The sequence below is a fragment of the Cyanistes caeruleus genome, chromosome Z (assembly GCF_971803275.1).
Source record: "Cyanistes caeruleus chromosome Z, bCyaCae1.hap1.1, whole genome shotgun sequence".
NCBI lineage: Eukaryota > Metazoa > Chordata > Aves > Passeriformes > Paridae > Cyanistes > Cyanistes caeruleus.
Genome location: NC_141732.1, coordinates 3,502,681 through 3,637,000, shown reverse-complemented (window position 1 = coordinate 3,637,000; position 134,320 = coordinate 3,502,681). Strand labels below are relative to the sequence as shown.

At 38.9% G+C, this 134,320-nt stretch overlaps 1 protein-coding gene and 1 long non-coding RNA gene across 6 annotated transcripts; one reads left to right on the top strand and one right to left on the bottom strand.

The window, feature by feature from the left end:
* Nucleotides 1–49,122: 49,122 nt before the first annotated feature.
* On the bottom strand, nucleotides 49,123–55,677 carry LOC147647991 (uncharacterized). Its single transcript, XR_015280557.1, has 4 exons — nucleotides 55,601–55,677; nucleotides 55,099–55,154; nucleotides 52,568–52,628; nucleotides 49,123–50,402 (listed from the first exon to the last, which is right to left on the bottom strand). It is a non-coding gene; the product is annotated as an uncharacterized LOC147647991 (long non-coding RNA).
* Nucleotides 55,678–77,417: 21,740 nt separating this feature from the next.
* SLC12A2 (solute carrier family 12 member 2) lies at nucleotides 77,418–130,053 on the top strand. 5 transcript variants are annotated; one of them, XM_086869803.1, is made up of 27 exons: nucleotides 77,418–77,611; nucleotides 94,443–94,562; nucleotides 95,589–95,664; nucleotides 96,220–96,315; nucleotides 97,929–98,068; nucleotides 98,850–98,960; nucleotides 101,793–101,901; nucleotides 102,277–102,404; nucleotides 102,492–102,576; nucleotides 106,679–106,839; nucleotides 111,487–111,594; nucleotides 112,207–112,330; nucleotides 113,521–113,622; nucleotides 114,837–114,992; nucleotides 115,723–115,822; nucleotides 116,605–116,716; nucleotides 118,545–118,685; nucleotides 118,887–118,993; nucleotides 120,765–120,844; nucleotides 122,149–122,286; nucleotides 122,940–122,987; nucleotides 124,483–124,599; nucleotides 124,810–124,921; nucleotides 125,387–125,473; nucleotides 127,424–127,559; nucleotides 127,812–127,879; nucleotides 128,611–130,053. In XM_086869803.1, the coding sequence occupies exons 3-27, from the start codon at nucleotides 95,598–95,600 to the stop codon at nucleotides 128,744–128,746; spliced, it is 2,769 nt and encodes a 922-aa protein (XP_086725929.1). In that variant the 5' UTR covers nucleotides 77,418–77,611; nucleotides 94,443–94,562; nucleotides 95,589–95,597; the 3' UTR covers nucleotides 128,747–130,053. The 5 variants fall into 5 exon arrangements, with proteins under 5 accessions (XP_086725929.1, XP_023800840.2, XP_023800841.2 ...); XM_023945072.2 differs by lacking the exon at nucleotides 77,418–77,611 and adding an exon at nucleotides 77,995–78,858; XM_086869802.1 differs by lacking the exon at nucleotides 77,418–77,611 and adding an exon at nucleotides 79,098–79,218.
* Nucleotides 130,054–134,320: the final 4,267 nt, after the last annotated feature.

Sequence of the window (134,320 nt, the reverse complement as noted above, 5' to 3'; positions counted from 1 at the left end):
CACCACTTTCTGGGAGATACACAACTCCCCAACTAAATCAGTAAGAATGTCCTTTTTTTTTTTTAAGGAGTTGTAGAAATTACTCAAATGTAGTACAGAAGACAAATTTCCAGAAGTAGAAGAAATATTAACTGTGCTAGTATTTGCAAAAATGCATTGGGTATTTTTATATTATGTTTTATCTGTTTTTTTCACAGATCTTACTAGCAACTACATTCCCACCCTGTGTTACTCTTTGTTTCAGCAATTTCTGTCATTTACACTGTCATTTAACAAACTAGTCTACTATATTTATTATATAGTATTATACTTTATTGCTGCTTCATGACTATTTTGCTAGTGCTTGCCCAAAATGTTTTTTTTTCTTCACTGTAAAACCTCTAAAATTGGTGCCAAGTTCAATGTGCTGCATGTTTCAACCTTTGTTTCATCTCCTCATTCTCCTTCTCCCTTCATACACCTGTGAGCAAAAACAGCTGTCCAAAGGGATATTCCAGACATGTGAATTCGTGCTCAGCAATTTGGTTAATAAATTGCCAATTTCAAGATCTGGCCATACAAAAAAATTGAAGGGCAACATGTTTTTCTACAATTTTAGTTGTAGTTACAGTTCACAGCTCCCTTTTGTCAGGCTGATGAGGACCTAAACTGACAGATTTCTTGGTTATTTTACTTCCAAGAAAGAGTGAGGCATCTTGCCATAGTGCCCCCAAAAGCATGATTCTTAGGTGCTGAGTTTTTATTTCATGGAATATCACATATTGTTCAGTTTTCATGCCTCAGGGCTGCATTTGCTTCAGAAATATCACATTTTCCTTGATTTTAGTGAAAAGCTGGAGTAACAGCAATGTTTTATTGGGCTGAAAGGGGAGCTACATATTTGCTGAGGGTCCTTTCACAGACTTTTCCCCAGTACAGGGGTCTTCTTCCAAGCTTAAGGACTGAGTTTCCCATTTGGGTGCGATGGTTGAAACAGGTGTCAAAGCAATTGACTAAATCACATCTTGCCTAAACTGTTCATTCAGCTGTTTTTTGCTCCCCTCAACAGCTGCTTGGCCCTGAAATGCTGCTTAGCTTCTTAGTTTCTTCTTTATACCTTTCTTAGGGTAATAAATTACTTTTTTGACAATTCTGAAGCCTCCAAACTGAGTCTTCAACCCGTGTTTCTACCACAGGAAGGCCTGGAAGCTGCCAGGTATTGATATTTTAAATATCAATTGTGGTGTCCACAAAGCACTTCTGCTGTAATTACTGTCCTGAATGGTGGTTCCTCCAGCAAGATTTTGATTCCACACACAGGAAATTAAAGTCATGACTATGCACCACTGCCGTGGAAGACAAAATGTAATAGACTCCTGTCAGAAATGGGTGATTGGAAAGAATCTTTCAGAGTCTTTGAGTGCCATAAAAACTGTGACATGTGACATGTAGTTAAACCATCTCATTTCTCGTGGTGTTCAAGGTGTGCCTGGGAGAGAGGAAAAATTTCCTTTTAGCGCGGTGAACTTCTGCAGAGCGCAGACGGGATTGCTGTTCTTTGTGTGTTTAACCCCGCTGGTTAAACCAGCCAAGCCAACGTTCCTGTGTGTTTTCATCCTTCATTCTCTTGTGCCAGCAGTGACCCTGGAGGGCCAGGTGCCACAAACACGAAATCACTGCCAGAATGACAGAGCTGTCACGGCTGGAAATGACCTCGAAGATCACCAAGTCCAGACATTAACCCAGCACGGCTGTGTTCACCAGTTAAACCCTGTCCCCAATAAAGCACATCTAGGCTTTATTTTTGAAAGATTTCCAGGGATGGTGATCCCAGTGCTTCCCCAGGCAGGCTCTTCCAATGCCCCACCATCATTTCAGCAAAGAAATTTCTCCTGGTGTCCAATCTAAATCTCTCCTGGCACAAGGCAAGGTCATTTCCTCTCCTCTCTCGTTCTGGTCCCCCTCTCCTGTCAGGGGAATTGTCAAGAACCAAAACCACACCCTGAGACTCCTTTTTTCCATGCTAAATAATGGGGTGGGGAGGAAAAAAAAGGCTCAGGAGTTGCCAGGCCTGATGCTGTCTTTTTGCACTCCCCAGAAGAGATTAAAAACACAGGATACCTTTCTTTACCCTGGCTATCAGAAGATCTTTTGCTTTGCTATGTACACCTTCAGAAACCTCAGAAAATATTTTTCCCAAAGTGGAATGTTGACTTTGGAAAGAACCAGAGTGGGAGTATCCATTAAAAAGTTTTTGCAATTTAGAGCTATATTTATATTTCTAATTGTGCTAAATTCTTGGCTAATAAAATAATTATGAAAATACAGCGTACTCTAACATACCCTTGAATTAAATTATGTAAGTAAACACACTTTCATTATTACTTAATTTTCTTGTTTATCCAGCCAAACTCATCAGATAGGTTACAAAGACAAGACAGAAAGCAGAATATATGGTGTAGACTTTACTTTTTGTTTTTACCTAAAAATGTTTATAGAATTACTCCTGATGATACCAAATGTTTTTACCCTTTCAACGTGTTTTACCCAATCAATGTAAAACCACCACAGCCATTTTAAATTAACAGTGAGCATCTTGAATTTAAATTTGTTTGAATAATATTTAAGTACTCTAAAGCTCTTAAACATTAACAGTGGAAAAAACTAAAGTAAAACATCATCAAACCAGAAATTTAAATGGATGAAAACTTCCCATACATGCAAGAAAATGTTTACTTGCGGTGTAAGTCACAGATGACATCTCTAGCATGTATTGCAACACTCAGTGAAGAGGAAAACATTTAATAAAGTAATTTAATGGTTTTTAATGTGACAATTTTAATAGCTATGGCTTTTCTGCTTATGTAATTTCCTTTTCATCACACACACTTACATAAAAGCTACCTCACCTAAATAACCCACTAATTAATGTCTGTATTAATTAGATGGTAATTGAAAGACTCATTCTGAGTCATTTTTAGAATGTTAACAGCAATGGCTTTTTCTTTTTTTTTTTTTTTTTTTTTTTTAATTTTAATTTTTTTCATAGAAAGTCCTTCAAGGTCAATATTATACAGTTCTGGGGTTTTTCTCTCTCCTGCCCATCATCTTCCCAGTGCATCACTAAGCAGCTCAGCTGACACACAGAGATTACAGCGAGGGAGGTGGAAGAGCAAACTAGATTTAGTTGGGAAATTTCTTGAATGTGACAGCAACAAGCCCTGCTAAAAAAGTCATAAGCCATTCTGCAGCATTTGTTCATCACAGCACATCACTCTGAGTGCAAACAGAGCAGGAGAAGCCAGGGAAACACCTCCACTGGTGGAAGGACAAAGTGACCTCACAGTGATTCTGCAGCTTGGAGAAAGAAAGAGCTCTCAGTTCTTTCTCATGTGCACACCCCCACCAAGAAGCTTCTTATTAATCCTGATCTGCCTTGATGCTGATTTACCACAGAAACTTCAGCAGGGATTTGATGCACCCAATTTGCAGTAAATTCTGTCTTCAGTTGGCTGACAGTTCATATTTCATTGAAACCCAGTGCAGCTGAAGAATGTTCACATTTTAAAATCAACCATAGGACTTTAAAATGGGCTTTACATATTTTATCCCCATCATTTTCAAAATGGGCCAATCTAAATTCAGAGTCTGTAGTACTGTAAATTTTAGCAAAAGAAGGGAAGCCTCCTTATCATTTGCTGCTCGTCAGGGTAAGGATTGAAGAACTGGGGCTTTGGCCTCATTTTCTTGATTTTCATCCTTAAACAGAGCTGGTCCTTTCTAACAAAAAAAATTGTCAGACATTTGAATATCTGTGAATATATAAGTGTTTGATAATTACTTTCAAGGGTTTGGCCTACAGAGCAGTTAAGATAAATGCTTTTCTTACCTGAAACCTCATTTTTTGGCACATGTAGTAAGATGTGACAGACCTTGATAGCTATGGGAAAAAATGCCTTTAAAGTTAACAAGGAAAAAAAGAATGAAAAAGGAAAATAGCCTCTGTGTGTTTCTGTGAATGGAATTTAAGCTGGTATGGGAAAGGATTCTACAGTACTTGTGATGTTTGCTTTGGCTGCCATCACAGAAAATATTTCAGTGGTGAAACCAAAGGTTAAATGCAACCGGCAGGAAGTTATAAAGGTGAATTGCATAAGACGTTTCTGAATAACAGGAGTTTACAACTCCAGCTATTGCTTCTGTTCAGTGTGCATGGAAGCATTGCACAGTAGCAGTAGTATATAAAATGCGAATTTTAGAGTTTCGGCTGATAAGTTTTTCACCCTTTCACCCTTTTTTTTATGCTGAGATGGTACATATTTACAGGGTTAAATTTTATTAATATAATAAATGTTGTATAGCATAACATTATCATTGTAAGTATACAATATAATTATTATATACTATATAATTGCAAATATAATTCATATAAATTATGGCATTTCATCAGTTAGAACAAAGTGAAGTTGCTCTTTTTTCTTTTGCTAGACTTTCTTTAGAGTTCCTGCTGTTAAAGCACTTTGGGAAGAAAATAAGGAAACTTGTATATGGCTGTTACACAAACATGGCAAAGTGAATTTATTGACACTATTCTACCTCTGCAGTTTCCATGGTGAACACACAGCAGTGCTGCTTCTTCATAGCTTTCTGCCCAAAAACCACTCCAGAGCTCACCTACCACTAATTTAACTACTCAACTTTTCAACAGCAGTGCTTTGAAAATACCCTGAAATCGTTGCTTTTATTACATAATGTGAGTACAGATAAGAGGCTTTTCTCCCAACATGTGCAACCCACAGGCAGAGCACCCACTGAGCTGAGACTTTTGATATTTAATGTGCACCTTTGTTTAGGTTCTCCAAACTGGGTGTGCCCCAGGTAGCTCTGTCAAGCACATGGAGTGTGATATTTCTGGCAGTGTCTAAGCTGATGAGCAGTGCAAGGGTAAAAAGTCACATCTCTGAGCCTGTGAGAGGAGTATTAAGCTTGCATGACAAGGTAATTTTAAAAATAAACGAGTTCCAGGGGTTAAAAGGAATGCCTTTCTACACCGTGAAATGCCAAATTGCACATGGTGAGGTGTGTGACAGCTGTTCAACACCTTAGAGGAGTAAGGGAGATTTTCCCACTGAAACAGGTAAAGGAAATTCTTTCAAGCAGATTTAGCTTATTTCCTGGCCATCTGTAAACAGACATAAACAAATAAATTATTACCACATGAGAGTCACTACAAAAGGCAAGGAAGTAGTTTTAACTCTCTAATAATTTTTAACATTTGGCTTAATTCTGACTATCATGGGCAGCTTTTCTCCTAACACCTTTTCAATGCTAAGATTTTGCAGCTCTCCCAGCAAAAGAGTGAGAGAATCCTCTTTGGCATGATGGATCACACTGAAAGGATACTGAGATTAATGAGATGTAATCACGCAAATATCACATTTCCTATGGCATTTTTCTTTCAAATACAAGGCCCACTGGATTTTCTACTTTGCCCTGAGTCTAATAGGAGCTTGGCAAATATAGCCCATCATTTTATAATGAAGAAGCACAGGAAAACTAAAAAAAAAAAATCCGTGCAAAAGCAATTGCAAATAGCTATGTCAAAAAGTGTCGGGACATGGTTGTCTCACAAATGTTGGTTCAAATGCATCATAATTTTAAATATCCTTTGATATATAAATTGATCTATAGATATAGATATATACAAATTTCACATGGGCTGAATGAAACTGTGATTCTTGTCAGTTCCAGTTTGGATACTGGCCTAGCTGCACTAGCAGAAATTCCAATTTCAATCAGATTCCAGAGAGGACCTTTTATTTGGAAACGACAGGCTGGACAGAATTGCATTTAGAATGCCACATTTGTCTCCTGATAGGATGATTTCCTATCAATTTATTTAAAGATAAAAAAAAGGTTCTTCCCCCAGAGGGTGCTGGGGCACTGACCTGGTTCCCCAGGGAATGGTCACAGCCCCAGAGCTCCAGGAACCTTTGGACAGCACCCTCAGGGATGCACAGGGTGGGATTTTGGGGTGTCTGTGCCGGGCCAGGACATGGATCAATGGTCATTGTAAGTCCCTTCCAGCTCAGGACATTCTGTGACTTTGTGGTTCCAGATGAACTGCAGAAAGAACTGCCCACAGCACCAGGCATTTTGCAATTAAAATGGCACAGGAAATGAAATAATTCTCAAGATTAATTCACTGAGCATTTTTTTCCCCTACAAATTTTCGTATTCTGTATGTGCAAACCATTGAGATGAATTTGCCCAGCTTTGCTCAGAACTGGATTTGTCAACAGCCACTAACTAGAAGAGTTGGTTAATAAGTATTTGCCACAAAGCACTTTGCGTACGTAGCAAAGTGTAGCATATGAAAATATAGTTTAACTAACCAAACAAAACTGGTATTTATCACATCATGTATCTGCCATACAAATATCTTAAATGGGTTTATTGTCTATTATGATTATAAGACATTGTTCTTTACTCTGTTTTATTCCATTATCAACTGACAACTGCCTTTTAGTTTTATATAAAACAATAGCTCATTTTATTATGTGAGGCTGTGAAAATGCACATTTTTTTCACTTAGTTCTGGAAGCATTGTCAGGGAGAGTTTTCAAGCTGCTCATTAAATTGTATCTTCTTATTACTACTTCTAATTTGGACCACAGCAACACTGGGAATTAGTTTTAAGCAGCACCTAGCAAAATGATGTTTAGAACCACTTACTAAATTCCTCTTACATTAGCAGGAATAGTACTTTTTACTAGTATTAACCATGGAGAAGTGGTAATTGTATTTCTGCATTTCAGTTCACCCATCATCTGGACACTCTGCAAATGAGTCTCTTTGAACCATGTTTGAACCAACAGCTCTGGGTTTGGATCTTGTTTGTGCTTGCTGTTTGTATTTTTGGTGTTATTTTAAATTTGCTAAGTTGGTCCAATGTATTACAAAATCCAAACAGAGTTACTTCTTCTGCAGACCTTTTCAGCTCAGGAAATAAATATTTGTACTTAGATATTTACCCTGCTTCTTTGAAGCCAGGCTGTTACAGAGCAGGTCTCTAACAGAGGCTTCCCAAACTTTACCTCACATGGGAAATTCTCATAGGAGCTCCACTATTTCTGGAAATGAAACTGCATCTCTTTTTATCAAAGGTAACATCCAGCCCATTCATAGGGTGATTTCGGGGAAGCTGTGAGAGATTTTGATTCTCTGGGCATCTCTTCCATAAGATATTCTGCAACAAAGATGCAGAGGACTGGGGTTTGTATTGAGGACTTGCAATGGATTAAGGATGATTGCAAATGATTCTGAAATTCAAAGGCTTAAAATGGGTGGAGGCAGCTTCATAAAAACCTCGGTGTCTGATAAAATAAAGCAGAAATCATAATCCTCATGGAGGTGCTGGCCTGTGTAGAATTATTGCTTGTGTTTTGCTTGCCTGCTATCCCTGAGCCTGTTTGCTGTGAAAAAACAAACAAACAAACAAAAAAAAAAAAAAGATAAGGAATTGCCAACCATGCAGGTCTGGGGCCTGAACCACCCCAAGGATAATACAAAATAATTCAAGACAGAGGATTCAGGGGCAGGACACAAAAAGGCTGTGAAAATACAGGCCTCCAATGAAATTATGGAAGAAAATTACATATACAAAGCCTACCTTAGACTGAAGGAAACAGAAGCCAAATTAAAAGCATTTTTAAAAGAAACTGAAGAAGGAAGACCAGGAATTTCAACCTGATGAGCAAAACAAGACATGTCCAGTCCTTGACTGGAATTCAGCATTCCTCTCCAGGTGCAATGTTTCCTGATGTTGCTGCCTGAGGCTGTCTGACATGCAATTTATAAAACAGCTAGGAATTCTATCTTACTACCATAGTAATTTAAAATTTAGCTGACAGCTGAGTCACCTGGTTGTATTTCTGCCCTTTATTTAAATTTTTCCAGTTTAAGTTGTTCATTTAGGGTCCAGGTTATTTTTCTATACTGTATCTAGTCCTGTTGATACCTGCTACAGTTTTTGCAGTGAAATTCACCTTCAATTCAGATTAATTGAATTGGACTTTGCATCTTCCAGCTATGGATTTCATGCTTATCTGGTAATTCCAGGCGCATAACCAAAAGCAGAAATTTGGAGTATTTTTGGGGGGAAGGAGGGAAGAATTGAGCCAGCCTGCTTTTCCAAATTTAGATTTTAATTTTTTTTGGTGTCTGTAAGGAAAATATTTAAGAATTGCATTGCTCGCTGTATTTTTAAGACATTTCACTGTCAGGCCTTGAAATTATTCCAAATTTGTCCAAGACTTTCCTCACCTCTGAAGCTGTGTTGAATCTTACCAAGTGACCAAAAAACTCACTTTCTGTCTTTTCTTTTTTTCCTTTTTTTTTTTTTTTTTTTTTTTCTTTTTTTTTTTTTTCTTTTTTTAAAGAAATTCCAGTGTGGAAAAAAAAAAAAAGAGAATATGGCATCAGTGGGACAACTGAGCAGGGAACTGACCTTGCCATCCTGTAGCCAAAGTTAAAGACTCTGTGATGGAAAGCAAACCCCTAGAGGTCACTGTAATCATAAACATTCACGGGGAGATCCAGATTTGAGTAATGTCACGATTAAAATAAGCCATCTATAGAAAGGAGCTTACAGTCAGATTTCTGGCCCGTCCTGAAGTGACCCCTCCAAAGCCATGGTGAACGTCACTGGTGATGGTTTGGCAGCACAATCCATCACTCTGTATCAGGGCACAGCGTCAAATTGTCAGAAATTACCAGAGCAGAGCTCTGGGGGCTTGTCCTCGTCAGGGAAGGAGGGTGGTGTGCAGGGGAAGAAGGAAAGGCTGTGGAGAAGGAAAACAGAAAATAAGTGAAAAAGATGTGCTTTGTCACAGTGTCTTGGACAAGATGGTTTTTATTTTTTCTCTATATTAGTTACAGATATAATAACTGATTAACTGCTATATTAATTATTTCACTGTATATTTAGTTTGCTAAACATAACAGTCTAGCAATCCATGTTAAATGGGTGAATTTAACATTTTTATATTAGAGAGGACTGCAGAGCAGGCAGGGTGTTTTGTCTGTGTACTGCACACACCGACTCAAAAGAGGCTTTCTCATGCACTAAATGGGGACAGACCACTTGGAAGCCCATTCTGAAAAAGGGGAGCAAAATGAACTCAGAATGCTCGTAATAAAGGCTACAGCAAATAAATGTAAAATAAATAAATTAAATAAATGTTAGATGATCAGTCCACAACAAAAAAACCCCCCACATTTCTTAAAAAAACCAGAAATTTTCAGTGCCTTACTTTAATTCATAAACATTCCACGCTACATCTGGCTGGGAAGCAGTTTATGATGCTGATGGAAGCAAAATCCTGTTGATACATGTATTCACTGATTGTGTTAAAACCCAGATTAATTCACTACCAACAAATTCACTACGACGTGAAACAGAAGCAACTTTGCAAATGTCACAGGGGCTGCATCTAATTATGCAGCAGTTTATTTGGACTTCTGGCTTTTACCTAGTTCTCTGAGGTTACACAGCATAGTTATATTAATATAATTGTATTTGTCCTCAGGGGAATGTGCTATAACTTGACAGCCAAGAGAAGAAAGTACGTGGCACAAAGGTACTGGGACACCACTGTTTTCATGTTTATGCTTTGCAGACCATGTAAAATTCATATAGACCATTTTCCAGTATATTGAAGCATTTAAAAGGTGTGTCCCTTACCAACAAAGTATAAATCTGATTTTTTTTTCTGGTGATGACAAGTGATGGAATACACAGACAGGCTGAAGAAAATTCTCCCATGTCATTTCAGACACTGGAGAATTTGGGGGGTACTGTCAGATATGATGCCCCAGGAAAGCAAGGATTTCTGGATTTGCATATAAATGGCATGTGGGAAATCCTAGGGTATCCCAAATGTTACTGGATGCATGCGTTTGGGCAGCTGCATCAGACTTTCACTGTTCATACATTCCCTTAACACTGATGCTCGCTGGCAGCATATGAAATAATTAATTTTTGTCCCTTTTGTTGGTATGGACTTCTCTCATTACCTCATTACAGTAGTTCTTTGTGTTAACTTCATTAAGTTTTCAACGCAACTTCTGAAAACAATGGAAATTCCAAAACAAATTGTATAAGATCTTAGATAACAATGGCTTCAAAAGAGAGCATTAATCAAGACCTAGCCCCTGGTGCCTGAATAACATTCAAAAGGAAACAACAGTGTTTGTTTTGCTTTTTTTTTCTGGGTTCAGACTGTCCAAACTCAACTTCAGCCTGGGGCAAAATGAGCTGAAAAAAAAAAAAAAAAAGTTGAAACTGAGCTTTAAAACAAAAAACAAAAAACAAAAAAAAAAAAAAAAAAAAAAAAAGGAGGAAAGAAAAATAATATATATGTAATACAATATCTCAGTCTAAAGGAGCAAGAAGGCCTACACCAGATCCCATCCCATCTTTACCATGCTGCAATGACATTGGCTTCTGGGCAATTATGTCAATCCTATTGAGAGCAGAACTGGTCCAGTGCATGATTCTGAAAAAGCCACTGAATTCTTCAGAGATGTTTTTTAAATACAAAATTTTAAAATAACCTAATGTCTGGTTTTGAAATTATGTTGCTGGAAACGTACATAAAAGGCAACTTTTTGTGTGAGAAACTTTCTGTCCTCTTTTCCATTTTTTGTGATTGAAATAAGTAATATTCTTCTTATGACATGACACTTTTTTCAAAAGCAACTCAATATGATTTCTATAAGAGAGGCTGTACTTGTGAATCAGGGCATAAAGAGCTAGAAAAAAGGCAATAAGACTGATTAGACTGAAATATTACTTAGTATGGGTAGAAGGCCCTTTCTACATACAGATATTTATTTATGCAGGGAAACACTGATTATTTTAGATCCTCTGGCTGGGCTGCCTGGTGAAATGAAATGAAAGACATTGATTAAAATCTTTAATTCTTCACTCAGAATTTGAGTTACCAAAGAGTCCAAAGAATCTTTTTTAATATCTGCCTGTAAACATCAATTGAATGTTATTAGCTAATAAACCACAGGGTGCTTTCTGAGAATCATTTTATACAAAATAAATATACATTATAATAGCAACATGATATATTTCAGAATAAACAGAATTTTTTTCACTGACACTTATAAATCATGCACAGAGCTCTCCCTCTATCTAAAACACACTTTTTTTTTTCCTGAGAGCTAGCATTTTCTTGACTCTGTCTTGTTTTTCTTAATAATTATCACTGTATATGAAAATTTTTCTTTGTATATATATATATATATATATATATATATATATATATATATATATATATATAATTGCCCCATTCTATTAGGAGAGGATTTAGAGTAAAGCATGCAAATAAAATGGCAACAAAAACTGATTTCAATGAGCTAAAAACTTCAGTTTGCACATAGATCTTCCAGGCAGAGGTCGAAAAGTCAACCTGCTCTTGATATGTCAACACAAGAAACTGTGTCCCAGGCAGTAGAGACTGTATTGCTATTATTTAGGTCCTGGCTTTTCTCAGGTGATTTCCTCTGTGCATGAAGCCCCTCTTTTTTGCAGGTTTCTGTTTCCAACAGTATTGAAATTTAGACAGACAATTCCCTAAATCTACCTATAGATCATGATTTATCTCAAAATCTCCTAATTTATTTTATTAAAAACTTTTTTTTTTTTTTTTTTTTTTTTTTTTTTTTTTTTTTTTAGGGAATAAAGAAAATAATTTGTCTTGACTATCTTTAGCAATCTTACAGGGTTTTAAAAATAATTGTTCTTGGCATCTATAAGGTACCAAAGGTAAATGCACTTGATCATATTCAGATATGATCTGATTGCCCAGATAGGGAGAAGAAGCAGGCAGGCAAAGTTCTCTGCCACATTTATTCATGGGAAACTTGCAAACTCACAGCTGAGACCCATTCCAGTTGTCTGCTTTCCCCTCTACTATCAGAATGCACCTTTTTCCTTTTTTTTTTCCCCACACACCTTTGCATGAACACAATTTTTCATAATCGTGACTCCTGCAGAAATCCCCTTCTCCTACCCTCATCTCCCTGGTGTTTTGCCTTTATTATTTCACAGGGAGTTTTGCCCTCAAGAGAAGGGAATTGACTGAAAACAGATGCATGAAAACTGAGTTTGCTGCTTGCCCCCGTGAAGGTCAGCGACAACCACAGTGCCTGGCAGAGCTGACTCCCAGGCAGGCCATTGGGTGACATTTCTTCTGCGTGCTTCGTTCCCACAGCTCGTGGAGCTGATTCAAAGCTCATGGAATCCCTGGGAATATCTCCCCTGTGCCTCCAAGACTCCAAAGGGACCCCTTTGTGGCTGGTGCAGGTTATTTTGCTAGAAGGGGGAGAGGGGTTTTGCTGTTTCACACGGCGTGACCCGGCCAACTTGTGACAGCGGCAAAGTGCCAGGGGGATTTCAGGGGCACCTGCTGCTCCTGCCACTTCTCCTGAGCCTCTGACCTCAGCTGTGACAGGGGGACAGCTGAGTGCCTTCTGCTCTGCTTACCTCTACCATTTCATCTGCCTTCATCCCAGCCTGCTCTTACTTAGATAATGTAAAAGCCGTGGAGTCTTCATCATGGAGAACTCACAATCATTGTGGTTTTCCTGTAATTTTTGTAGTACTGCTCTAGCATCAGTATTTCGTTAGCCAGATTGGGTAGGCTGATTTGTTTTTTTCATATTTGTCTGTATCTACACCATGGAAGACTGGCAAACCTGACAAGAACAGCATCAGTGATCCAAAGCACTTTCCTCCCTCATCTCAGCACCGAAGGTTCTGCTTAGACAGAAACAGCAGAATTTCAGGAGTTCCCTACTGAGGATTTGTCATGTCCCTTTACTGCAGCCATGGACACAGGTTGGAGAAAAAAAAGAAGAAATCAAGACAGAAGAATTTGCTGATTACTCTCAAACAGAGATGTGTTTGCACTGTCAGTTTGCACAAACCTCTTTCCACCTCTTTTGAGAGGAAAGATGGAGCTCTCCCTTGAGCACAAGTGAAACGATTGGTTCAAATAACATTTATTTAGTAGTGCAACTACAGAAGCCCTGATGCTGCAAAAATATGAGGCAGAACAAAATTTGTGAGGTAGTTTATTCCATTGGACCAGCTGGTTAGTACATTTAGAAAAAGTCAACAAACTCAAGAGCACACAAGGCTTTCCCCAGACTGAAAACTGCAGTCTTGATTTGAGTTTATTCCTGTGTCCACAAACTGTCCTTTAGTTACACTGAACCAGGCCTTGAAATTTACAACATTTGCATGTCCCCTACCTATTCTGTTTAACTTTCATTTGATGACTGGTTATGAAAGGCCATATAGGTTTCCTCTCTGAAACACAGGCTTTGTTATATAGCCAGAATAAAGCCCAGGAGCATCATTGCAGCTACCTGAAGATTCTTAGTCCAGATTTCGGTTTTGGTTTGGGATTTTTGTTCTTTGCTTTATTGGGGAGGATTTTGTGGGTTACTTGCTTGGTTTTTGGTTTTTGTGGGTTTGAGGAGGGGTCTTTCCCTTTCCCTTTCCCTTTCCCTTTCCCTTTCCCTTTCCCTTTCCCTTTCCCTTTCCCTTTCCCTTTCCCTTTCCCTTTCCCTTTCCCTTTCCCTTTCCCTTTCCCTTTCCCTTTCCCTTTCCCTTTCCCTTTCCCTTTCCCTTTCCCTTTCCCTTTCCCTTTCCCTTCCCTGTTTTTTCTTGGGACTTCTAAAGAGTTGAATGGTGTTATAAATGGTTTGCTCTTGGGTTCAGTGTTAAATGAATAGGTTAAGGGATAAAAATCTAATTTCTTAACTATTTAGGATGTTGTGTAGATATTTAACTGGACAGAAAGTTCAGGCACGTGGGAGGACTGACTGTCCAGCTCAGAGTGTTGGGGTACTTTTAAAGATTAATAATTTGGATGAGCAGAATTCCCTCAGCCCCAGAACAGGACTGCTGGATGGTGCTGTAGGGTTTGGTTTTTTGCCCCCTCACAGTTTTCTTTCTGCTGAGGCAGTCTGTTTGTCTTATACCTGTTTTAAGACTGAAGTTCTTCACACAGGCTCAAAATCCCTAAAGTAATAATTATGCTCTTACAATGACTGCAAACAGCTGTTGAAATAAGAGAGAGAACAGGTGAGGGTGCATGACATATAAGATTCTTGAGCTTGCTATTCCTGAGATTCCCTCAGAGCAGAAGAAATGTTACAGCCCTGCAGTTTCGTTTTTGATGTTTTTTCTTTGTCTTGTTTTTTCTTTTCTTTTTCCTTTTTTTTTTTTTTTTTTTTTTTCCTAATGGAAGCTGAATTGCTTGTTCTTGTTTTCCCAGGTTTTTTTTTGGGAACTCTCCCAGAGGAAAAGCGTGGGTTGTATAAATCCCCATCTGCCCCAGCTGTGATAACCTTCCTGCAGACACTCATAAGCACAGGACAAGAGCTGAGGACCTCAGGGAAGGCATTTGAAACCCTGCCAATTTAAGCCAGTTGCCTCCTACTCCTGAATTAAGCTGCAATCTTGTCAGTCAAGGAGCTGGACAGAAAGGCAGTGCAGGAAACTGGGAACCAGGGGAGAAACTGATGAATCTACTTAAGATTATTTGATTTGCACATGACAGCAAATATTTTTGCTAACTTTAAAGGGCTGTTTTATATAGGAGTGGAAGGACTAAAAAAAACTAACCTTTTGAGTCATCTAACCCAATCCTCCAAAACAATAATTCTCAAGCCTTGAAGAAAGGTAAAAGCACAAAGCTTGGATCTAAGTTTCCACCAGATGTTGGGATGAGTAGGAGGGAAAAGCTGTTTCCTTCACCTGGGAAGACAGCAAATGTTGAAGACAGAAGACACAAGCCTTCTCTCTCCAAAATATTATTTTCTTTGGGGAATAAAAACCCAACCAACAACACAAAAAACCCAAACATACAACTACAAAAATAAATCCACACAAAAGAAACCAAAACCAAAACCAAAAACAAAACAAGAAAACCACCCCAAAAACACAAAGGCAAACAACCCCAACCCACTTCATATTTACTACTGAAATTATGTTTCAAATATTCAGAAAGCATACAAGAGCCTATTACTCTAGAGTCTGGGGAAGTAAAGTGGGGGTTTATATTATTCCTATTCAGAAGTACAAAATTATTATGAACATCTTTTGCTACCTCTGTTTTCTCAGTGGTGAAAAGGAAGCATAATGTGGCTGCTTCATGTAAGTCTCAAGTCCATAATTTGAGTAGGCAGGGAAGGGTTTGGAGTTTCAGTTGACAGATGCTCAAAAATCTGAGATCTGGGTTAAAAATTTGACAAAGATAGAAGCTTGTTAAGATTTTCAGGGTTTTCTATCTTCATGTGAAGCAGGAAAGAAAATTTTTCATATCTGTTCCCATTTTACCTGAAAATAATAGGTTACTTCTTCTTCTTTGAGCTTTAAATTAATGCTCTGCCTTTTGAATTAAGCCTTCTTCAGGCTGGCTTTCATTTCAAAAGATCTGCTATTCCTTTTTAAATTCAGTTGCAATCTTGAAAATATTCCAATCAATATAATAGGTAGATCAGGCCAACATCTGAGTGTGTTCTTTTTCACAGAAGAAAGCAGCATGATAAAAATAATAATGCCTGCTTTTATTAGCTCTATAATATATTGAATATAATAAATTATTGCAAGGTAATGAAGCATTCCTTTGGGAAGAAAGGAGAAATTAGATAATGTGCTTGTAAAATTGGCACAAGAAAGAATTTATACAAGTCCTCAGTTCTGACTACCACCTAAATAAGTAATCACAATTTTTTCTGCTCAGACTTTTTAGATCTAGAAGTAAAAACTGAATATTTTTATTTTGCTTTTTAATGGAAGAACTGTAGAGATTTTGATGTCATTTTGGTGTCTGGCTGTCTTCCCACTTACTTTGTTGAAGAAAGAATGGACTGACAGGTGAAGAGTTTCTGAGGTAAATGAGGTTGTAACTGAAGTAGGTGAAGCTGAACCACAACAGTGTGGTTCTTGGCCTGTGTGTTATATCATAACAGATAATAAGGTTAAAGCTGATAGAATCATGTATATTTACCTTTGGTGCCTGATAAATGCCAAAAATAACTGGCATTATTTTTAAAACCTTATAAAATTGCTAGACAGAGACAGGACAATTATTTTTTTTTTATTCCATAAAAAAGGGGGGAGCAGGAGATTTTGATAAGAATTATGCTCTAAGTAGACTTAGGGAATTGTCTGTCTAAATCTCAATATCTCAGCACTAAAATGGACAATTAAATAATTGTGAATTGCATGGGGTTTTTTTTTAAATAAATATAATAGTTAAATAAATATATTTAGTTAAAATATAACTAAAGAGATCTCAACATAACCTTGAAATAGAAATGGTAGAGAAATGGGCTAAAAATAATCACAGCAGCACTTGCATAAGCAATGCCAGTTTTGAACTTATATTTGAGGATGATACAATATGAACTCAGAAATCCTATATCCCATGTCCTGGACTCACTGTAGGATTCAGGAACAGCTTAAGTGGAGCTGTGAAGTGCAAGTACTGAAAGACAGTGGTCATATTGCCAATATTATAAATCTTCAGTTCATATCTGGCAATCAGGATTTATTTTGAGCTGGCCAAAGCTGGCCCTGAGTAGCTGAACCTATCACCAATTTTGAGACTTTGGTCATGGTGGGGAAGGATTAAATATGTTTTCCTGGTGACAAAGACTGATGATGCCTCACCCAACCCAAATTCAAGAGAGGGATAAACAAAGAGGTGAGAAGAAAAAAGTTGGAGTGATTTTAGCAGGCCTGAGGCAAAGAGGCCTGGGGGCTTTTAGGTCTGGCAAATATTAATTAGTTTTTAACAAAGAAGAGCCTAAAGAAGGGGGTATGGCAGTGCTGAGAGCCACTGTGGGTGTGAGCTATGAAGACATGACTCTATTTTCCACGTATTTTAGTGGCATTTAAGCAGATGCTTAAATGTTTTCTTCAATATTGCCAATTTCCTAAAGCAGAGGCTTTGGTTCCTTTACTTCAGGAACATTTGGGGAAGAAGGTAGCAATTTCATTTTTGACAGAAAACATTTGCCTCTGGGAAAGAAAAAAAAAAAAAAAAAAAAAAGCAGACTTCCTCCTGACATTGAGTAGAGGCTTAAATAGCTATTTCATGAACTTTTGCTCCAGGAGCCCTGGGTTGCATTTTTTAAGTCTGCCTTGGCCTTTAGAAACCACATTCTTCAAAACCTGAGTTCTGAACACCTTGTCCCTAGAGGCAGCCAGTGGGAAAGTTTATGAAGCAAGGAGGAGTCTGGGGTGAGTAGGTGGAATGGGGACAGCTTTTGCATCAACAGTGAAAAGACTTCTATCAAGAAAAACATTTTTCTGTTGAATTTTGTGTCAGTCGGTCAAAAATCACAGTCGTGGAATGGTTTGGGTGGGAAGAGACCTGAGATCCCATCTTGTCCAACACCTTCCACCAGACCAGGTTTCTCCTCAGGGCTTGAATCAAGGCTTAAAAAAACCCCTGAACTTGGTGAAGAAATAATTCTTGCTGCTGTCTAAATGAAGAGTTGACAAGTTCTCAGAAAATTGCTGTGGCCTGGATGTCCTGAGTGAACTTGTGGGCACTGCAGAGGCATCCTGCTCAAGGCTGAACTTGAGGAAGAACAGCAGTCTTATCAAGCAAAAACACTTAAGGTTAAAAGCTCCCAAAGCAGAAGAAACTAATGGCTTTTTGTCCAAGCAGTCCTGGGAACTGTTTTTTTCTAAGTGAATGAAAAAATTCAGATGGCAGCAGACAACAGTAAACAAGCACAAATGCTCTCAAAACAGCCAAGGATTATATTTTTTCCCTATGATGACTGAAAGTGTCCAAAGAGCACTACAGGTGATGCTAAAATTATACCATTGAAAAGGGTGATAACATTATTGTTACTGTTATTATTGTTATTATTATCACCATCATCATCATCATCATCATCATCATCATCATCATCATCATCATCATTATTCAAAGTTTCAAATTGCTACACTGCATTTTTTAATTAAATATTTCTCTACATTTTTCAGGAGAGAAAAGTATCTGCACTGGTTGAAACAGCTAAAATAAATTTGGGTATCACAGGCAAATTCTTGTTTTCATCTCATGAGAGTTCAAGGAGAGCTCAATTACAAAAGAAGATGATGACTGTAGAATTTTTTTACCTTCTGAGTTGTTGAGGATGAAGGAGTAGGGTCCACTGACTAATGACTTATTACTGAGATATTTAAATTACATGTGGTTTCTTTCAGAGAGGAAAAGAAGGCTGAAAAAAAGAGGCAAAGATTAGTAGTTAAAATTAAACCAAAAAAGTTTAAGGGAAAGCTTTTCCTGTGTATACATGAAAAATATCCTGTGTTGTGGTAGCTATTTCTGATTCTGATTTTTTTTGTATTTGACTAAAAAGATTAAGTTATTTTGAAGAGTCACATCCTAAAGTCTTTATTCATTATTCCTCCAGAAATAAACATACATTGAAGCATTGGCACATTAAAAGGGGAAAAAAGTGGTGGAAGAAGAAGCAGAGAGATCTGAAAAAAATAAACCCCAAACTACCCAACAATTTATTTTCCACTTTGCTGTTCACGTTTCATTTGTTTGCACTGACACTCCCTGCTGGACTCCAACCTCCACCAACTCTCCCCCTGAATTTATGACATTTTATCCTCTCAAAACTCATCATTTTTGGCCCTGAGAGCTGCAAACGCTGTGCCAGGTGCGTGACACGTGGCTGGGCTATCACACCACTCAGCACAACTTTTGTATACATGAAAACCCCTTTATCTTGGAAAGGAAGGGGTGATAAGATTAAATGTCCTTCACAGAGGTCTAGAAAAGGTGTCTTTTCTGATCTTTCTGAGCCCTGTTCCAGGATTTTGCCCTTTCAGGTACTCAGACAGTGAACCTTTCTCCTTGGTGTGCTGGATGTACAATTTCCAGACAATAGCTGAACAAAAGTATGCAGTTATTGTGTTTTCTGGCAGTGTTATGCAGTGTCCCATCAGTTTCAGAGTTCACAGGACATCATCAGTAACACGCAATGACATCAGAGACAAATCGGATTTTTCTGTGCCCTAAATCACAGCTGTGCATGGGCTGTGTTGAATGTCAGTGCAGAATCTTAGTGGAGTTGCCTCAAGAGGTATTTTTTCAAAAAGTAACTGCTGTAAGAGGAAAAGAGTACTTTGTTTTGGGGCAAAACTGTGCAATTGTCGCTTTTTCAGATCTCTGGAGCATTGTGTGGCGTAGCTGCTCTTGCCACAGGGATGGGCTGTCCATTCCCTGGACTACAGACCTGTAGATTTGTACCTTAAAAGCAGTGGGAACTACCTCTAAACAGAATTTTACATCAGGAATGATTGCTCACATCAGCTGAGCTGTTTTACTGTGTGAATGTGATGGCAGGAAATCCTCTCAAGGGCTAATTCTTATCCTAAATTTGCCAGCCACTCTATGGGTTATGTTTTCTGTAAACATACAGAGGTAAGTGCACCTAAACACACAAGTGTGCATATACATAAACTTATATTCACTGAAAATGGGAGCAGGCTGCCCAGGGGAGTGTTTGGGTCACCAATCCTGGGAGTGCTCCAAAAACGTGCAGATCTGGCACTTGGGGATGTGGTGGACACGGCAGTGCTGGGTTAGTGGCTGGACCCAGTGAATCCAGAGGTCTTTCCCAGCCTAAACCATTCCATGATTCTCTGGAAAGCACACAACCACACAAGTGTACAAATAGTATATTGTATTTTGTATTTAAATTATATAGATTACGTATCTTTTAAAATTACACACATATGCAATTGTCATTATAATGCAACTGTCTTTATTTAAATAAAACCTAGTTTATTCTAAGCAGAAAAGGAATTTTTTCTACAGTGAAGACAAAGAATTTTTGAGTTTCAAGGACGACAAATATTTACTAAATGTGAATGGGAAGAGCAAGATGCAACACTTAGAGCACCCACAGTTGCAATTTTCATGGTGTTTTTGAAAAAATAGATGCAGCAAATACCAACTGGCAGGAAGTATTTTTGAAAGGTGTCCATTCCAGAAATTCTTGCATAGGAAAAGGACATTTGGCACGGGTGAAAATGCAGTCAGCACGACAATGCTGTCACAGAGCCACCTGAGGAACTCTGACAAAAATTTCAAGTGCTCTCACCTCCTTGCACCTCTTTGGCAGGAATTGAACCCACTCATACCCACAGCTTCTCTCAATCCCGAGAAACCTCTTTCAGGGTGTGGTGTAACCAATTGAAAATTTCCCTGTTTCAGGTTCCTGACGACATTATTCACTTCATTCTTTAAAAATAATGCATAATTCATAACAAGGCTTTTGAATCTGCTTTAATCTGCATTTATGAGATGAAGTATGCGCAGCTGTGAACAGTCTTTCATTTAGCTTCAAAATAATCTGGCATTAAGCAATAGTTTGCAGGGGTTTATTAACAGAAGTTACAGCTGATTTTGATCAATTTGTTTGCCTCTTTATTATGCAGTATTTTTTTTACTCCTGCAATGTGTTGTTTTCTTCTTTCTTTCTTCTGCGCCAGGTGCAGAATTAAATCAAATAGCACACACTAGAAATAAAAATGATTTTTTAAAAAAAAAATAAAATTTCTTGCCTTCCTTCATTGTTGCCTTCTTCTCAAGTCAGCACTGCCTTACTTAAACAAGTTTGGTCTGGTTAAAGTCTTCCACTGTGAGCTCTGCAGCATGGACTGTCTGTGGTGCTTCCTCATGTCATGCTGGAGCAGTGTGAGAGCAGTTCATGGCTGAAAACTCTTTATGTGGCTTTACACCAGAATTCATAGACCTTTTATTGGTTCTGGTTTTGAGCAGCAGTGGGAAGACAACTAAACCAATGTCCCAAAAATTTATTCCTTGGTTCTGAAGAAATGACAAAACATCTGAGCTCTGGGGAGAATGAGATTAGATTTTTATTTTTAAGGACACATTAATAGATGAAGAAGACTGCTAGTGGTCAGTATGTTATGCTACAATCAAAGGTTTTCATCAGGAAAGAGGAAATCCTTAAAAGACTAAAATCAGTTACTAAGATGATTCTCCACCCTACTCAACATTACATTATTTGATAATTAATTACAATATTCTTTCCTCAGATCTAAATGCATCTAAGAAGCGATTGGGGTTAAGGGCTTTATCTGTGGATATCTATGAAAATAATTTTAACCATTCCTGGTGTTCAGAAGGCAGGACATGTATTCTGGGAAAAAAACCTTATGTTCTCCCCTCTCCTCCTAAACCCTTGCTGAGCCTGAACCTCCTGCACTATGTTTCTAGTAAAAATAAAACTGTAAGATTTTCCTAGCCAAAACCATAGAATAACACCCTTGTCCTCAGCACTGCAGCTTCATCTCTGTTGTGTCTTTGAAAAGTGACATTCTCATTTCACTGGACTGATATTTGCACGTACTGTGTGCTTTTTACCAGTAATGTTCTTTCCTATTATGACTGGATGAAAATCCTCCATGAACTTTCTGCTGTTTCTCAGTGGAAAAACGACTTATAATTGGGTTTTTTTTGTTTTGTTTTTTTTTTAAGAAAATCCTGCTGCTCATGAAAACATTCCAGTATCAAACTGCAAAAGTTCACGGGGGAAAGCTCTTGGCAAATGCCTGAGTTTCACCTCCAATAGCCACCTTGATCTTCCTGCTAGCTGGGCTTCCCAGCCTGACCTCACTCTTGGTGACACATCACAGCCTTGAGAATCTTTTCCCCAAGGAGAAAGACCAAAGTGCAGATTCACAACCCAAGCTGTCTTTAGGGAAAGAAGTGGGGAAGTTCAGCCTCTGAACTAAAAAAATGCTACGTGGAACACTGAGAAAGTTTTCTCTGGAGTTTTCCAGCCCAAAGTGGAGATTTTCACCTGAGAGAAATGGGGAAGCAGAGAGGCCCACCCCATCCTACTCCCACCTGATCATCTCACTTGTAACCTTATCACATTTTACTTCCAGCAGCACTGCTAAACAAAGGCAGGTTGGGGGAGAATGAGTGAAAGTTCCTTCATTTTGGTCCACCACCCCCAGAACAGTCTCACAAATCCCATGCATTCTGCAATCATCAGCGTAGATGTCAGTCCTTTACCTTTGAGAAAATATGTCAATCCTTGTTCCACAGCTGTTTGAGAAGAGATATCTTTACCTTTCCTCTCAAGGGTGAAACAGGGGCAGATGAAGGGCACTGGAGAAACAACTAACAAACTTTTCATTCATAAACCAAGCCTCTGTGAGACAGGTTAAGGAGAAATAATGCAGACAGTAATCCCAAGCCTGGCTTTTTTTGGAGACTTTTCAAGGCAGAGCTCCAGTAGAAAGTGCCAGCAAGACACATCCTATGCTTCTGTGACTAGGACTTAATCATGACATCACAGTAATGCTAAAACTTTAATCTGTGTACACAGATGTGCCTGGCTGGAACACCCACATGTGGTTTCTGCACTTCTCACACCTCATATTGGGGAAGAGACAGAAACTTTTGAGTTATGCTCCTTTTGAGTTACATCTCCTGCTTCGGGGACTTTCACAAGGACTAGGGGTCATTTGAGTTCTGAGCTGGAAATGGCCATTTTGCTATTGCTTGGCCATTTTGTGGCTGAGTAAAGGGAATTTTGTCTCCTTTCCTCTGGCACAGGTCAGCAGAGCCCCTCAGCCAAGCATGGACTGGCCCTGTGGCGCTCAGGCCTGAGACAGCCTGCAGCCAGCTCCAAGCAGGCAGCAGCTCCGGCCTGGGAGGTCAGGCTGCTTCAGATTGCTCATTCCTGCTTAGTTTTGCTCTGCTCTGCTTTCCCCATCAGCTGGATTTGTAATTCACACCAGCTGACTCCAGCAAACTTCACAGTTGTATTCCCCACACTCTCACACACCTGAGAAGATGGAGCGAAACAAAGTGGGCCAAGCTCAGTTACTGGTGCAGACCTAGATTACATCTAGGTATTTGTGCTTGGAACATTATTGCCTTCTTCAGCATTTTAGGGAGTTTCATCACTGATCATTCATTATCACTGATGAAGGTGATATGGTCAATTTCCAAGGTGATTCCATTGGAATGTACCACAGCATGACAAGGAATTAAAGCAAGGCTTATATTTTTCAACTGCACATTTGTTTTGGGGTTTTTTTTTTTTCCTCTGTATTTTCTTCTAGACAGTTTTCTCCCATCTCATGGTCTGTGTTCAACTGATTTTTATCTGATTTTCCAACCTTTGCTTCATGAGCAATAGTGAGTAAAGCGCTGAATTTCTTTACTGCTCTGTCTGGACCACAGACAGTGATAATGATCTCCTCTTGTCAAGATATCTCTTCAGGGCAGCTGCCCTCCCTGGCTGTGAAATCTGCCATGCATTCCTCCCCAGCTGCGTCCACTGGATGATTAATAACAATTGGTGCCTGGCCATGGAACCTACACCTTGGACATATATCCCTCCCAACATATTTTTTTCTCTTTTGCACTCTTTGGACAGTACTAGCAAAAATGTTTTATGATTTCTCGTGTCATTTACCTTACACTCTTCCTTTTTCCTTCCCTGCTTTTAAAACACAAATATTGTCCACGTGCCTCTTTTCTCTGTTCTTTCTACCTCTTCCTTCTACCACCTCTCTGCTGGATTTGGGGTCGTGAATTTGGTTTGGAACTTTCTGCCACTCCCATCCTGACCTTCACGTACATTAAATGATATTTTTAAGGTTTTGTCATTGCATATCCTCGTTTCACACCATTCTTGATGGATGTCAGCCCAGACAGTTTTCCCTTCTGGTGGTTTTTCTATCAACAAGGTGAATATGCAGTGGGAGCCTGGCAGAGCCACTATCATACAGCTTCTGAGGGATTAAAACCTGTCCATTAACACTTTACATTCAGTGTTTTCACTAAAGCCCCCAACCTCTGGGGCCAAATGTCAAATGGGAGAGTGAACTTTCATCTGCTGCATGTTCACAGTTAGGAAAGAGAAGCTTGGAACATGAAGGTTATTGCAGGAGTGTAAAGAATATGATTTTTTTATTAAAACTTTGGGTTTGAGACCTCTGTTTCTGAAGGCATCTGGCAATACCTTTGTCCTTGACAGAGGTTTCTGGAGGTCACTTGGCAACCCAAGCACAGCAAATGCTTGTCTGTGACCGTTCCTGACACTGGTGCCTGAGGACCTCAAAGAAAAAAAAATATCAAGGTATGTAAATAAATCGTTGGAGCCAAAGGTTTAGATAAAAAAAACATTGTACACTATAATAAAACCTTTCTGTTATGAGTGATGGGGCCCTTTCACACTTTATCCTCCGGAACTCCAGGTTAAATGAGTAGCTGGGCCTCAGAAACATATCATGTACTTTCCTTCCCTTCCCTCCCCTTCCCTTGTTCCTTATTAATGAAAATATTTAGATAAAAAGGGGTCCTTATTTCTTAACAGTTCATCCGCCTCTCCTGTTTATTCTCTACCTGGTGTCACAGTCCTCTGAGCTTTGGCAGTGTAATAATTTCCATAGTAGTCCTGCTGGGATGTCACAAGCAGAGGATTAGGATTTCAGATTCTTAATAAGTAAAAAAGGAAAGATGAATACTTAAACAAAGACTCTGTCTTCAAGTAAATATCCTCAATAATGTAGAATAAGGAAAGAAAAACAGGGGAAATGTCTAATACCTACGCAGATCTGTACAAGAACAGTTCAGCTCCTTCAAACTTTTCCACAAACTCCCAGATGGGCTTCAGGAATGCCATTGCCTTTTGTCTTCATCCTCTGCTAGAAAGCTGCTTCTATTTTTTTGGGCAGAAGAAAGTGCTTGGCCAAGTTTCAGACTGGACTGAATAAAATTTTAATGACCTTTTTCTTTTGCACAGCCAAATGGCAGGATCCCACCTCAAATAAAGGCCTGGATTCCCAAAATAAACAGAGAGAATTCCTGTCAGATGGAGGCAGAGCAAGGTGGGTATGAGGAGGGCTGGGGAAGAACTGGGCTGTGCTGCTGTTGGTCACATTGAGGGTTTGGGGCTGTGAAAAAACATCAGGTGTGGTCCTGAGGTGGCCCTCAGCAGTTTTTTAGGGTCATTGTCACCTGCATGGTGGGTGACACCAAAAACAGGTGGGTGGGTCAGCCAAGCACACAAATAACTGAGCTTGTGAGGTTTTAATTACCATGAAGCCTGCAAAGCAATTAGAGTTTGGAACCATGAACCTCCAGGTGTAGCTCACCTACCTCAGAAGCAAGTTAAAATAATCACTAGGGGTCAGGTTGTGCCATCATGATTCCCAGAAGGAAGATGTTTGTTCTCCAAGTAAATCTCTTTGAAACCCATCCTGTTCAGAGCAGCAAAATCTGCTGTAAAACAGCTACCAGCAAATGGCCACATGGCAAAAAAACAAATCCTCTGAAAAATTCTGCTTCCACATCTGAGTTGTCTAACAGGGTTACTAAAATAAGGCTTTTCGTGATGTGTGTTTTTACTGTTACCAGAATAATATTTCAGTGATAGCTATCCAAGTCACAGCATTCCAAGTCTTCATAGGATGGTACAATTACAGTCTTTGAAAAAGCTTCTTTTTTTTTAATGAGATGAAATCATATCATGATATAAACCCCCAAAATCTATGACCTTCAAAAAATGTGCTGTTTCCCACAGAAAATGTTCCAGTGCAATTTTGCAAGATACTGCAGACAGATAATTTTATGTTTTGGTTAAAAGAAGCAGCACAGTTTAAAAAAAAAAAAAATTAAAAATGGCATTTTAAACATTATATTTTGTTTTCCAACAATGATGCTATCTTAGGTTAAACACTTCTCTCCAAAGCACTGGATTGCTTACCTGTCTGTCTGTGAGGAAGTCCTAAATTCCTGAAAACAAAACCCAGAAATAAAAGTTGGCCCTTGAGTACAATGGATAAACATTCTGCTACCCTCCAGTTCCAGCAGGTTTTCAGCACTGCATTTGCATTTCATGTGTGTGTTACATGGACCAATTAGCAATACTTTGATGAGTTTTCTTTTATGTGCCTGTAGCAAGACATTGTGTAATTTGTTCCAACAGTGGCTTCATTTGCACATGCAGTCATTACAGATATATTTGCAAATGAAACATGTGTTCATGTACACACATGAGATAACCATAGACACTTCTTTCTTTTACTCTTTGGACTGTATTTATATTTTCAAGCCAACATTCATAATGTTACATGGCATTAAACTTATATTGCATAAGTCTTCCTTCTGGAGGGGAACAACTGTAGCCTGCAAAGTCCTTTCCTACCCCAGAAAATGTGTTTGCTGGCATTTTTACAGCTCCATCTCTACACCAAAGTTGTAGAATAGTGTGAGCTCAGAAAACACTCTCTATTGCATTTCCTGATGGTTGCAGTGCAAAGCCCTCCACAACTGAGATACTCCCTCTGGTTGCAGCATTGTCTAATCAGATATTTTCACAGCTTTTGGGGTAGATTTCTGTCTGACACTCAATTCTGCTGGCATAGGTGAATTTGCAATGGGTTTTGCTACAAGTTGGAAGCTACCCCCTTTCCCTCATCCCTATGCTAATCACTACACACACAAAGACAGGAAAATTGGGAAAAATGAGAATTTAATGCCACTAGGGGCATTTAGGGATTTGGATGAGGTGTTTTCTGTGGTTTGGGTTGTTTGGGGGGGTTTTTTGTTCCTTCTTTTACAAGAAATTTTGAGAAATTAATTTCTTGCTGAGAGACACTTTGTCAGAGACAGGAGGAGAAATGAGGAGCGGGGTGAATGAGTAACTCCAAAGCAGTTTTCCCCTGCTGTGCCAGAGTGGAACAATCTGTTACCTGTGGATCAATTTCACATGGGCAAGTGGTGGCAGGTTCCAGCTGCGGGTATGTGGCCTTAAATAATGGGTTAGAGCCACCCTGTGTGGATGAATTGTGTCACTCCTGCACTCCCAGGACATTCAGGTGCATGACCACCACTCATGCATTAACCAAAGCAGGTTAAAGTGGAATCCCTGGGGTGGAAAATCTCCCTGGGGTTGTTTCACTGGGGGAAATTTGGTCAAGAACTGCAGGGTTTTCTGTTCACAGTACCCAAGCTCAGGCAGCAGGAAACAATTCAAAGCCCCCAGCCCTTCCAGAATCAGTCTTGGGGAAACGGGATACAGGACTTAGCATGCAGAGTAGTGTGAGAAAAAAAAACCCCACCACTTTTATGTAGACAGTGTTAAAATAACAGGAAAGCCAACTTCTCACAGAGCCAAGGATCCCTAAGGATTTTAAACAGGAATTGTCTTTCTGCAGTAGCACATCTGCAGGTGCAGATGGAAACATCTTCGAGAAGGAGTCGCAGAGTAGATTTTTCTCAGCTATGGGTGATGGAAAAACGTGTGTTTTGAAACTCAGAGGAACTCCCACAGGATTTTAGGGTGTTCCTGTTTTAAACTGGATAACCTGCTACGAGAAAATCCTGTCCAGTTCAGGATTCATCTAATTGCTGCTTGCTGAAAGACTGGGCTCCAAAACTACTGCTTATGTCTCTGTGAGGCTGAGGGGCTGCAGGGAACACAAAATCAGCTTAAGATGCCTTTGCAGGTGTGTAAGAACCTGCAAAGGTGCCAAGGGAACGTGGCTGATGCAGGGATAAAACTGCTACACCTTTTCTTAAAATACATTAGGAAAAAAACCCAGAGATTCTACAGCCTTTTAATGGTAATAAGCACCCCAAAGTGAACTTTGTCTGCAGCTTCCACTCAGGAAGCAGGCTGAGAAGTGTGCAGAGAGGGGGATTCAGAGAGCTGGAGTCTCTTTTTGGAAGGTAAAATGGAGCTGTTACACAAGACAAAGTTCGGGAGTTCTTTATTTTCTGCCTGAAGAGTTAATCCTTGGCTGGCCAAAGGAGCTGGATTTAGGCTAGGAATTACAATAAAAGCCTCTGACAGCTCATTTTGGAACACTGTCTTCTTTTTTTTTGGTTTTTTTTAGGGTTTTTTGGGGGGTTTCTTGGGGTGTTTTTTGGGTGTTTTGTTGTTTTTTTTTTTTTAACTTAACAAGGATTAGAGAGAAAAAAAAACAAAACCAGGACCTGGGAGAAGAGAATTTATCTGGTAAGGGGACAGAAATGCTGTGATTTCTGACATTGTCAAATTTTTTTTTATGTCTTCTTCCTTGCTCATTACTGATTTCTTCTGTGAATTATAATAATAATTTTTTTCTAAGCATATTTCTAAGCATATTTGGGGTTGAAAAAACAACGTATTTGTGTCTAAAAACCAGAAATCTGTGGAGCTTTACAGTGTCAGGTTTACTCTCTTTTATTTTAGAAGAAACTTTTTTGGTTTTGAGTTCAGATGAATGAAAGATAAACAGGGTTCTTACACTTTTAGGACCCATTAAGTTTCTTTCATGGACCACAAGTTAATTTCTAGGGCACACAACTATTATTTTATTTTCAAGCTTTTATCAAATCCATTGCAACTAATCAACCAATTTATTATCTTTACTATAGGAAATGAATGGCCCCTCATTTGCAGCCTCAAGCTTTCCTGAAAAAAAATATTGGATAAAGTCTGGATCAACATAACACCATTGTAAACCCTTTAATGGAATATTTTCATGAAACAGGCATACCTGAGAGAAATACTTTTACAAAAACATTTTCTGGTATTTTTCTTAGTGCAGACAATAAAATGTTTCAGCACTTTTAGAAGAATTAGAAAACAAATTGAAATTTCTGTTTTCATTTATCAAGATGAAAGGAAAATCAAACCATGAATACAAAAAATTAAATATGAATATGAAATAACTGTTCAATTTGTCACATATGTTTTCTTTTAAATTATCAGTTGTAGAAGATACAGCTTTTTTAGTGTTTTTGAGATGCATCTGGATTCAAATCTCACCTGCTGAGCTCAGGGATAATATTTAGATTTATTGGAACAGGATCTGCTACTAAGAGAGACACTGTGAGTTTAGAGCTGGTTGGGAGTTCTTCAGCTGTGTGCAGGCAGTTCAGCTGATCTGAAATATCTAAAAAAGACTAGAAAGATACTAAAGATACTAGAAAATTTGTATCTTGGCATTTTCTTGGTGTTTTTGTAATTTGTGTGGTTGACAGGCCAAATTCCTGTATTAATGTACTGTAATTCTTCAATTATTCCTCTGCATTATCATACAATAACATGAAATTATGAAATGTGGCCAATATTAAAAATCCTTAAAATATGTACAGTGATTCATAACATGCAAATTTCCCTTACACATAGAAGATTAAAAAAAAAAAAAATAAATAAAAAAAATCTTCATGCATGTTCAATTGTTCTTTTTTTCCTGTAGAAAGTTTTATATGGATCTATTCAGAGTGAGGCCTTCTAAAGCATTTTACTTTTTTTGCTTTCAAAAGTAAACAAAATTAATGTATTAAGAATTAAACTTATGATTAGAATGTCAGTGGGCTTTTGCTATTTCCAAATACCATTCAATTAAAGGTTTTACAGTGTGATAAGAAAGGAAAATGTGATGCCTTTAGTAAAAAATCTTGCACTATGGGAATGAATAATTTTATCAAAAGGAGCCAGCAAGGATACTAGACCTCTAAAGACAGTCTTTTTTCTTTAAAGGCAGAGTGTATCTATCAGAAATGTATCTCAGATTTGCCTCCAGCAATGAATTTTTTAACATGTTTATTACATTTTAAGTATATTTTAAAATTAATTTAATATATTAAACATTTTAAGTGTTTATTGAATCTGGTGGGGAGAGACTGCTGAGGTTAGTCATGAATTAAGCTTGAGGAGGTGCAAACAACCTCTGTGTGCTGGTCAAGCTGTGATGGGGGTCCAAACACTTTGTTTAACACTGCTGAAATGAAACACCACATATTTCTTTATCATCAACAGCAGACATGCAAGAGTTTGTCACACACTGCTTTGCTTCCCAAGCACAGTAAAGCTGTGCCAGAAACAGAATTCCTTACATTGCCCTTTAATTTGGACTCTAACCTTTTTTTTTTTCCTCTTTTTTGTGCTGCAATGTCTTCGTTGAAAAAACTGGGGTTTTTTTATCTTGGAACTCCCAGGTGCTCTAACAATGCAAATAACAATATAGTGAAGGAATATCCAGAGCTGTAATTCTCTAGTTTGTCTTAAAAGAGGGGGGAAAGGCATCAAATATGTAAAATATTTGTAAATGTAAAATAACTTCAGCACGCCAAGCCACCCAAGGAAGATGGGGAAAGACGTCGTGCAAGAGCTGTAGTGACAGGACAAGGGGCACAGTTTTCAGCTGAGAGATTTAGTCTGGCTGTGAGGAATGCATTTTCTGTGTGATGAGGGTGGTGAGACACTGGGACAAGATTCCAGGGAAGCTGTGGATGCCCCATCATTGGTCTGGTGATGGACCAGATCATCTCCAAATTAACTCTGCCCTCTAAACTAAGCCATTCCACAGCTTCTCTTCCTATGGCAGCTCTGATTCTCCACTCACAGGATCCCAACCCCCTCCAGTTGTGATCCCCTGTTTTTTCCCCCCAAAATTCTGGGAAAATGGCTTGACCTGGAAAGTCTCAGGTGAGTTTGCTGCTGCTGAGTAACGAGGTGGTCTTGCCAGACCGTGCTGCATGAAGGTGCATTCTTTATTCAACCCACTGATTGTCTGAATCAGTGAGAAGAGACAGGCTGGAACAACCAGGTGTTCACCCAGCAGTGTTGAACAATAGAAACATGGAGTACATTTCCAGTGTAAAGCACCACCTGAGGTTTCCTTGCCTTTTAACAAAACTTATCACAGATCTCAAAATAAAATAAAATGTTCATTGACCCTTTTTTTTTTATTTTTTTTTATTTTTTTTATTTTTTTATTTTTTATTTTTTTATTTTTCCCCTGGCCCCAAAGAACGCTGAATTGCACAGGTGAAATAAAACATGTGTTTGACTTTGAGATTGTACTGAAACATGATAGTACTGCAACCTTCTTTTGCACTTGTTGCTAGGAGGGGAAATTGCCCACGAAGAAGAGAGCTTCTACAAGTTTATTGCTACACAAATTTGATTCCACATAAACAGGAAATGTTTGCCACATAGGGACAGTGGTATGTTTATATGTTCTACTTTAAAAGGCTCGCTGCATATGGTGTGAAGGACACAGATTTGCAGCTTGGGGAAAGCCTGGAGCTTTCTAGGAGGAGATTTTATAGCACTGACCTTCATTTATGGTTTGTTGCCTTGTATCCTGTGTGGTGAAATGTTCAGCATTTCTTATCTAAAGCTCAGCTTCAACTACTACTATGTTAGAAAGAAAATTTTACACAGGCAGATAAATTGCACAAGCAACTTGGGTCCTTATTGAGTTTCCCACTGAAGCCAATTTAAAGTGTATATGGAGGTTTTTTATAGTTGGTATTAAAAAACAAAGCATTAGTGAACCACATTGTCAAAGGGTGAAGTCTACTGTTATTGAATTATAGAAGTAATTGCATATAGAAATATCGGAGTAAAATATCTGGTACACTGAGGGAAACTGTACTTCTGTAGAGTTTCCTTGAAGATATTGTCCATTATTTCCATGTGGCTATTGCAGTGGCCTGTGACTTCAAAAGTGGGTAGTAATCTGGATTGTTGTTGTTATTGTTGTGTTTTTCTGGCTTTAAGCTCCCCCAAGCATTTGCATTTCTGTTTTAGGTGTGTGAAACCTGTGACTTGTTCAAATATATCAGCACTGCTGTGGATTGTCCTGGCTGAAACAAACACTGATCTCACACTGATGTGGCAGGTTCGTGGGACACTTCAGTGTTGCACCAACTAGTTCCACTAGATCCACAGCATTTTTGTGCTCAGACATGAGGCTGCTCTCAAGAGCCTCCGAGACAAAACTGGTTTCTTCACCTTTTTTTTTTTTTTTTTTTTTTTACAGGCAACAAACTTGTTTTAAAACAAGCAGGGAAGTCGAAACTTCCACCAACCAATAAAGGAGCTCACAAAACCTGCCATGATAGGGACCATTCTTCAAGGTGATTCAGGTCAAGGTGGCAGCTAAAATATTGTGTTTCCTTCACTGGTTTAGGTGTTTAAATCCCTTTAAAAATCTGGCTTCCACCCACGTGTATTGTACTTAGACATCAGAACACTGGCAGTGATTCTTTTAAAACCTACATTTTGTTTCTGAAGTTTTTTTAGAATAAATAATTTCTGCAAATCCTATACTGATCATATTTCATGTGCTTTCCTTCCTGCTGGACTTCCCCTTTTTGTCCCGTAACTTTCCTCTAGGAAAAGAGTATGGGGAAAAAAGTTGGATACTGGATCTGAAGACCTTCACCTTTTTCATTGTTTAAGAAGCCAATAAATCATCAAATATTCGACCTCATTCCATGGTAAACACTAAGGATTCAAGATCTGTTCCAAATTCTTCTCTCTCACTATCATCATAGTTGTCAGCTGTTTTCAGCAGCAATAACAATCTGTCTTCACATAATCAGTATCAAAATGGACAAAAGATAATTAGAACTCTTCAGACACATCTGCTGTAAGTTTTAAGTTTTCCAGCAGGAACCCACACTTGTCAGCTTCAGTTGCAGCTCTTTAACCTGGGTTGTTTTGATTTGTTGGGGTTTTTTTTAACTTTTCTAGGAATGCGAGTAGCAAAGTGACCAGAGGAAAAGGAAATTTCTCGCTTATGCCAAGTGAAATGGAACAGACGTTTTTTAAAAGTTTATTTTAAAGGAAAGCCTGCCAGAATAGGTCTGTAGAGATCTCAGACTGGTCAGGGAGAGACATTAGGCTTTGCTTCCTTCTGCTGTCATCTACTCAGGTTTCACTGTAGCATTAGAAGATAAAGCAACTGGAACAAAATTCAGAGCAAAGTGAAAAGAAGATGCAGCAGCTGGTAGCAGACTTGGAGTCCAAGGCTATTCTCCTTGCTAAAATCTCTTAGAAATACTTATCAGATGTACCAAATGATAATAATGTCAGGATAAACCTCACTGAAACTTCTGGGAAATGGAGGTTTCTTAACTGAAAGTACCCAGTTTATAATGTGGTATCAAGCCAGATAGTGTCTGCAGAGTTCTCAGAAGCAAAATATACATTAGTAATTGTATGCTGCAGTCAGCAATAAACACAACTTCTGCTTAATTGTATCACTTGGAAATAGAAAATGGGAAAATTTCAAAGCCAAATCAGGAAGCTGAGGCTTAATGATAAGTTTAATCATACAATTAGCAAGGTATGAATAACCTTGGGTGAGGGAGCCACGGTATCGGTTAAACTGGAAGGAATTCAGCCACCAAACTCATTAGGGAAAGCACTGAAAAATAAACAGGAATTCTGGAGTTCAAAGTTACTAAGCAACTGCACTTAAAGGAAGAAATATTAGTCCATGCATTTCTCTTTGTCCTACTTATTGAATGCACTGCAAAATTATTGCTAAGCAATAAACTAACCTGGGAAATTTTCTTAGATGTTATCTCAGTTTTATTCTCCAATTATCTCCAATTTACCTCCAATTTTTATTTATCGCCAATGCTTTTTAATTGCCTGGAATGCATTTCATTATCACTTTATAAATGTTTATGACACTAAAAAAAGCAATCCAGGCAAACTGTGGTGTGATAATTCCAATCAAATGGGCAAATTCCCTGAGGATGTGAAGACTACAAAACTGCATGAGAAAAAACAAGATCCTTACTTTCTCTCATGTCTGTAGGTGGCTAAAAAAAGGAAATGGAAATACCAATTACTGTTCTGCCTCGCTCAGACAGCATAGTGGGAGTAATACTTGGGGAGAGGGAAGACTTTTTAAAAGGGAAATTTCAAAATATCCAGAACCATGCTGTGTCTGACCCCTGTGCAGAATCACCAAGAGCCTCACAGATGTGATGGATGGGTCAGAGGTGCTGTCTAAGCACTTCCCTTCTTTTCCTCAGATGATTAAATCCCACAGGATGGACGGAGGTCTGGTCCTGGCCACAGCTCATCAGCAGATCAAGGTGGAAAAAAGGGGAGGGATGCTACTCCTTGCAAATAAATGGGGTTTTTTGGTGGGCTCAGGGAAGACTTTTGATTCTTGTTTCCACCATTTCATGGCTGAGTGTAAAACTTATTACAACATGAAATGTCATTCATTCTCTGCAGTCTGTAAGGACAACTTTTATCTTCAGGAGAGCAATCCTTCCTCACGACAGCAGCAGCCTTCCTGTTGTACAGTTAATTTAGATTCTCCCACAGACTCCACAGTCTCTCCTAGAGACTGAATTCGTGTCTCCCAACTCCTACATGTGATCACATTTAAATATTTTTTACTGATCTACAAGTTCTTTAAGACCCATAACTTATTTCATTTACTCACACAGTTTGGTGAGGAAAATCTAGGTAGGCTTTGTATCATTTTAGGACACAGAAATTCAGTTGTGTGAAGAAGGACATTATGAGATATCAAAACACTGAATGGACTCCATTCAAGTGACAGTTTAATTTTGTCACATGCCATGAGATGATATATCCCGCTGGCCCCCTCTGGACTTTAGGAGGCTGCTGATTCTGTATAACATTGAATTGAAGGTTGGTAAAAAAATTATGCAATTGATTTTCCACTGGAGAAAGCTGCTGTGACAGAAACTTCTTTGTTAAGCAAATCGTAGCACTTTTGATCTTTCGGTTTTTTGTAAAAATAAATATTGAAAAATGTTTAAAAGTATCCAAAGGCCCATTTTTATATTTTAAGTGTGTTTTTATTGATAATTTACAAATAACTATTTGCTTCACCTCACTCCAGGGAGCTGGCATGATTTTCTTACTGTGTTTCAAAGGGATTTGAATTCCAAATAAAACATTTTGCATTTATTAATGTAAAATATTTATGTTGACCCGGTTTGGTCCTTCCAGACATGTGAAAGTATTCATGAGCTTGAAAATCAATTTTCAGACAAGGCATAACTAAGATTATGATGGAAAATATGAATTAATATATAATAATATAATAATTAGCAAGATTAATAATCTCTCATAAAGTGGTGAGTCACTTCAGTCACTCAAAGAACAAATACCCTGTAGTCATGTAAAAAATTAGTAAATTCACGGTGAAGTAAGTTCAAAGCAAGTTTGCTTTTACAGGGAAGTAAAAGCTATTTCAGAGCCAGTCCTTCTGGAGTGAAAAACCCTCAATTTCAAAGCCACCACCATCAGCTTGTACTCAAATAGTCACAAAAGGCTGCAAACTACAACTTCATTTGATGAGTCTTGTATTGATTTCACCTTGAGTCTGGAGAAACCAAGGCTGGACCCAGGTGGAACGTACAGCACAAACAAACATTTTGATTTCTGTGCCCTTTACAAAGGCGAGGGAGCATCGAGGCTCTTGTTTGACAGACACGAGAGATGGTGGCTCCAGTAAGGTGACGTGGGGCTGAAGCTGGGAAACAGCTCTGGGAGGAGCTGCCCTGAAAGCCCTGATGTTCCTGAGCCAGCTGTAGGACAGCTGAGGCTCAGAACAGCCCGCCTGGGTTTGGTACTGCAACCCTACAAAAATCCCAAAACAGCAATATTTAAATTTTTTTGAATGGATTATTGGTATTTATCACCTAGGCCCTGATGAAGCAGAGGGCTTAAGCATCGATGCTAATGCCTTTGACTTGAATGAGCTTTGAGTCAGTTGCTTTTTTGTATTCATGCCCTTTTATTGTAAGCGTTTTCTGATGCAAAGCAGAGCCTAAGTTGGTTGTATTGCCTGCTTGCATACAAATGCTGTGGTTGTTGTTTCATATGGTTGGTTACCAAATCCAGAAGCATGGAGCCTGTCCAAAGATTCCAAAGCAGCATCATATCACACTCCTTATTGGCCAGCATCCCTTGTACACAACATAATATACGTGGAAATGTGATCCTGAGAGGAATTTGGTGCTCTAAAACCTCCCTTACTCTTTGGAGCATCACTTACCCTTTGAAATCTCTTTGGAGTGATTACAAGAAACATCCTACTTAAACAAAACAGTGCTCATTCTGGTTTTCCTGTGATTTTAAAAAAAACAACCATGAACGGGTTTGTGACTGTGATTGCTTCCTCAGCAGAGTCCAGTGTAATATTTGCTTCACTGGGGAAAAATTCAGCAGGTTAAGCTAAATATTTAGTCAAGTCAGATGGTTAATAAACAAAACAAAACCACATGAGACCACCCCTCCATCTGTATACTCCTTGCATAGGGCATCTAGAAAATATCTTCACAAAGAATTCATAAGAAATATAAATTTTAAGTCGAGCATTTCTGCAGGTCTACCACTATTTTATTTCACAGTCACAACTAGCTGAACACAAGATACAAGGTTTTCTCTGTTTAGAACAATTGTTCTGATTATACCCTACTCTTAATAATTTTTTCCTCTTTGTTCAGTGTGAAATGAGATCATCCCATACATACAGACATGCTAATGACTCATTTCAACACTTGAAGGAAGAAAATCTCAAGTGAAAGCATTGCACGAAGAAAAACACTTTGGCAGTAGGTCTGAACCACAGCACTGCAGCTATGAACAAGGTTTTGGGGGAAAAAAAACCCCACTTTTAATCAATATTTGGCTTATGATTGGAATGTTTTTCTCACTGATTTAATTTCTACGTGTTTAGAAGGCAGTGAGAGCAAAAGTGAGAACGATCGTGTTCTATCAGTAACCTTGGAAAATGAGACAGCTCATGAAGTTGACAACTATTTCTTTCTTCTTAAACATGATGGAAAAGTACCAATTCTCAGAGATATAGCCAAACAAGTGGTATGCAGAGGGGGGAATATGGGAAAGGCAGTTGAGGTACACAAGCAAATATAAATGACCTTGCAAAACTTAGAAGGTGCTGTCTGAGTTGAAAAATTAGTGTTGTCATTAACACTGAAGTCCTAAATAAGTTGATAGATCAGTGGGAGAGCCATGTAGAAAGTAAATGATTAAGCTTTTCCTGAGCCTTGAATAAAAGAACTGTTCATTTTTAAAGAATATGTCCCTGAAAGGATATGTTTGTACAAGGGGACAAATAGCTTTACACTTTGCTTTGTTTCATTTCCTCTGAAGAAGGTGTACGTCAGTTGTGAGAAAACAAAACAAAAGCAACATAGGAAGGAAGAAGAGACCCCAAAACTGCTTTGATGTGTGTAAAATGATCTGTTTGTCTGAAAATGCAAGCAATTCCAGAGCAGGAGCACAAAGGGGATCTGAGGGCTGGAGTCCCTCTGCTCTGGGGACAGGCTGGGAGAGCTGGAGGTGCTCACCTGGAGAGGAGAAGGCTCCAGGAAAATCTCAGAGCCCCTTCCAGGGCCTAAAGGGGCTCCAGGAGAGCTGCAGAGGGACCTGGAACAAAGGCTGGAGGGCCAGGAGCCAGTGGCAGAGGGCAGGGCTGGATGGGATCTTGGGCAGCAATTGTTCCCTGGCAGGGTGGGCAGGCCCTGGCACAGGGTGCCCAGAGCAGCTGGGGCTGCCCCTGGATCCCTGGCAGTGCCCAAGGCCAGGCTGGACATTGGGGCTGGCAGCTCCTGGGACACTGCGAGCTGGCTCTGCCATGGCTGGGGTGGAATGAGCTGAGCTTTTCCAGCTTTTTCCAGCTCAAACCATCACATGATCCTGTGGAAACCCCAGCTTCATATGGTGGGTTTCTGCTGACCACCAATGGTATTAACTACTTTTATACATTGCTTATTCATACTTAAGTATTTAAAATAAAGGAAATGGGGCCTGATCTTAAGGAATTTCAGGAATTATGCAAAGCTTTCCCTTTTTGTTTTGTGTTCACTGGATTCATCTCATGAAGGATAGAAGAACAAATATGGGAAAAAAAGCCTTGATTATGGGCTCTCTCCCAGACCCTTTCCAGCTTGGAGTTTTGTATGCTCTTCTGGAGGCAAGGACTTGCAATAGCTGTCTCCTCACTGTTGTGTGCACAAAAGTGCATCTCTTGCAGAAATTCATAATGGAAAAACCAATTCAGTGGCTCCAACTACCCATGCTTTAGCCATCTTTATTGCTGTTTTTCTTTCAAGACATCACCTAAGCATGTTGCAGTTTTGTTTTTGTTTTTGAATAACTCAAGATGTGGAGAGAAACCTCAGTGTGACTTTCAAAAACTGATATTTATCTTTAAGTTAATTAGATGTGCACAGGGGTTGCAAATTCTGTGTACAGGTGTATAATTTTCAGATAAATTTTAGATAGCCTTAAAAATTCTAAATACCAGCACCTTGATAAATACCTGTATTGGCTTTAAGGGACATCCTTCCAGGAATTAATAAGCTCTCCTTGCAGAACAAAATTAATTTATATCTGGCATTTATTGCACATGCTAACTAGTTTAAACAAATGGGTCATTTCAGGCTACAAAGTGGGAAAAACAAAGTTTGTAGGACTGCTACCTCCTGCAGATTATGTAGAAAATAGAAACATATTTCAGAGGTGATTAAACACCTAAGCACTTAAAACCCTACTATCAAATGTAAATTATTGAAATCTGTATACTGCCTATTGTTCAACTTAAGGTAATGTGGCAATACATGGAGAACATACAGATTAAGTTTTATTTTTTTAACTCTTGCAAGAAGAAGGGCTCAGGCAGACGTTTTTGCCTCATGTAGGATGGAATACAAACTAAACAAACAGCTCCCATCAACTGAGAACTTTAGTCCTGCTTGCCTCCTTCATGGGTCTTTCAGCTCTCAGGACATCTTGTCTCTCTATAAACCTCTCCCCACATGAAGTCAAATGAGTTATGGGTTTTCTCCTGATTGTGTTCTAAATGTGCAAGCACCTGGGATGAGAGATCATTTTCCACTTTACCTCCAACGCCTCTGGAATTAATTTTCATTTCAGCCAGTCACGGCTGTCCTACATCTAAAAGCCAGTAAAGGCACTTCCCTCTTGAATTCCCTCTTGCCCACATGTATTGCAAGGCAATAGGTCCCTCTCTTCCCTCCTTTCTCAGACCCAGGCATGGGAATTTCCACACAGCTTCCATCCTCCAGGGACCACCCATCCCCAAATGCTGACAACATTTACTAGATACTGTGCATTTCCCAAAGAGGAACGAAGCCACATTCTTTGACCTTTCATTTAGCTCTCACAGCAGCTTTGTTCCACTGACAGTGCACAGTCCTGCCTAGCTGGGTTCTGCAAGACTGGCTGTAAAACCAGTTTTAAGGGTGGATGTTTACAAGTGGCATTGCTTGCTCGCTCATTAACTTCTCAAACAGCCAGAATCCAGGAACTGAGTATCACAGTTATGAGTTTAAAAGCAAACAATTGGCATTACTGTCCCATTCCCCCTGCTCTCCATCCCCTCTGCTTGCACCAAAAGCGTCCTGGTGCCACAATGTGAAGCCGGGAGCTGCCACATCCTGAACTCTTCATGCAGCTCTGAGTGCTTCATATTGAAAAGCAGCAGGATGAGAAAAGGCTCACACAGTCCAGATAAAGGATAAGATCCGTGAGCAGGAGTGGCAGGGAAGTGGGAACACACACACACTGAAGCTCCTCAGGCAGCAGACCATAAAAGTCACAGGGAACATGAAGGTAGGCAATGGTTTGATTGCCTCTTCAAACATGAGAGTTAGGAAACGTCTAGAAACACTCCTAACAGAACTACAGCCTTGCAGGTTCAGCTAGAACAAAAAAAAGGAAATATGAAAATTGTCCAAAAGTGACCATAAAAACTTAATGGAAGAACAAGCCAGCAAGAGCTATTAAATATAGTGGAGAAGTCCTTGGAGTGGCAATTACTGGAGGTTGTGACTTTTCTGGGAAAGTACTTGTCCTCGGCTCTTATTTTAGGTACCAGTGTTGAGGGACATTTCCTTTATTACTACAGTTATTTTTGTGCTTTTCTGCAGATTTTGAAAAGACAACACTGACACTGTTTGTTGCTGTCATAGCTTTCTTATTCTTTTTTTTTTTTTTAATTTCCACAAGTATCACTGCATCTACCACGGTGATTGCTGCCCTGTCACTGCAGATATGCTAAATATCACACTCTTCCCCAAAAACAAGGGATGCCCAACACTGTAGGTTTAATTCACTCACCTCCTTTGGCAATAACCATCTTGATCCCTCAGAATAATTGGGAAATCTCTATCTCCCTCTTTCATTTTGCTACGCTTTACATACTACATACTTTATATCTGAATTTTTTATGCTTATCTGGCAAAACTGGTGAAGCAAACCTCACAGGGAAGAACTGCCAGTCAGGGAACAGCTTCCCTTCACAAAAAATCATTGAATTTCTCTATCATATTTATTCTTACACATTTTGGGGATTACTAAAGACTCCATGCAAGCAGCCATTTCTTGGTACACCTCACACAGCGTGTTTCCTCCTGTTTGCAGGTAGAGTGTAGGCAGAACTCATCTCCTTGCTTCTTGGGCAGCTTCCACTCCCCACAGCCTGGAGAAAAGCAGCTTGAGAGGTTACCATGGAATCCACTCCAATCAAACGTGGTATTTGTTGTGATCCTAATAATTTACTGTGCCAGGAAGGTCAAGTGAGAAGTTTTACACAGAGATGTGTGACAGAGGAGCTGTCAGAAAAAAGAAAAAAAATAATCTGCCTGCTGGTGGTGGTGGTGACTTCTGCTGAGTGGAGTCTTGGATCCAATGGAAAGAGGAAGGAACCGGATTAAATTGAGTGGCAAAATAAGCAATTTAGGTGTCTTACACAGCAGAGCACTTCTTATACCTACACACCAAAAAATATTGACTGCAAAGCCAGAAAGGACACCTGCAGATTTTTTCCTGAGCTTCCCTGCAAAAAAATAAGGAGAGACTTCTGGAGCTGTGTCTGAGGTGAGTAGAGAGGGTCTGGTTGTTTCATCACAACACCTGCATTCCCTCTGCTGTGCTAAGTTGTGGTACGTGCAGTATTGGTACCCAACTGTAGACTGACCTGTAAGTATTCTTGCCCGAACAGAAGTACAGAAATAAATCCCAGATTTAATGTTATGCAAACTCCTATTCAACTCCCCAGTAGCTATTTTCCCATTTTAAAATACTTTTTTCATCTGTTATTGACGTGGTAATAAAGATTTTCACGTTGTATTTGTGCTTTTTGCATTCCCTAAGGATACAAGAAAAAAATGCACCAGCTAATTGACTTAAAAGAGTGAGCCATTCACTTTACCTTCCACAGACAGAAAAACCTCCTCATACTTTTTCTAGTTTTGAAAGGGATCAATTATTTATACTTTTTCCCTTTCCTGTAAACTGAGAGTAGTAGCACTCCCATATTCAATGAAATCGGCATAAAGAAATGTCAAAAAGTCAGACTGAGAGCAAGCTCCAGTTTTGGCTTTGACGTGACAATCTTGATCAAACTAACAGGAAACACTGAAAAATCTTCTCACCAACCTTCTTTTCCTTTGATAAACCCTCATTCATACACACAAACACAGAAAAACTTCACCACCATCCATAGATGCAGCTTTAGGACTCCCAAAGCAGCTGCACGGGGACCATGTGGGGCAGGCACATTCCCTGGAGGGCTGAAACAAAATTCCTACGGTGTGATCACAAATTGTATCGTGCCTCAGAATAACCCCCTTTGCTGCAGAACTCTTTGTTTCAGTCCTGCTCCCTCGTTGAGACACCCAGTCATGGGAAACAGCAATTAAAACCCTCCTCCTAACACACTGTGGGAAGAGTCCTTTCAGTTGCTGCCATGGCTACAACATATAAGCCAAGGTCATTGTTTGTTATGATTGTAGCTGTGCTGGCCTATTTTACTTTTTTTTTGATTGTTGTTTTTTTGGGGGGGTTTTGTTTGGTTGTTTTTTTTTTTTTTTAATCGACAGCTGTTGCATATCAGGGAAATTAAATCATGTTTGAGGCAGATATAAAGTGTAGGATTTCTCTAATTCAGGTGAATCACACTGGTATTTCTGTCTTCTGTGGTTCAATGTCTGGTCTCCACCATCACCACGCTTTAAACACAGAGTAACACACCTAATTGTGCTGCACCACATGAAGGGTATCAGAAAAAGTAACTTGACATTAATGGCTTGAAGTAAACTGGTAGTTACAGAAGTGAGTTAAGTCTGCACGCCCGCAACCTTCGACATTTCACAGACGTGTTTTCTAAAACTAATGACATTGCTGGCAATCCGTACTTGCGCTTTATTTAAGTCGTATTATCCTCTGAATTAATCAGATTTATCAGATTTATTCTGCGTGGATTTAGTATCAGTCACTCACAAGCAACTTCAAAAACAAGATCAACAAAGAGACATGGTGTGAAAAATAAGGACCCCTCTCCTTATAACTGCAAGGTTGATTTGGCTTTTTTTAGTGGATATTTCTATTTAAAGAAGTTACTTTTAAGTACCTGGACTATAAAAAGAACTGTCATGTACTTTAAATGAGACTTCTGTACATAGGATCACTTCCATGCATGGTGAAACCATACTGCAGGATGCAAGAAGCTGGTCCAAAGCCCTCTTCTTGAGTCTTTTTCAGGCAAAAACAGAGGTAAACCCAATTGCTAAAGTAATTTAAAGCAGATCCAGGATTGCTTTGCTGTGTGTGAACTGGAATTACTTCCTCGAGTGACTAAATGCAGGTCAAATTTGCTGCAGCAGTGTGGCAGGGTTTTGACAAAGAGCAGAAGCCAAAGCAGTAAACAAGATGTGGTGTGATTCTGGATACAAGACTAAATCTTGCGGGTTGCTTTTCCTCAGCAAAACACAGAGAGCTAAAACACAAAAGGCACAACAGGTAATGTTTTGTTGCATTTTTTTTTCTTTCTGGTTTTGAAAGTCCCTCTTCAAGCGTAGCCCTCTAAAATGGATAACAATGGTCTTTCAGGTATTCATCACAAAAGTGAAATATTGCCAAGACTTGTGTTTCCCTGCAGGAAATCTTCCATACTTTCTGTGTTTTCCTTTCAAAAATGGTGTAAAACACAGCACTTCGCATCTCTAGATGATATATGAGTGGTCTCCAAACATCCACTTCCTTTCAAAAAAACAAACAAACAAAAATTTACAGATTTATCATTAAAACTCTGCTTATCTCCCATTTCATGTGGGCAGTCATGTAATACGTGTTCTTAAATGCATCCATGACCTCAGTTAAACCTTACAGAGCACACGCTCTTATTTTCCATCATTTCCTTTCTGACAGGGTTGACACTAAGCCAAGGGAGCAGAGAGAATCCCTATCTTGATGTATAAAGAAATAATTAAGGGCACTAATTTTCTGGGGCCAAATCATCCAGTTTCAGGAAAGCATATGGAATAAAACACTTCAGAAAGGAACTCGGAGCTAATTATCTCTTTGCTTTCAAGCCTTAGCATATTGCAATATTTCCAAATGTAAACAGACTGAAGGTTTGTTAATAGGGAGAACACTGGATGACAAATTCTTGGGTAAAATTATTTACAGGAAGATAGGAAATGAGTCAGGATTCTCAGGAAAAAATAGCTATCTTACAGGCGTCTGAAAAAATGTCCAAAGGGTTTTTTCAGATGGAGAAAGGAAGGGGAAATGTATGAATAGGAGTTACAAATCACAAATTCCTAGCTTCCTTCTTAGCTGCATACCAACTTTGTCTTAAGTTTTGTCTTAAACTTCTAGTGCTAGGCACCAGTGTGCAAAAGAGAGAGATCGTTTGGCTTTATTCTGTATATTAAGGATTCCTTGATGCAGGCACCAAATTGAACTTGAATAAGTAATTTGCTCTGCTTCTGAAATTCTTTGGAAATATCAATAGCACTGCACAGAAAAGGTTTCTGAAAGCTGATTCAGGAGCTTTTGATATGCAATGCAGAATGCATTTTCATATGCTAAGCAGAATAACAGAATAATTAGTATGTGGTGTCTACAGTTTTGTATGCTCAGAAGAATAAAAAATGTTCATGGAGAGAATAAGGAAGGTATCAGAGCAAACAATCACTAAGTGACATTATTTAAACTTTGGTATTTTAAAAAAAATGTCTTTCTGGTTGAGGAAAATAAGATTTCAATAGCAATACTGTCATGCGGTACATTCTTTGGGGATGACTTGCCATTTGCATGCAGCAGGACATGAGGTGGATGTCTTTCTGCATGCTCAACTCTCTTCCTTGCCTTGCTACCAAAAAAATACTGAAGAGTCTGTGAAACTCTTTCTAGGACCAAACAAGCCAATCTGCATTCTAGTCAGAAATTTGAGGTAAACGAAGGGCAGGGGAATACAGTGGATATTTTTTGTTTTGCTCGGCAATTCAGAAGAATCCTTACTTGTAAAACGTGAGTTTGAAAGTGATACTGAGTGAGGATCATGCAGGAGGGCTCTGCAGAGGGGTCTGGACAGGGCTGAGGCCATTGGGGTGAGGCACAAGCAGGGCCTGGTCCTGCCCTTGGCTCACAACAACGCCCTGCAGCTCCAGGCTGGGGCAGAGGGGCTGGCAAGCTGGGAAAGGCCCTGGGGGTGCTGGTGACAGCAGCTGGACACGAGCCCAGGGGTGGCCAGGTGGCCAAGAGGCCGATGGCCCCTGGGCTGTGGCAGCCGTGGGGAGGCAGCAGGAGCAGGGCAGTGCCCGTCCCTGTGCTGCCACTGCTGAGGCCACAGCTCGAGTGCCGTGTCCAGCTCTGGGCCCCTCAGCACAGGGAATTGAGGGGCTGCAGCGTGCCCAGAGAAGGGAACGGAGCTGGGAAGGGGCTGGAGCCCCAGCAGGGGCTGAGGGAGCTGGGAAAGGGGCTCAGCCTGGAGAAAAGGAGGCTCAGGGGGCCCTTCTGGCTCTGCACAAGTCCCTGCCAGGAGGGGACAGCCGGGGGGGTCGGGCTCTGCTGCCAGGAACAGGGACAGGAGGAGAGGGAACGGCCTCAGGCTGGGCCAGGGGAGGTTTAGATTGGAATTTAGGAATCTTCTCTTCACCCAAAGGGTTGTCAGGCACTTTACAGGCTACCTGGGGAAGTGGTTGAGTCACCATGCCTGGAGGGATTTGACAAATGCATCGAAGTGGCATTTGGGGACATGATTTAGTGCTGGCCTTGACAGTGCTGGATCCGTGATTGGACTCAAGGTTTTTAAGGGTTTTTTCCAGCCTGATTCTGTGTTTCCAAGAACATGAAGACAGGGAGACAGGGCTCGCTTTTCTAGGTAGTCTAATTAAGTTTAAAAAAAACCCATGTTGTTCAAACAGGTGACTTTTACTGACATAGTGGCAGTAAAGTTGTTACTGCCCTAGGAAAAGTGAGTCAGGATCTCTGTGAAGAGGAGCTTCCATGCTGCACAGGGCAGATGCTTCCAAGGCCTTTTCCCAGATTTGGAAGATAGAAGCAGCTGTGGGCATTTTTTCAGCTAAACTGTTGTCATTTGCGTTAAAAATTAACCCTTTAAGACTACTCAGATCCAGTCTAATATTTTTATTTCCATTTTAGAAGGTCAGTTCATAGCCCCATAACCCACAAAAGCATTCACTTGAATCAACCGGGGAACATCTTCTCTTAGACCCAGGAGAGCCCCAACTTCCACAACTCTAAATCACTAATCTCAAGCTCTTTGGAGAGGTGGTGATTCCCTGGAAAAATAAGTACATGTCAATAAAATCTCACTGATGAAGGCCTTTTTTATATAGTACCCATAACTTAGTTTATTACAATCCTCAAGTACACATATTTCAGCAGTAAAAATCCAGGCCAAAAGGCTTTAAAGAACAATAAATTTTCATGTACCAAAAAAACTCATATGCAGATGATTAATAAAGTTTGGTTGATTTTTTGTTGGTGGCTTGTTTATTGGGTTGGTTGGTTAGTTTGTGTTTGGTTTGGGGGTTTTTTTAATCGTTTTTGTTTGTTTTGTTTTTTTTTAGCACAGGCCTGCTTAGGTGAAGTTGTTATGATTATATTTGCTGCTGCTCCCCAAAGTGCATGTTGAAATTCAGGACTGTTCCTGCATAAGAATACCTCCACCTTTGACTGTGACAGACAAATCTTCTATTGTGTGATGGTCCCAGGTTATGATTTGGTAAAACAGGAAGAAAATTTACGTAATTGATTCTCAGTACCCTTTGTATGTTGTTCCAGGTTAGGTTGCTCCTCAGTTTAGTTCACCTTAAGTTACTTCTTTCCAAAACTGCAGAAAAGTATGTTAGGTATGTAACCTGTATTTTAGGTAGTCTGTGTTCTTTTGTAAATATTATTAATTGAAATTAAATATTTAGGGTATTTTTATAGAGAAAAGCTCAATCCCTTATTTTGTAGTTCCCAGAATGGATGATTATCAAAAAATGAATTTTCAGCCAGTAATGTTAAGCAATCATTTGCATTATTTACTGTCCACCATTAATATTACATTGCACACACAGAAAGATTAATTATTCTCCTAGATTTTTTTTCTAGTACTCTCATGATTTTAGGACTTCTAATATGATTTCAATAAGATTTTTAATATTATTTCATCATTCTCCAAGGTCCTCTGACTATTTGCTTTTATAAGTTTTTAAAATGCCTATTTCATTTTTGGATAGTTACTACCTTATTTCAAAATCCTAAAAGATATTTAAGATATATTTGTATCTACATCTGGACACAAATGCAAGTGTGTGGAACCAAAGTCCTGGTCTCTGAAATATCTGTTTAAGGCAAGTATTTAATAAGTTTTCCTCCTTAAATTAACATCATGGATTACTTTGTTCTTTCAGCCCTGAATGTTTCAGCCACTTTCATTTCAGGCTGAAACAACAATAGGCCTCATTAATTAATTAATTAATTAATGAGAAGGATAAGAAAGAAAAGAACCAGCTTATCACAAATACATTCAACAGTTTAGTCATAATAAGGTGCTCTTATCACCATGTGACCTTCCAGGATACTGGACTGAGCAAAATAGGCACAGCTTTCTTCATAAAGGTCGCTGTTGAAATTTCTCTTCCACACAGAACGGAATTTGTTTCACCCTCCAAGTTCTCACAAGGTGAAACTTGTCAACCAAATTCAGTTCAAATATCTGATTATAGGGTCCTGGTACTCTAACATTTTTGCCTTTTTAGCTGAGAAAATCTACAAAGATTAGAATAATTTCTCTAAAGCTCCTCTGAAATGGAGCAATATTCATCTATAATGATATTTCAGCCCTAGTTCCTACAAGTGCCAGATTTTTCTTTTCACCTTTGAATGGAGAGCATGTTCTGTTTTACCAGTTTGATTTAAAGGCCAGAAGTTTGTTTAAGACTGGTAATCATTCCAAAACCTGGATACAGGTGGTGAGGAGAGAGAACAGATACATGGTAGTTTTAATGATATAAACAATGTTTTTTTAATCATCTTGACTTATACCAATGGGGGTTTTTTCAACATTATAGCAGTATTTCAGTACTTTAAGAAGAAGGACTGATTTCTTACTCTTTTACTACAAACACAGTAAAAACCAGTCTGACCTGTGGTCTAAACTGAGACAACAGGAAAACCGTGAATAGAGCATGGAAAATCACAGAAAAAAATGTAATATCTAGTTGTTATATACCCACTTGTTGATGTCAATATGTTTATATACTTCATATTCACTTTCTTGTTATTAATTTTCCTTTATATATGGTTATATATATTGTCCATCTATAATAACCACGTCTGAGCAGATTTTCCAAGTATAGCAGCCTGCACAGAACTGTCAAATAAACTAACCTGGTTTACAGATAACTAATTTAAAGATTAATATCCATGCTTGTCATAAAAAAAAAAAAAAGAAAAAAAGAAGAAAGATAATAGCCTGGGAACATTGAGGGCAGGTTTAAAACCTTGTCTTACTAGGAGTAGTACTGTATGATTTCTGTAACATCCATTATCAGTGAACTCTCACATTACTGCAGCAGATTGACTGGAGCATGACAATTTCATTTCTCATGAAAGATAAACCAGACAGACCTGTGCAGCTGCCAAAAACTATAAAAACATTAGAGGACATAAAAAAGCCTTCAGGTTCGTCTTGGCCTTCTGCCTCTTAAGGAGAAAGTGAGTCCAGCAACATTAATTTTCCACAAAATTAGAACTGCAAAATAAGGGAATATATGAATCATGAAAGTTGTAGCTTAATCTTTTATTATGCTTGCATTTTCCCTCAGGACTCCAAGGCATTGTGTTTCTGGAATTAGGATACTAGACTCAAAATATAAAATGAGATATTCTTCCTGACCTTCTGCTCAGGAAGTTACTAGAATGGTATTTATTTTCAGTGACTAAACCCTGGGTTAACCATGCCCCAGATTAGGAGGGCAAATCATCCCTCCCAGCTGAAAGGGTTTCTGCTCTACCCTGTAAATAACCAAGCACATTTTTCAACACTTAAGAACCTTGAATTGCGGTAATTAATTCATGAGACATCGCAGTTGAAGAAAAACGTGTCTTGTTGATTAAATCATTGGATGGGGATCTGTGGCTTCATTGCTGGGACGTATTGACCTGCTAAATATCATCTCTGAGTGCTCCATTGCAGGGACTGCACGTGGCTGAGAGAGAGGCACCCAGCATCCAGCCTTGGAATTAACACACTGTTATTAACTGTTAATTAACACAAGAAGCACTGCAGAGAGGGAGAGCAGGGCACGTCTGAAGGCCCTGGTTCACAGCTGACACACAGTCTGGCCTCTCCTTCATGCAGCAGGAAATGGAGAGGGCAGGACAGGTGATCATCTGGTTTTAGAAGCTGTGCTGCTGGGACAAATTGACAGGCAAGGTGATCCAGCCCACAGAAGGGAAGAGGGAGGTGTGGTTTCTGTAGCTCTAGAGGAATTTGGATGGTTGGACAAAAACTTTTTTCGCTGACAAAATGGAGATACTTGAAAATGGACCGGAAATTAATTGTCAGACACATTTTCCTTCTCTCTTTTCTTTCTTCTCTCTCATCTCACTACTCTCTTCCTCCCACTGAAGACAACATAGTATTTAGAACTTGTTTTTCCTGTTTCCATTTGAATCCTTTTCAAAGTGAGGGCAGATTGGTAAAAGACACAGATTACCTGTATTATTTCCCTTCAATTTTCATGTTTTTATAGCTTGGGGGTGACCTCCTCAGCTACGCTGAGCTGGATATTCATTACACTTCCTGAAAACATGCAGATATGCAAAATATTTCAGTGGACTTATTTGGATAAGAAGTAGGGGTCTTTTGAGGGTCTTTGGTGATCATTTAGGAACATCTCATTCCCCAGATTTCCCTTTTATGGTTCCAGATCTTCTAATGAATCTTTTCTCCTTGAGAATATCTCGAGTATGTGAGCAGGTTAAGATGTACTTCTGTTATCATTCTTTGCTCTGACACACAATCTCAGAACTAAGAAGTCTGCTAGTACAATTTATCACATATTAATCACTGATGTAGGTATCTAACATTATTGTGCTAAAGTTAAAAGAATTTTCTAACATCTTCCCCCACTTCTGCATAGAATCCTTTTTAAAGAACTTGTTGGGTAACACCCTCAGCATTGTTTTTAATTAGTTCCTTGGTTTTGCTTTTTTATCTAAAAATTGTCTCATGTTATATTCCTGCTTCCAGTGATTTTCTTCTAAATTTTTGTTCTGTAAGGAGGAAAATAAAACAAAAAACAAACAAATTTCTGAAACAAAGATGAAATTGATTGACAGTTACCATTCAGGAAATATGCCTGACTCAATGCACACATGTAGCACCTACTGTTGTCCCCATTTGGTATAAGGTTGGTGACAGAAATGTTTAGTTTATTCTGGAAATGGCTCCAAATGACCAAGCAGGAGTCTACAGGCTTCTGAACTGTTCTCCAGAATATCCTCCCTTGGTCTAAACTAAACAGTTTTTTTAAACTTCCTCTCTAAAAAACTGCCATTTCTGTGACATTCTGCACAGATTTCCACTTCCAGAAAATGTTTTCACTTGTCATTGTTTGGTATTTTGAGTAGACATATGGTTAATTTTTATTTTTTTTTCCTCTAACAAAGAAGGAGCTGGAATCCTGATGTTCAGAATATGCCAGAGTGTTGAAAAGATAAATACTGCGGCTCCATTAACATCTTAATGAACTTACAGAAAAGCCCATCAGATGTCTTAATCTCATGTTTCACACATGCTGAACAGTCTTGTGTTTCTTTTACATTCCTTTGAAGTCCTTACATGCAGAAGACTAGCACAGAGTTTTTTTATTATTTTTTTTTTTTTAACCTCAAATATTAGAGCATTTGCAGGTCTGACTCCAAGCATGATGCTGACTGCTGATATATGGCAAACCAGACAGAAAGCAAAGTGCCAGGTCTTTGTCATGAACACCACCTGCTTCAGACACTGTCAGCCTTTCCAACTGCTGATTTTGCTGCAGATATGGCAGTGAGAAGGAGGAAAGGGAGCTGGGGAAGGACAGAAAGATTCCAAGGCAAAAGCTCTAAAAACAAACTGCAGTTTCCTTCCAGCCCAGGGAGTACACCAGAAACGTCCCTGCCTGAAACAAAGCAGAGGGAGGAAGGGTGAGGTTGAATTTTGTGTTTTACACAATTTATCTCAATTCCACATGAGCATTTATTATAGATCTGGCCTGGAACATAGTTATTTCTGCATCAGCAGAGAAGAGATCAACTTATTCTGGCATTTGCTTCACAAAATAGTTTTGTAGTTTCACAGGTACACTCTGAGATGGACCATTTCCAAGGTCCTTTAAATCTGTGAGACACATGACAACCATGAAGGAACACAGTTTTCAATCTAACCCCTTTTGTCAGTGATTTTCAAAATTCCTTAAAAGACTAGGTAGAAATTTAGTATTTGACTCAAATTTTCAAAAATTCTTGCATTGTAATTTCAGGAACTGAATTTTGTAACCCTGTCAGACTCAGTGGTTAATAAAATGAGATGAAGGCATTGAATTTTTTCCAGTTCAGGTGGGGCAATTATCTGTAGGGTGATGATAAATTGCTCCTCTGTGATGTCAGCATACCACAGCCTAGAAGGCTAAAAACATTTTATGGAAATTTTATCTCCTAACACCATGTCATGGATCCTGGGAATATTAACACTGTGGATTGACTTTTATTTAACAGAACACCCCGTGGGTCAGGGTTGAAGGGCATAAACAATATTATTGCACAGGACAGACTGGGAGCTGCAGAAAGGGTTTTTCAGGGAGAACCTCTCCTGGAGTCACCAGGTGTGGAAGGGACCCCCTGGATTTCTAAACTTCTTCTCAGAGTGAAGCTGGATCCAATCCCAACCCCAGTCTCGGCCTACAATTTATGTCTGAACTATTGTATAGCTGTAATTGAACATTTGGATTAAGGATGGCCAACCAGACATATTTATATGAAAGCAGGTTATTTATTACAGTTGCCAGATGAAGAATTGTTTGCACCTGGTGGGTAAATACAATGCTTATTCTTCAAAAATCACTGGCCTGTGGAACCACACAATGCTCATTCTGTAGGAAGAAGAAATGGAAAGTAACCAGCCCAGTTGTGCCAAGTTTCACCAGTTCACCAGGCAGTCAGGTGTGACTTTGGAGTCACCAACCAGGGACCACCACAGAGACCCCCAGGACAGAAGAATGCATGAGAAGAGGGGAGAGAACACCTCTATGCCAATGATTTCAGGGAAATTATTCTCATTTGTATGTTTTTCCTGGGAAAACCTATGAATATGTATGTAAAATGTAGTGTATAAAGAGGAGCCTTTTCTATACTCAGCAGTCTCAATATTTCAGAGGGGGTTTCATGCATCCAGCTGAATAAAGAATGCCTGCTTCCCAGTTCTGTATTGGTGTTAAAGAGTTTTTATTTTTACCTATTTTTGGTTATACTATGATAATGATTGGACTACAGCATCTTAATCGGAATTCCTTACTACACAGTACAGGTAGCTATAAAAAACAGTTGTATTAAAGCTAGGAAAACCAGGGGTTTTTTTAAGTAGAGGCTGGTGTTGGTTGGGGTAAATCTCTCTCTTTAGCCTCAAGAGATAACCTGGGGGGGGAGTCCCTTCTCCAGGGAGGAATCTCCACACACACTCCGTCAGAGAAGGGGTGTGTGAGGATATCCTCCCTTTAAAAAGTGGAGCTGGGCTTTTACAGTACCAGGTGATGGACTGTCAGTCAGATGTCCCCAGGCCAGCTCAGCAGCCTCAGATAAGTTATCAGTGAGTTATCACTTGTTGGTTCCTTCATCGGGTACTCACCACACCTGCCACATCCTCACCTCACTCTCAGGATGTTTGGCTTTTGCCAGTGATGAGTTGTGTTGGTCCCAGCCTTTTCCAACACTAAAAACACCAAGACGGCCCCTTCTCCATTCACCACTGATTATCAGAGTTGTTTTGCCCCCAGTTCCAGGCAGAGCATCCTGCTAAAATTACTCCTCACGCTTTTTTTTTCCCTCTGGAACATCTTAAGTGCTGGGTTTGGGTTGAAATACTTCTCAGATATTTTTTCCCCCCCTCTCATTCTGATTATATTCTCTGAGAAGCATTTGCAGAGGACTTGTTTCTTTTGTTGTTTGGGATTTTTTTTTTAAAAAAAAACTGTCCTCATGAGCTGAGAGCAACATTTCCACCTTCAGAAAGCTCAACCAACTGGAGTGGTTGTATTCTGGGACAAGAAATAGTGCTGATTTAATTACTTACAATGCTGTTGTCAATGTGCAAACAAGCTTTCCAACTGAAGACTGTCATACCAGGGAGCTGCCTGGCAGAATAAGAAATGGTATCTTAAGGACACTTGTGCTGCTTAAGGTAAAGCAAGAAAGGCACAATAGAGACTTTTGAAAAGCAGCATTGGCTTGTTGTGATTATAATTCGTATTTATGTCACTTCAGTTGTCACAGACTCAGAAAAGCCTTACAAACTGTAGTCATCCTGGATGACATCCAAGCCTCCTACAGACAACCTGTAAAAAATGGTCCTTTATAAATATATATCTTAAATATCCTGCTCATTTTCTGGAGTGACTGTTTGATATCCTGTTGTCTTTGTGCTGTAAGAGCCTTATGCATGGCAAATAATATATAATTTCTTGCTGTTTTCCTGGTAAAACCTTAAAATCTTTGAAACAGGTAGGAGTCAGCTTCCTAATAGCATACACACTACTGAGAAAACTAAGAAATTGTTAGGAAGTCACTGCTATTCTGGTACATGGTACATTACTCAGATGTTCCTGTAGACTGAAATTCAACTTTTTACATAAGCAGTGAGAGAATATGAATGAAATATTCCTGAAGTACTTAAAACGTCCCAGATCTGCCATGGAGCACTGGACCTCCTGGGCAATTTCCCCTCAGTGACTCCACATGAAAAGTGGGAACCAGAAACAAATCAAACTCTCAGAACCATAACAGTGCCCAGTATTGACATTTTAACAGCTGTAGCAGATGTTGAACAACACTAAAAAGGCAGAATTTAGTTTTTGGATCGAAGCTGGAGGAATCTATGTTTTGCTACGTCTCTACAGTTCTTGGGAACATTGCTTTAATAGATGTTTTTTAAAATCAGAAATAGATGCTTTTCCCTGGTGCATGAACTTGTCACTTGAAATCATTTGAGATCTGACCTGTACAGGACCTAACAGGGTGAGTTTTTTATCCTGTTCTGCTCACCGGGTACCACTCACTGCCAGCCCAGCTTGCCACTAAAGGAATTTGGGTTGTTTAAACATCCTGAAGTTTGTGTTTGTTTTGCTGACATTCAGAGGGTGTTGTGTCTTCAGATGAAATATGGGACCTTGGTAAAGCTCTAACATCCAGCCTTATCAGCAGCATACCAATTTTCTCACGTTGTTTCTGGGTCTTCAAACTCTGAATAAAATGTGCTTTCCTAGTATCTAACACACAACTGATCCTCACAGCAGCTTATGAACTGCTGGATTCTTCAAAAAATAATGCTGGCAAATATTTAAGGGGGCAAAGTGTCCTTTTTAGAAACTTGTTTGCTCACCTACTACATTGTCATAATCTCCTTCTTAATTGCTGTATATTTATTGGATTCCGACAAAGAGTTGCAAAACATGCCTCTGATGATTGCATACATTCAAACACATTTAGATAGCACTTGCCTTAAGCAATCCTTATGTAAAAGGGGTGAAAAAACCCTGTAAACTGAAGAGGAGACAATGTTCTGTCATCTTCAGAAACACACAGTCTGTCAAACAACAGCACCAACCATGCTAAAACAGTGGAAAAACCCCAAGCATTGTACGTCAGCATTCCAGTATCTTTCACAAATGGTTCCTGCAGCTTTGTGACAAGACACAAGACATCAATCTTCTCCCTATCTGCAACAATAAAATCATATGCCACTTGGGACATGTAATTTATTTTTTCTGCCTCACCTGCAGGAAATGTTTTCTCATGCACCAAAATGCTCTGAAATACACACCCTATGAGTGGAAAACCTCGTTGGTATAGCATCACAATGGTAATAAGTGAGGAGTAAGGTATGCCAGGGCAGATTTCTCTGCTGTATTTAGACATCTGGAAAAACGATTTGCACAGAGTCATCTAAACAGTTGACTTGGTTGCCTTAATGGGTCATCATTCTTTTCTTCCTAGGAGGAGGTCCCCAGCATTCACAGATCACCCTGACAGTAACCATTACTCTTGGCACCTGGTTGCCTCTGACAGCAGAAGGCATGAGGAGGTGCCAGCTATGCCAAGAGAGAAAGAACGAGGGGAAGGAGTGCAGCGCAAAATACAACTCAGGGAAAAGTCACTGACGTGGTTAAACCAAGGAATTCCTCAACAAAAGGACGTTCTGGGACCTGTTTCTATCACAAGCATTTGTTAGGACACTGGTGTGTCTCAAACACTGATCACTTCCAGTGCATGGTGGGTTCTGCCTGAAAAACCCATGAAATAACAATATTAGAGAGTTTGTGACTGCCCAGCAATTGAAATATGCGTCCTCCTCTCTGTGTGCCCGCACTGCCTCTTGCTTGAATTTAGAAATGAAGAAGATTAAAGCTGTCAGTTACATACAAGGGTTAAGAACTCCAAAAGGATTTATGATCTCTGTGCAGTCTCCAGGGAGAATAAGCAGACTGCTCCCTGCCAAAACACTCCTAAGCTGCCCTGCAGTGAGGAGCATTGCAGGAAAAGTACCAGTTAGACAGGGGGAAGGGGGAAGAGCTAAGGAATAGGGAAATGCAGCTGTCAGCATCTTACCTGCTGTGTCTATTCCCCTTCCTTACTTCACTGTACTTCCTCTTTTCTTTCGAGAACTGTATTTAAATTGACTCAGTTTTAATGCAAAGTTTAATTAAATCAAGTTATGGAGTACTAGTACATCCCCTGCTGCAAAAAAGAAACTTCCTTAGAATAATGAACTTAAGGAAGCTCAGAACTAATGAATTGCTAAGAATAGCGAACTGCTAATGAACATGGCTTCTTTCTCAATTTGCTTATTCATTGCTTGAGCCAATATTAATAGTTTACAACTGATGGATGAGACAATTATTATTGTTTTAGCACTCTCCTGGAGAATAGTGTTTATCAAACTGTAACAAAAGGTTATGGTATTTTAGTATCTGAAAATCTGGAAATATAATTTGCTTTCAGCTTCTCTCCTCTAGGTATTAATAAAATAAAACCTCCTGGAATTATCACAGGCCAGTCTCTTGTCAAAACATACTCATATCATCTCCCCCTGTCTTTTGCACAAACCCACCAGTCAGCAGAGGCCTTTCAATCAGTGATTTCTCAAAGCCATCGTGGTGAAGGGGTTTTTGAGAGGACAGAAACCCCAGATGAGGGGGGGGAAAAAAAAATCAAAAAAATCTGTGATTTGGCTGCAGATCTGCAGCTGAGGCCAACTGCTTATGAGCCGCAGCTGTGTGAAGCCTCCAGCTGGAAGAACACGCATCTCTGTAAATATCAAAGCCATCCCTCAACCAGAGTTCACCTCGCTGAGCAGTCCACGTTTCCCCAGCTGCATCAGACTGTGGCAAAGGTGATGATAAAGGTTTACAAGAGCTTAAGCTCACCCACACGCTTAATCACGCGATTCGCGTAATTTGGGGTTGGCATTTTTAAAAACTGCCCTGTTGGCACCGGACCTGCTGCACGGGAGCAGTAGGGGTCAACCCAACCTTGAAGGTGGGGCTGGGGGGGCTTTGTTTTTTCACTGCACACTTTTTCCCCAATAGTGATGAAGAAGCAGGGTTTTGTCAGCCCCAAAAAGAGAGGAGAACAAGCCAAAGGGAGAGTTTCACTCTCTGGCACAGGGAAGGGCCATGACGACTGCAGCTGAGTAGCCTTTTCAAGCATAATGTTGCATGTCCTCACTTGTGTAGCAATTTATATCTTGTTTGCATAAGGTGTGTGAATGAGATGCATCTTTCCTGTGAAATGGGAGCATTTCTGAACAGTTATGTAATAAAGGTATTAGCGTGTCTGTCTGCATGCATAATGCCAAAGGAAAGGGAGAATTGTGGCTGAAAGTGGAGGAGGAAAAATAAAAAGGCTTGAAGCTTTTCTATAACTCCAAGTCAAATTTCTGTACATCTTTTTATCATCTTTTGGACCTTTCCACATCATAAAACTCTGGCAATAGGGAATGCAATGGGGTGTTTGTGAAATTGTGCACGAACAGCCTAACTGAGCTCCAAGTACTGCCAAAACTGGGTAAGGAGGGCAAGAATTTGATACCTGTGTATATCAGATTGACTCAAAACCATGTTTTCTTAGTGTAACCTCAGTGTGAAGTAATTTTCTTGCAATTTCATTGGAGGTTTTAATCAAATGAGCATCCATGTGTAAGAAGTCATGTGAGAAAAAACCCCAGCAGATCACTTAGGGATGCAGTTCTACCCGAACTTTGCACTTCAGCACAGTTTGGGTTAAATTGGCTGCCAGAATGACTCATTGAACCTGGATCATTACATTGGAAAAGAGCTCTTCTGGAAGGAAATTAATGAGCTGAAGGTACAATCTAGCAAGACCCAGGATACCAGTACCAGTTCCAAGCAAATAGGCGGTTTCTTTATGGAACACGTGTATTTTTGGATAGCACTAAGACAGTGCCATAAGGAACTGTAGGAGGAGAGCAGATTACAAGCCAGGATCTCAGAAAAAGTCAGAGGCAGGAAACAAGCAGAAGAAGCTGTGGGGAGCCTGTCTAGATCCAAAAGTCTCTTTGGAAAGACTGAAGTTAAAAACTGAGAAGATACAGAAAGACAAGTTAATGTATCTTCAAATTATATAATGCTTCTATTGTTATCACCATCCCTGCCATGCCAGAGCTAACAACTTGATAGATCTTACAACCTTTTTTTGGTCAGGAAATTAACTGAAGCAGCACTTCAGCACCCCCTTTTTTCCTTTTAGCTCCAGTGCTGAGCTCCTTTGTCAATCTTGTCATTTCAACACCTGACTTGTTCCTTTTCCAGGCAATGCAGGACATTTTGGCCTTGTGTGAATCCCTTTCCAGCATGGTTCCTCCCCCATGTGGCCCAGAAGTCCCAGGCAGATGGCTGACAGCAGTTCACTGCATTGTGTCTGTAGCCACTCACTGAATATGTAAAAAATTCAAAGCAAGAATAAATACAGTAAAATGACAACAAAATTACCAGGAATACAGCTCCTTCCAGCACTCCACTGTTACTAAAATCAGTGTAAAACAAGGAAAAAAAATCCTAATATTTTATGTTTCCTCAAAGCTCAGGATTTGTTTTTTTGCTTAAGTTTAGCAGTAGTCTCATAGTCAGGTGACAATAATTCCTTGTAATCCCTGACAAATTCTTCTGAAGTTCTCCTCTTCTGGAGTATGTAGTTTTCTGGGATTCCTCTCAACTAATTTTACCTGTTTGAAAGCTAGATGTCTTCCATAAAATCTAGGTGGCTTCTCTAATGGAAAGACAAGCACTTTCCACCTATCTTACATTTTTATCTTGAGGTGTCTGAATCATCCACTGGAGATGCTTATCTCTCTCCATTAGTGCACTGTGAGAATAGGCAGATAATTTAAAATTGTTGTTTAAATTTAGAGGGTTAAAATTCAAATAAATCAGCTTGTTAGTGAATAGATAAAAAGAAAAAACAACACATTGTGGACAAACACTCTTTATTGAAGGTATTTATCCTTAACTACATTAATGTCCAGAATATGTTTAGAGTGGTCTGACTAGACCATTTTCCTTTTTCTGGTCAATATTAAGAAAATTCTGCCTATGTTGGCAAGAGCTAGAAAGGGGAATATAATAATTTTTTTAAATCAAAGCCCTGTTTAATGGCAGTGCTCCATTTCAGATGCATGAGGTTAATTTTCCTATGTTGAGTTCTGATACTACATTCCCATGTCCCTATGTTTCTAATCTAGGATGCTGTGTTGAATTATGCTGAGTTCTGAACACTGGTGAAATGTACAGGAGCCTTGGCTTGCACAGGAATAACAGTTCCTAAATATCTTTACCTGGCTTTTCAGGATCAGGGGATGCTTTTGAAATCCCTGGTATGAATGATAATTTGAGGTGACCCCCAAAGACACCAGCAAACCTAGGAACAAAGCCTACTTATTCTCATCTTCTGTTTAAAATATGGGGGGTTCTGTTTTCTAGGATTAGCTTCCTACCACAAAATTCATGAATTATAATAACAGAATACCAACATCTTGTACAGCATGTATTCAAGGGAGCCTTGCATGCATGGATGAAATTCCCAGAGGCATTCACACATCAGTGTAATACAGGGTTAACTCCCATACTTCACACATTTTCTTTTTTTTTTCTCTCTCTCTCTTTTTTGTTTTTTTCCCCCTGTGAATCATTAACTGAAAGCATCATTTTCTTACCAATAACAAAAAAAACAAAAGCAAACATTATTTGATCATGCCCTTGACTCGCCATCTTGTCCAGGCAGCAAAGCAAAATCTTGGGGCTGCATAACTAAAACCGTAGTCTCAAGGGACAGAAAACTTCCTTGGCTTGATCCCTGCCCAGAGAGAAGCACTGCAGCTTTCAGGAAACTCCTGTCTTTCCCAGTTTTGCTTGTGTTATTCAGAGCTATCTGCCATCTTGGTACAAAGTGACTTCATCTGAGAAACTTGCAACCCCTCACAGCCAAGAGTCCAAGAATGCAAACAGTAAGGCAGAGAGTGTGGAAGTTTAATGTTTACTTAGAGTTTTAAAACAGTACATCTATTCCAACATATGTAGGGGCTTAGATGCTGTGGCAAAAAGCAGAGCTCTCATCTGAGGAGCTGTGCACCAGCTATTCTTATCCTGTAGCTTTCCCTCTTCTGCTTTCCAGTTTTAATGAGATTTCACAAGCAATTCTGCTTCCACATCAATTTACACATTGCTATATCCTTGTCAAAATAATTTTCTGTAATTTTTTTTTTTTTTTTTTTTTTTTGGTCTGGAACATTACTGAGAGGAGAGATAATTGGAGGATGTGTGTAACTTCAAACACTTGCATATTTGTATAAAGTTCGATAGTTTCTTGTTTATGTTTCCCATGACTTACAGAATTGGGAAACAGGCCCAAATCAATAAGTAAAGTATATGCACTGTGTAAATACAGCCACATCCCAAAGAGAAGCATTAAGTGGGAGGGGACTGGACATTAGGCGGTTTTTTGTTGATATTTTGCACATCAATACATCCTGTAAAAAGGATGATTATGTATGTGTCACTCTCATGGCCTGTTTTTCAGAAACTAGAATGCTAATAGTTAGTAGGTTTTTAGTTGCAGTCAATCTGCTTAAGTACAGGTTTAGTCTTTGATTATTCAAGATCCTGGCAAACAGATATTCAGACACTACTTTCTAAATCCATCCCTTTATGTTCCAGGTTGTAGTTCAGAATACCCCAAGCCCAAAGCACCATCTCAGGCACTGGCATTTCGATATTTCTCTTGGATCTGAGGCTCCTACACAGTACTTGTAGGAATTTCTTTCCTACAGGTTTCTCAGAGGAATGGCCTTTCAGAAGATAAAGTGAGCACAAGCTTGAAAGAAAAGCTTAGGAGAGGAGCTTATGACTAATCTGATTCAGCCTGCTGATAGGCATGTCTCTTTCTCAAGATAATCAGCCTTCAATCCTTTCCTGGTGGTAGTAATAACTCAAGAAGCTTAGCTTGGACCTGCTAAACCCCTGTACTTGTCATTCACTAGCACTGGCTTCCTCTCGTGTATTCCTTAAATTCCAAGTGTGTTCTGCACCAGTCCTCTGCTGTCTCTCACTATTGTGGACCTGCCCTCCCTGATGACTGTTAAGTAATAGTTATCAGGCATGTTGTAAGAGAGCCAGCGATAAGGAAAGGCTGCCTGGGGCTCATGTTGTGAATATTTCAGCTGTGGCACCCACAACAGTCTACCTCACGTGTGGCTAGACTGAAAACTCGAGGGCAGCCCTAATCCTAACCTCGGTAACGAGGTTATCCTGAGAGCCAGCTCCACAGTCAGCAACATCCAGTCCAGCCAAAATCCAGGCTAAATCCACTGGAAGCTGGTATCATCTGCCTCTGACCCCACAGAGCTCTTTTATTTTGGCCTCTCCATATGTCCTCTGGGGTCCAGCCTCTGTGAATTCTTTGGGAGGTGATTCGTAACATCTGGAAGGTTGGTTTAATGAATTCTGCCTTTTCAGCCTAACTAAACAATCCACTTTTGAGGCCTTGGGACATTTGAAGTTGGTTTTTCCATAATGCTTTAGTCCTGGGGAGGCACACTCTGGTTTGTAAATACAAAAATGTAGAAAGAAGAATTGTATAGGAAAGCCATCTAAGTAATTCTGAGGTTTTGTGCTGGACCAAGATGGGAAAAAACCCCATGAAATTCCTATCATAACTTGCATGTCAGCCTCTCTTCATCTATTTATTAATTTTTTTCTCCAGTAATGACAATAAAGTCACCAGGAACAGGTCCTTGCTTATCACTGTATAAAATCAAATATATAGAAATATCTATTGTTGCTTCTTTTAGTGCTTTATATCTCAATTATATTTGGAGCCTCTCTGAGGTACATGATGTCCTGCTTGCTGCCAGACAGCCAGGAAGAAGATCAAGCATTCTGTGCTATGCAAAACTGACATTCTGAGAACATTGCACCTCCTAAACATTAGCCTGAAAGCAATTTCCCAGACTACAAACCTGCATGTCATCAAATAAGAAAGATCTTATTTGTTAATGAGGAAGTAAAGTGATAGGAAGATTAGGACAAACTCTGAATGACCAGAATCATTCTGTTTAACAGAGATCAGCTTAATCCAAATAAACTTCAAGCTTAAAAATGCTCTGCAGCACCTTGTGAGACATGATGCTTCAGATCCACCTCATTCAGATCAACACTTGAATGATCATCCTGAGAAGGGTGCCTGTAACAGGATTAAAAAAACCTTCTCACTGCTGCTTAGGAAAATTTTCAGAATATTTGCTTCTGCCTCTGCTTCACCTATCATTTTGCAGGGCTGAGGGAGGCATTGGGGGTGAGAATGGGCATGTGGTGCTTGCAAAGCAAAGACAGTGGCACAGGCACAGAAAAGCTGATCCTGCCAGGGAATCATCTGACCAAGGGGGCAAAGCTGTAAGAACATTTTATTGTCATTATTGCTGTGAAAATAGGAGTGTTGTTTCCAACTCCCTGACTACTGGGCATCTCCAGAATCGTTTAGTACCCTCAATATTGCTACACACACAACTCTGTGAGCTCTCAGCCCAAGGGACATTCTTTTGTCTCCCTCTGTAAATATTTAATTACTGGCTACAAGCATAACATCCAGTTGACATAAGCATGCACACATCCTGGTGTCTACATTTCCATTACCCTACAGTCACACAATATCTGTGTGCATCATGCTGTGTTAGAAGGAATATAAACATTATGCATCATGTAAAAATCACCATGCATCATATTAGGTATTTTCACAAATATGTGCCAAAATACACACAGTCATAAACTGATAATGTGTAGTAATTAAAACTCAATTTAATAATACTGTGAATGTATTGATAGGCATAAGAAAACTACTTTTTAAAAACCCCTCTTAAAATTCAGAGATCCATTTTATAGAAATTTGACTTAGAGAAAAGATATTCCTGCCTTTTGAAATATAACAATGCATGAAAATAATTACACTGCATTGTTACTCTAAGCTTTGCTGTAGTATGTAAGATTTTATGAAGACATGTCAGGTAGGTTGTTCATATCTGGATCACAGCAATACAGCAAATCTAACCCAGGATTTTAAACACAACAGAATGTACATAAAATCTCAACAATTCTGCCTGAGAGATATTTGTAAAGAAGTGGTTTGCTTGGATGTGGGATAACTTTTTCCATTTTCCATTTTCAGTAGAAAACAAGTAAACTCAGCACACAAAAATAAATGTGAAAACACTTATCATTTCATGACAGCATGGAAAAGGTGGCTCCATCTTTGGCTTTGTTGTTATTAAAATCATTGCTTCTGCAGAGAGCCACTTGGCCTCCTGTGCAACAAACTCCTTCAGTAAATGCCAGCATTTCAGCACCAACAAATTCTATTGCTGATCAACAAAGCATCTAGTCAATTTTTACAGAGTTTAAATTTGTATAAAAATTACAGATTTAAGTGTGTGGCTCAAACAAGGTGTTCTTCTGACAAAGAATTTTATATCACATGAATGTAAATAGCATAAATTAAACTGAAGTCTTTCACTTTTAATTTTAACCTTACTCATGCAGAGCTTAGTTTGAGGTTACCCTACTGAAATTAAGTTTTACTATCATGAGGGTTAGATTTAAATTTTAACTTAAAAAAAGTCCAAACCAACAACATATTTCAATCCACTTCATGGGGAATGGTGATTTTATCTAAAGCAGATTCCTAGCTTTTAACAATACAGAGGATACTGTTTAAATCTAAATTTCACCAAAATTTAGCAAGCAGCACACTGCAAACAAAGGAAAATGTTGTATTCCTCAAAGTGCAAGTTGTCAAAGTACTTCATGGTTCTAATAATAGCTTTCTGGCATTAACAACCTAGAGCACAAATAACATCCGCTGAATATTTGTTAATTGTGTTTTTGAATTGCTTATGGCTACACCAGAGGATATATTCCAGGCTCTGATGTCTATTAATAGATGCCTGCTTTGGAAAGCATAAACCTCTCTCTGTCCTATCCAACCTCTCCATGGCTAAGACAGCAAGCCCCCATCTTTTAGACCACCTACCCTCAATAAAATGCAATAAGCTGCTGCTCTCCCATAATATACAGGGAATATCCATGTGGATGCACAATGTGCAGGTTCTGTGAAACCTTCTGTGAGCCCTTAAGAAATGCAGAAGTTTAATTAATCTGAGCCAGCAGTTGTATTTAATGCCTTCACGGACTCCAGCACTCTGTAATCCTTCAGGAATAGGTGAGGTTCAGTTCAAAGGGATGTTTATCACAGTTATCTAAATGCATTGAGATTAGACTTGACTGTAAAGAGAATAAAGTGAACTTTCTTACTAGGCATCTATTAATTTCTCTTTTGATCACTCGGAAACAATTCAAGTGCAATCAGAGCCCAAGCCAAATCCTGGAGCTGTGGAGCTGTGAAGTTTACACAATGTTTTGATAACAACTGTTGAATTTCAGAAGGTTCTGACAAAAACTCCTATCTGCATTTTAGCTCTTCAGCTTTACTGGACTGGCTGAATCTAAAGAAGGGCCATAGGTTTTCTCCCCAGTTTTGGGACCCTACAAATCTAACTGCTAGTCCTTATTACAGGAGCACAAATAATCTGTCCCACCATCACTGTTAAGTCCCCCTCTGTTTCTACACCCATGAGGCAGAAAATGCGCAGTGAAGTACCTGCTTCCACATGAGTGCTTCCAATAGAAAACACAAGATTCATTTTTAAAAGAAGTTGTAAAGAGGGCAACATGATTTAATCCTGAAAATGCCGCAGAACGACCTCCTCAGGAGATGTAATATTGCAGCAACAAAACCACATACTCCAAAATTTTCGGTGTTTCTTAATAAAATATTATAATCATGGTACCAGCAACACTATTAAATCAATTGCTCTTTTTGTGTAACAAAGGGATAGTCTTTTAAGAAGTACTACCCTGTTTTTCCAAAAATGTCCCTGAAAAGTACATACTGCAGACACAAACATTTACATGTTGCAGCTCGTGGTACAGATAAAAAAAAAAAAAAAATTCCATGAAAACATATTACGTAGGTATTGACAAGCTGGATAAGAATGCAAAGACTGATCCAGGAACATGTATCTGCTACTTTTGGCATGGAATAAGCCTGACATTACACCTGCCCTGGCTAGGTGAAAGATTGCCTAGATATGAAAAGGCAGAACAAACACCAACAATGACGCTTTCATGTGAGAGGCTGGAGAACTTTGTGGTGTGAGGGTAGGGCAGATAGAAATGTCTGCTGAAAAGCTCTCCAAGGGCAGAGAATCCAAGCTGCTTAAACACCAGATGAGAGAGAGGCAGTGGGAAATCTACTGATGTGGGTCTAATTGGACAAACATATATCCTGAATCTCTTTGGGGCTGTTGGTTTGTTTTATCCCAAAGCTATAGTTACACACCTTCTGAAAAATCTGTTTTCCTTCCTCCTCACCCTGCCCATTATTGTTCTCTCATGATCTGAGACCATTGCACATTTTTCTTGGTCAAATCTGCCTCTCTACATCACCTTGGGCTGTAATAACCCTACTGCTTCTTTTCAAGAAGGGGGGGAAAAAAATCAAGAAGAAACATGCACACACTGCATCCAGAAACAAAGGTTTTACTGCCCAGTGGCAGAATCCTGTGTGAAACAGCTCTCTTCTCACAGAATGGGTGACAAAAACCTGCCCTCTCCTCTCCTTGCCTGACAACTTCATCAGTCCTGAGTTTCAATGACATAACCTCTTAGGCTGTGCACCAGCTGCCTAATTTTGCAAAGTTTAAGAACTTAGCTGGCCTCTCTGTTCTCCACAGACAGCAGAAAGAGTTAGGACCCTCTGGAGGGAGGGCTGGAACAGCCAGTTTAGGCAGACTGCTTCTAGAAGTTCTCCCCCATACCAGTTCCAGGTTGACTCTGGGAAGATGAGGTAACATCTCATCTCAGCTGAACAGAAGAACTAATTTCATGTGAACTGAGGCTTCTGTGCGGTAAAATAAATTATTTTCCTCAGAGAATAGGATTGCAAAACTGGAGGGCTCTGAGAGTTAACCTTTAACTGGAATGGCTAACCCATTGCTTTGTTCTGCTGAGGGCAGGCAAGCTCCGAGTGTTCCCATCAGAAGGGAAGGACAAGGTGCTTTGACACAGACAGATTTGTAGGATGCTGGCACTGGGGGACAGTTCTCAAGGGAGCTCTGGAAGATGGTGTTCTATTGCTGTCTTTGGGCCAGTGCTTCAAAAGAGAAATGAGTAATAAAAGCAGCAAATTTATTCATAGAGAGTGGACTTTTGCTGGCTAAAAGTCATGTTTATGATGGTGGTTTTGTAAGGTGGGGAGCAAAAGAAAGGCCTGGCTCAAAGTGACTATGGGGAGGGAGAGAGTGAAAGCAGAAGAAGAAAAAGAACAGCCTTATCCTGGCAGGAAAAGAATGGTGAAAACGAAGGGAAAGAACTTTCCCTGCATACTTTCCCAAGTAGGAGCACCACTGAGGAAACATCTGATTTAGTTGTCTGAAGGTTGTTTGCATCCTTGAACCTTTGGCAATAATTTGACATACAAAGCAGTTACTCCTGTATTTACCAGCCAAGAAGAAAAATGAAGTACAGGATGTCTTTTGCAAAATTAAGAAGATAATTATTGAGACCAAATCAGTCACACGGCTTATAATATTTTTGGCAAATATATATGCACTTATGTATTTTTTTTAATATTATACTACCTAAATCAGACTGTCATCATTAATTTATATTTAACTAAAGAACTCCTGCTTTCCTGTATAAATAAATAAATAAATAAATAAATAAATAAATAAGGTTTTGCGTTTTCATTTCCAACAAAACAAAGTTTTAATACAAGAGTGGTGATGTTTTATCTTCCTAATGCATTCATAGTTCCTGTGAATGACTGGGATACATTTCAGCTGTGACCATAGTGGTGATGAACCTTTAGAGCTTTTTCTGAAAATTCGCTATTTTGAGGAAAAGCCACTTCACATTTAGAAAATAAATGTTAGGAAAATACAGCTGGCAGAAGGATATCAACTTCCAGACCCACTAACCAGACTCAGAACAAGGTAAAGGGCTATCAGGTATTACCAAACGTGAAAAGAATTTGAACAGTGGTTAGAATATTTCACAGACAGGTCAGGACTAAAGCAAACAGATTGATAATGTATTTTTATCTGAGGGTTGGTTTGGGTTTTCTTTAATAATAAGAGTTCATTAGCAAAGTAGTTAATTTAATTTACTCAATTTTTATCAATTAGATTTTAAAAAGCAGCACAACGTAAGTTAAAGACAATCTCACGGCAGAACAATGGAAAAATTATCCAGCAGAACCTAAGTTTTTTCTTAGTAGTGTGTTTATCCCTGATATCTGCAAAAATATCTGGAAAAAATAAGTCTTGAATTTGACCCATGTCCAAGTCAGAATGGAGGTGAAGAACTCAAGAATGACTTCAACTATGTGTGTGAAATGTTTAGTGTTCAATATGACATTAACCAGATTAAAAACAAGAATTTTGCTACATCTGGATAGTACAGAAGGAGGGACAGCAACAGCTGCACAAATTTAAAACATACTATGTATTATAACTTTTTGTCCTGGATTTCTAAACTTTTTGCCTTTAGCCCTGACCTCTCCTTCCTGTACATACTGGATAAACAGAAAACAAAATTTTTACTGTGGACTCTCAGTGAATCATATTTGTATTTCTGAGTCAGTTATCTTAAAGGAATAGTCATTCATCCACTAAAATACTATTTATCACAAGAGTAATTATCTTCCAGAACTGTGAGGACTACATAATGTGAAGTATTCATAGCTAACAAAGTAGTTTAAATGTAAATTTATTTTCAAATTTAATTTCCTACATGGTAAAATGATTACATTACATCATGCTATAAAGTCACGCTGGTTTCTTTGAGAAAAGTAATTCCCTCTCTGTAAGAACAAATTGCTATATTGTAGTTTTTTAATGGAAAAAATAAGTTAATGAAATATCAGAAATCTGACTGAAGAGATGATGCAAACACATGAAAAATTATTAGATTATGAAGTCAAAGTTGCAGTTCTCATAGAGCACTGTTAAGTATAAGTTTTCAGGTCATCTTATTAGGGAAGGCCTTTCTGGTGTCTTAAATTATATTTAATAGTATCTACACTCTAGCATGAAGATAGTAATATTTTGCAAATTGACAAGACAGTTTATTTGTATCTAGTTGCCAAATGCTTGAGATGTCAACATTTCATCAATCTGTTGACAGAGAATTAAGGAATGAGTGGAGCTACAAGCCTTCCAAAATGCCAGTTTCAACATTTACCTATTTCACTCTTTAAAAGAGCACCTGTTCTGCTGTTGGAACATGAAAACAAATATGTCAATATTCTACCTAAATAGACATAATTGTCAGCTTAGCAAAGTAAAGGTGCCATCTATATTGTAATAAAAGTAGGAACTTAGAAAAAATACCCACATTTTTCTGTCTAATATTACATTTCTGAAGTGTATACTTCACTTCCCATTAAATATGCTGTGTGTTACTTCCTGCAAAAGTCTCCCCCAAACAGTATACAGAATTCTTCCTTTTATTTAATACAAGAACATGTTACAATGCTATGGATGGATGACAGTGTATGCTCACCCAAGGAGCAGGAGTTGTAGGTCAAATGGAAAAACACAATATGAACCATAAGAGAATCTTTGGATTTGTGGAGGTTGCTGTCTGTGCCTCTCAACGAGGCTCAGCTGCTAGAAAACTAAATCTAGAAAGATTCAATGTAAATGTCATTACTCAGTTCTATTTCCAATTTTTATTAAATACACTTCCTTAAAAAAAAAACCAAAAAAAAAAGCAACGAAACTACAATTTCAGTGACAATATTTAAATATGTCTGATGAGAAGGGAAGTGTTTCAATCTGGAACTCCAATCTCCTTGTTAGTATCTATATTTTTTACCTCTTGGTTTTTTTTTTCCCCTATGCTCCAGACTGCAAAATGAGGGATTTCTTTCAGCAATCCACCTCTGTTTGGCATGTCTCTCAAACAAACTGCTTGATCTTAGTGGGCCTCACCAAGTTTAATGCTAAATTCATTCTTCATTGCCTTGCTGAATAGCACAGGAGACAAACATAGGCTGACATAATTTGCTAAGTTGGGTGTCTAGCTATGTATATTAAACAGCTATTCAACTGAGTATTTGTTTCAGTACAGTATAGGTCATTTAAAATTCAGTGGCCTGGAGTACTGAAAACTTTAATCTAGGATCAGATTCCTTTCAACCTGCTAAAGCTCAAGATCTACTGCTGAAAAAGGCCAAGAGAAAAGACAGAACAGAATAAGACAAGGAATGTAAAACAGAGTACTAGCAATAGCTTTAGGAGAAGCAAGCATATAGGGATTCAGAATTTCACAAATAAATGTGACAAGACAGTGGCAGAATGTGGGCAAATCCTTGTCTAAGGTGTATCTTTGGTGTGGAAGGTAGCTGGTCACACAAGGAACAAGGTTTGTCTTTACAGGGCAAATAGAAGCACAATGGAATGGAACCATTTCCATTATGAAACAGAACAAAAATATTCTTTGAAGAGATCATACCATAAAAGCATAGGAGGAAAAACTGCTGCTTGCTGACAGAGTAAAGATATGAGAAGGAGCACTGCCAAAAGACAAAATAAGTTATTTTTGCATTTTGATGTTCTATTTGAGAAGGATAACCAGATTTCAAAATTAGAGGATTTTTAAAAGTAGATGATGTGCAGAGACAGCTGCAGGACAGTATTTCTACTGCATTTTATTCCAGTCCATCCTGAAGATTAAGGAGTGCCTAGGATATTAATTCCCTTTGACATAAATGGGTGATGACAATAGAATGCAAAGTGTGGGGGTGATGTTTGCCATATGTTTTTTGATACAGTTGAAGGAGTTATTTTTGAAACTGGATAAAACAGATTTTGCAATATGACACGTGGGACGGGAATGAGCTATAGTTACAGCACAAGTTCTCCCTCTTGGTCTGAATGAGCTGCCTACAGGATGTTTTGAAAATATGAACCAGTTAATCGATCAAAGCAGCCGCAAGTCAAGTGTCTCCTTCAGTGGTGCTTTGGGTAACCTTTCATCAAGGGAAAAGCAAATGATAAAAGAAGATTCTCTTTTGAACATTTCTACCAGAATTTGCATCAGATTTTGTGCTGCCAGCTCAGTTTTCCACAGTTATAAAGGTACCTGACGTCCACTTTCTCCACCAGATGCCTCTGAATAGGGGTGGTTTCCTAGGAGCAGAAGCGCTACTTGAGGTAAGTTAATGCAAACATCATCTGGAAATCCAGTCCCTAAAGGGAATAGTACCAGATGCAAGCATGAGGAAATTCAGATAGCAATTTATACACTGATTTTGAGGAGGAATTCTGTCTAATCCTTGCTAAGAGTTCACATGACAGAAAAAGATTAAGAGCTTTAATATTTTCCTCTGCCTGAAAACTGATAATGTTTTATTGGTCATTTAAATGGCTAGTCCTTTCTTCCCACCTACCTAAGTCTATGGCATCTGCATCAGCAAGCTCATTATGCTGCATGTCATAATTTCTTAACTTAATTGATAGTTCTATTATCAATTATAATCTATAATCTAATAGCTGTAATTGAAAGATTGACTGTAGGTCCCTATTTTCCCTCTTCCAGTGCCTTACAGCATTTTGCAGATGTACTAAGCTCCTTCCTATTTGACCCCTTCTAAGAGCCACAGCCCTTTTCATTCTCTCATTTTTCTACTTCTAAGCACTTTTATTTCTATTTTCTAGAAAACTGGAAATTTTTGTTTATTGTCCTTTTATTTTTTTTTTTAGTACAGACTAATCAAACTGTATGATTTCAAATGGAGGTGAGTGGCTGACTGAATAATATTATAACAATTTCACAGAATCATAAAATAATGGAATCATAGAGTGGCATCAGTTGAAAGGAACTTTTAGGATCATCTCATTCCAACCCTGCCATGGACAGGGACAGGGACACCTTGTGCTCTCCAAGGTGTTCCAAGCTCTGTCCAGCCTGGCCTTCCAGGGATGGGGCAGCCACAGCTTCTCTGGGAAACCTGTGCCAGGGTCTCACCACCCTCACAGGTCTCATCCCTTTTTCACCTTTTTGCACTGTGTTGGAGTTTTCTTTTTATTTTTTTTTCTCCCTTCAAAACAATCATGTTTACTTGGAAGTGTCATAGACATGTTAGCTACATGCTATCTTTTTCAACGAATTTTCATAAACATTAAATTTCATTAGCACTCGCAGGGACCATTCATTCAGGTCACCCTGAACTTATCCTAGGGAAAGAGTTCAAAAACATTTTTTCATGATAAGAAAAACGTTTGGATTCTAGCCCTATACAAAGACATGGGGCTACGTTGTGGGGTTTTTTTTTCCTTAAATAAAACCTTGGTGTAATGATTTTCAGAGATTAGTGATAAACTCTTTGAAAGGATGCAGGTGAGTCACTATCTGAGCATTTAAAGGCTTCAATAGCACATACAAAAATACCCCAAGAAAAAGGAACTCTTGACCAAAATACTTAGCATTGTTCAGGAATACAATATGCAGCAATTTATCCTGCCAACATATCTATAAAAGTTGCACAAAGGACCTACAACTAGTATCTGTAATGCAATCTGTATTTCTTAGCCTGAAAGCAAGGGGAAAACAAGTGCATTACTACAAAACTGCTTTTTCAGCTTCCACTACTTATAAGATTAGAATGGATTTGACTGCCTTCAGTATTAGCAATTTCCCCAATGAATCTGTGGGTGGAACAAAAATGTGGAAATGAAAACTGAGAGGGTATTGTGTGTTCAAAATAATCCACCTCCACTCTCACACAGTAGATTCGATTTGGGCTGTCATCTTTCTATGCCTCAGTTTTCCCATCTGTGAAATGGTTCAAGTCAGAATATGTTCTTTTACCACTCTGTCTTCTCACACCTTAGCTCCTTTGTGCTCCCACACTAATTTCCTGTTCTGGAGACAAGAGGAGAAAATAGTTATTAAAACTGCTGATGAACGAGTTTCCCTGATTTGCTCCCAGTGCCTGCACTCCAAAGGCTGGGAGCATGCTGGGGCACAAAGCGCCCTGTGCAGATATCCTCAGGGATGTGGTAAAGGTTCATCTTCCCTGCCTGGTCTCCAAGGGTCCCATCCTCTAATGCCAAATATATACCATACACCACATCATATACCAACCATATACCATACTTCCCCAAAGATTTGAATATGAATTGAAGTTAAAGGAGTAAGAGACTACATTGGTGACATGTGATAGTAGTGAGATCCTCCTTTCCCTTAACTTCCTTAATGTGTAAACTCTACAAATTCATATATTAATGTGAAAAAATCTATAACAACTGAATTAACAACACTTGGTGCTGATGGTATATGGGACACATCTTATTCATCATATCAGAGGAGGGTATCAGGATTTCCATTCAAATAATTGGACTTTCCACCCTGAACTACTCAGTCTTAAGCTGTTATAAGGCAAGACAAAAACCAGGAGTTTTCTAAACTCTGAGTTAAGTAGGCAAGGTGAAAAAACCCCCAAAAATAAAAGGATGACTGTAGCATAAATTATTGGTAACTTCCACTCACTTTTGATAATGAGTGTTTATAGAACATAAAAAAAATAAAAAATACTAATGGACTGACTGTCAAAGTATGAGAAAAATTAAAAGGACTGAAAATTAATTGTATGAGTAGAATGTGGTTGGCTGGCTTGAGCTTCTGGAAATATAGATATCTGTGGACACTGGTGGGCTGCTGGCCAACCTGCCTCCTTTGGCTTCTTTACAAAATGGGTATTTGCTCCAAAGGACACGAATTTCAGAAGATACTGAATGGAATACAAAGATGTAGAAGCTATTTTGTCTTCCAGAAACATAATTAAGTAACCAACCAAAAAAAAAAAATAAATCCCAAACCCAACCAAACCTCCAATCAAAAAAAAACAAACCAAAAACAACCCAGCTACCACAACGAAAAACTTTGAAAAGGAAAAATAACAGAAATCTTTCAGCTATACCCCTGAAGGGTAACACAGTTCCTTATCCCTTGGCTACCTCATGACTATAGGCTACAATCTCCAGAAATTTTATGTCTGAGACAACTTCCTGTCTGTAGTTCTAGAGAGCAAAGAGGTGAACTGATAAAGGAACTGAAATATGCAAATTGGACTGTTCACACAGAGGTGTCAGAAAGAAATTATTGGAAAAGGTTCCTAGCTCACAAAGAAATGAAACAGGAGGAGCTCTGCTGAAATAGACTGTATGAGCTCTGCTCAGCTGCTTGGTTTGGAATCAAAATCAGTCCTCTGTAGTCTGAAGTGAAGTTACTGAGTGTTCAGGCTGCCCACTTTACATTTCAGCAGCACTTCAGTGATAGCCTGAAGCTTCTTCTGTGGTAAAATTCCTTAGAGACTGAGACACAAAAATTACTAAAACTTAACAGCAAAAGAAACATAACAAAATATAAAATCACAAAGAGTATAATTTTGTTTGGAGAATTCATTACACAAAAGATGTTTGTTATCTTATTTCCAGAATTGTTGCAGTAAGTTCATCTATAGTATCAAAATTATTCTTGATATATTTGCCTATAGCCACAGCACTTTAAAATAATGAATTCCATCTCCCTTTGAATAATTTCTTCTTCCTAACGCATGTACGTACACACTGCAATTTTCAAATGCTGGGCAAAAAGAGGAGTGAGTCAGACAGTAAGTGCTCTGAAAGATATGTGATAATTGAAGTTCATAATTATAAGGCCTGTCTTTGCATTTAATCTCACCATGTCACATGCACACCTTGGCAGTGGTTTCTAGAGCCTGTAGGGCTTTGCTGATCTCAACCGGACTGTTACGGGCACAGGATGAAAGGCAGTTTCTAGGGTACCAAGACAACCAGAACTTTAAAGATAGACCAATACCCTAAAACTAGAAGAGGCAACACACACTCAGGGCATGGAGCAGGTGCTGCATATCTTTCCTCCAGCTACCAAAACCACACAGCACCTTGCAAAAACTTACATTTCTGGATGGACATGAGATGTACCCTGCACCTCACTCCTAAGCAAATGCACTGGTGACAGACTATTAAAACTGGGGCCCTTTGAAGAAGCTATCTTGCATGTCAGTCTTCAGAGAATGCTAGAAACACTAAAATTTTAGGAGTATCATAATTATGGCGGTGGTCTCACTATCACCAGGTCCACAAAAACAAGCACAGTGAAACACTGAAGACACACAGGGACACATCTAAGGCATGATCAGAACAAGAAAGGCCCCCTGGAAGAGATTTTCCAGCACCACATCCGGCTGCCAGCAAACGGATTTCATTTCTAAGTGTCTTAATCATAGGATTTATCTGGCAGCCTTTCAAAAGTGTTGCTGCAATTACCCTTTTTTCTTGTAAGCTAGGATTAGTGTAATACAAATACAGGTAAGTTACCACATGACAATACCGTATTTGTTAAGACTTCATCCAGATTTCTTGGAGAAGAAGGTATTACTTAAACACTGATTTGGATGAACACCTGTAATAATTATAAAGGACACAATAAACAGCACAGTAGGAGAATACAAATGTTAACTCTGCCTCTATTTTCTAAGGAGCAGGAAGGAAAAATAGAAGGAAAGAAATAATATAAAGAAAGTGAAGAAAGAAAAAAGCAGAACAAAGAATCAGGCTGTGTGTGAGCTGGGGAAATGGGGGACAAGATTCACAAACAACATTTTTAAATCTTAATGATGATTGCACAAAGGAGCCACTTGGTAGATGACAATCCAAGAGGGCAAATATCCCTCATTATGGTTCAAGTAGCACCTGAACAGAACCTGCTCTAAAATTTTAACACTGAAGAACTGCATTAAAACAGTGACCACAGCTTACTCCACAGGGACCAAAAAGCACACAAAATCCCCCAAATCCACCTATGCTCACCAAAGAAACAAACAATCAAACAAACCCCCCAAAAAACCCCAAAATCACCAACCATACAAAACCAACAAAATGAGGAAACTGATCAAAGACAAAGCTCATGAGGAGACTAAAAGGACTCAGATTCTTACAGGTGCCAATTGCTGAAAAAAGTAATTATGGGGAGATGACAAGTTTGTATCACCAATCAAGAATGAGAAAGTTTGAGAGGAAATTGGCACAAACAGCAGGAATAAGGCAAGTTACTGGAGAAAACCTTTCCCATGCAAAACTGAGGTGTCAAAAATGTATTAAAACCAAATCAAAACAGATCATGAGAATGAGATGAATGCCCCAATACAGAAAAATAAGCAGGGAAAAAATAAATAAAAATTAGTACATAGATTCAGAACATCAAGCCCATCAAGAGCCTAAGGCCTAAGGCCAGTGGATGATGATGATGGTGATGATGATACAAAGAGCCCTCAGAGAAGAAAAGGCCCTGTCAGGTAGGCAAAATGAGTTGTTGTAATCTGCTTGCACTTTGTAAGAGAAAGACTTAAAATTACAGCTCTTCTGCTTGGCAAAGAGGCATAGAGGAGTGAGTTTTAGTCTAAATGACCAGAACATTCATAATGGCATAATGCATTTTCCAGTGTTTCACATTAATTATCACTATTATCATTATTATTATGAGTCCTATGAAGTATCTGGTGAAGCTAGAAAATGGCAAGTTCAAAGCAGAAAAAGGAGACAGCTTGTCAAAGGAAACTGAAATCCTCCACAGCTCCTCCCTCCTCCATTTCTAAAGAAAAAAACCCCAGTTACTAATGTTCTGTGGTAAACAATCTTGGCCAGAATAGGAGTAATTTATTGCTTGCTTTTATTTAATGTGTTATGCTGTTTTCTTTACTAATTATACCCAAACTCTAGTGCAGTGCTGTTTTAAGCAGTGGTGTGTCAGAAACCATTTAATTATGAGCTTAAAGTGAATAATCTTTTCTCTTTCCCCCTCAAAGTGTATTTCTTATTATCGATCACATTTTAATTGGCAGTTAATAGGAATTTGTGTGCCCTTTATTCTCCCTTACAGTTACAGAATCTCTCACCCTTCTCATGGGTTACATGAAATCTCAGAACCCTGATGAAGACTTGGTTCATTTTCCTCTTGCTGTTGTTGCCAGGTTCCCATACAGTGGTAATTCCTTATCTTTTTGATCCTTTTAAATCTGAGAGGTTTGCATTTTCCTCATCCATCTTTTCCTCGTGTCCTCCATTTTCTTATCTTTCTTGAGGGCTGTAGCAGCATCCTCAACTTTTTGTTTTCTTCCAAAGCCAAAAGTTTAGTGTTATCTCACATTTATACAACCACAGAATCACAGAATGTTAAGAACTGACGCCAGGCAGTGCCATGGGCCTTGCAGACGTAGCCAACACACATCCACTCATCCATGAAGAGTGTCCTCTAAAATATCTAAATATTGCAATATGATCCCACCATTATCAAGTGTATGACATTCATGAGATTTCACAAGCTGCTTCCCTCCTCTGTTTTCACTAATTTATACAGGGAACTGACAGAAGTTGCCACTTCCAAGTCTAAACTGTTTCCAAACACTTTATCATATGACATTCTATGCAGATGTTGATCAAGAACTGTTTATGTCTGCTTATGAAAAAGGTACAGTGCATTTTCTTTGCATATCATCTGTTGTTTAGGTGCTGTTTACTTTCAGTTCTGAACAAAAATCTTTTATTTTGACTCGATCTCTTTATCATCCACTGTTTTTCAAGTCCTTGCACCTAGGCAAAAGTAAAAACTTCACCATGGCCTAATCTTTTATTTTCCAGTTTCAACAAACACAGATTTTTTTTGCTTTATACCCTGAAAATTGGCCAAATGTTTCAAATATTTTACCTTTTTTTCCTTTTTAATTTGTGCATCTATCAAAGAATGTCTCCAACTATTTTGAAGTATATGATTTCTACTGTTTTTGTAGAACAGTGTTTAAACAAGGAAGGATCAGTGTACCCACCTTTTTAATCTACTGAGGAATCCTCAGTTTTTTTAGGCATGTACACATCCCTAGAATTGAAATACTTCTTCCTCTAATTGTTATGGAAAAGCAAGCTTTGTTTTATAGTTCCAGTCATTTTCTGTTGGGTGACGTCACCAGGTCTGTTGTTAATTGAAATAAAACAGTAGAGATGTGGTGAGCAAGAAGATGGATGTTGGCACTCAGAGTTTGCTAGGCAGAGGGGGAAAATATACAAAACTGCACATCAGGGGAAAAAAAAAAAGATTTGGAACCCAGCAGTACCAACTAAAATGTCACTGAAATAAAGTGGTGGCCTGACTGAAGTGAATGTTTGCTTGATGAATTTTAGCACCCTAAAAAATGAAGACATAGCCCACCTCTCCTGATATTCCATGAGCTGCTACCTTTAAGTATAAAGACAACAAAAATACACAAGGAAAAATCACTGGTGAGTCCCTGTTTAAGTTCTGACTGTGGAGGCTGAAGTATTTTTCTTCCATCTGAGGTTTCTTTTCACAATCTCAGAGCCGAATTCGTATGCTTTAATGGATTATCCAGGTACTTGTTCCAGTAAGAGTGAGGAGGCAGAACGACTTCACTTTTCAAATTAAAGAACCATGTATGCTTCTGGAGAAAGAATAAACTTTAAGAGAACAGGGACAAAAAGCTGCAGCAGAGGAGACAGAGAGAGGCATTACTGACATTAGATCTATTATGCAAGTGGTTTTTACAGTGCACTTGGCAGAGATCCAGAGACTGGAAGGTAAAAAAGGGGGATCTGGGAAGGGGAATGTGAAGGAGCCAGGGGTGTGAGGTGTGCAGGGAATGTGTGAGGAAGCAGGGAATGTGCGAGCAGATCCAAGGGCAGTGAGGATGATGGGGGCCCTGGAGCATCTCTCATGTGGACTGGTGAGGGAGCTGGGCTTGTTCAACCTCGAGAAGAGGCAGCTGAGAAGGAGCCCCATCCTTGTTTATAAATATAGAGACAGGAGTGCCAGGAAGATGGAGCTTGGCTCAGATTGGTGATGGTCAATCGCCAGGGCGAGAGAAATGGCAGGAACTGATGAAAAGGAACATTCCACCTGAGCATGAAGAACTTCTTCCCTGCATAGTGACCGAGCATGGGAACAGATTGTCCAGGGAGGGTGTGGAGTCTGTCTCTGGAGACATTCCAGAGCCGTCTGGACACAATCCGGTGCCATGTGCTTTGGAATGACCCTGCCTGAGCAGGGAGATCGGAGCAGATGACCCAGTGTGGTCCCTTTCAACCTGACCCAGTCTTGTGATTCTGTGGGGTGGCTGAGGAACTGGGGGGTGTGAGGGAGTTCGTGGGTTGTGTGAAGAACGGGGGGTTCGTTTGGGAATCTGGGGGTGGGGCTGTGTGTGAGGAACAGGAAGGATGTGAGGGGACCTAGGGGAGTGTGAGGGGTCCGAGTGGACGTGTGAGGTACCAAAGCATTCAAGAGCTCTGGGTGTGTGTGCGAGGGAAACTGGGAGCGTTTATGAGGGTCCCAGGAGGCGTGTGAGAGGTCCGGGGATATGTGCGTGTGAAGAATCAGGAGGTGTCTGAAGAGATCCGGGGGTATGTATGAGGAGTCTGGCGGTGTGTATGAGAGATTGGGGCTGAACTGAAAGGATCTGGGGGTGTATATGGGAGGTCCGGGGTACGTGAGGGTTCCGGGGGTGTCTGAGAGGATCAGGGGGTGTCTGTGGGAGGTCCGGGGGTGTCTGAAGGACCGGGAGGTGCCTGAAGGGTCTCGGGGGCTCCCGAGGGGTCTCGGGGGCTCCCGAGGGGTCTCGGGGGCTCCCGAGGGGTCTCGGGGGCTCCCGAGGGGTCCGGGCTCTGTGAGGCACCGCGCGGTTCCGAGCGCCCCCGCGCTCCTCTCGCGAGACGTGGCGGCGGCCGGCGGGGCTGTGCCGGGCGGGATCGCGGCGCGGCCCCCCCGCCCCTCCCAGCGCCGCCGCGGGGCGGATGCGGCGGGGCCGCCATAGTGCGGGCGGGAGGAGCCGCCGCCGCCCGGCCGGGACGCGCTCCCGCCGCCCCCCTCCGCCGCAACCGGGAGCGGGCGGAGCCTGCGCGGCGCCGCCGGTTTTTCCCCCCTCGCATCCCTGCTGCCGCGCCAGCCGGGGAAGCGACCGCGCTCCTGCCTGGGCAGAGCGGGATCGGGCGGAGGGACCGGAGGCACCGTCACCTGGCGCTGCGGCGGGGGCGGGGCGCGGCGCTGTGTCTGCGGCAGCCCCGGGGCGCTGCTCGGCCGCTTAAAGCAGCGGAGCCGCCGGCCGGGAGGGGTGTTCGGAGCAGTGGCGGCCGCAGAGCGAGGGGAAGGCATGGAGGGCAAGGAGCTGGCGGCGGGGTCCGCGGGGGATGAGGGCTCCAAGGATGCGCTGGGCAAGCCGCTCGGTCCCACGCCGAGCCAGAGCCGCTTCCAGGTGGACCTGGTGGCCGAGGGGCCCCGCAAGTCGAGCGGGGACGTCGGCGTGGCGGATAAGGGAGTCGAGGAAGCCAAGGGCAGGTTTCGGGTGAACTTCGTGGACCCGTCGGCCGGCGCCGAGAGCCCCGGCGAGCCCGGGGGAGGCAGCTCGGAGGGCGGCAATGTGAGCGGCGTCCAGAACGGCGGCGATACGGTGATGAGTGAGGGCAGCCTGCACTCGGGCGGGCACCACCACTACTACTATGATACCCATACCAACACCTACTACCTGCGCACCTTCGGCCACAACACCATGGACGCCGTGCCCCGCATCGACCACTACCGGCACACGGCCGCCGACCTGGGCGAGAAGCTGCTCCGGCCCAGCCTGGCCGAGCTGCACGATGAGCTGGACAAGGTGAGAGGCGGCCCCCGGGCTCCCCCGGCTCCGGGGGTGCAGCGGCTCCTCGGAGCGTGTCGGCAGAAAAGCTAAAAAAAAAAAAAAAAATAATAATAAAAAAAAAAAATAGTCGAAAGCTCGCCGAGCCTCGAGGAGGCGCAAATAGCGCGGGTGCATAGCTTGCGTCTCAGTTATGTTATTTTTTTTTTTTTTGTCTTTTCGTGACGCAGTGGTATCCATCCTCCCCCCTAACACACACACGTGCTTTTGGGAGATGGTCTCCCAGTGCGAGAGGTGATTTAGAGCTGTAGGTCTGTTCTCCCCGTCACTGAGCGGGGATCTCTTACAGGTTTTCCACTTCCAAATCTCCTACAGCAGGTAGGGTATTAATTTGGAGGCTCGCCATGGGAACTAGTCTGGGGAGGGGAGTGAAAACATTTGGAAGAGACGCTGAAAAAAAAGTAAATAAAAAAGAGTAAATAAATAAGGATGGGCTAGCTTTGGTAGCAGGCGGAGGTTTTGTCTGTGCGGCGCCGAGGCAGAGCTCGCTGGATCCGATGGGATCAGGATCGGATGCTGCTGGATCTGCACAGGCACCGATCCTGGGCGAGCCTTCCAGGGCTGCTCGGTGGCCCCTGCGCCGCGGTCAAGGCTTGAAAAATTTCGGAGCTGTGCGTCTCAAGCTTTTTTTTTTTTTCTATTTTGGACTACGAGTCTGTGTGTTACTTGAGACGAGTTGACAGTGAGAGCCTTCTTTGCATTGCCCGCTGTCTTGGCTAGACGGCGGGTTTTAGCTGAACGCAGAATTAATTTCCCAGACTTTTTTTCTTTTTAAACTATCATCACTAAACTAACGCTAGATAAAGATGAAGCTCTTGCAGTGCTGTTTTCTGAAAGTTCGAAAATTGGTGTATGGCTGTTCTCAGAAGCCTGTGTTTTAAGTGGGGTCTTTCTGCTGAGTTTAGGGAAATGAAATGCATGGGCCACATTCCGAGGAAGTGAAGAATATTTTGTTTTCAGAACTTTTTTTTTTCATCCCACCTTGCACTCCTTGTAGGTGCAGTTCCATGAAGACGTATGTTCTTAACAGATTTACCTGTTTCCCACCATTGTTAGGCTGCTTAGTGCATCAGCACTGATATGTGGCATTTGGGGATTTTTGGGGTGGGGGGGGGGGTCGTGGTGATTTTTCAGGTGTATTTTTTGACACTGACTGTGAAATTGTTCCAATATAACTGGTAGGTTTATTATAAAGATACTTGTTTATGACATCTGAGGTGTCAAATTTTAATTACTAACACTAACTGCAAATTACTCCTGCCTTCCAGGTTCCCTTTTGATGGAGCTAAATGATGATCTGTGGTCTGATTCTCAGTTAGTATGAAATCGAAATTGGCAGTTCCTGCCATGTGTTTGGATTTGGGTAAACTATAGAACACACATATATGTGAAACCACATTGGTTTTCTGTCCTCCTGCTCCCCCAAATTTCTGACTCCTTGTCCATGATGGGATGACCGGGTGTTGGATACTCAGCTTTGTAAGCAGAACATCCCTCGAATTTCTAAGGTTGGCAGATAGGTTTTTCAGTGTGTTAATGTTGCAGCACTCTGAAAAGCTCTTTGACATCATTAAGATATTTCACAATATAATATATTCTGGAACTGTAATTTCTAAAATTGTAATTTCTTTATTACGAAGAAGTTCATGGCGAGGAATTTTCTATGTAGTCTGTGGCATAGAGGAGTGGTGGACAATCTAATTACAGGGTCATTATTAAACTAGTTTCATAGCATCAGTTAAGTCAAATTACTAATTTCTTTAATGTCATTATTTGTTCTGCAGTGTGGATAGGTGTACATGTGAAAGTTATTTTAAAGTCATGTCCTGTCTGCGTGGCCCTCTCCTCCCATAAAATAAATATTGGGGATGGAATATGGAATTTTGGTTGCATTTGATTGCTAAGTATTAGCTTTTTAAAACGTCGTGTTATAAACTTCAGAATTTTAAGTTGAAGTTCAATGGGGGAGTATCTTATTTTGTCACAGGATGTTTAACATCCAAAGCAATTAAAGCGTTAGCAGCCACTTAAGTTTATATGAAGAAGGGAAGCCATTATTTTTGCTTCCAACTTAGCAAAACACTTTCCAAGATAAAGCTGTGAACACAAAAGCTTTTAATAAGGCCGTGTTGTGCATGCTAATAGCACTGGATACCTACATTCCTGACAATCTCAGGAGTATGAAATACATCTCATCTCCCACATTACATACTTGGTCTGTGGACACAGAGCCCCGATAACTTCTGAATCAAGATGGTGCTGTACTTTTACAAGGAAGATGATCCAAAGCTATTACGCTTTTTTTTACTGTTTCCAGGGGGCTTATTGTCTCCATTCTCAAAGTGACTTCACTTCCTGCTGACTAGCCAGTCTCTACTGTTGAATAACACTGCATTTGGAAAAGTATCTTACTGACTTTTGGTACTGTGAAGAATTAACCTTACTCTTTAGCTGTGGATTTTGTACCAGTTTATCAGGTACAGCATGTCCGTGTAAGGCAGTTGGTACAAACATCCTAGTACCCTTACATAAAGTTTGCACTGTGTGAATACCTATTGTTGTGCCTCTGCTCTTGACCCAATGCATCAAGAGTGGCATGTACTTTGTGTACAGAATGATCCAAAACTGTGTACCAGCAGTATGGTTCACTGCTTTGAATGCAGCTATTTTATCCAGCAGTTAGAGTCCGTGCTATTCTGTTCGCTTTTAATAGGTAGATAAATGTGAGGCAATGTTGGAGCATTGTTGATGCCAGTGCCAGTTATAGAACAGATTTTTATTTTTTTTTTCCCTTTAGCTTTGTTTAGAAGCTTCATCTGTCTAACACTTCTACTGATACTGTTCTCACAGAAAAGCAGTGTTGGAAGAAGAGTGTTTGAGGAAGACACACACACACATGTACTGGAGAGGTCCCATTTCACAAGGGTTTGTCCTGCAGTCCTGGTGGGATAGGTGTTTGTTGGTCACTCCAGCAGCAGCTTTTCTCACAAGAAAGGGATTGTTTTTGAAACTACCTGTGGAAACACAGCTGAATGATGCTGCGGTACCCTGAGGTGGATGAATTGTGTAACACTGGTCTTGGTTGATCATATTAAACTCCAGGTGAGGGGTCTTGTCTTACTATGTCATTGGCTACAGATAACTAAGGTGATCAGTCTGTTCCTTACCCACATGTATTGATGTCTGCATTAGAGAGATGAGAGAGAGAATTTGGTGATGCTGTTGCAGTTGCTGTCTTGTAGATGAAAAGAATGTGTTGCAGGAGCTCTGGTCTCCAGAGATGTTGAGGTGAGAGGATGTTTATTAGCAAAAAAGTGGTGGGGGGGGAAGAATGACATGCAGGTTTTTGTTGCAGTGGTGTCCCCTTCCTTCTTGAGGGGGATCTTCTTCAGACAATGGGAAGATAGAAAGCGTTCTTGCTTCTCTTAACTTTTTTTACTGTCTTTCAGCTTTTCGTGGATCAGTTACATCTGTACATAAAGGTACAGCCTGTAGAAATAACTGCACATGCCTTTGTGCTCCTCAGTTTATCAACACCCTGTCATAATATCACAGACCTTATTGTTCTGACAAGTGTATACCCTTAGAGTATTGAGACCTGTACGCTGTGGTCCACTGAAATAATACAGGATTTTTCTGTACAGCATTGAGTTAATTAGGGAGCTTATGTTTTTTCCTTAGGACTAGATCTCGCTGTATAGAGCGTTTCTGATTTGATCCTTGTGCAGTCCCTCGCAGCTGTGGTGAGTGGATGTGGTGTGAACCAAGCCCTCTGCTGGCAGCTCTGCTCTGCTGTCTGTTAAATACTCACCGAGAGCCCTGACAGGGTAAGGCACTGATCTCAGAGGAAGATCCTTACACCACCTCCACACCCCCCCTTCCCCCGATCAAATTATAAATCAAAACAAAAAGAAATCCCGAAGTATTTAAAAACACAAGTGTGCTTTGCTTCCTCCCACACAAAAATCTGTGCACCTGTCATCTGCATTTAGAGACAGGTGTAAGAAAAAAAGGCAATTGCTGGTAGTCCTGATACAGATTGAGAAGGTTTTTTTTGTTTGTTTTTACTCAAGTTGGATGACTGTAATTGTTTTCAGTTATCTTTCTGGCTTTGTAAAGTATTTTCTCAAGCACTGCAGTTTTTCCTCTGACCTGATGACTTCAAATGTTTAACATAAGCGCAGTGGAAAGGTCTGTGTATGGCACTGCTTTCTAATGAAAATGTATTCTGTCTTGAGAATGTTATACAACTGCTGCACCTCTAATATTTGTTTTTATTTCCTTTCAGTTTGTGGTTTATGTTTGCTTAGCCTGCAAGGAAGGCAGAACTCAGCTAAAGATACATTAAAGGCTAAAAGATGATTGTAGGGTATCAAGTTAGCTGACCCTGTTACATAAGGTGTCTCTTTAAAAGCTCCTTCATTTCACTCTCATGGAAGATTGAGACCCTCTTGCAGATAGTTTTTATTGCACTACCTTGCTGAATCTTGTTTACAGTTTGTAGGTCTCTTTATTTCTTGAGTTCCTGTTACTTTTAATTTAAATTACGTTTCCTTGCTGTCCTTCATATATGCGTGCAGAATTTGAATCTTCTTTCTGAAGTTCACTGTACCAAAATAAAACAAGAGAAGCTCTCTTAGTCTTGCTCTCAGTGCTGTTGTGTGTCCCAGAAGCCTATAATTGGTCACTGTTCTTTCATCACTTTTAAACAGCAGTGACCTTAATGCACCTGTACTCTGTGAGGCTTTACTTGGATCGTGCAGGGGGATGATTTTTATGCTTTTTTGGCCTGTGTTGAGAAAAATCACTTTGCTTATCCTGATACCCCACTTCAGCACGACCATTTTTATCAGGGAAAAAAATGAGTGTACTGCTGTGTTTGCGGTAGTAAATTATATTAGTGTTCAAGGGTTTGTATTTTGTAAAGACTTGGTATAATTTGTATTTTTATGTTGCTTGATGCTTGTATCTCTTGTCTTTGGTAACTCTTTAGCCAGAACACCTATGGAATGTTAATAAACATGGTTCTTACTACTTTTTTTTTTTTTTAAATGTCCCAGGGAAGCTGGAAATAACTGAACCTTTAACAGCTTATATAGCTCACAGCACAAGTGTGGACTGCTGCTGAAAGGGGTGAACTTTTTGCTGTCACAGATCTTAGTTGGATCTGATACAGATCTGATCTGGTTTACAGAAAGCAAACACCCCCTCAACTGCAAACTTGAACTGCATGTGGTGATTCAGTTCCTTGTTCCAATACTTAAGAGATCCAGTGTCTTTTTACTGCACACCAGGCATTAATAAAAACGTTTGAGTGTGCACTCCTAATACACATATATTCATTTACTTAAAAATTTTATATACATGTGCTACTGTACAGACACTGTGTATAGTACAAAGTTGAACTTCAACAGCGATACCGAGATGAAATTAACACTTCATTTTTTTCCCTTTATTAACAGTACCAAAAAAATTGTCACACTCCCAGTGGACTGTTCCAGGGCTGGTTAAAGAGGAAGGTGCTGCAGAATTAATCTTCAGATTAACTTTTTTCCCTTTTGGTACTGCACTTGATTAGACCTCAGATGATTTTCATTCTTGAAGAACATTCTTGCAGGGGAGGAGCTTGGCAAGATCAGTATCTTGGAGTAATTTAAGCCAGAGTACTACACCTTCTGTTGAATTCTTCAGATTTTTTTTCCTTAAGTCTCATGTAATACTCATTCATGAGCAACCACAAACCCATTTTCCCCACTTCTTGGTACAGGTAATAGCAGTCACACTATGGTCATTGGTTGCTACTAAGAATTTTTTTAAATAGTTGACTTCAAATAATTTGCCTTTCAGAGTTTTGAAAGCTATTCAGTTTTTGCAGTTTTAAGTGCACGAACATTCTGCACTTCAGCATACTGATTATACCTGACAAACAAATTTATTTATGCATAAAAATAACTTTGGATGTATGATCTGTGCCTTGTAAACTTGATTGATTTAAGGATAAGGTGATAAAAAGAGTAAAGAAATTCTGAAAAATTAAAGTTCCATTTTAATAAGAAGGCTTATTTCCTGCATCTTCATTTTGTTAGTTAACTTCCCTTCTTTGAATCCACTGCTCCTACTTCATATGATTCAGTTGTTTGGGTTTTTTTAAATTCAAAGAAAATAGCTGTTTCAGCTGTGAAGGAACTGTGATGCTAGATTAATGTTTCAGCTTGGTCTGTCAGTCTACGTGGCAGAAAATCCTAAGACTATTCTGAGTAATACTGCTGTTGAACTGTAAGCAGTTTGGCAACTTTGGCTGAAATGTGGTGCTGTGCCAATGCAAGTGAGCGCTTTTCTGTGTGAGCATACCAGCCCTGCTCAGTGCTGGCTCAGGGGCTGTGCTCTAGCTGCATTCACCACATCAGAGCATGACATTAAAAATTCAGGTGGCTCTTAAATGATTCTTCAGGATTACTTCAATGGGCTTTTTAGTCTGTTGTAAGCCAGCAGGTAAAATGTAATTTTTCAGGAACTTATTACATTGTTGCTGGACTTCTCATCAAAATGGGATGTTTTATTAGGGTTTTACTGTTGCTTCATAGATGGGGTCATTTGCTCCTGTCTCCTACTTCCTGAATAGAAACTGCACCATATTTTACAGAAGTAGATGAAAACCAAAAGCTGTTAAGAGCAAGAATGCCTCAAATTAACCTTCATTTTGGGGTGGAGAATAGATGATTTTTGTGCTGGTTTTGGCTGGGGGAGAGTTAATTTCCTTCCCAGTAGCCGGTGTGGAGTTCTGTTTTGTATCTGTGCTGGACACAGGGTTGGTAATTTAGAAACATTTTTGTTCTTGCTGACCAGGACTTGTCAAGAGCCAAGACCTTTCCTGCTCCTCCTGTGGTGAGGAACCTGGGGGTGCATGGGAGTGTGGGAGGGGACACAACCAGGACAGGGGACCCAAACTGACCCAAGGGATATCCCAGGCCCTGTGCCATCAGTCTCAGTATAAAAAATGTGAGGAGAAAAGGAGTAAGGGGGCATTGGGAGTGATAGTATTTCTCTTCCCAAGTCATTATTATGTCATGGGACCCTGCTGTCCTGGAGGTGGCTGAACACCCCTGCCCAACCATGGGAAACAGGACATTAATTCTTTGTTTTGGTTTGCTTATGTGTGTGGCTTTTGCTTTCCCTTTTGAGCTGTCTTCATCTCAACCTGTGAATTTTTACCCTTCAATTCTCTCCCCAGTCCCACTTGTGGAGGAATGAGCAAGTAGCTGCTTGGGGATGGGCTGCTGGGCTTTGAACTATGATGAGTTTGGAATCTGATGTGTCCAAAACAATATTGACAAGACTGAAATGGATTCTCTTTTGTACTTTATAGCAGAACATTGTATTTCTTGGACTGCACTTGAGTATGCCAAGCTTCTCTGCAGGAGGCTTGCTAATTGGATTTACTTCAGCTCTTATGCAATCAAGTGCTGCATCTGTTTCATTCTGGAGAGTTTCAGGCTTGTGTGTTTCATGAGAAAACTACCTGTGTTCAGAGCCTGGATCCACTTCCCTGTGAAGTGTGGTTTCTCCTTCCAGGACAGTGGATACCCAAAGGAATACTGCATTCAATGTACAGTAAGGAATTACTTCAGTAGATCATTCCGGGTGCAGTGGTGGTTCTGGACAGGGTCATGATGCAGCAATGCAGAAATGAAGGTGCATTCTTGAGGTGTGAAGCAGAATACATGCATTTCTTTCCCTTAGACCGAAGGGTTTGGTTACCCCTACACTTGTGCAGGAAGTCATGCCTCCTGCAACTTCGTTAACCAGAAATGCAGAGACTGGAAGAGGAAGTCTGGGCTTTTTTGGGGGATGATTGTTTTTTTTGGGGTTTGTTATGTTTTGTTTTTACAGTAGAAGACCATGATGACTTACTCCTTGAGAGGAAGGCCTTTATTTTAGCTACAACATTTCTGGGAGTGCAGACCATAAGCATTGTGGGTCTTCCACACTGCAAAGCTACTGAACACAGAGGCCTTTTCTCATTTGTTTCTAAATTTCACAATCAGCTTGCCCATTTTTTTATTCCATTCTGTGCTTATGGAGGGATGTATGAATCAAGATTTAAAGGGATGTTTTCTTTATTTTGCAATGTGTTCTCATTTTTTAATTAATGTTTTCACTTGGGGGAAAAAAAGCAAATATTTTTGTTTCTGATAGGATACTGGTCTTGCATACCAGATGTCAACAAAACTTTAATGCTTTATCACATGTCAAAACTGCTTCAGACAAATGTAGCCTTCATGTAGTAAGCCTAGAGATTTGTCAAGAAAACTGTTCATGTAAGACATTAAAGTAGTGCTAATCTTCATAAACAAATCTCCTATTTATCCTTTTTAAGTATACCACCTTGAAAGAAAGGATTTACTCCTAAGCTTAAATCAATTGCCTGACTAAGTTTCCTGATTAAGTCGTGCTTAGTTAATACATCATACTGCATGTAAGAATTGGGAGGATGAGTGGATGATTGTCCCTTTAAAAGAATTAAAGTAAAAATGGCTTTTTAAATCATTATGTGTATGATACATATATGCACTCACATAAAAAAACATAGTTTAATGTTTTTGTATTAAAAGCAGTGTGCAAGACAGAAATACAAGCTGATGGCAAAGACATATAGCTAATCCTTGAGTTGACATGTTAATTGCAACTATAAATTTCTTCTGTTTAAAATTGCTCTGCTGCAATCACGGTACAACACTCTTTAATTTCAGCTTAAGATAACATTAATGTTCAGTGTTTGATGCAATCTCATTTAAAATCTCTGGAAGTGGATGCCAAAGGCATTTGCTACTATATTTTAAATGTATAATTGTAGACAAGGTAATTCAGTCAAAGCATTTAAGTTTTGGTCTTTTGGCTACAAACCTGCAAAGGATTTCCTTTGATTGAGGTGAGTAACCAATGATTACTCACAAACAATGATCAGCTGTTCATGTTTTATTCCAAGGAATTCCAAGTTTTAAGAACTGACTGTGTTTAATCTGGGCAATTTATCTTCTGCTGTTCTAGGTAACTTCTGGATGCCATTTAATGGCTTAGTAGGTTTTTTTAAAGTTATGACTGTGAAGACACTGGAGGAGTGGGAATGATGGAAAATTTACTAATAGAATTTGGAATTCATTGCTGTTTTATAACCAAGAAGTAAAATACCTAGTATGACTGCTGAAATTTCTGAAGTGCTGTCAACAGCTATGACTGTCATTGTTCCCTGACAGTATTTGTTTTTTGAGTTAGTTCTTTAAAGATGTGTTCTTTAAAGAAAGTGTTAGGCAAACTGAAATGTCTTGAACATGTCTTTGTGCCATGTTTTCTTTCCTATGTGCCACCTGACTGGGTATTTTTTCCCCACTGGGAACAATGCTGATCAGCCAAGCTTCCCATCTAACTCCTGAATGAACACCTGAATCTGTTTTGTTAGCTTGGTAAACTGTTTTCAACTGATAAATAATCAGGAATCTGTCAATTTCTCTAGGTGTTCTGTGGAAGACAATGGCTTTCTGAGTAGCAATTTCTAAGTGAGGGATAACTCTTGTCTCAAGTACCAAAGATTCAGACTGTTACATCTGTTCTAGGTTTTATGCTTTCATTGCTCTTTCATCACAGTGAGGCCAGCTACAAAGCATTAGTTGAGAGTTGTGCATGCTTGTTCTTAGTTTCCATACCTGTCACCATCCTTATTCTGGCAGAGCATGACTAGTTAACAAAATACTGTCCACTCAGGCTGTTTTTTAAGAGCATGTTACCTGGAGTAAGATATTTTAAAAGTCATTACCTGTGATATTTCCTCCCTTTGGAGTTATTTCCCTTACAGGAAAAAAACCACTTGAAAACTGTCAGACTTGGCAGAGGTGTTTTCCAAGTTTAGTATTAAAAAATCAGTTGTGATTTGTAGTTTACGAGCAAAGTTAGAAATAGTATCCCAGCCTCTCTTGAGTAGTGGTTTTCTGAAAAAAAATGGTTACAGCAATAGTCAGTGTCACCAGCTTGAGTCAAAGACTGGTGAAAACTTATATTTTCATCCTGTCTATTTAAGTACTGAAACACTGCAGAATCTCAGGCAACCAAATCCAAGGCTTTTCTTGATAAAGGGTTTAACATAAGGCTGTCTGGTGTCCCTGGACAACAATATGCTTAAAACCATTCAGTGGAGATTTAGGTGTTTTGGAAAGGAAGCTCAGTCTTCTTGATCTCTTTCACAACTGTGTAGATAAAAGCATTAAAAGATAAAAACAGCTTACCAAAGTGACCGTAGACAAAACCTGGGAATTTTATGATTGCAAACTTCAGCATGCTCAAAAGCAATGTTTAAAGAACAGATAGATATGATACTGCTTGGTGTCCTTCAGACAACATTTAATACCTAGCTTATTATTTATTCTTTATCAGCATCACACTTGTACCAGTACCGACTGTTTTCAAAAGCTCTGTTGTATCAGAGGTAAACACCATAGCAGCAGGATTATTTTGTGCAGTTCTTCTATGCATGAAATACAGCCAGCATTTCTAAAATCTTTTATTCAGCTCCTTGGAAGTGTCACAGGTGGTGGGAGCTAGAGTCCAAAAGTTCATTTGCTCTTACAAGGAAAAGATCTTGGGTAGCATTTAAAAAGCCTTTGAAGTGTTGCCATCATTTGAGGCAAAATGTCTAGTAATTCTTATGTAACTTGATAGCTTTATTCTGTCATTTTTATTATATCTATGCTTTGGCTAGAGTATCCTTTAATTAGAAAAGCAAAGAAGCAAAACAAATATTTATAAGCTCTTTTTTCATGTATGTTTTGAACTGTATTAATTCTGAAAAGAACAGGTTTTGTAACCCTAGTGTTAATAGTGTGCAGGTCTGGAGTTGGGATATTTGAGAGTATAATCTCTCCAAGTAATGATTCTTCCTCTGTTGAGACAGATGGCATCCTGCATCTGGATCAATATATTTTACTGCTTGTTCCCTTCCACAAAATAAGGAACATCTTAAAATGACAATGACTACAAAATTAACCTTTGGGAGATGGAAACAATAAATTGTAAGGGCTAGTGAACAGGTTGGCAGTAGTGAAGGACTGCAGAAGGTGTATGAAAACCTCTTACTCTTGTCAAGAAGGGTTCCTGCAAACATCCCCAGCCACAGAGCTCCTGAGATGTTGACTGGTCAGAGCACAGAATTGTTCTGTCAGTACTCTTTGGGCAAAGATAGTTCTCAGGTAGCTTCCTTTATTTTTTTTCTTGTTCTCAGTAAGTATGAAAGAACTATTATCAGAATATAGGCATGTAATCAGAATAAATATGTATCACAATATAGGATTAGAATTCAGAATGTAAGTACAAAGCAGTTTTAAGTGTAAACAGCTTGATTAAATGTAGTGGAAGGCCATTTTTATATTTCTTTGCAGAAGCCGTAGCTTGAAAATATTAGACTCTTGATTTTTAGCATTATGATAAAATGAACTACTGAAACCAGCTTCAGTACTGTATCCTGTCAAAATGAGAAGAAGCTGCTCTTGTGAAAACTTTCTAGGGAGTTCGTGTGAGAAGAACCTCATATTACATTTAGCATGTGCTAAACCTGTAACTGGCCAAACTTGAGGAATGGGAAAAGCAGCTAAATGCTGTAGTCTGAGGTGCTTCTCTGGCCTCCTGTTTTTGCACAGGACTAACAGCAATGGGAGGGATTAGCTAAAGTCAAGTGACTACCAGGAACACACCAAATCAGGCAGTTCACAGTGGCAGCCTGGAGATACAGCAAATTGTCTTGCATACAAACTTGCTGGTGGTCCTGCCCTTTACTTGCAGCTTCCAAGTTGTGATTCTTGAAAAGAAACAAGACTTCATGTGTGTTTATTCTGGTATTGCCTCATGCAGTTCAACATAGCCCAAGTATATTGCCATTAAGATGGGATTTAGATAAGTTCACCACAAAAAAAAAAAAATTGCTGCATGACATACATCACTCTCAAGAATTAAGTAAAGCAATTTTTGCTGAACTTCTTGGTGCACCAGGGTATTACAGGCTGTGTGAAAAATCTTAGGTATCCTCTACCAAAATACCAAGTATTTTCTCATTACTAATCTACTTCAAATAGATGTGGAGGCTATTCACAGCTGTCACAAATAACTTATTGTTATGATCCAACACTGGAGATGCAATAGTAGATTATCTGTGTAGGAGTAGAAATTAACTGTTTCTTGTCTGAAGTTCTCTCACTGTATGACAGAATTGTCAACTTGTCAACATATGTTATTTTTCCTTTGACAGTGCAAATGAACAGCATGACTGAGTATTTTTGATTGTTTCAAGAATTGTGTTAATAAGACTGTTTCTAATCTGAAATGCCAAACCCCCTTTTGTTTCCCCCTTTTGTTACACCCCCTCCAAGTGCACAGTGTGTTAGTGTTTTTTACTGTTTATGAAGATCTTATCATACATGTATTGGCTGTTCTAAAATAGTGCTAGGGCAGTTTTTTCCATTCAGTGTCTGACTTGAGTAGAAGCATTGTTTCCTCATGAGCATGAGCATGAAAAATACTACGCCTGCTTGATTTACAGCTGAGACCACAGTGGTGCTTTCTTAATACTCCCTTAGAGGGCTGAGCTTGGAGCCTTCTGGAGTGAAATTCTTATGTGCCCACACTCTGTAATATCTGTTCTCAGTGCTGCTTTATTGGGCACCCACCAGCACCAATAACCAGGAATAACCTTTCAGTTATTACATTTTGCTTGTGCCTCAAAATATTTTCCTAAGAAATATTGCACAGTGTGGAGAGATGAGACCTACACAACAAAACTTTCCTGTGTTCACGGTGTGCAGTATCTTGGAGCTGATCTGGTAACTGATAACTCGGAATACCAGTTGTGAGCCACTGTCTCCACAACAGGCTGAGCTAGGGGCTTGTTTGAGCTCTGCAGTAAAATGTGTAGCTGCCACACGGTGGTTGAGGTTTTGAAGTGACCTTTGGGAGTCACCTTGGCGGTGTGTGTGGGTTTTACTAGTACTTGGCCAGCCATGCTCACATGATGAAGTGTGTGATCCTTTCTTAGACTAGATACAAGGGTATTTCTCCGCCTTCTTACCAAACCTGAACTTGCAGCAAACAAACTCCAAGCTTGGTAAAAAAAAAAAAAAAAAAGGCATTAATCACTTAGTCATATTTCACTATTTTAAGACATGAAAAGACAGATTCTTCCTACCATTCCTTGATTCTCCCTGACCAGTCTTCTTAGAGAACAATTTTGTTATTTCTTATTACAGAATGATGCGTGTTGTTGTAATAGCAGAAGATGTTATCTAATGTTGGCAAGTTTTTTTTGGCCTAAGCTTAAAAATTGTTTAGATAATTTGAATGTGACTCCCTTTATGTAATAGTTTAAAATAGAGTTTGTTCTAAGTATAATGTGATGGCTTTCTGTGAGGAGTAAGAGTGGGTTTTAGATGAAAAAGCAGTAAGTGGTTATTCTGTCTCATGCTTGATTGGAGGTTTTGGCAGTTGTGAACATGTTTATAATCTGTGTATTTTTTTTAATGCATCTCTTTTCTCTTTGTTTCCTCCTGAAAGAAGTCATAAAGGGAGACATGCTTAGAAGGATTTTTACATTTTATTCTGCCCTTCTAGGCTATGGTCAGCTCATCCTCTTCTGGCACAAGGCTCAGGCTTGAATAGGAGATGTTTTCCTAGTTCTGGTTCAGGCAGGTCAGCATTTCTGAAATGTAGCAGCACTGTAATTCTCTTTTTGGCCCTCACTGTTCTTCTTACCACTCTAAATGATTACAAGCCACTACTTGATTTGGCTCGAGTGCCTAAATAAAAAAAAAAATCAGCAATCAGTAGATTGATTGGCTGGTCAAAGGCTGTGCAAATCTCCCAAGAATTACAGCCATTAGTTCTTCAGGAAGGCTGCAATTCAGCAAACTGGGTAACTCCTGGTTATGTTTCTGGCTTTTCTCTGTTTAGTGTATCTAACACAATATATAATATATATAGACACATACATGAAAGAATATATCTATAACAAATACCATTTTTTATATTTTTTCCCTTTTGTAATCCATTCTGGAGACAATATAATGTACTCCTTAAGAGAGTAAGCTGTTAAAGGTAATGATCTGGAAACTGATCATCATTCTGCCTAACAGTGGAAAGCTTGTGCCTTTACAGATCACCAGATGTGTTGCAGGTGTATCAGTTTCTATGAGAATTACATAATTCTGCATCAGTTGAGAGAAGCACTGACATGAATCTGTGCTACTGACCTTTGGATAAGGTTGACATAACCTGTTTTTTTAAAAATCTGATTTGTATGTTTACTGCTGATTAAAAGAACGTATGGATGACAGTCTTCATAATCAACAGGTTTAGAAATATTTCCTCTGGACTCTGTGCTGAGACTCTGTCTGGTACTAATGTATCAAGAGTAAAAAGAACATGGTAAAATATCTCACCCTAACCTTTATTAGTCCTTCCCTACATACACTTAAAGCCTTATTTTGTCCACTCTATTTTGTGTCTTAGCAAATGCGGGTTTTGCCCTTTACCTTATTGGGATTGAACCTCTAATTGTTTAAATGTTTTCTAAACCTGGGATGCAGGCTGCTTCACAATGTGCTGCTTGAACTGGTTTGCTGGATGTTGTTCAGGATCTTTCTAGTATGTCCATTCTTAATTTTTGTTGCTTTGGATAAATTAACAGCTAGGAGTGCTTCTTGCTTTCTTACAGTATGTGTAGGAAATGTATGAGTTCAAATGTTCTGGTGTTTGCCTGGCTTGGCAAAACAAAACTGCCTTTGAAGCAAGCATATATGTGTGTATACAAATATATTTTCAATTTATATTTGAAATTGAGATTTTGTGCTTTTTTTGAAGTTGAGAATTGAATTGTAAATAAAAGGCGTAAGTTAGCCTTTGTCTATTGGGCTGATGTTTTCTCCCATCTGTCATCCTTCCCATTTAAATGGGAGCAGGGTTTGGGAAGAGACCTCTCTTCCCTCCTTTTCACTGAAATGCCAATCTCTCATCCTTTTTTCTGGCAGCATCACCTTACAAAGAATAGTAGAATAGTTTACAGGGAAATGAATAATTTATTTCCTGAAAAATTGATCAAATGACAGCTGCGTCTGAACAACAGGAAATGCTACAGCAGAGACCTGTGACTTTTGGTAGAATAGTCTGTGCTTTCAGACAAGTAAAATTTCTTGTGCAGTTGAAATCTTCAGCTCTTTTTCTACAGATCAGGTGTTTCACTTTTTTAGGGATCTAGATTTAATTCTTGAATATACTTACCACACTGGCTGTTAACAGTTTGCTCTTGTAAGTTTGTTTTACATTCCCTGAAATCCAAGATGTGGGTCATGCAAGGGGTGTAAAGGAGCTGCTTAAAACTTCTGCCATGTCATTCTTCTAATTTTTCTGTTTACACAAGTAAGATTTTTTTTTTTTAAAAAAACATTAGTTTCACATGCCCACTCTGCTCTGTCAGTCACAAAAAAATACAAACTCTTTTTATGTTTTCCAAGGAGCCGTTTGAGGATGGCTACGCAAATGGTGAGGAAGGCGCACCGGCTGGAGATGCAGCTGCTGCTTACACACCTGACAGCAAAGGAGTAGTCAAGTTTGGCTGGATAAAAGGTGTGCTGGTAAGTTTGATATGAGGTTCTTCAGTTTCTTACAGGTGCTCATCTATTCTTGCAGATTTTTCCAGCTACCCTCTTTTTTTTTGGCAGGCATTGTGATAGTGTAATATGAAGATTATATGAATGAAAAGTGTGATAAATGCCATAATTTTAGGAAGGGTTGCTCTTGTTTCAGCTGAATTTTAAGGCAGTAAATACTTCAGGGCTATAAGTTCTTAAGTGTGTATGGTTTCTTAGCACAGGTTTTAAGAGTTTTTACATTGCATGATTTCCAAGAAGGAAAAAGATACTGTGGTAGAAAAATATATACTGGACTTCTCTGGTTTGGAGAGGTCCTTATCTCCTATTTTGTAAGGCTTTTGATATCTTACTCTTTAGATAAGAGAGACCCCCAGGATCTGGTTTTAGTCTCCTGTCTAAATTCTGTACAATGTAAACTCCATTTTTATTGAGATCTAAGAGTTGTAAATACAAGGATTAAAAAAAAAAATGCACACGTCTCCATCCTGTTATTTTGCAGCTGTAAGATACAAAAGTTATAGAAATGGAAAGTTGCAGCAGAGTTTTTGTTATTTTAAAAAGAGTAAGTTATTTAGTAGGGTATTACTTTACTGCATGTTTTTTATGAGAGAGAGATTTGTGAGAGATATAAACTGGGATTGTAGACCTCACAGTCATCATAGACTTCTGTTTTACTTTAAATCATGTATTTTGTAATGTGAATTTTGGATCTTAAAGGTTAGGGTCTAAATCTAAATTATTATTATTGTTTGCTTAAGAGATACTGCAAGTATCAGACATTGAAATACTCTTAACTCTGTATTTAAGATAGTAACTTTTTAATCATATTTAAGTCTCCTTTTTTAAATCAAATTTAAACTTGTATAATAGCATCATATTCTTGTGAAATAATATGAAGTGAGGAAATAGAGCAAGATAATTTCAAGAACATTAAAAACTGTAATGAATAATTAGTGAAAATGACTGCTGATGCAAGAACTAATCTATGTTAAATTTGTTTTATCCTAGGTACGATGTATGTTAAATATTTGGGGTGTGATGCTCTTCATCAGACTGTCATGGATTGTAGGACAAGCTGGGATAGGTATGGGTACTAATGCTTTAATTTTATTTCAATGACTTTCAGATGTGATCCACAACAGGTGTTGATCCTGAGCTTTTACTTCAAACTGGAATAGGAAATTAACCTTAATATTGCCAATTTTTATGATAATTTATCCTTACCCAGAACTTCAGTTACTTAGACTTTTTCATTTAGGTACAAGGCAGTATTTTAAAATTGACATTTGTAAGTCTTCAGTGGAACTGTGAAGATAAACTTTTGATCTCTGGTTATTAAAACCTGCATATAGACTGTGTAGTAAAAAAGGAATTATTTTCAAAGGCTTAACTTAGTGTTGGGCTGATCTGCAAAAGGCCTGTGTTTCCTTTAATCTTTAGACTACAGCTCTTACCTTGCTGATTTAATAGACTTGGTCCAGTTTTATTTGTATCCTGAGAGGGGAAGAAGCAGCCTCTTGCTTGAAAGTGAATTTGTGTTGTATTTGCAAGACTGAGTATTTAAATTAAATTAAGTTGAAGGTTTGTACTCTTTAATACTGCTGGGCTTACAGTATTTTTTCACATCTTTTCCCAAAAGGTCTGTCTGTCTTGGTTATTGGAATGGCCACTGTTGTGACAACTATTACAGGACTGTCTACTTCAGCAATAGCCACAAATGGGTTTGTAAGAGGAGGTAATGATATTTTAATCAAGTTTTTAAAACTTTCCTCACTCTGGAGTGCACACTTTAATGTTGCTGAGGAGCAAAGTCTTCCTTGTGTTCTGTATGAGATTAAACAGTCATGTAATCAACAAAAAGTCAATAGGTAGCCTACTAATTAGGTTTGAACTAGTACCTTGCTTTTCTGCTGTAAAAGAAAATTTATTGGTGTAAATTTTTGTAATACAAACGTTTTTAAGGATACATATCCAGGAATGAGTAGAGTCTTAATATTCTCCTGAGCTGCACTGGTTGGTTAAGAGTGTGCTTGTATGATGTGTCCATGTCCTGAAATAAACCTTCACACGGATAATTCTCCAAACTCTCTGTTCCTGAGGGTGATGGTTTTCATTCTCTTCCATGGTTTATGTGGTGTTGTCAGCTATTTTTGGAAATGGTTGGTGCCTCTGACACAATCAAAGTGCTTTGTGTCATTATGAGACTGCTGCTAGGAAAAAATATAGTGGAATTAATGTAGAAACTTAGAAAAATATCTTCATTAAGATTAAGAATGAAAAGCCTCACTATCACAAAGTAAACAGACCTAATGGGAAAGATCAGCTGTGAGAGTGTTAGCATTATGTCAAGCTTAGTTTCTAAATGCCTTTTCTGTTTTTTAATTCCATTATGTATGTCAGGTTTTCCCATTCATATAGGAACTTTTTTTGTTGTTGTTTTTAAGCCACTCTTGAAAAATAACACTTCATTAGAAAATTTAAAGTACTGAATTGGAAGAACTGTAGAATTCCATAGAAACAATTGTTCCTAGGAAAATGTTATATTACATTAAGATTTTTTTTTTTTTCATAAGAAATACAGAGTATGGCCAAGCTGAGTCCATATGTAGGATTTGCACAAGAAGTGTAATGCAGTGAAATTAAGCATTTTCTGTTGCAAACTTAACATGGACTCCATTACTTCAGACTCGAGCTGGAGGATTTTCTTGCTTCTAGGAAGCTTAGACTTAAGTTTGAGAAATATGCCTTTGCTACATTTACTAAACTTTACTTTGCTGTAATACTCCAGATACTCAGATTTTCATTTGTCATGTGGGATTTGAGATGTTGTTTTTGTCCAGCTCAGAAGTACGAAGAACAGGCTCTCGAGAATCCCATTGGAGGGCAGAAAATTCCTTCAACAGCAGAGTTTCTAAACTTTCAAAGTTTAGAAACATGTCTTGGAAGTTTGGAACTTCAGTGGGTTTATTGCAGTCTGCTTTGCCAGTTTCTTGACCTTGACTCCACAAGTGCTTTGAGCAGTTTGAAGTTAAAATCCCAGTTACGCTGCAGTGTGTGTTTTACAGCTTTTTAACCATAGAAGTGGTTGCATACCTGAATAATATGATGTGGTGCATGAGTCATGGTTATTTCCAACTGGTCTCTTTTCCTAAGAACTTGAAATACATTCCTGAGTCCTCAGCACATCTGTCCCTAAAATACTGAGTTAAGGGTTATTTTCTAATACATCAGGGAATAAAGAGTGAGTAGATTCTGGCTCATGTAAATGTTAAATTGCTGATAACTGTCTGTTTTGGGCTCTATCATATAGAGGACTTCTTTGTCATTTGTATTTTTTTTTTCTTTCAGGAGGAGCATATTACTTAATTTCCAGAAGTCTGGGGCCAGAGTTTGGTGGTGCCATAGGTCTGATTTTTGCATTTGCCAACGCTGTGGCAGTGGCAATGTATGTTGTTGGTTTTGCAGAGACAGTAGTTGAGCTACTCAAGGTACAGTGGATGACAATGCTCATATTGATTATACTTCACATATAAAGTTCTATACTTCATATAGAACATTTGAGTATATAAAGTACATACTTAATATGTCAAGTTAAAAGATTATCCTTGGTTTTTGATTCATCTAATCATAAAATGGAAGAGACATTTCAAGGTCACCTAGTCTGTTCCTCATCCAGGTAGAATCACAAAATGGTTTGGGTTGGAAGGGACCCTAAAGACCACCCAGTGCCAGTCCCTTCCATGGGCAGGGACACCTTCCACTGTCCCAGGCTTCTCCAAGCCCCATCCAACCTGGCCTGGGACACTTACAGGGATCCAGGGACAGCCACAGCTTCTCTGGGCACTCTGTGCCACCATCCTCACTGTAAAATGTTTCTTTCTTACATCTAGTCCAAATCTGCCATCTTTTAGTTTAAAATCATTATTCCTTGTTCTGTCACCACAAGCTCTATCCAGAAGTCTGTTCCCTTCTTTCCTGTAAGGTCCTTTTAAATATTAAGTGATTTGCAGTAAGGTCTCCCTGGACCTCCCTTCTCCAGGCTGAGCAGCCCTTATAATTTCCATTTGGAAGATTCATAGATTTAAAAACAAGGCAAAACCCAAATTCCTTGTGTCCTTAAAGGGAATTTTCAATCAGTAAATTCATGGTTAGCTACTTATTTGCAGCTTAACTACTGGTAAGTTATAGTGAATAGAATGCTGGTTTTTAGTAGGGAAGGTGGTTACCTGATGATGTATATGACTCTGTGTTTTTTGTTTGTTTTGCTAGGAAAATGGAACATTGATGATCGATGAAATGAATGATATCAGAATTATAGGGGCTATCACAGTGGTTATACTGCTGGGCATTTCCATTGCAGGAATGGAGTGGGAAGCAAAAGTAAGGAACTCCCATATTTTATTTTTTTTTTATATTCTCTTCTCCATAATTTTGGTTCTGTTTTTGTACCTTAGCTGTCTGGCTTATTTTTAGTATATTCAGTATTGCTTGATGGTATGTTAGAAGTCACTTTTATACAGTAGCTCTTGGTCTGGCACTAGCATGTGCAGTTCTGAGCAGCATTTCAGATCTTAAACCACTTCACTGGAGGCTTAAGCATCTATGAGAACCTAAACTCCAGCATAATCCACTCCTAATGACATTGTCAAGTAGATTAATGGTATTTCCATCTCCTGGGCAATTACACCACAAGAGAAGGTAAGAAATTCAGCTCTGGAATTTTCCCTTACTTGTGAACTTGAGGATGAAAAACACAGTGCTGGTACCAAAGCCAATCTGTGCTCAAATGCAGTACGCTTCCCTTCTCTTCCATTCTCTTCTGGTTTGGTTTTCAGCTGGAAACAGCCAAACACTGGGATGCATTCACTAGACCCAGCATGGAGAAGGGTTTTGAATGTTGGTGGTGATGAATGTAGGAGGGAAAACCTCCTTCCCTCATCTTGTGGCTGTATAGTCTCAGCTCAACTCTGACTGAAGAGATCTGAAGAGTACCTTTAACAGAGAAGTTGCCTTACCAGTTTTCTGCTTGGCATTATGAGGCAGTTTAGCTTGCTCTCTTTCTTGCACCTTGTAGTCTTTTTCTGAGTATCTGTCCATAAAAAAAAATAAAAAATGGAGAAGTAAGCCTATCACTGGGGCTTCCTTCCCAACTTATATTTGTATCACAATAGCACCTGTTTTCTGCACTGAGAGGCAATGTTGTTGTAGCTGAAGGAACCTCTTCTTGAAGTATTGTAAGTTTCTTATGCTCCTGCATCAAGATGATGGTATTGATAATTGAGAGAGGGTTTTTAATCATTGTTGCTTCCAAGAAATAGGGATCCTAGAAGAAGTGAGTGAAGATCAAGTGCATTGCTTTGGTCTGCTGAGGAGAAAAGAAACTTAAAGAAACTGATTTTGGCATGAACTTCTAAATTGAACTTCTGTAAAAACTGTTTACCTTTCTCAAGTAGGCCTCGACTATCTATAGCTTGAATTTGTGCAGTCTTTATATACCCAATTGTAAACCATGCTGATCTCCTTATTCTGAACTGTTTTGAAAGAACTATTTGTTACTAATCTGGCCTCTTGACACTTGAAATCACAAAGAGTATCATGGTTTTGCTGTGTAGCATGAGCAGTTATATAACAATAATTTTTATGAAAAATAATGCTTCTACATCAAACCTGAATTATGGTATTACTGCAGTGGCATCCTTATTTTAGGGGTAGCTTTCAAAAGTCCTGTCCTCAGTGTAAAAGTCAAGACCTGGCTTCTCTGTCATGGAAAGAGGCAAGTGGGAGCAATGAGAGGCAACTGAACCTGTCAAACAAGTATTTCATGTGTGCTAACATACAGCTCAGCAGAGCTAAAGAGTAATGTCTCTTATTCTATAAGAATAAGAATCTATAATAATGCCTTAGAAATGGATCTAAAAGTGAGGAGAGACTGGGATTGATTCTAGGGAAATTTGCTTTAAAAAATGGTTTTTCAGAGTTTGTGATGTCTACTGCTCAGCTCTTTGTGTTGAAGTTTTAGGAGCCCATTCTTTCAGACTTTGGAATTTAAGTAAGTTACGCAGCAAACATCTCTAGCTTCAGGAAGAAGCCTAGGTGAATTACTGGAGAAATCCACTTGTGGCAATTGCTGTGTGATAACTTCATCTTTATGTTTCTGTCTTACTGAGGACTTCTGTAAGCACCCAGCTGTATCCTTACACCTTTCACCTATCCTTGAGGCTTTACAAAGATTTAAATACAGGGCACAAACTGTTTTCTTCAGGTGGACTTCTAAATCTGCTCCAGGCCGTTTTGCTCTGTTTATCAATGTTCACCCTGTTTTCTTGAGAGGCTGTGTGAACTGAAAACTTTGTTATGTAGGCATCAGCAATGCCACAATGAGCTGAATTTTAACTCATGATTCTAGGCCTAAAAGAGGTCTGTGAATGGCTTCCTCCAAGCTACTGGCATTCCTTTCTAAGGAATCAAATGTTAACCCAAAAGATAACAGCTGTGTCATTGTTTATTTAAATGGAACCATCTCTACAGTGCCCAGATTTATCTTTGTTCACACTTTTCAGGTGTTGGATGTTTTAAAGTACTTGTTCAACTTGTGGGGCTTATAATAATTCAGTGGAAAAGTGACTAAAAATCTACATTGTAATAAAAGAAGTCTCCAAACTAGGAATTAGCAAGTAGTTGTAGTTTGCAATTTAATTTCCTAAGTAAGGGTTGAGAACATGAAAGTGTAGCAAAATAACCTAGTTCCTTGCATAAAATAGGAAACAAAAGCTGTTCGATTCTGGATGCAATAAAGTTTTTAGAAAATATCACAATCTAAAGTATAAGACAAACTATGACCATGGCTAATAATGCATTAGTTGCATTTGGCTATTTTCAAGTGACTTTCTTGAATCTCTTCAAATGCATTCCTTCTGGAATGCTTATATATAGAGAAAATAGTCCTTCTAAGCATTTTTTCTTTAGAAGTATAATTTTGAGGCATTTGGTAATAACAAACCTTTTTGATTAGGCATAAAACATGGAAATTATTCTTCTTAATTTTAAATCCTTGTACACGTTCTCTCCAGCTTTCCTCATTTTTTTGCAGAGAACATTCTGAGAAGGTGAAGCTGAATTTGGAATCAAGTAAACATTTACATTTTATAGCACAGCACTTGATAGTGTGAAAAGAACAAGTCCTCCTTTCTGACAGCAGTCATTGTGTTTCAGGCACAGATAGTCCTGCTGGTGATCCTCATAATTGCTATTGGAGACTTTGTCATTGGAACATTTATTCCTCTGGACAGCAAGAAGCCCAAAGGTTTCTTTGGTTATAATGGTATGTTGGAACAGTTTACAGTATGGTAAACAGTACCTTTTTTTTGCAAAATAAGCTGTTACAAATTAAATTAAATATCTAATATACCTTATAGTCCTGCTTAACTATGGAGACTTTTTTCCTGATTTCTTCAGATTTCTGTAGTTGGGTCAAAACTTGAATATTGCTTAATATTGAATATATAATAAGTTTTAAAAAGCTAGATTTTACTTTCGGACTTTGAGTTGAAGTGATGAATTGGGGCTTAAATGTTCTATATTTAGTTTTAAGAAGTTCCTGTGTCAGTTTTTTTATTGGTCTGGTAGTGGCTGGAATGGGTTAATAAATACTTCATCTTCCATGTGAATGTTGACCGACTTAAATCTTCTCCCGCAGCCGACATATTCATGGAGAACTTTGGACCGGATTTCCGACAAGAAGAAACTTTCTTTTCTGTATTTGCTATTTTCTTCCCCGCTGCAACTGGCATACTTGCTGGTGCAAATATCTCGGGGGACCTTGCGGTAAGTGGTGAATTAAAAGCATTCTTCACAACCACTCGAGTGTGCATTGACCTCTGTCATCACTGTCCACTGACGTTTTTCTTTCAGGATCCTCAGTCAGCCATACCTAAAGGAACGCTGTTGGCCATCTTAATCACTACATTGGTTTACGTAGGAATTGCAGTATCTGTAGGTAAATAGAGAATGTTTTTAACTTTATCGTTTCACGTTCGTTCCGAGGGTGTATTTTGATACGGTTTTATGTAATTTGATTATGTAAAGTTGTTGTGTAATTGACACGGGAAAGTAATAGCCAAAGGTTTCTGCTTTTTACTGTTGGGAGATTGTTTTCAGGTGGTTTTATAATTTTGTGAAATGGCTGATGCTTTTCTAAGAGAAGTGACTGCTTCAGACTAAAGATGACAAAAGACTTCTATTGGTGTTTCCTCAATTGTTGTGGTTATTTACATTAAAGGATTTACAGTTTAGCAGTGGGATAATCCCTGGATTAGAAAAGCATGTTTTCAGGAAATACCCACTGAAAAAACACCTGTATTGTTTTGAGGATTATGGTAATCAGCCCTTTACCTGCAGTGAGCTGAGGGATGATCAGACAGGACTGTGGTGAGGATGCTTCAGCAGTAATTCCCCAGCTGAGGGTGGAGACCAAGAAAGGCCTTCAGTTCTCCCAGCCCACTTTTGAAAGTGTCATGTTCTCGTGTAAAGAGGAGAAATAATCACAGACTGATCTGAGTCTTTTCTTCCTAGTCTTTCTCACCCCACAGTTGTTTGAAATCCTCTGTAGAAGTCACCTTGGGGTTGATACCAATTTTGCTGTAGAGCACCAGTGGCTAACTACGTTTTTCCCACACATCAAGTAATTATATTAACCTTAAGATTACAGGATTGTAATTGAATCCTGCGCGTTTCTTGCCTGTGATTGGAAATCACATAGTCATACAAACCAATTTCTGACAGCATAATAATTTTTCTTAACATGAAAGACCTTGTTTTATAATAGTTGTGGTGCTTTTTGAATGAAAATTCTCATTTACAAGAGTACCATTGATCTTACCACTAATGATACTTCCTTTCCAAAGATACCAATCTTGCTAGTCTGCCACTGTTGGCTAACGTGGGAGTGTAGCTCTGCCAAATAGTTGCTCTGTAGTGATTGTGCTTTATGCAGCATAATGGGCTACACTCATTTCCTAATTAAATTGACTGTGTAGACCTCTTGCTACCAAATTTGAGTCCTTTGGAACCTCAGCCTACACAAGACTAAAATTGTTGTTAATACTTGCTTATTAATGGGACACTTTGACCAGCTTCCAAACATGAGAAATGGAATATAAAAGTTGACAAAAGAAGCAGTTTGCAAAACCAACTGGACGTGAAATTGTTTGATTCATCAGAAATGTTCTGCTGTGTTAAGCTTTGAATTCTGCTAGTTAGAAAAAAGGCATCAGGAGTTGGAGATGGGGTGAAATTTAGCTGCTTTTGAGGCATTGGATTAGGAATATTGGGCAACTACAAAACTTTTGATCCTTTCCCAGAAGAGTGGTAAGCAAGACACTAAAGATTTGAAGGGGCTAGCAAATGTGGTAGAGCGGTTGTATCTGGAAAGAGGAAGATCTTCTGAACTTACCTCTGTATTTGCATGCTCTGTACTAAGTAAGAGGGCTAAAATGAGTAGAAAAGGCTGAAAAAAGGAAAATTGCTGATCCTGCTGCTAGAGCTAGTCAGCTATTTCAAAAAGATAACTGTGAGACATAGGTATGCAGTTTCATAATTTAGCAAAGGACAAATGCAGACATGCAGGTGGCATGAGGAGGCAGATTTCACAGGCAATTTCACATGAAAAATCTTGGAAGATACATTTCAAAGAACAACATTTATTGCTTTAAAAACAAAGGAAGTTCTAACAAAAAAAAAAAGCCAAGGTTCTGAGTAGCATTAAGACCTGCTTCCTGTAGTTATGAAACTAAAACTAATCAACAGGAGCCAAAATGTATGTGTTTACAGCACTAGTAAAATTAGACACTCTGAACAGCAGTCTAAAGGGCTGTTATACCCCTGGAATTCACATATTAAGGAGATGACAGACATGGCTGTAAACTTTCTCATGCTTAAAGCATGGCAAAGCTCTGTTTGACTTTGGCAGAAACACGCTTATAAATGCCTCTCAGAAGGTGAAATGTTATTTTCATGGGAGGCAAGACCTACAGACTTTAAGGGAAAATGCTGCCAGCATCATATAAATAAATGAAGCTTTTTTCTGAATGAGTGCTACAGAAAGTAACATTTATTATTGTTGCTTTTATCTAAGTGTCTTCTGCTGAGAACAGAGCATGCCTGCCTGGCTTCTGTTCTTCATTCTCTCAGAATAAGACCCACATTAAGTTTGTTCCTACTGCTGTGTCTCTTTCTGCCATATTTTGATTCCATGTCTGAAAGTCCTGCCAAACCAGCTGATTTTGAACTTTGAGAAAATGAGGAAGAGGAGGGCTGTGATTGTGCACTGTAGGTATTTAATGAGTTGTTCAGTATAAAGGGCCTGCCACTGCAATCTGTCACAACAAAATGTTATTTACAAATAATTCACCTGAGAAATGTGTTGTCAGATCCATTATATGCTGCTTGAGTGGCTGGGGTAAATACTTGTGTAATGAAGAAGGAGAAACATTTTCCTCTTACTGAGCTTTTTAATCCCAGATAAACAAGAAAACCATAAAAAAGCCTCAGCTCCTCCAAATACTCACAAAGAAAGGCACAAGAAAGTGTTTAACATAGGAAACTTTTTGGTAGTTTAACCAATTAGGCATAATAAGTAACTAAAAAAGAAATGAGGAGTGGTAGGATTAATTAATGTCCAGCTGCTGGGACCAGGTGTTGCTGTGGGCTGTTAATCAACTTCTGATGGCTCACAACAATTTAAGTACGTTATAGATAATTAGGAATTCATTTTCCCCATGGAAGAGAGACAACATACATAGATGCCTAGGATTATTATTGAATAAACTTAAATTTGCAGCAGATCTATGCCTTCTTCTTTACTTTGCAAGTAGTGATTTTTCCTTAGCTGTCATGGGGTTCTGTTGCAAGGCAGTTCTTGTCATTCAGGTTCCTAAAAGATTAAAATAAGGGAGTTCTATTAACTCTGTAGGCTTTTCCCCACTTCTTGTTTAATTCCTGTTCCTTGAGATATTTTCCCAGTGTTCAAACAGTTTGATTACCTTTACTATTAGACCACAGAATGTTAAATAATACTTAGGCTGATCTACTTTTTGTCATATATGAGAAAAAAAAACCTTGAAAACTTAGTGGTATTTTAGTACTCTTTAGTTTTTATTAATACAGGCTGAAATGCTGGTTTCTCCAAATTAAAAAGAATCATAGATGGAACTGAAGACAGTAGTTAAGGTGATGATTATAAAAGAATGTGGGAGAAATAGTACTCTGTTTTTCACCAAGAAACCAACTGAAGAGTACCATGGACACATAGGGCATGGCTTATTTAAATACTGGGACATGGCTTGCAACAGGCTTTCATGAAACTTAGTTTTTTTTTTTAATGGCTGAATCAGATTGACAGAAAAAACCAGCTGCAACAGAAATGGTACCTGTCTGCAAACGTTTATACACACAAAACAAATCTGCACTCCTCTAGGAAAAATGACCAAAAGAGAAAGTATAAAGTTATAAAATGTTAACTATAAAGTTAAAAAACTATAAATTGGCTTGGGTTGGAGGACACCTTAAAGATCATCCGGTGTCACCCCTTCCATGGGCAGGGGCACCTCTCACTGTCCCAGGCTGCTCCAAGTCCTGTCCAGCCTGGCCTTGGACACTTCCAGGGATGCAGGGTCAGCCCCAGCTGCTCTGCTCTGTGCCAGTCCTGTCAAATCAAGTGCTGTTTTATAATACTGACTTCAATTCAGGAGCTATTTCGAAGCTCACACTTCAGAGAAATAGTATTTTAAGCTAAAATTGTGTTCTTAAACTTTTGCAAGTCTACTGACATAGTTTTCCTCTGTGCTAAAACTTTTTGTTTCTTCCTACAATCAAATATTTTAAAAAACTGAAAATTGTTTCAGCCAAGGGAGCCTTTATTTTTTGTATTTATTCTTCATAGTGAAGCTAGGCTTAGTACTGTAATGTGTTAAAAAACCAAATGCTGTTATTTTAATGTTGCTCTGTGAGATTATGCTTTTATAAAAAGGAATTAACACATATCCTTAAATTCAGGTTCAGTTTGTTAAAGCTTTTTTTTTTTATTGTTGTGTCCGTTGTAGGTTCCTGTGTAGTTCGAGATGCCACAGGGAACGTTAATGACACCATTGTCACCGAGCTGACAAACTGCACTACTGCAGCCTGCAAACTAAACTATGACTTCTCATCCTGCCACTCTCAGGCAGGGCCAGGGTGTCACTATGGGCTGATGAACAATTTCCAGGTATAAAACTTCCTCCTTAATCTCTATGTTTGGTTTTGTGTTTGGGTTGGGGGATCTTTTGTATTTTTTTTTTTTGTTGATTGGTTTAGTGTTTTGTTTGGTTGGTTTTGGTTTTTGTGGGGTTTTTTGGTGTTTTTTGTGGGTTTTTTTTGGTGGTTTTTTGGGGGGATTTTGTTGGTTTTTTGTTTGCTGATGGTTCTGGGTTGGTTTTTTTTCTTGTTGGGCAGGTGGGAATTTTTTTTTTGGTTTTGTTGTTGTTTTTTTGTTGTTTTGACAGGGTTGGCTTGTTTTTATCCTTGGATTTGTTGGCTTGGGGTTTTTTTAAGTTGCTTATTAGGATAAGTCATAGGCTAAATATTCACCTCCATAAATACAAGTTTTATCTGGAATATGTTAGGTGCATGGTACACTCTAGTTGGTATGCAAAAGAATGCATACATGTTGAAAACTCTTAGGTGTTTATATGCAGGTGGTATAAATATTTACACTTTTTCTGGGCAAATTGCTTAGATTTAGGTGGTGGTGCTACAGCTTTCTTTAGGTACCTGAATGCCAGCATTCACTGGTAGGGGTAGATATACTCATTTTTCAGTATTGATGCTGAGTAATCATAAGTAGTATCTGTCAGTAATTTTCTTGCTAAATTTTAAAGTTTTTTTAGAAAATACGCTGGTTTACGTGTTTATCACAGCATCTTCTTTAATGGTAATAAGGTCATGAACTTTAATTAAAAATGATGTTACAGTATTTAAAAATCCTCCACAAGTTAAGGGGTAATTCATAGTCTCACCACAGCCAGCTGGGTTGTTCATGAACTACTGGTGAGGGTTTGAAAGAATCCAGGGAAAATGAACTTACTGCCCACTGACTCCAGACTGCTTTGTGGTAGTACCATCTTTGCCAAAAGTTTTTCTAACAGGTACAAAAAAAGTTGAGCCAGAGATTGAGCTGAAAAACACTGATGAAATTGTTATAGTGAAATAATGTGACTATCTTGTCATGTTAACTTTGTTGTTGTTCAGGGAAAGTTGGAATTGCTCTTGTGGGATTGACAAATTTGCAAATATCTGATGGCTTTGATTGTTTAAGCTCAAAAGAACCAACATATTTTCAGATGTACAGCTGTGAATAGCCTGTAGCTGGTTTCCTCTGGTTGTCTTTAAGTCATAACTTTTGTAAGGTTCTTAACATAAATGTTACTTGTACTTACAGAGTATTTCTGCCTCCCAAATTATTCTTGCTTCTCTCTGTGGAAAAAAGAGTCAATTAGGAAAAGTCACTTTTTAAGGCCAAAGGCAGCACAGAGAATGCAGTGCCCCTCACACCCCCTGCTTTGTTGTAGTTTTGGAAACCTTCTATGTGAAATTTCATTTTTCTAATACCCAGTGAGGCTCTCCCTTGCTGTTTTTTCTCTCACCCTCTTAGCTTTTGCTGTGCATTTCTGAGAAGAGTCTGATTCTGTTCTCAGCAGGTGTCAGAAGGAAAATATTTGTATGAGAGGCTGTTTATCTAACGAGAAACTTGACCAGTTCATAACTGAACTGCTCACAAGTTGGTATTTCTGATTGTTAGGTGAGATTATTTTTTTTCATATGCAGAGCATGGTATGTGTGAGAAGGGGAGTGTCCAAGCTTGTGCACTTCTCAAGCTCAAACTTTAATCTCTTTTCTGTAAATAACAGAACAAATACTGCACAAATTAAAATTAATCCCTGAGTTGAGGGAAGATGGTTGTTGTATTTCTATTCCAGCTGGTAAACAGGGAGGTTTTGGGGCTGAAAGTGCCAGTTTGTGTTCACAGTGTAATGGCTTTATCGCTTCAGGACACTTTGTGCTGCTCTCACTTCTTCTGGCAAAGAATTGATCTGAAGTTCTGCTGGGGCAGCTCAGGGTTTGGGTGTGTTCAGGCAGCAGATGGATGCCTTGTAGTATGATTTACCTGTGGAAATCTTAAGATGAGAAGCTCTAAATGAGGACAATAGGTGAGACAGGCTCAGTCAAACCTACCTAGGAAGACCTTCTTTAGTTTTTCTTACAGTCAGTGAATTACAGGTCCTCACAGGCTTCTGATACATCTGGTCAGTGTCAGTGGTTATTCTGTGCCCAGGCTGTCACCTGGAAGAAGAATATTTTCAAAAATTTGTTCTGTGCTCTATAACATCAGCCTAGAGCTTCCTAGCAAAAAGTTAGAGCTCTTGGTAATTAAAATGCAGATTTTTTTTTATTTCAACTTTGGATGAAGGTTTAAAGTAGCATGAGACTCATTTGTTTGCTCCTGTGTGCTGAACCAAGGAGGTAAATGTGCAAAATACAGTATTTCATGATCCCAAATGGTTGAAATTTGGGAAACTCTCTTAACTGTAAATGGCAGGCAAACACACTGAGTTCCTTATCAGCAGGAACTGTATGTCTGTGGCAACACACCAGTGGTTACAGGTCCACTCTGCCCCTTTTTTCCACAGTTTTGTAGGGATGAAGATGTCAGTGCTATGGGTGGCTGCCTTTGTGGGCTCCCTGGTTTGTGGTCAGGAGGTCTGGATTGTGCTGGGGATGGAGGGAGGGGAGTTCAGCACCACATCACACTGATTCTGCTGGATCTGGTTCCCCCTGTATTCTCCTAGCTTAGAGAAGCTTCCTAAAGTCTCTTAACCTGAGGCATAACTTGCAATCTTTTAAAATGTCAAATATCAATTGTATATGCTTTGCTGGGGTATCTCTCAACTTCGTAAAATAAATGAATACATTTGTAAAATAAAACGTGTAATAGGCAAAAAACAGTGTAAGTAATTGGAGGCATTGAACAGAACCTAGAAAGAGAATGTAAAATATGAATCTGTTTCCACAAGCAAATAAGTTGAGGCAAGCGTAATAAAGTGAAGGCATCAAAATAAAAATGTTTTACATATGGGAAGAAGAGTGATGGAGACCTGTACACAGATTCCCTCTGTAATGAGGGAAGCTTGATTATGCCATCCATGTCAGGGAAAAAAAATTACATATTGTTACTGTAAAAATTATTCTGCACCTGTTTATTATGTTGCTGTAGCAAAAGTTTCTACAGTCATAGGAAAGCATTTACACCCTTAAGTTTTATTCTGTAACATAATGTAGGCTTATTGGAAAGTTCCTTGTAAAGCTGTAACTTTTTCTGTTGCTCATAAACTTAAATTAAACTGGGGCATAGGAGAGATAGCTTAATAGATGTGTTGTTAGTTTTACTCTCGGTGATTATAGGCCTGGCATGCCTTTTTTTCTTTCTATAAACTTGCAAATAGGCTTCAGGAAATTCTCTCCTTTATTTGTTACACTACTCTGACAGATACTTCACTCTTGTTGTTTGCAACTTCTGTTTATTAAAATCTCAAGCAAGGCATGCCTTGAACTGACCAGTGAAACCTGATGTACTGCACAGACTCAGCTGACTGAGAGACCCAGCAGTCTTTATCAGTCTGATCAGCAGAAATCCACTAAATTTTGCCATTTTTTCACTAGCCCTAATGAACAAAACTTCATCAATCATCTATACATTATGTCTGAGAGGATCTGACTTAGTAAGATTTATTTAGGCAAGATTTTGCAATTTCAGGTGACAGTAACTTTAAAACAGTAGACTTCTGTATGTTTTTTCTTGCCTTCCTTCAGTTGCTCTGCTGAAAATTTAAATGAGATTTCCAGGGTGAAAAAGGTGAGTAAGCAGTGCAGATGATGCAGAGCCACATTGTACTTGAAAAACACCCTGCTAGGTTTTGTCTGTTGACTAAAATTCTTCAGCAATGGCTGTTTTAAAGCAACTTTGGCTTTTTTTTTTTCTGTAAAGAAAAATATTCAATTAAACTGTGAATGTTTTTTAATTACACAGTTGTGTATCTTAATTCACATGACAGATGCAAAGCTGGATGCAGCTGTGGTACAGAAATAATCAGTAGAACAGTGGAGTCATAGAGTGGTTTAGGTTGCAGGGGACCTTAAAGAAGATCTTCTAATTCACATGCCATGGACATGGATGGCATTTACTTTTTATAAGCTCCTTCTTTTTTAAAATCCCTTTGAGGTACTGGAGGGCATCAGCTCATTACTCATCCAGCTTATCGAGGATTGCATGTTTGACTTCTGTCACTGACATTAGAGAGATGTGCTGGGATTTGATCTTGGGGAGATAGGAAGCAAGTTTGTCTTGATCTTGTGGTTTTGACTGGGGAAAAAAAGCCTAACTTAAAATGATGAAGATTATGACAAAAGACAATGAACTTTCATTGATGTTCCCCAGTTTCCCCACTTGTTTAATCACTTGGGCTTTCTGAGACCATGTTAGTCAGCAATAGGTTAGTTGAAATATGTAACACATTCCAAAGTATTTTTCTTCCATTACTTCCTCCTGATCTTCTTAGGAGTCCATGAAGGCTTCTGCCCTTGATAATTTGAGCTTCAAATTGTGTGAAAAGCCACCATCTCGTCCTGAGATCAGGATGCATTTATATTCCCTGATCTGTGCCTAGCTCATTCATTTATATGAATGTATGATACTCAGCTTTTAAGTGAAGAGTGCATAGTATTCTTTTTTTTTCTCTTTGTGTAGTTAATGGTGCCATCTGTTTGTGTAGTGTACTTTTTCACATATTTAAAAAAAAAAAAAATTACTGTTTTTCAGGTCATGAGCATGGTATCAGGATTTGCACCACTGATTTCTGCAGGTATTTTCTCAGCCACCCTGTCATCTGCATTAGCATCTCTTGTGAGTGCCCCTAAGATCTTCCAGGTAAGTAAGGGAAGAAAACAGCAATACTTTGAAGAATGATTAATTTTGTGTCATTGTTTTTGGAAGGGGACTCTGACATACTGCCATTGTAATCCATATCAGATGACATCAGCCATTTGTTCTAATATTTACCTGTTGTTTAGAGTGGGAGAACAGTTGTTACCATTTCTTGAGGTTCCTGAGTGTGTTTTCTTTTACCTTATTTTTAACTATTGAATCTCCTTCTCTGTCTTTATTTGGGTTAAAAAAAGTTTGGTGGGAATCAGTTCTATTGATGCAGAGAACTAGTGTGTATATTGGGCAAAGTTTTCACTTCCTTAGAAAATAAGGTCTGTAAAAAGAGACATTTTGTGATTGTAAGACAGTAGTCAAGTAAAACAGACAGTTAATTACAAAAGAGCAAAGCTGCTTCTTGCAGGTGCACATTACTGAAGGATAGAATAGTGGAAACGCAAAATGTCAAGATGCAAAAACAGTTGACAATGTAATTAGCTCCATGATGGTTATAAACTATCAGTAAATGTTCAGAAAGATCGTATGCAATGGAAGATGGCATGAGCAAATTGCATGTTGACCCTTGATTTATTTTTTTATTATTATTTTTCCTCTTAGGCTTTGTGCAAGGACAGCATTTATCCAGGATTTCAGATGTTTGCTAAAGGCTATGGGAAGAACAATGAACCACTGAGAGGATATATTCTAACATTTTTAATTGCTCTTGGATTCATACTAATTGGTTAGTTTGAAATTTCAGTAAATCTCAATCTCCTTTTGTCCTTTTGAAAGCATTTCAATAAATGCTGTGAACTTGTTGACAGGGTACTAGAGATCTAATGCACAGATTAATTCTAAGCCAGCAAATCTGGTTATTTTGAAGCTTACTTTCTCCTATCTTCTAGATAACAACTTTGTCAAGAACTGCAGTAAATTTTAACTGCACTTCTCTTTTTAACCATAGGTATTTGTCTCTAGGTGCTATCAGTCAATAGAAATACATCCTTTGCTTGAGGCAGTGTCAACTCCCTGTAAATATGAATGTTCATTTCAGATTTTTAATAATGACAGAGAGCTTCAGTAAAATACAAACTTTCATGAGCAACACTGTTTAAAATGTGCTTTTCTGTTAAGTCACAAATGGTAAAGCTGAGTGCTGACACTGCTGTTGCTGAAGGTTGTCTAGGTATAATTAATTACATGTGTTCACTGCAGGTGGCAAACTAATTGTGCTGTGTCCATCTATGAGTCCTGTGCCAGTGCTTTAAACTTCTTTTCCCAATTTGCTCTGTCCTCCTTCCTCCACATCTGCTTGAGGCAGAGATACACCCATGGGGTCCCTACTGACCCATGCTGACTGGAAGCTTGATTCCAACTAGAAACTTGCAGACTAGGATGGCACATCTGCATTTTGATCACTTTTTTTTAAAGTTTTAATGGTGGTGAGAGTACACATACAAATGTTTTGTACCATGCTGCCTTGAGGAGAGAGTATCAGGTTTTTCCCTCTCACTGAAAAGCATGTAAGCATCACTGTTGTGATGGTGTTGGTCTATAGCATTAAAATCTTCTGGCATTCTTCAGAACCCAGTATGTTTGTTCACTGATCCAAGCCCTGCTGGGAATGAAATTTTCTCAATTAATGATCTTGAGAAAGAATGTAGTGCTTCTAGGGTGCTTCTAAAACACTTGGTAGTGCTTATATTTTTGAAACTGAAAGCTGCACTCCTTAACTGTTAAAATATAATTTAGTAAATAGGAGATCATTGACATAAAGCTCTGTCAGCAAAAAGGGTACACTGCATTTCCTTAGATTTTATCAGAAAACAAGATTCTTTGTAGCAGAATTTTTACTCTGTAATCTGCAAAGCCATTGGATGATACCTTTGATAACAGCTTGCCTTTTTTTTTTTTTTTATTCCCATTTTACAGCTGAACTGAATGTCATTGCTCCAATTATTTCTAATTTCTTCTTGGCCTCATATGCCTTGATTAACTTCTCTGTATTCCATGCTTCTCTTGCAAAATCTCCAGGTAGGAACAACTACATTTTAGGGGTGGGAGGTCAGCCTTGCAATTCCTTTATGCATAAATACAGTTTAAAAGATTTGAAAATAAACAGAGGTTTAGTTAAACTATTAGATTCATATTTGATTCTCATGGTATTAAAAGCTGAGTATGTTGTATTCATGGGTCTTCTGATATTTTGAGAAGTGGGTGATCCAGTGGGGCTTGGGGGCTACTAATTTTGTCATCTTTGCTGAGGGACCACAAGATAATTCAGACTTCATTCAGAAACTCAGGAAGAAAGCTTTTTTGCTAATTCAATAGCTGGTGCTGTCAAACCACCCTTTTGTTGTCTTCAGTTTCTGTTAATGTGTTTCATCTTCCAGTTCAGAAGAAACAGGCACTGCTGGTGGCATTGCCACATTTTTATGGTCTTTAGTGTGGGAGGTTGGTTAAACTACAAGAATAAGCCAAAACCTGGTATCTGCAGAACAGATGTACATTATAATACCCAGTCCACATGCAGTTGCACTTGGAGTAACTCCCTTAAAAGGTTCTTAAGTTACTGGTAGATTTATTTTTTTTCTTCTCAGAGGGTGGGTATAACAGTTTGCACAGCAGTTGTAACTTTAATAATCCAATACACTGGTTAATTTTGGATGTGTTCATGGAGGTGTGCTTGTGTATACCTGATTTTGGATAAATTTGTGGCAAAAAATGTAAAACACTGGCAGTCCAATATTTTGATGTACCCAAGTTCTGTTTGGATTATACCTTTCCTTTTAATCTAGTGAGAATTTCTGTGTGAAAGCAGTAAAAGTGCACAACTAAGAAGAGTAGTATGTAAGAAACTGAAGTATGAGACAATGATTTATGCTTTACTACCTTTGAAAGGAGAAACTGAATGCCAGGCAAGGCTATTGGTGAAAGTTCCTGGAGCCTGACTGAACAGACATACTGCCACAGACATCCTCAAACTTCCCTTCTGAGCTGTGCTCTTAGGGGGCAAAATTAGGAGCATTTACATATCTGTAAGATATAAATTCATCTGAAAGGTGTTGGAAAATGGAAAGCATAAATGTGCCAGTCTGCATTTTTTGCTTCACTCAGACTCATGTGTTCACATGGAATGGATGCAGAATACAAGGGAAGGAAAAAAATTGCAGTGCCTTCCTTCTCTTGTAGTGTTGTTTTAATTAATTTCCCCCCCTCTTTTTTCTACCCTCCAAAATTTTGGCTAGGCTGGCGCCCTGCTTTCAAATACTACAACATGTGGATTTCTCTGGTTGGAGCTATTCTGTGCTGCATTGTAATGTTTGTCATTAACTGGTGGGCAGCACTTCTAACCTATGTCATAGTCCTTGGGCTTTACATCTATGTCACTTACAAGAAACCAGGTATGTGTAGGGGCTTCTTTTGGTTTTAAAGGGGGGAAGGAAGGGAAAAAGTGATGGTCTTGCCAGGGAAAAACCCCAGCAACTTCTTTCTGTTTGGACCACTAGACAGATTTCTTTTGTTGTAATTAAATGGAATTTTGCCTGCGTAGTCACTGCTGTTCCCCCTCCTCCCATATTATGAAGGTATCACTTAGGCATAAATGTCCAAATGAGAATTGGAGGAAAAGGTGGATATGGAAAATGGTAAATGCATTGCAGGTATCAAGAGATATGTGTGGGAGCAAAAAGATGATAGTGGAGTGTTCCTTTTCCTCATAAAAATAATAATCTGAAAGGATCTGCTTAATCTAGCAGATTGTCACTGAATGTAACTGGCTTTAAGGCAGTGTTTTGAGATACAGTTTTTCCTTTGCTGTGGTATAAAATAACTCAGCATTTTTTCCTCAAGTGGTAATCTTTTGCCTGTGAAGCTGTTATGGTCTTCGAAATGTGGGGATAAAAAAGTCAGATATTCCCTTCCTTAACCTTCTTGCTGAAACTTCTACAGAAAAAGTTATATTTAAATATAATTTCTTATTAAGCTGTAGGGTTTGTTGACTAGTATTGGATAAAATGTAGCAAGGTGTAGCTTAACTAGTGGGTTTAGTCAGTGCCTAGCATTCATTTTGTGATCATGCAGTTTTACAGTGGACAGCTGTAAATAATAATGCACACTCCAATCTTTGAACAGATGTGAACTGGGGATCCTCAACTCAAGCCTTGACTTACCTGAACGCACTGCAGCATTCCATTCGGCTCTCAGGAGTGGAAGATCATGTGAAAAACTTCAGGTGACACTTAAAGACAGGGAATTCTGTGTTCACTAGCACGAGTGTTGCTGTTAAGGTTTCCAAAATTCCATGTTTCATCTCCTGTGATACATCCAAGTAGATGGAATTACAGATTTGAGTGGGATTCTTAGCACAATTGCCATCCTCTGAGGTTATGAAGAACCTGGCAGCAACCTGGTTTTCAACAAAGCATCCATGAAAATGAAGTGGAGCAGCTAAAGAGATTATTGAGGGAGATTATTTTAGGGAATTCATATGATATTATGTATTATGATTTTGAATAATGATGGCCTGCAATGAGTTTTGAAGTTTGGACACTTCCTCTTTTAAAATATATTTAAAAGTTGCCTTTGACTTCCTTGCACTAGGTTAGTTCTGCCTTCTGAAGGAAAGTAATGCAAAAATGAGCTTATGATTCCAGTATTTCTGCTGGGCACAGAAGAATCTAAGCTACAAAATTCAAGGGATGTGATTTACCAGTGGGGAAGAAAAACTTAATCCCTCTGACCTAGCCTTGTCTAAAATCTGTTCTTGAACTTCTTAAATGTGTAGATTTTCAAATTTAATGAGATTGCTGAATTTTTATGCAATTAGTCATAGATCTGCTGACATTTGGGTAACAACTGATCTTTTCTTAAGTAGTCTCATAGAAGTGGATGAGGCTATTACATTTGCAGTGATGAATATGTTGTTATGGCTAGTATTATGAAGAAACTTTTCTGTTAATAAAAAAGATTAATTCTAATTCCAATCTTCATTTTTTTCTCCCCTCATAATTCTAGACCTCAGTGCTTAATTATGACAGGTGCTCCCAATGCACGTCCAGCTTTGCTTCACCTCGTCCATGCTTTCACCAAGAATGTGGGCTTGATGATCTGTGGCCATGTACATATGGTAAGTTTATTCTGTCTTTACTTTATAAATTTATCTTGGTGGTGGTTTTCTTCTCTCTGCTCTGGGGTTTGGTTTGGTTGATTTAACCTGTTTGAATTTGTTTCTGGTTTATGTTTACGCTTTGGTTTGCTTATTTATTTTGGATTTGTTTTTTGTGGCTTTTTTTTTAATTAAAGCATCATTAGACACTAAAAAGTGCACAAAGAGATGTACTGGTAAGTATTGCTTATGTATAGGTAATCATTTAGGCAAATTATGCATTTATTCCAGTTAGGTGTACTATGGGGGAAAATTTGTAAAAAACTCAGTACCTTTATAATTTGATGCTTAAATGCTGAAGGACTTTTTACTTCTGATTGAAGTGAACACTGGGAGATCGATTCCCTTGTAGAGTTCCTAAGAATCCTGGGAGAAAAGAAATTTCTTGAGCAGGGAAGTCAGTATCAGTTTAGCCAATAGCTAAAAATCGCTTTTAACCTTCCAAATAGCGTTTTATTCTTTCACTTATCAGACTAATTTAATTGTCAGGTGTTTCCTCTTCCCCTTCTGACCAGCCCCTGATACTTCACTAAGTATCCCTGGGTGTTTTTGTCAGAATATCAAGTGAGGAAGTTTTTGCAGGGGGGGGTTTTGTGGGGGTGATTCTGCAAGGATATAATTCTAACAGTTTTTACTACTTAGTGTCTTTTGTGGCAAACTTGAGTGGTTTTGTGATGGTGGGAAGGAAGCAATTTTCAAGTAACTTCCCTTCAAAATCATCTTGACATGAGTTGTGCTGATTGAGATGTAGGGTGGCTGTCATAGAGTGATCTGTACCAAAAATTCCATTTAGCTGCAGGTACAGTGACGCACCTGAAAGGCTGAATAAAAACAAGGGATACTCCTAAATGTGTTTAAATTTATTACACTTACCGAGTGTGACTTGCTTCTAATCTAATGAATAGATTAGAGCAAATTAGGTTAATGCAGTCCACATACAGATGCTATGTCTTAAGCTTTTTATTTCTGTCTTATATATAAACTTAATATTTTAATATAAACTTAATATTTCAGTGAATATGAAGGACAAACTGAGTAATGCTAGGGAGATATCACAGATACAATCACTACCTTTGTAGGGCTATACAGAAAATAATAAGGTGCTGTCATCCTTCTTGTAGGAAAACAACTCTGAAGATTTTTTGGGGAGCATATCCTTTCCCTATTTAAAATTACTTTCTTAGAGGAAGGGTGGCACTACCTCATTCTTCAGTAGCTTTGACCATTTGGTTGAGTCTGTGTCCTTCTGCAAAAACTGGGCTGCTGTGTTCTTGCTTATACCTCGTCCTGTGTTCTGCATTTTGATGTCTTGGAGGAGCACAAAAGATTCACCCCAACAGAAATAACATAAAGGAAGTATTTAAAGAGGAGGTGACTTTGACTGCAAGATACAAACACTGCCATAAAGTGTAATATGAAGTCATCCTGCATCTGTGTATATTTCTTTACAAAGCCCTTTTCTATTTAAACTGTGTTAATGCTTTGGAAGACGAGCTTATGCCACCCCCTGGGGAAGAGGGTTGTGCTCTGCAGGAACAAAATTGCTAAAGTTTGAGCAACCCTCTTACTTAAAATGGTAAAAGTTTCCCAGTTTCTGCTGCTGACAATGCCTGGTATTTTGTGGTTTGGGGTGGTTTTGATAGTGTGCAAGCATGTTTTGAGGTTCTCTGAGTTCGAATTAGTTTCTAGCAGTGACATTAAAAAATTGGGAGGGGCTGTTTTGCTCCCATTACTCATATTCCTGATTCTTGTTCCCTCCCATCTTACTGTTCCCTTTTTTTTTTGAAAGGGTCCTCGGAGGCAAGCCATGAAGGAGCTGTCAACTGATTTGGCTAAATATCAGCGATGGCTAATAAAAAACAAGATGAAAGCTTTCTATGCACCAGTGCATGCAGAGGACTTGAGGGATGGAGGACAATACTTAATGCAGGTATTTAAAAAAAAAAAAGTTGAACTGCTCAAGATGCACATCAAAATCAGAAGGGGCTTTATACTTTGAAATACATTCCTTTTGCAAAATTACCTTAAAGCTTTGATGAAAAGTTACCTTATTGTTATTTTAAGCAGAAAATAGAGCCTTTAGTTGTGTCATTAACATGTCATGTTATAAAATATTTCTTGTTCTTCTTAGGCTGCTGGTTTGGGTAGAATGAGACCTAACACCCTTGTTGTTGGATTTAAGAAAAACTGGAGACAAGGTGATATGAGAGATGTTGAAACTTATATCAATTTATTCCAGTAAGTAGAAAATAAAAAGTTTTAGCTGCTATGTTCCATTTCAGTATGTTTGGTAGTAAGAAAGATCTTGGTTACATGAAGTCTCTTTCAAGTGGACCTAGATTTTCCATTCAGAAGTCTTTAATACCTTGGGTTTTTTTTCTAAAATGGAAATTAATAAGCAAGTCTTTGTAGTTTAAGCAGATTAGAAATCTCCATAATAAGTTTCTATATCTAAAAGAGTTGTGGCAGAGGTCTGAGGTTTGGGAGCTGCTGTCCAAAAAGGAGGAGAAATATTTCACTCACAAGACCCACAGCCCTGACACCCAGGCAAATACAGAAAGGAGAAGAGAAAGGAAATCCCAGAGTAACTTGACAGTATTGAAAAGCACACCAGTTGTGGCTGAAAAATTTAATGGAGTAATTTGTGCTGCTACCCAAATACTTAAGGAAAATAAAACAATCTTTATTTTACTTACACAGAGGTTTTTGTGTTCGGCTGAAGTGCTGGTTCACCCATTTCCTTTCTGCTTTGTATTTCTCATTTTCTATGCTTTTAAAAGAGAGAGGATGAGGCTTTAGGCTTTACAGGCAGATATTAGAAGAGGACAAAAAAAGGTCATCTCACCCAGGTCTTGAGAAAAGCAGGGGCACCAAATACAGTGGAAAAATAAGGAAACACGTTGGTTAGTTTTTCTTTTTTTTTCCTATTTTATTTTGGGATGGCTTTTGCAGGAAGATCTGTCAAGGTCAGCAAGTCATGTGGTTCTCCACATCCCTAAAGAAACCTCAGGAGGTAATAACTGCAGGTCAAATGTAATTCTGGAAAACTAAAAGTTTCTGAAGCACACAATAGAAACACATCTAATCTCTACAAATCTAACACATTAAATAATGAAATTAAAATATTCACTAATAGACAAAACAAATCGTAAATCAACCTCAATTTTTCTTGCACTTATTATAGACTACATTGATACCTCAAACATTTCTAATCAAGTCTTACTGCTTCTAAAGGGAAGAGTTTAATTAGTGAAATCCTGAGAAATTTCTGTCTATGGAAATGATATGGGAGGGAGTTGTCTGATTTATGGTTGTAATGAACAAGCTATTTGTATGTAAAGGGTGGTGATTCATGTCTAATGCAAACTGTGTGATGTGGTTAAGTTTGTGTTTTTCCAGTCTTATATTTTGGGGGTGGGATTATTACTAATTTTACTCTACTTTTTCTCCAATTTATTCAGGGTTTTAGCTCTTTTCTACAGTAATGAAGTTCTGCCTCTTTATTTTTGACTGGAGTGAGTTTCAGCTTTATCAGATGTAATGGGGCTAGGCACATTATAGCTAGCTTACAGTTAATTTTATATTAAATTACATCATCTTAGGTGTTTTTAATACCCCAGAGTTTTGGAAAGACATCAGAAATCTTTAGTTCTCAGATGAAAGAGATCTACTCAAATCCCTTTTCTGATGGATGGAGATAAAAATCTGTATGTCTTGGTGTTTCTTACTATTTGTGCAGAACTTGAGTGACCTATTCACATTAATTTTATTCAATCACTGTTTACATAGTGGAGAGAGGGAGGAGAAGGAATAGGTATCCTTTCTAAATACTATTTTTTCCTAAAATGATGTTCAGTTAATGTTTTGGAATTGCAACTGACATTCTAAAGCAAATTTGTAATTTGGGACTTCAAGTGGCAGTGCTTAATCACTGGAATTTGTTCAGGGAGGGTGCATTTTTCACTTGGAAAAGGAAAAGCTGTAAAATATTTTTGTCCCTTTTGTTTAGTGATGCCTTTGATGTTCAGTATGGTGTAGTTGTCATTCGTCTCAAGGAGGGCCTGGACATTTCTCACCTTCAGGGCCAAGGTATGACTTACTTTGTTACATCTGGTGAATTTTTCTGTTCTAATTCCCTTCTGAAACTTCATTCTGAAAAATATTGAAGCTCAGTAAGAAAAATCAACAAAACACCACTGTTGTGGTACAGTAAAATTCAGTGAAATTAGTGATAAGTAATAAGATAGTAACCCATGATCAGCAGCAGAACTTGGCTCTTCTGTGTTTCACCTCTTTGTATTTTAAATTGTATAGAGCTTCTTCCAGAAGATCTGCTGCTTTCCTGAAACTGATTAGTCATGCTGGCAAGTTGGCATCAAGTATTTGGGGCTCAAGCCCAGAAATTGTGAAAATCGCAGCAAATACCACAATGTACAGGAATGCCATTGATTTTGGTGTGGGTTGCCAACCCCTACACAGACTAGTTTAGGGACTCTGAGTAGTCTGCCTCAAATTTGGGGGAGGTTTTCTGTGTGGAAGACTTGGCTATGCTTTTTGAGTAGTGTTCTTAAGTGGAATGGTGTGATTTTAGTTAAATTCCAAGCCCGTGAGCTTTGGAGCAGCTGTCCTGATTTGATAATCTGGAATTTGTTTGTGGCTTGCTCCATACAATGCTGCTACCATGAGGAGAAGTGACACAAGGAGGGGCATCCCCCTGAAGGAGGAGGTTCCTTTACTGGAAAAGATGAATGTTCTAGTATCTGGAGAGAGTCAGAGAGCCTTGCCACCATGTGCAGGAGGGGCAGAGGAGGGTGAGAAATGGCAAGGAGTGAACCTGCAGTGTGGAAACAACACTGCTGAGAAAACTGGGAACATAGCACCAAGGTGTCAGAAGGATCTTGGTACCCACTGAGGACTGTGTGAGTTTGCTTCAGCTCTGACAGCTCTTGCACAGAGGCAAACCTGGGAAAAAGGCTTGGCAGTGAGACAGACACACTTGGTCTGTGCTGTGCCTAAGGCTCGTCTTCCTCTTGGAGTTAAAAGCAGAAATCGTTTCACCAAGTGATTTTTTTTTTTCCCCCCCTCTTCTGGTTGTAGTTCCACAGTGTTACTGAGCTCTGTTTTTAGACTCTGGGCATGCAGTCAGCAGCCACAACCTGAGAAAGCAGCAGAAAATGACAGCTCTGCTCAGAGGGAGAGCCTCTTTTTGCTCTGAAGAAGTTCACAGAATACTTTTGTGTTGTTTTTCCCCACTCCTGCCCTCTTTGCTGTGGTGTAACTGTTGCAGCAGGATGTAGTTGATATTAAACCCAGTCAGTGTAGTCACATACCTCTGTTTGTGGTGTTTGTAACAATTCATTGCATCCTAATGGTTTTTTTTGCTTTTTACAAAGATTTGCTGTCATCCCAAGAGAAGTCTCCCTGCACCAAGGATGTCATAGTAAAAGTGGATTACAGCAAGAAGTCTGAGACAGACACCTCCATAGCTTTTGCTCCATCATCCAGTGAAAGAACTCCCACTCCACGCAAAGGTAACTGCTAGTTAGCAGAGAAGATTGAATTCTCACTCTTCCACCCTCTCATTCTGCCCAGGGATTATTTAGGGGGTTTTTTTTTGTCTCCAGAATAGATGTTGATGTCTGATCTCTTCAGTACTTTGGTTCAGATCTTACCAGGATGTAAAATAAATACTTGTTTCAAGACCCCTAAATAAACCAGGTGGTAGGCAATGACTTAAAATGGATTTTTTTTTTTGTTACTGAGCTTGAGAGACAGTAAAAAATGCTTGAGGATTGTGCTCCACATCTGTATGTTAGGAGTGCTTGGAATGTTGCTAAATTTATGGAGATTTGTTCATCTCAGACTTGAATACTACGTGCATAGTAACAAATACAAATCATTCAAGAGACTTTGACATGACAGTAAACAACTTTACTCTTTTCTTATAAAGTAAAAACTTTAATAGTTAGATGGGTAGTGGAGGTATATATAAATTTTTTTAAGTACAGGTGAATCCTAGGATTTGGTAGACTGCATTTGCGTGCTTTTCTCCGTGCAAAAAAACTGCTTCATTTCACATCTTTATTTTCTAATTTTTTTTTTTTTAAATTTACATTTGTATTGTGTTCATTAATGTCACAAATGAAATTAACCTTTTCATTTTGTATCTTCAAACACCTTCCAGAGGAGGATGAGGATGGAAAGACTCCAACACAGCCACTGTTGAATAAAGGCAGGCATTTTCCATCTTTTTGTGTTAAATCATTCTTTTACATTGTTGATTTCAGTTTTCCTTTTGTAATTCTTTCTACACCTAAGTACCAGAGGGGAAAATACCAACCATGCAATGTTTATTTGTTTCTTCATATCTGCTTTAGAATTGCTTCATCCTTAGGGACTAGGCTGTGAAAAAAAAAGCAACATTGTGGAAATTCCCAGAAGAAGCTGCTGCTGAGAAAGGATTGTGCATAAGTGTTGGAATTTTTAAAAAATGAAAACTAAAAAGCTCTTCTCTTAAAGTAACATTTGAAATGTGTTCAGGACCTTTCTGCTTTCTCAGTTCTGTGTCAGGTGTCTGTCTGGGTCCTTGCTTGGTTCAGGAAATAGCATCTGATGGTGTAGTGGAAATGCTCTCAGTTTATTCAGTGTATCTTCCAAAGTCATGGTTGTTGCTCTGTCATTTGGAAACAGTTCAATATCCTGAAAATTAAGGCTCAGTACAGCTGCTCAGTGAGGTGAACATGTTGAAACAATGCAAAGTAGTCCTTCAAATCAGCATTTTGAGAAATCACCTGAGCAGTTTTCACTTCCTCGTTTATTTCAGACTTGTTCCGAGTTGATCAGGTATTTTTTGCCTTAACTGCAATTCATCTGAACTGTTTTGACATTCTCTTTGTAATTTCAGCAGCTAGAAGCTTTTGTGTTTTAATAATGGAAAGTGAGATTATATCTTGAAGCACAAGATGGCAGTTTGGAAGAAGTCCCAGTATGCAATAAAGTAGTATATTAATGTAAATCAGTCACAGATGTGCTCTAAATTTAAAAAACTCCTGATAAAATAAGGACAGAGACAAATGTCAGACTCCTGGCTCTTGTTCAGACTGAGGTTTTAATTAAGAGAAAGAGGATAGGGTTTTTTCTCTGCAGTTCAAAGAGAAAAGATCTATATTATTCTAACTAAAATTGCTATTATTGTCTCAGTAAATCAAATAACTTTGTTAGGCAAAACAGTACTTTCTGCAAAACGACCCAATATGCATAAATAGCTTTTAATTTCACCACATTCTTCAAAAAACTGGATTTAAGGAAAGAATTGCTTAGGACATGACTTTAACTTGTAAAATCAGCTACCTACATATTTTTAGGGGAAATTTCTGTCAGTTGCAAGAGGTAGAGTACAGATTGCTCCAGTCTAAAGCTCTGGAGCAAAGTTAATTAAATAGTCCAGGCAAATGTCTGTGTAAAGACCTCACACATCTTTTTATTTCTCAGATGCCTGCTAAATGACTTCAGCTGCTGAAATTGAATCTGTAGACATTCTAAATACAGCCAGTTCAGTTTATATCCAGTCAGTCAAAATTTGGAGTTGGGTTGAGGAGGGGTGTAAGGGAAAAATTTTAATTTAAAAGTAGATATATCACAAAATACTAAGAAGTTGCATTTGATGATTTTCAAAGTGATGAAGTAAAATGCTTCAAAACCAAAATTTCACCATATCTTTTTTCCAGATTCAAAGAGCTCTCCTTTAAATTTGGCTGACCAAAGACTTCTTGATGCCAGTTCTCAGTTCCAGAAGAAACAAGGCAAGAGCAATATTGATGTCTGGTGGCTCTTTGATGATGGAGGTAATGTGCTTTATAATTTAAAAAGCTTCAAATGTTGATTAAAAAAAAAAAATCATTATTGGAGTAATTCTGTATTAGTTGTTTAATAAATATAGATACCTGTCAGTCATTTCATGTAAAGTCTATAATCTGGATTATAATCTAATCTAACTGTATTATTTAACAAAGTGCAGTTTTCTTAATCTGTCTCAAATTCTACCCAAAACACAGGTTTGACACTGTTGATTCCTTACCTTATCACCACCAAGAAGAAGTGGAAGGACTGCAAGATCAGGGTGTTCATTGGTGGAAAAATAAACAGGATTGATCATGACAGAAGAGCGTAAGTTTGCCTTAAAAATGCCATTTCAAATGCTAATTCAGCATTGGATTATTTTCTCTTCCTACTTCCCTCATTTCACTTGTTCTTTGCTGGAGGTGTGATCATATTCTGTTGCCTTTCTCAAAAAAAGGTTTTGTTTCCCCCAGATTGTTTTTGGATGAGTTACCTCAAACGAATGTTTTTGCAATATTATCTGATGCTATTTTCAAGTATTTTCTGAGATTATCTTCAAGTGAGAGCTTCTCTTTTATTTTAAAGCCATAAAACTGTTTGGGTTTATTTTCCAAAGCATGTTGTTGATTTATAATCATATGCCAAGTCAGTTTGATCATTGTCCTTGTTACATTTGAGGTGCCTTTTTCCTGTTCCTCAAACCAATGCTTTTTTAAACCAAACATTTATCTGTTTAACCTGTGAAATAATTAAAATTATGATCATGTATAAAGGCTTCTTTTTCTGATGCAGGATGGCTACTCTGCTCAGCAAATTTCGGATAGACTTCTCAGATATTATGGTCCTTGGGGATATTAATACTAAGCCAAAGAAAGAAAAGTAAGTCTCAGAACATACCTTGTTTGTTCATTGAATTTGTCTTTAATATAGAACATTTCATTCTTTCCTACATATGTTAAGGTACAGAAGTTCCTGTGTTGTTCAGTGTTTCACAAAATTATGGGAAATTAATTAACAATAATTCCCATGTCCAAGAATATAGAAATCTGTATTTTTTTTTAAGCTCTGGCCCTTAGATTGTAATACTGAATTCAGAGAAATGAATTTTTTTAAAAAACTGAGTTGTCTTGAGCAGTCCTCTTAAAGAAGAGAGAGACATTCACCAAAACTTAAATGATCTGAATCTCATGAAGTCCTACTTTAGTGTAACTTTAGTTTACTTTAGTTACACTTTAGTGTAACTTTTAGTTACACTTTAGTGTAACAAAGCTTGGTCTTGAAATAGCCTGATTTGGGTTTTCTTTCTTTTTTTCCTTTTCCTTTTTTAACTTGCTTGGACTTTTAATGGACACAGGAATGATCATACATACAATATTTCTTACTTTCATGTTCAAAAAAGCATTAATTATAGATAGCTTTTGGCACAAATTTAGAACAGAATGTGTATGATCTAAAAATATCTTCCATTGCCATTATCCTCCTTTCCCTTCAGGCCTTCTTGAGCATGCTGAAGTTGTAAAAATATCTTTTATATGGCCATGCATTTATCTGAAAGTCTTGATACACCATGGAAAGTAGAGAAGTGTTATTTCAGAACTTGGTTAAATGCTAAAGTTAATACCAGTTCTTTTATTCCCTTTTTAATAGTCTTTTCTTAAATGTATGCAATACACTGAGCAACTAAAACAAAGTGAAACAAATTATTCCTGGCACTCTGGTGCTCTTGGATATTCAGCTTCCAGGAGCCTGCTGCTGTGAAAGGTGTAAGTGCTGATGGAGTAGCACCCATTTATGCATCGCAGTTGAGATCCTAGAATCACATGGAATTATTTTTGTTTAATAGAAGTGATCCATTAATTATTTCTTCTGAGAGGGTTTTTCTTTCTGTCTCTGTGGATACCTCCCCACAATATATCCAAAATATTTCTAAATACGATTTAGGTATTAAAAACAGCTGGAAGCCAAGTGGAGGAAGATTTATTTTTAACAGTTGCTGTGCTGTATAATAGTGTTATTATTAGATCTCTTTTTGCTCAGCCAAAGAAGAGCAGATCACATTTGTTTTCTTCCTTATGGTTAAGGTGAAGTCATTGTACAGTAAAGACCACCAAAGGTAGCTATGAAGATGTTTTGTTTGTCATGTGAGTTTTTCCTGGAGGAAATGTAGGTAAAAAAGTAGGATAACAAGAGTTCTTTCTAGCAGAAATTAATTCCTCCTTCATCTTCAGAAGGCTTTCTTCTGAAGTTACTGCTCTAAAGTCCTGGTAAATTCAAAGCATTCGTATTCTTACCAGTGCAACAGGAAGACTAAGTTGGATATCTGTGCTTTTTTCATTTGAATGTGGCTCCTGGACTGTACCAGAAAGAGATAAAAGAAGCAAAGTAAAAAGATCAAAGTCAGAATCCTAACAGCAGTGGCATGAGACTTGATAGCTGGTTTTTTACTGTGGCATGTAAACTCCCTCCTTCAACATTAGTTCTGAAGAACCTGCTCCTAGTTATTGTCACTGTCCCTTTTTAAGGATAATACTGTTCAGCTTTTAAAATTAGAGGTGAATTTCTGAACTGAGTATAACTTTAATTGTATGATGGATTGTTTGCTGAATCATAATGTCTGCATGTGCAAAAAGCTGATTTGATGTTCTAACTGCAACAGGGTGGGGGGGAAGGAAAAGCTTCAGTTCGTTTTTACATAGCAATGAAACCTAATTTCTGAAAAATTATTGAAATAATAATAAAAAAATTATTAAAAATATTTTCAATATTCAAATAATTTTTGACATAAAAAATTCCTATCTGCTCTAATGCTTGTTTATTTAATCCTTCCAGTATTGCAGCTTTTGAGGAAATGATAGAGCCCTTCCGACTTCATGAGGATGATAAAGAACAAGAAGTTGCAGATAAAATGAAGGAGGATGAACCATGGAGGATAACAGATAATGAGCTTGAGCTTTACAAAACAAAGGTTCTGGGCTTTTTTAGAATGTTACATCAGTTAAAACTTCCTTCTGCTGCATTTGTGGTTGTGATAACAATTGGTTAATTCCTGCTATTCTCTCTCATCCACAGCACTTGTTATAAAGTACCTGCTTTTTATTAATTACTCATTCCAGTTGGCTGTTCTGTCTTTCTTTTTTATTATTTTCCCTTTTTTTAAAAGAATTTTTTGTAGTTTTTAAATAAAAGCTGTTCCTAACAAGTTTCCTTTTATTTGCAGACTTACCGACAGATTAGGTTAAACGAGTTGCTGAAAGAACATTCAAGTACAGCTAACATAATTGTCATGTAAGTAAATTATTTGGATTTTTTGGTAGTGCCTGAATTGATATGGAGCTGTAATTTGGAATATAAATGTAAATATAGATCAGGAACAAAACTCTGCCTTGTCATAGAAGTATAGAAATATTCAAGATTTCAGGGCTGGCTGTATTTATTTATTGGAAGCATGGAGCCACTATTTTGCTGAAGAATAAAATGTCCTTTTTGATGTTGTGCTTTTGATGATGCTGTTTCAGGTGATCACCCCTATGTTTGTGGTGCAGCTCAGGATTGTCACATTCTTTCTCCTCTGGTGTGCAGTTACTCCCCTCTTTCTCAAGTCCTTCCTTCGATTTCCTTTTCTAGAGGATCTCTCTAGATAAAATTAAGTCACTATCTTGCTCAGAGATTTTTGGAGGATTGCTTTTGGTGTGAACAAGCAAGAGGCAGATTGCAGATCTCTTACCATATTTTAAAATGTTGAAGATGAGGAAAATGTACTCAGCTGAGGAGAATTCTGCATGAAGCCGCCTGGGTATTAAATGGTGTTAACAGGCCAAAAGTGAGGGGGAAATAGATGTAAATGCCTGTGATGTTTAAGATACAAATTCTGAGGGGGGAGGAAATATTAAAAATATCAGTGAATTTGGCTTAATATTTAGATCTTTCTGTAAGCATCTGTCATATTTATTACGATCTGACTTGTACCTGGCCAGGTTTTTCTGCTCAGTGAAAGTTGTTTCCCTTGTGGCTTGCAGGAGCTTGCCAGTGGCACGGAAAGGGGCAGTTTCCAGTGCACTGTACATGGCCTGGCTGGAAGTTCTCTCTAAAGACCTGCCACCCATCCTCCTTGTCCGTGGGAATCATCAGAGTGTCCTCACCTTCTATTCCTAAGAGTGCTGCAGGTGGCACAGCTGTGATGAAATGGTACTGCAGTGCCCAAGGGAGAGGCACTGCCGTGGTCTATCGCTCATTAACATCACAAAGGCAAAAAGTGACTCTTCTTTCACTATTTCACTGACTTGAAAGCACACAAGGAAAGTCACTGTATTTCTAAAGTTGTGACATCTTCAGTTTTATTCTATATTTTCTGTAATTTAATCTTGCTTAATGGGGGAGGATTCCTTGTTAGACTGAAGAACAAGACGAGCTTTTTGTTTGCTATTTGAATAGCAGCAATAAAATGTTGTATTTTTGATCAATGAAAGGATTATAGATTTATAAAAGCCTTTTAGCCTTGAGGTGCCTTCTGAAATTAACCAAATCTCACCCATACATCCTATTTTGTAAATTTATATAGAATGTCAAAATCTGCCTTCAACTAAGAGTTTCGATCAGACTTCCTTTAGTTTTTGGTCTATTCCATATTACAATAAAAATGAATGCTGCTTTTCAGTCTTCCATTGAGCTATTAGTTCTTAGTACTGTATGTTTTTTGTCATCAGAAAGTTTTTCGATTTGTTGGGGTTTTTTTTTTTGTTCGTTTGTTTTTGTTTTTTCTATTATTACATCTGTTAGATTTAAAGGTGAGAATTGGGGCAGGTCAGCTGAACTAAAGCAAATCCCTGACATTTGCTGTCATTAAGTTTTATAACAGTTAAAACAAAATTAATTCTGCTTGAAGAGAGGGTTTTTTTTCTCAAATTTGACAATGTGTATTACTTTGGCAGTAGTCTGAGACAGCTAATTTTATCTGCCTTGGCAGAGTGTAATATCCTCTAAGTCTTAGCTCTGCTGTGAAATCAAGCTCATCTTGCTGGCTTGAGGCTTTTTATCTTAATGCAAATTAGAAGAAAATAAAAGACCAGACCTGTCCTAGTTCTTGGCCTCTTATGTTTTAGTGTCACTTTCAACTTATTTTTGAAACAAAACTCGACTTAAGGCTTGAATGGGGATAATAAAAGCAATGTGATGCTATCTAACAGAAAACAGTAAACACTATGTGGAGTTGTGCTATCCAGTATGAAATGTAAAAGCTGCAGTTCTCTCGCATTTTTCAACAAATGGTTAAACGGACCACTGAGTTCTTAGGGGAGATGTTTTTAGGTCAATTCATTCAGTTGTCAGAAAATGAGTTTAGTCTTATTGAATAATACTCAGGTTTGATCGTCTAGCAGTTTTGATCTATTCCATACATCCTACTTTATACATTTTCTATGTTCAATAAAGAAACTGCCAGTCTTGTGTGCCCTTTCATTGTATATTTTGGAAACTTCATTATTTAGTCTGCTACAAACACCTGCAAAAGAAATTTCACTTGAGCCTTTGTATAAAGGTTAGTAATGTGAACTATTTTTTAAATTCCTAATATTTTTTGGATAGAAAGGATTGCCTAAAAACATTTCACAAGCTTTTGATATTAGCATTGGACATGCTACTGGATCAGTTTACCAATGGGTGAGTAACTTTCATTTAAGGATGCACAGAAAAAGGTTTTTTGGTTTTTTGGTTTTTTTTTTGGTTGGTTGGTTTGTTTGAGGTTTGTTTTTTGGGATTTTTTTCCTTTTTTTCTGCTAAATACAGGATCAAATTGAAATGTAACTGTTCCTTTTGAAGGACAAAGTATAATCATTGTGTGGCAAGATAGAGCTTCAACTTCTTGTGATTAAAGATAAAAACACACTGTGCAGTGTACACTGTTGTCAAGTTCTTGGTAAACTGCAAAAAAAACCTTTTTTTTTTCTTTTTTTTTTTTTTTCTGCTGTTTCTGTCAATTGGATTTTTGAGACTATGGAATCATTTCACTTTTGAAAAACTTCTAAGAAAAACAAACATGCATGTCTTGCTGCTAAGTGTGAGATAACTGATGCCAGCATGAACCCAGCTTGTTATGATAAAACATTGTAAGACAAGACAGACAGTGTGGGGTCAAAAAAAAAACGTTTCCTTCCCGGTGGGGGGATGTGGATCAAACTTACCAACATAAATATCACAGGTTTTACAGTGTTTTTGTAGGGGATAAGGTTGTCACATTGTGCATAGGGAATCATTGCCACATTTCTCCTTGTTTTGTGGGTAACATTCTTTTGAGCAGATGGACAGTATGGCATGGACTTAGTGCTGCTATCTAAAAAAAAATAAAAATAAAAATACAAAAACAAAATGTGCACAGGTACACTTATTTAAAAAAGGTTTATTTGCCCATTCAGGAAACCATTGCTTGTGATCTGTAACACAACACAGAAACCAAATGAAGTGTGTGTATACATGCATATATGTGTATAAAATTATATAAAGTATATCTAAATATGCATAATGGGGATAGTTAAGGTCATGTCTGTGAAATACCATAGGATGCTTTTCACATGCACTCTCAGGAGTCCACTAATGCTAGGCATGAGGGCAAGTTCCAAGATTATTTGCTCACTTAAATTTGAACAGTTTGTGGTAATTGTCTGCAAAAGATGTCAGTCAGTGGCAGTCACTCCAACTCCTGCTTTGATTTTGATGCCAAATTTACTTATGTTCCAATCATCATTAATTACGTGGAAAATTAAATCACTTACACATGGCAATTCATACCTTCTTATAGATTAGGTTCCTTTGTATGGGTTTAGGAAGACAATAATAGCTGGTGAAAATCAATTATTTATTTGTTCACTTGTGTTTAGGTTTCCTTTTACATACATTCTTTTTATATGCTTTTTTTCTGACATTACATATTTAAAAAAAAATAACTAAAAATAATTTAAAAGATTTGAGCGTTAGTGGGTTGTGGCCCACTTGGTTTGAGAGGATGTAAGATGTGACACTGTACTGTAACTGTCCCACACAAATGCTTTTCTAATGTTTTAACGTAATTATTGCAGTTAATACTTTGTACCAGGGGGATGTCACTGCAATAAAAGAAGTGAATTCAATACAACTCTCTTGTCTAACAAAGACTTTTCTTTTTTTTTTTTTTTTTTTTTTTTTGGGTGGTGGTAAGGGAATGATGTTCATAACCCAACAGGTTTCTGCTGAATTTGGTTCCTGAAGTGAATGTGCTTATTGCATCCATCCAATAATTATCTTTGTAGTGGAATTTGCACAGGACCAGAGGGACTTAAAGCAATTCATGCATCTGGTACAAGACCAAAACTGTCTTGTTTTTCGGGGAGGAATGTTTTCCTCTAGTAGGCTTAGAAACAGCAGTTGTTGTGTAAGAAATTAACCTTGTAAAGTTTGCCTTGACTTGCACATGACCCATCCTCAGCCCCTGGTGCCCCCCAGCTGCAGTGGTGCTGCCTGAAAATCTGTTCTAATTCATTTTGCCCCTGAATGCAGGGAAGGATCCTCTTAACTCCTCTTTCTCACATTGAAACAGAAGTCCACTGGGACATGAAATGTGTTAGGAAAATAGCTTCCCACTGTTGCAAGGTGGCTTTGTAAGCAAGGTATGTTTGTCCCTAACTTCAGTACAGTCCCCTAAAAAGCACTGAAAATCTGGAGTTTAAAAGCATAAAGGGTGAGTTCTGTCATTAAAATCCTACAGGACACTGGAAAATTTAAAACAGGACACTTTTCACCTTGGTGCTTGTTCTTCACCAGTCTAATTACACTTCTCACATAACCCAAAACCTGTTTTTTGCAGCTGGGGTGGGAGCCAGGCTTTGGGTCAGGCAGCAATGGCCAAATCCTTCCTGCTATTTATTCTGCCTTTGTGTGGTGCTGCACAGGTTTCCAGAGCTGACTGGGTTGGGCTGGAGGAGGCCACTGCCTGCGTTTAGGACAGAGGGGGATGGAAACTGGTCTGAAACTTTGAGTGGAAAGAGAAAACGATGAAGCAGTAGCAGGCACATTCTCCAAAGGGCAGCAGGGAAGATGTTTTTCCTGAAGTACAGGAATGCCCAGGGGTGCATCTGGTGCTGACAGGCTGTGCTCCATCCTTCAGGCTCCTCTGCACTTGCTGACAGCTGCAGGAACAGGAGTTACCGAGGCTGACTCCTTACACCCTGTCCTTGCTGACCTGAGAGCAGCAAAAGGAGCCTGAGCACAGTTTCTTTGTCCCTCCTGTGATCTGCCTGTTCTCTCTCCCAGAAAACATTGGCTTTCTGTCCAGGAACCCTCTCTGAGCCCTGCCTGCACAGCCAGGATATTTAATGTATTTAATATATTTAATATATTTATTTAATTGCACCTCACAACAGGCAGCAGAGAAAGGGAACCCCTTAGGATTTAAACTGTCAGGCCATCTTAAATTAAACTTTTTAACACATCCTCCTCTAAAGATCTCTCAGTAGTGTGCCAGTCTACAGAGAGCAACAGCGAAGGCCTGCAGGGAGATGTCAGCCTGCTCTGCCTTGCTAAGAGTGTTGTGAAAATGAAAGTAAAGCAGCCTGTCTTGTGGCCCTCAGCCCTCTTACCCCTGCTGACAGCACTTTAATGGCAGTAGCCCCTGGCTCTGAGAGATTTGCCTCACAATCCTGCTCCTGGGATCTGGGGAAACTGACCCTGCCAAGCTGCAGCCAAAACAAACTCCAGCATGAGGTTTCATGTCCAGGTACATTCCCTGGTAGCCCCTCAGATCTATCCACAGCTGTAACAAAACTCCTCCTGCTCACAGAACATCATTTTTAGTGAGGGAAATCCTATTCCTGTACAGTTTCTAGGAGTTCCAGCTAAAATCGTATCACCAGGTGGCACCACTGCCTTTCAGCATTTCGTGTAATGCCTGAAGCTGCACTGTCAAATGCACTTTTCCTGCTCTGTTCCACTGGTCTCATTCATTAAATGACTTAGCACTGTGAGAAAACAACAAATACCAGCATAGTAATATTGTTTTCCATAATTTTTTTAAAAATACTTTTGACTGGAATGGTGAAGAGTTTAATACTAATTCTGTCAGGCCCTGTGGAGAAAAATACTGTGTTTTTTCTCCAGAGAGATGCAGGAACCTTCAAGCAGAAGTTGCCTGATGAATTCAAACAGCCTTTTCACCACCAAGTCACCACTTCCTTCACAACACATCGGGTGATGCTTGCTTTTCTCAGCAGCTCTCTCCAGCTGTGTTAACCTGAGGGAGCAGAAGGAGAAATGCTGCAGGCAGAGAGAGAAAAGATGTTAGAACATTGCCAGCATGTCCCATCCAGCTTCAGGGTGATCTGTGCATTTCAATAAGGCGTTTTACTTCATCAGTATTTCATAAGGAGCAAACAAGACAACTGTCTGCCACTTCCCATAAAGGTGGGAGCGGGACAAAAGAAAATGCTTTTGTGTCATTCTGAAATATTCAGGCATTGTCTGTTTAAAGTACTGAAGGAAACTGAATCGCGTAGCACCAGACACATTTTCAAGTTAATTTAGCTTGAAAATAACTTTATCACTCTGTTGAAATTGTTGAACAGTTTTACAGCCACTAAATCTTGGAACATCTCTGCAATTAAATTTGTCTATGCAAAACAGATGGTAACATGGAGTCAGTCACGAGCAAAGTATTTCCACAGCTCTGGCTGAAAATTAAAGAGCTGGGATTAGTCTTGAAATATC

Bases quoted from the DNA above. Each gene is read 5' to 3' on its own strand.
- SLC12A2 (XM_023945072.2), top strand. From the start codon at position 78,358: ATGGAGGGCAAGGAGCTGGCGGCGGGGTCCGCGGGGGATGAGGGCTCC. The intron at 118,994-120,764 runs GTAAGTAGAAAA...CCTTTTGTTTAG, and splicing joins ACTTATATCAATTTATTCCA to TGATGCCTTTGATGTTCAGT. The intron at 124,600-124,809 runs GTAATGTGCTTT...CCCAAAACACAG, and splicing joins GTGGCTCTTTGATGATGGAG to GTTTGACACTGTTGATTCCT.